Source organism: Scleropages formosus, chromosome 7 (genome assembly GCF_900964775.1).
Source record: "Scleropages formosus chromosome 7, fSclFor1.1, whole genome shotgun sequence".
Taxonomy (NCBI): domain Eukaryota; kingdom Metazoa; phylum Chordata; class Actinopteri; order Osteoglossiformes; family Osteoglossidae; genus Scleropages; species Scleropages formosus.
The window spans coordinates 8,676,444-8,817,155 of record NC_041812.1 but is presented as its reverse complement, the minus strand read 5'-3'; the positions used below and the strand labels follow the sequence as shown (position 1 = coordinate 8,817,155).

Here is a 140,712-nt window from a genome sequence, read left to right as displayed (position 1 = left end):
ATGGACCTCGTGTGGATCCAACATGGTCTCGGTACGAACCTAAGCGCTGATCCAACACGGGCCTGGCAAGGACCTAACATGGACTCAGAATGCCCCACCTGGAGCCTATATTAATTTAAAGCAGCACTTCAACCAGTCACATGCCACCTTTACCCTTAAGAACCAAGCCATCACTAACCATCACTACTCACCCCACCCATCTCATACCTACAGCTGCTGCTGCCTCCTGTGCGGTAGGCAGACTGACCTGGCCGCTGTTAACGCACAATTGAATTATTCATTTTGTTAAATTCTTAATAACACAGATGGCGGTCATTAGGTGCAGCAAATTGCATATTAGTGACATTTTAGTAGTGATATGGATTTTTCCTTTTCGAACAGAACCACAATTACAGCTTATTAAAACATACAGAAATGACATGCAGCGTATCTCTGGCTCCCACAGCAATAACTCATAACCCGTATCGGTGTATCTTTCCAAGCCAGCTGCCATATGGAAGCGCGTCCTAATACTGACTTTGCCTCATTTGTATATGTACCGTTTAACTGATTAGAAGCTGTGACATCAGTTCAACGACACACTGATACTTACATATACTTTAATGAAAAGCTGACAATATTCAGGGAAGCTGATTGGCTCCATCAGTCATGCAGAAAAGGACCGCAAACCCAGGACCAGACACATCTGTAGTCAGTCCGGGACTCTCACTGGGGCAAACAGCAAAAGTTGGCACCAGGGGAGGAAACAAAACTGAACTCTGATGTAGTTCATCACCCATATCAGTTTCGGTGCCTTTTCCATTGGCTTCAGGGGTATTAGAGCTGAGCTGACAGTGACTGTGCGGTCCATATGGACCGGTAAACTACACAACGCTCCCGCGTCTGCGTGCTGGAGCAGCCTGTATTTGTCTGCTTTGACAGGTCTGGATGCAGACGGGGAGGCGATGCGGGGGCTGGGTGCCTCGGTCGTCCGTTATGCTTCGTCGCCATGACAGCCAGGTTCCTCAGGGAGGGCATCACAAGCAACTCAGACGTGGCTGTCGAGATGAGGGCACTGCTACCCAGGGGGTCGAAGAGGCGAAGGGCGGAGGAGGTGCTGGCAGTTTGACCCGCCCCCACCCCCCAGCCCACCGGTGCCCCAGGCCTGCTCACACCCAGAGAGACGCCTGCTCTGCACCCCTTCAGTGTTAGACCCAAGCACCTACTACCCAGCTGATAACAGGTACAACTCACATATTTCCCATATTAACTGGTTCTCCCACCCAGAGACTCTAAGTACATGAAGATCTCAGGCTCAAATCTGGACAATTTAGGTGGAGTAGGAGATCAGCTCTCAGCTGTTTCTTGGGTACAGTGTGGTCATGTGCGCCGTTGACAGGGTGGTTAGAACGAAGAACTCAGAAGTCAGAAGTTTTAGTGCCTCTCTGCACTCATGGACATTTTTGGCAAAGTGACTCACAAATGCAAAATTGAATTTCTTTTGCATATTAAATCACTTTCTTGTGGAACAGGGAAAACAGTAAACAGGGTTTTACATTAATTGTTACCGGTGGTCAGTTTTTGAGTTCGGTGTCCTTTGAGCATTCTGTCAAACATCATTACCACTGCAACCAATTTTTCAGCTGTGTTTGCTTATTTTCTAATTAACGCTGGATGTTTTCACTCATTATCTTGGTAATTTGCATAAGGACTCTGTGTCAGTTTACCTCATGTGTTGTGGATCTCTTTCCCTCTGTCTTGGATCTGGGGCAGAAGATCTACCGAGAAACTGCGAAACTTTTGGTAAAAAGTCCAAAATCCATGACAGCGCCCCCATAGGAAGCGTCCGTTTCCATGGAAACTTGCACGTCTGGTCTCTGAATCAAGGGATTTCAGAAGATGGTTTATTTGTATTCATTTATCTTTTTTTCTCCGAAGTGACTTACAATGTCAAGCTACTTACAAATATTTGGCCACTCATACAACTGGGTAATTTTTACTGTCTCGCTTCAAGGTAGGGATTTGATCAGGGGTACTACGGCAGAAATTGGGATTCAAAACTGCGTCCTTTAAGCGCAAGGAGGCTGTTTCACGGAGACCCACCTGTGTACAGGTGTGACGACCAGAGACGCATCTGCTGTCACTCAAAAGGAGCAGAACACAAATTAGTAAATGAAAGACAAGCTGAAAGAATTGCAGGACACTGCACATTTCCTGCGCTTCCATTCTAGGGAATATTTCCCTCTCGGGAGTGACGTTGGTACAACGGCAAACAGCTCAAACAAACCTTGTGAATGACAAGTATTTTTAGAAGAGCTGTTAAATAAGTCATGTATCTGAGCAGAAGGAAAGCTGGCGAGATTGAGGTAACAGTCGAATAGAAATAAGGCGCTGGGTGAGGAGTCGTGAGAAGGCAGAAGGTAATAGTGCTGTGGTGGGGAGACACGGTAAAACACGGTGATGTGGAGAAGCAGTGCGGTAAACACAGTGTTGTTTACAGGAGCCACAGTACACACTGTGATGTGAAGAGGAGGCACTGGAGGACCAGACCAAGTGACATTAATTTCTGATACATTTATTTTGTTCGACAAAAAGCGTTCAATGTTCAAATCAATGTGGGGTGCGGTGGTGTAGTGGGTTGGACCGCAGTCCTGCTCTCCGGTGGGTCTAGGGTTCGAGTCCCGCTTGGGGTGCCTTGTGACTGACTGGCGTCCCGTCCTGGGTGTGTCCCCTCCCCCTCCGGCCTTACGCCCTGTGTTGCCGGGTAGGCTCCGGCTCCCCGTGACCCCGTATGGGACGAGCGGTTCTGAAAATGTGTGTGTGTGTTCAAATCAAGAATTAACGTTAGTAAAAGTGGTTTGTGCAATTTTATTGAGCCTCGTTGTTGTTACTCTGTACGAACAGCAAGCATCTCTGCGCAGTTTCAGCAGCACAGCATTCGAGCCAAACGCTGATGGCCCGAAGGCCGATTGTCCACTGGGCGAACGGGTCTCACAGAACCATGCGGAACCGTACAGCGCCGTAGAGAGCCGCACTTTTGCTGAACCGTAGAAACTCGAACCGTAATTTCTCCAAATGTCTTCTGCAGCCGTTGAGTGTGGTTTTACAGCAGCACAACACAACTGGCTGTGGTGGTCCACTCTGGTCATGTGCACCACAAACACAAAGTCATAGAGGTCCTGTACCATACGTTGAACATGCAAAGAAACACAAACCCTCAGCGTGTGTTTGGTTGTTTGTGTGTGAATACAGCTTTTTTTTCTCACTGACTGTCTCACACACTGAAGTCTGACTCCCACACCTAAGACCACTTATATCACAACGTTCAGTCGGGAGATGCGGAAGCGCCGGGTCTCGCCGGGTCTCCCGCGCAACGGTGCCCTTTGTCGGGACTCGGTGAGTCACCAGGTGTCTGAGCCTCCATTTCTCCTACACGCATTACTGTGCAAACCCCTTTTCGCTAATCTGCTGCACCTGTCTGTGGCGCCTTAAGCCACAGGGGACGTGCAACTCGGCTGCATTTCCAGGCCGTCCGTTTGTTCATCTGTTGTTTTGAACACAGTGCAAAGGCAGAATGGTTCTATATGTACTTCTAGGAACTAGATAATTAAAAGTTTTTCAAAAGTTTACACTTTTTCAGTTCAGTGGCTTCATCTCACGGAATCCTTTATGTTATTGCCCATCTTTAACACAGAATGTACCATGTGACTGTACAAAGCATCTGAATATAAGAACTATAATAAAACACTAGTAAACAGCAGGCAAGGGTGCGGTGGGGCAGAGGGTTTGGCCGAGTCCCACCTGGGGTGCCTTGCAATGGACTGGCGTCCCATCCTGGGTGTGTCCCCTTCCCTTCCAGCCTTGTGCCCTGTGTTGCCGGGTTTGGCTCCGGTTCGCCGCAACCCTGCTTGGGACAAGCAGTTTCAGCCACTGGTGTTGATGAAGCTGTCTTCATGATAACAGATGTGGTAAGTTAAAGAGCATGGAGTGGGGTCCTAGTAAGGAGCCTTGAGGAACACCTTAATGGTGACAGTGGGAGCTCTAACTGTTGGGTGGAAGGCACAAGTGTAAAAGTGGTTCATTGTCTGACATAAAGTAGCTGTGGTCAAGGAGCAGAGGACAGTTTTCAGTCCCACTTTGCTGGTTTCCTTAACACAATGAGTTGTAAACACAAAGCAGCAATTATACTCACTCATTTTCATTAATCGCTCATCCTAGTCAGGGTCACGGAAGTCTGGAGCCTCTCCCAGAACCACTGAGCACAAGGCTGGAGGGTCACACCCTGGACTGTACCCCAGTCTATCACAGGCCAGCTCAGAAATTATTTCTTTAGTCAGAAATAATACAATTTAAATATTGTCATCAGCCAGACGGTTTCGCAGCATCAGATCGTGCACAGCAGGCTGCGGGACAGCTTCTTCTGACAGGCCATCAGACTGTAGAACTCTAACAGATAACTAATAATGCCACCACATGCACTATTCACTCTACCTCCCATGCACTGCAATTACCACTTACCACTGACACTGGATATTGTATATTGCATATTTTATTATGTGAATATTGTACACACTGTACATACTGTACAGGCATTTATTGTGTATACTGCATATATTTTTTGCGGTATGTATATCTGTAACTAATACCAAACAGCTGCAGAGAACGTACCTAAGATTTTCACCACCTGTACACTTGTGGTTATGGTCAGTGGCAATAAAGTGATTTGATTTGATTTGATTTGGTTTGATTTGGTTTGATTTGATTTGATTTTAGATAAAAATTTCTGTTTATCATTTGTAATGGCAATATCAGCCAACAAATATTTAACTAACAATACAGATATAGCTTGCTGATATAGTGCTGTGTATTGTGAAGTAAAAATAAGAAAAATATGCAGCTTTGAAGAGGATTTATGGAGTGTGTTGGCATAACTGCTCTGATTGCTGAGTGAAAATAATAAAAAAACATTTTTTAACCAAAGGTTATAATTCTTACTGAGAAATTAACAGTCCTTAACTCCTCATAATCCATATTTTTTAATCTGACATTCGAAGGACTTGAAAGCAACAAGTGGATCAAAGTTTTTAGATCAGAATGGCTTGTTCTTTAATAAACAAGTAGCGCAGATGTCTATTTCGCGAAGATAAGTGGTGTGATAAGTGCACATTTGCATTTTCAAAGGGTGATTATTAACACATCTTTAACAAATATTTCTTGGCCAGTTGCCTGAAGAAGAGGGACATGAGGACAGGCGAACCTTCCAGCTTCATCCTGCCATCCTCGGGTTGTGCTGTGGGCATCGTGGCGATGGCTAGTCGTGCCTCCGCTCAGGGAAACAAACAGGCGTGGGAGCACAGTTCTGCAACAGTTTTTAAAAAATTCTCCTTAAAGTTAAATAGAACCTAAAAACGGGCTGATTCATGGATAACGAACTCCATAAAAACTGCTCTGCTCTGAAAGAGAGATGAACAAGCAAATGTAGATGGTGTCATTTTCAGGAATAAAATGCCCTCGTTCATCCGATATCAGTGAGCCAACTGTCCATTTCACAATAGTTAGTACAAATGGTCAGGTTACCAATTTTCAAAGACTCGTTTTCCAGTTTATTTACTTTCCATGTCATTTTCTTCCCTGATATGTTTTCTACAATTTCTGTCTTTAGCAAAGAGAACACAGCTTGTGTTAATCCACCAAGCCGACAGGTGGCAGTATAGAGCACCGAGAGATAGTTGGAGTGTGGGATCACCTGAAATCATCTCACCTTCACTGTTTACAGCTTATGTCAGGTGTTACTGTCAGTGGCCAATAAAATATTTTAGAACCATAACATGTTAAGTCAATAAACTGAGATTTATTTACATTTTCAAACATTTTTAGAAATACATATAACAGAAATAAGTATTAAGGTTGAATGTATATTTCTCTTGGGGGGCATGGTGGCACAGTGGGTTTGACCAGGGCCTGCTCTCTGGTGGGTCTGGGGTTCGAGTCCTGCTTGGGGTGCCTTGCGACGGCTGGTGCCCTGTCCTGGATGTGTCCCCTCCAGCCTTGCGCCCTGTGTTGCTGGGTTAGGCTGTGGTTTGCCGTGGCTTCAGACTGCATGTGTGTGTTTCTCTCTACTGAAATGTCACACATCTTCACATCTAATGCTGTCAGTTGCAAGAGCTTAACTTTGTGTAGTTTTGTATATCACCTTTTTGTCCTAAAGCTATAAAGCGCTCATCTCACATGTGATGTGTGCTTCGCAATGCGGCATGAGGGGGCGATAATGAAAGGCTGGTGCTCGAGATGTTTCCACACTGTTCTCCTCCCTGATACCCCACCTCCCCGTAGGTCCTCAGGAGGTGCACAGGATCCCTTCGCTTCAATTATTAAATCAGGATGTTGTGTTTTTTCCAGGCGTTAACCAGGAGAAACAACCCTCAGCCTTGTGTTGGAGAGCTTATGAAAAAATGACATGGTTCCTTGTCTCATATCAACACACACGAGCTCTTTGTGTGTGTTTGTGTGTGTGTGTGTGTTTATTTTATTGTTGTACACTTCAACATATAATATGTGCTGAGAAGGCAGAATGCTAAGATATATTCACATTTGGAAAAATTCTAACGAGTGTTAAATTCAATATTAATACAAAGTATCAAGAGTGCTGCCATCTATGTTTACTTTTCCTCTGTTCATTTGGGGATTTATGTCAGATATGCAGTGTTGATCACATATTATTTCTATTTTAATGTTAATTTAAAAATGTTCTTATTGTTACTATTATTTACATAATGTCATACAATCAAGTTGGTCACTCTGAAGTTAAACTAATTTGCTACAAAAAAAGTAATTCTTGAGTTGTCAAGCTAAAGTGTCTGAATTGAGCTGGATCCAAAGCAGCAAGTCGCTATTTTTCTTCTTTCTTTTCTTTCTTTCCTTTATTGAACAGCTTTGTTCTCCTTTGGAAGCAGCAGTTATGCAGCCCTCACTTTAAACAAGGAGACAGATGAGGTGTGAACAGCACTGACTCTGTGTGAGTCAAAGAGGTACAGAGGAATCCAACACGAACAGGGGTCCAGATTACCGAAAACTGCGTGGAAAACTAGGCTGAAGAATCAGGAAGACACTATAAGACAGAGGGAAGAGATAAATGGATGAATGAAGGCTGAGAGAAATCAGTAATGGGTGGAAGAAAAGCAAGGAAAGGCTTTGTTGGATGAATGAAGATGGAGGAAAGAGACCATCGGTCGGGGAAAGAATGAAGGCAGATTCTACTGCATGGGTGAAGGGCAAAATAAGACACAGCTGGATGATAGAAGACCAAGCAAAGGCACTCCATGCTGGGTAAAGAGCTAAGGACAGGCATCACTAGATGGGTGAAGTTAAAGAGAAGCTACTATGGCATGAGTGAAGAGCAAAGAAAGTCAATAATGGATAGATGAACATAAAAGGCCTCACTGGACAAGAAGATATGGACAGAAGAGATCATCTGTTGGGGAAAGAGTGAAAAAAGATTCTAATGGATGGGTGAAAAGCAAAAGAAGACACAACTGGATGGTAGAAGACCAAGCAAAGGCACTACACATTGGGTAAAGAGCTATGGAAAGGCATCACTAGATGGGTGAAGGTAAAGGGACATTATTACTGCATGAGTAGGGAAGGCCTCACTGGATGAGTAAAGAGGGATGGAAGAGACCACTGGATTGTTGAAGAGCAAAGAAGCAAGGCCTCGTTGGAAAGCAGAACTCTTCACTGAAATCCCAAAAGAGAGCCTATTGTTGAACTCTTCAAAATGTGCTTGAACTGAATTACTTTCTTAAATACTCAGATGAATCAATGCGTAGAAGTCTTGGGCTTTGAGAGTACTCAACCCTGCAACAGCAAGCATCAACAAGCAACAACAGCCTCTTTCAATTCTTAGGGCTGATTATAGGGAAAGAGATGAATATGGAAAAAAAGCAGAACAGCCACACTGAGAGGCTGAGGGGTTGGCGCCGGTGTCTGCGGCATGCTGGGTATTTGCAGCGAAGCTGCACTGTGTCTGGAGCATCAAGTAAAATCAAAGGGAGAGGGTCTGAGGGTCTCAGCTCATCTCCATCAAAGGGATCACGGTGAAGGCAGCGTGACCCCTGTGAAGCCCATAGACCTTCCTTTCATTGCTCTTTGAGAGCACAAGGCTTTTTGAGGAAACACCTGTTGGGCACCATTGTCTTGGGGCGTTGGCCAGAGCTGTGCATGTATGTGCGCACGTGCGTGTACTCCAGAAGCTGTACAAGTCCAATCTCCCTCGACTGCTCTGACAATTAATCACAGCCCCAACCCGAACCTCAGTTTCTACAGAACACCTTGGTAAAGAACTTTGGTAGCCATAGAAACGGATATTTCATATGTTCCTCGATGTGCTGGGGGTAATCTCTAAAGACGGCAGTTTCTCACACGGATTTGCTTCTCGCTCAGGCAATATTTTCAAGAGCAATCAAAGGATCAGCTGCCATGCGCTCATGCGGCTGACGAATGGAAAGAGCGCTGAAGCTCCACCTTCTGCTTATTAAGTCCTGGGAGATATTAGACCTACTAAACCCAACACATTAATGCAGACGTTGTGTAACATCAACAGGTGTTTTTCAGAAGTTATTTCATCTGTCATGTTCTTTTCAGGGATCAGCTTTAGGGTAAGAAGAGGGATGAGGGGGGAAGAAACGTCAAAAAGGTGACAAAATGTGTTGTTTGGGTCAGCAAGATGTCTACATGGATACCATAGAGAAGAGGCACAAGGGGGTGTATTTAGGCTCCTTTTTGCTGTTGGGACGATTTGAAAGCTGTTGTTATTAACTCCGCTCACCCCATGGAATGGGACTCAGTCCGCACCCGGCATGAAAGAAATCACACACACACACACACACACACACACACACACACACACGGACAGAGCGTCATTTTTGTGAGCGAGATGAAATGTGCAACAGCTCCAAGTGAGAAAAGTGCTCTTCGGGATCTTCCTCCTCTTACATAAACCATCTTCAGCTCCGTGTTACCGTCTCTCACCTCCGTAAAACGACGGCTGTAAAAACGCTGAAAAGATGTGGACTAACTGGTCCAAAAGTTCACCTCGTACCCGAGCAAAAGAGAACAAGCCCGGAAGCACAATTTCTTCTGTGCATGAAAATAATGCTCCAGGCACAGTTTCCCATCAAAAAAGGTCACAAATAATGGATGCAGGAGGACCGTGTTTGCTGTCAGGGATCCAGGTGTGTGGGGCACTCCCACCAAAGGTGTGCCCCGCTGCACATATTATGAATGAATTATTTGTCTCACATCATGCGTGAGGGTGAGGAGATGGGGCCAACAGACGAGTTGAAGGATCTGCATCATCACCTGTCCTCTGAGCCCCAACTAAGCAACCCGCCTCTCTCACCTCCAGCTGGAATAAATGCACTTTTCCAACTGGCCTTCTGGCTATTTTTCGTTGTTGTGGGTTTTGTGGAGGAACAAACAACAAACGGCCTCGTGAACAGCGATTAGGCGACTCCTTGAGTCCCGTGGGTCCTGCCCACGCAGTGCCATTTCCTTCACTGTGCGTCACACACGGTGTGGCGCCAAAAAGGCTAACGGCCGCTGCAAGGGTATGCGTGTATGTGTGCGCACGGAGCGGAGGGTCTTTAACTCACTTACTTCCCCATCGCTTATCCTACTTGAACTGTGGCCGGTCATGTTAATCTAGCCGATTTACAACTAAAGGGGGCAGCAGGTGGCGTAGTGGTTAGGTGAGTCATTACCTTGTGAACAATGGACCCAGCTTCAAATCTGTGCTCCTGCTCTAGGAGCTTTAATCGAGGTAAATGCCCTGAACGGAATTAATGTAGTAGAATTTACCAGGCTGCACGAATGGGTAAATAACTCTAAGTACCTTAACGTACAAATCTACTAATTCAAATCACCTTGGAGGAAATTGTCTGATAAATAATAGCAATAGTGGTCGGCGATTACCTGCATTTTGTAATTTGCTCCCATCTATCAAAAGTTATATTCACACAGTGTACTTTCAATTTGAAGACTTTCTTTTTGAACACTTACATTAAAAACTGAAATAATGAGAAGCAATGGAAAGTTAATAACAACTTCTGATTGTTGTTAAATAAAAATCAAACATAACATAAATTAAGCCTAAGCTCCTACATTCCAAGACACAATTCAAAGTGTGACTAAATGAAAATTAATGTCAGAAGTAACCTTTTAAGAGACTTGCTGTTCTTAATGGTACATGGAGTTATGAGGCTTTTCTCAGAGCATCATGACTTCTCCACTTTAAGCTGTCAGAATCAAAAAAGGGCTTAAGACTGAAAATGCAAACTAAAAATACATGCTTACATAAAGTCTACATGCTAATGAGACGTCTTCCGATGGATTTATTAAGTGTAACGTGGATATTTTTGCGCACCGAGGTGTGCGGAGATGTGGAATCTGATGTCTGCTGTTTAAGTTCATGTGGCGCTTTATCACATTTATCACATTTGCTGCAGAGTAAAAATATTAATACGGTTCAACACGACAGAGGTCCCACTTCTCGTGGTGACTGCGATTTCAACGCGGCACAAGCAGTCCGACCCATCCGGCCACTCTTGGTGTGGGAGTGTCTGCGTAATGCACCCTGAAAATAGGAACATCACGTATAAAAACCTGCTTAATTAGAATAATTACTAATATTTATAAGATTAACCACTTTTTGTTCCCCTGACAACCCAAACTGACAATAAATATGGAGGAATAAAAGTAAAAACACAGTATGAAGAGTGACACAAACTGGGCTCTTTACACGGCCGGTAAAGCGGAGTCCGGTTTACTGGTCCGGTGTTCGGTGCGTGAGGTTGAGAGGCTGTTTTGACCGTAAACATGTTAAAAAGTCCCGGTAACAAAGAGGACCACACGTGTCCAGCAAACGTATGAGGAATAGCAGAGTTCCACTAGTCTGTCCTCTTCTGTTTGGACATCAGTACAACATTCATTCAGTACGACATCATTAACGTCAAGTGGTCTGGAAGACAGAGCCATGCGCCAAAGTTCACCTTCTCACCATTACTCTCAGCGGAGAACATCCAGCTTTCACTCCCAAACAGTGCAAATGAGCTCATTTTCTCAGCTATATGGATAATTAGCATTATTTATGACACTTAATTATTCCTAATTATCAAACAACTGCTGGTTGGGAGGAGGGTTCGTCTTGTGCTTGAAGGTACATTTCTGTAAAATGTGGGACTTAAAGTGGCTTTCAGCTTATATGTGTGACACAAACCCTCATTGTATATACAAACTGCATGTACACACACATACATTTTCAGAACCGCTTGTCCCATACAGGGTCACGGGGAACCAGAGCCTACCCGGTAACACAGGGCGTAAGGCCAGAGAGGGAAGGGGACACACCCAGGACGGGATGCCAGTCCATCGCAAGGCACCCCAAGCGGGACTCGAACCCCAGACCCACCGGAGAGCAGGACTGCGGTCCAACCCACTGCGCCACTGCACCCCCCACAAACTGCGTGTAGTCTGTAAGATTACAGTATGCAGATTGCATGACCTCTGTATGTAGACTGTATGTAGTGTGTACAATAACAGCATGTAGACTGTTTGTTCACTCTATGATTGCTATACTGTATATAAATTGTATGTTCGTTGTATGCAGTCTCCATGTTCCCTGTATGATCTAAGTATGTAAACACTGTTCACAGTATGATTGCTACATGGTATGTAGATTGTATTTTTGTTACATGATTGCCGGGGGAAGTGCGGTGGTGCAATGGGTTTGGTCAGGTCCTGCTTTCTGGCAGGTCTGGGGTTCGAGTCCCGCATGGGGTGTCTTGCAACGGACTGGCCTCCTGTCCTGGGCGTGTTCCCTCCCCCTCCAGCCTCATGCCCTGTGTTTCCGGGTTAGGCTCCGGCTCACCGCGACCCTACTCTGGACGAATGGTGTGTGTGTGTGTGTGTGTGTGTGTGTGTGTGTGTGTGTGTGTTCACTGTATGCAGACTCTGTGTTCCCTGTATGATCAAAGTATGTATACAAGGTTCACAGTATGATTGCCACACCGTACATTCATTGTATGATCACTGTATGTTCACTGCTGTCTCCCACCCCATATGGCCCCAGTACACACAGACCCTCAAGCTCTTGTCACAGACGGTGTGTTTTGCTCCTGCGACTCGCTGCTTTTTTCTGACTTCATTACTTATTTATCCCTCCGATGCAGAGACAGTTCCCACATAGGAAGAGGCTTTGTTTTTGCGAATGTTTAGCACTTCCCGAAGCACTGAACGCACGGAGCTCGAAGTTTCCTCCGGCGACGCATCAGGGCTCCCAGCTTGACTCCAGTTTCTTAGCCCCACCTGTGGTCACAACAGTGGTTCACACGCCACGGTACCTGTAGGAGGCACAGCGCTCCTCGACTCCAGCTGTAGCCCCTGAACCACAGTTACTGCGGTAACCTCTTTTGGCGGAATGCACTACCGTAACTCAGAACAAACGGGAAGCTGGTCGCGACCGCAGGGGATGCTGCCGGCGGTGGGACAGTTATTCTTACCCCGTGTAAAGCCCGCACTCAAAAACAGAGAATATGAGTGAAGGAGCTACACCACACCTGGTATCATCTGGTGTCAGAAAAACCTCTTCCTGTTGGCAGCGTGGGCCCGAGGGCATCAGAGACTGACTTGTACCGTTGTAGCGTGGCATAACGTTTGCAAGCGCGCATCTCAGTCTGAGGCTCCGCCGCGATTCCCACCACGCTGTGGACTGAGCGCTGCAGAAAATGGAATTCCGTGCGTCTGTGACGTCTTGTTTTTCCTCCCACATTAGAAAATCAAATAAAGCTTTTAATGTGTTATATAGCAAAGAGCACCCTGGAGGGAGGACTTACTTAAAGGTAGTTGTCTGAGCTGTAGAGTAAGTCAGTAGGAGGAACCTGGAGGGCAGCCTGAGGATCACCCACTTATTGTCACTTTCACTGAGCTGCCCCGTGTGAGGCCTTCATCCATGGGATGCTGTCCACAAGTGTAAGAAAAATCCTTAGCCTGTCATTAGGTCATTTAACATTGAGCTAAAAACAGCCCTTCTAACTAACCAGTCATTTTAATTTAAGTGGATAATTTAAATGTTTCTCCTCCGTGTATTTCCTCTCCTTGCCTCTCCATCAGCTTCCTGTAGCTGCCAGCATCAAGTTCAACAATGGTTGCAGTCAGGTTGTACAGCCTACACGTGTGGTCCTAAATGAAAGGTTTCTCGACTCTCAGTTTTAGGCCCGAAGTGGTGGAATGAGCTCCCCCTGTCCCTCAGAACTGCCGAATCCCTCCCAGCATTCAAGAAGGATCTCAAACAAGTCTCTCTCAGACCCATTTCTCTCTCGATCTCCTGACAGCTACATAAACGAGTCCAACACCATCTGCTATGAGTATCTTGTATTTGCTATTCAAATGTCACTTCTACAAGCAGCTACTTGAGGGATGAGAACCAGCAACCTGGTGGTGTCAAACAGACAAGCTGTGTGTCAGTCATCCTGTGTCTGTGTCTAAAGCTCTTTGTCTGTTACTGGTGCATTTTTTATAATTTTGAGTTTGTCTCTTTGGAGAAAGTCATGTGGCGAAGAAAGTAAAGTAAATGTTACTCATAGTTTAGACCCCAAATGTGGTTTCCAGGCTATTTAGAGAAACACAGACCCTAACCGTGGCTGCGAACAGCCAGTTTTCTCATATAGATCTACGTTCTGGTATTTCGCTGGTCAAATTGGATGTTCTCAAGAGGTCCAGCAGAGAGCAAGCTGGACCCATGCGCACCGATCAAGTGGGAACCACCAGCTCAGCGGGTCAACACGAGTGGTCCGCAGCCACCGAAACCATCCACGTCCCCATCTTTCCACTTACGGGAACACGGGCAAACAAAGCAAACTCTGACCTCGTCCCGACAACCGCGGTACCGGAGCGATCCGATTGGCCGAGCCGCTGTTCCGCTTTCACAGCTCCGCAAGCAGCTTCGCATCATATTCAGATGGCGGTGCCAAAGCGGCCCACACAGTGACACAAATAGACACGCTATCCGTGTGCCACGCCACGCCTGCACAGCTTTCCTTCAAAGTTTTCTCCTCGACTTGCCAAGCACTTCTGAAGTGAGGCAAACATTTTGTTTTTTGCCCTCTAATTAATCTCGGATCTTTGCACGCATTTGTTGATTTCTGCGTGTGTGTGTGTGTGTGTGTGTGTGTGAGCGTGTGCATCGAGAGACAGAAAATTAGGTGTTTTGACAGCAGCCAGAGCCAGGCGGCGAACGGAACGACGCTGGATTTGGTGCTCCGTAATGAGCGGCGCAGTCACAAGGGTGCCGTTTGTGTGGCCACATGTCGTGTCCTACTGTCGAATCTGCGCTTCCCTCCACCCCCTACTCCGACAGACCGAGAGACTGACAGGCGACTCGAAATGTGAAGCTTCACCTCCCGGTAACATCGTTAATAGGAGTCAGGCTGAAATCCCACAAACACGCCGGCTGGGTTCAGGAACACGGCGATCCCTCACACGCACCCCAACGGCAAGGCTGAACTGCAACACGTTAAAAATATTTGACAAACAACAATGCAGCGAGCGGAAAAGTGAAGGAGAGGACGGTCAAAGAGTCAAAGTGAGAAACCAAAACACACAAGTGCGCCATTTCAACGCCGACGACACGCAGAGGACGCGAGAACACGGTGCGCGCCCACCACGGGTCATTAGGGGTCACGGACCCCTATCTGGAGTTCAGCGCTCGGGCCACAGGCCAGTCCCAGATGGCTGTGCGGGGGGGTCTCTGTCGACGTCCCATCATCACACGGCCATGTGGCTATTCAAAGACCAACCCGCCAACACTGAGACGGCAGCCAGGGGATATAAATAAGAGTCTTACGAGCGGATGGGTCAAACAGGAGCTCACTGAACGGAAATAATCTGCCAAGACATCATGGGAGTTCAGACAGAGTCACAATAAAGCCTCCGCTTCACTTGTATAACCGCTTCCATTTCCTACTTTCTTTTGCTATTTTCGTGTCTTTAGTGCCTTGGAATTTATCCTTTTTTATTCACTACACCAACATCTCAGTCCAGAAAAAGATGGCCATGTTAAAAGACAACGGGACAGTGTAGAGCTCCTCTGATGTTCCAAAGACATCCGGAAAGGGAGTCGATTGGAAAAAAATTGAGAGTTCTTGGGTCAAAACCAGAGATTTTGGGTCTTTCTGAGGACAGGGTGACATTAGGCTTTATCCACGGAACTGTCTTGATGACTCACTGCAACAGACCAAGCACAGATGGGAGGGTGTTTTTGGATGGGGGTGGAGCCAAGACCCTTGAGTGGGCAGCCCTTCTGGATTTGGGATTCGGGAGGGGCCTTGACATGGAAAGGGACAATCCCATTGAATAGGATGGAGCTAAAGAGACTTGAGAAGACACTAATGGGACAGGTGGAGCTAAGATAGATCGGGGAGGATCCAGCTGGGTGGAGGATTGTCACAGAACTGTTAGGCCACTGAAAATGCCGAGTAGCTACGTCTTCAGAGCGCATTACAATTTAGTGTTATGAAACTGGATAATAATGGTGGGGGAAGCTCTGGTGCTTCGCAGGTCCGTAGTCTGCGTGGAATTTGAATGTCCTCCCAGTGTTCACATCGTTTTCATCTTGCTGTTTTGTTTTCTTCCAACAGTCAAAAGACACGTTTCAGGTGAAATACACACACACATTTCCAGAACCGCTCGTCCCAATGCGGGGTCGCGAGGAGCCGGAGCCTACCCGGCAACACAGGGCGTAAGGCCAGAGGGGGAGGGGACACACCCAGGACGGGACGCCGGGACGCCAGTCCGCCGCAAGGCACCCCGAGCGGGACTCGAACCCCAGACCCACTGGAGAGCAGGACCCGGTCCAACCCACTGCGCCGCCACCACACCCCCTCAGGTGAAATAATAACTCTAAATTGCCCTTAGTGTGTGCGTGAGTGAAGGAGTGTGTGATGGACTGGCATCCTGCCCGTGCTGTGTCCTGCCGCATTTCATATTCATATAATCATGTTAGAGGACAGGAAGTGGAGAAAAGGCAACAGTGCAAAGTGAGGGTGAGGTCCTCCCAGGAAGAAGGAAATGCTCATCCCAGTTAAACATTCAGACAGGGGCTGTTGGATCTTCGTTCACACTCCCTCTGCCTCTCGTGTTCCCTGGGTCCATTAAACATTCCGCTGTTTCCCTACAGCGTCACCTACAGGATGTCACGAGGTGAGTTGCACATAGCCAAGAAGATGAGGACAAAAACTATGTTGTTTTATATTAAATTTGTAAATAGATTTACAAGCAGATAAAAATGTTAAATAACAACTGTGATAACGGAATGTTTTTTTTAAAGACCTCTGAATGACAAAATAGCTCATCACATAAGAAAAAAGAGCTCATCTAACACTGTTAGTCATCTTGGAAGATGCCTTGAGCTCAGTAAATGTAGCAGTTGATTATTATTATTATTATTATTATTATTATTATTATTATTACAAGTACTTGTGTGTATTTATGTTTAAATTTGACCATCAGAGCACTAACTTTACTGCTTTACCTTATTCAACGCCCATAAAGTATTGCATGGAATGAAAACTATTGTACAGGCTTTACAAAAACAAATGCAATTCAATATCTACATACATAAGCAGGATTATGAATTTTTTGCATGAAAAAGCTCGATGTCCAAAGGCACTGTTGACAGGCAGGATCTTAGGGGAGAAGAACTCTACAGTCAAAGGGACCACAGAAGTCAATGTGTGGAAAGAGACTTGCACTTAAAACCATTCACTTGCTGCTCCTGTTTTTGTACCTATAACCTTTTACTGTATCTGTGTCTGTGCACTGATAACGTACAAGACACTTTGGAGAAACGTTTCAGCTAAGAAATAAGTGGAAATAGAAGAAGGGCCATAAAACAAAGCAAAGCACTGTAGTGACTCTATTGACTCGAGAACTCCATACCTGAAGGTAGTAAAGTTACAAAAATGAATGTCCAGAACTTGAGAAGGAACACATTCCCTGTCTTTTCTATTTCTCTCCCTTCTTTCTGGAGCACTGTGGAGAACGCTGTGGGGAACACTGGGGAAGATCCAGCAGCTCCTATTGTGACAGGGTGAGGATCCGATCAAAGACAGTTCCGTTTGGCATTTTGAATTTGTGACTATGCCATTTGGTTTCCTTGAGGCACCGCAGTGATGACTAGAAGAGGTGAGTAGGACCATCCTATTGCCATACGACGCAGTTCGACGCAGAGCCACACCCCGTGACATGATCGTCATGACAACGGGGGGACGGTCGAAGATCCCTTTAAGGAAAGCAGCCAAATGTAGTTGGTCATTTCAGAAACGACTAGTTGCGGGGTCACCAGTTCCAGGAAGAATTGCCTTTACTTGTGATAATTAATAGCTGAATATGTGCAGTTTGAGGACGGAGCTGCTTGCAGGTGTGAAATAAGTTTTAATTGGACTGAAGCTGGCATTGGTCTAACCTTTACTCATGAACTCCCACAGATGAATCTCTTTAATGAGGAGAAACAGTGGATGCAGGGGATGCAGAGGGACATTTTAACAGACACACAAGAAACACACACAAATGGACAATGGTTGAGAGTGTGTGAGAAATATTAATGAAATCCAGAGACAGTCCTGTGAGGACAGTTGAGAGAAACATTAAAACATTGTACAGGTGTGACACTTGGGTTCATTTTTCTAATTGCTTCTGCGTGTACAGTGTCAGATAGAGACAGTATTAGATAGTCCAACTTTCGGTTAAATAAAAATTAAAATGACATTTTTTCCTCTGCTATGATGGCTTCTTTTCTTCCTTCGGTGGCTCACAGCCAGCGTGTGTGCAGTTTAGGAGACGCCTTAATGGGCTTCATGTAACCGTCTGAGAAACTATCCTCATTATCCCTGAGACCAGAGCTGGAGCGGTGAAGAGTGGAAACGCCAGACATGGACACGGGGGAGTGTGCAGAACACAGAACATGCACACTGAATACACAACACACACACACACAAGGCAGAAAGAGAACTGCAGTGGTGTGGATCAGGGTAGAAGGATCAGTAACATAACACAAAATGCCAGCTGTCATGTTTCGGCCAGAACTGCCAGAACCTACAGACCTGCTGGAACAGGGCTTCTTCACACCTTAATATCAATAATCTTACATTTATATTCATTCATTTAGCAGACACTTTTCTCCAAAGCAACATGCAATAATTATTAACCAGTAAAGACCTTTATTCAAAGTGCAGAACTGCACTAAACTGCCAACAATTATTCACCCGTCTACACATCATAACACAGACATTTGCACCCTACATGCAATTTAGAGCCACCAATCCACCAGAAACACTTCTTAGGACTGTGGGAGGAAACCCATAAAAACATGGGAGAATATGCAAACTCACCACAGACTAAGCTGGGTTCAAACCTGCATCCAAATGTATAGCCTAGGTACCGTGAGGCACCAGTGCTACATGCTGTGCCATTGTGCACACATTGTAAATAAAACACTACGAACAGTGAATAAATTGTTGCGTGTTTGCTTGTGTAACACTCGACTTCCTGACCATTCATTCCTTTCCTCTCCTGGATGATCAACCTGAATTATGACTCAACGCCATTTCCCAAGGGAGCCCCTCATCCTTATTAACAAAACCTTAACATTACATAACCAAGCCATTGTATTACTTTAGAAACTGCACAAACTGCATTTCATACCCATTATGCATTGTGAATAAATTTCCTCGCAAGTAAAGTCTGAAATATAAAGTTTGCGTTATAACAGCAAAGCACAATATTCAGGAGTTACAGACGGCTTCTTCCGAACGAAACTTTGCTCCTTCAGGCCTCAAACTCTGAATGCAGGAACACACCAGGCTGCGCTACGGCTGAGTGTGTGGGCTCGCTCGGAACGTGTCTCTCTCACAAAGGAAGTAGAACATCTCCTCTGACCCCCTCAGGTGGTCCAAAGGACCACAGAAACTAATTCTGACAAGTCGAGGACATAGCTTCAGGAGACAAAAGGGCATGTGGGGCCTTGCAGGACTACGAAGACCACCAGGCTTCATCAAGCTCAACTTTTGTCTTTAATCCTTTTCAGTTCCTCCAGCGAGTTCTCTTCTCTGTGTACATTGTGGGGGACTCTTGACAGTCAACGGACTTCGGTATCACTACTTTCAGATGACCCACAACAGCCTGCAAATCTGCATTTTAGCACAAAATACACACACACACACACACACTTTCAGAACCACTTGTCCCATACGGGGTTGCGGGGAACCGGAGTCTAACCCAGCAACTTAAGGCATAAGGCTGGAGGGGGAGGGGACACACCCAGGACGGGACGCCAGTCCGTCACAAGGCACCCCAAGCGGGACTCGAACCCCAGACCCACCGGAGAGCAGGACTGTGGTTCAACCCACTGCGCCACCACACCCCCTCAAAATACACAACGCGAATTTGACGTAAGCACGGTGGAGCCTTTCTTCTGCATGGCGGTCGTACAAGCGACAAACATTGACTCCTACACGTGAGAACCAGCAAACAGTGGTCACCAAACTCTGACTCCTTTCAGTTATAACCAAAGGTTTAATTACAACCCAAGACCACCATGAAGATGTTCTTGTTCCATCCAGAAGTAAGCTAAATATTGTCTGCAACGATCCTGGAGAAAGGGAGGACATCCTCATGCAGAAAGGCAGCTGTAAGGCGTTTCATTGCGCACTTTTCCGGATGCCAGACTGGAACAGGGGGCCTCATTTCAGTGGACGGCCGCACATCTCTCCTTGACTCATGTTCTGATCTTTTCTCGGTGCTTTGATCCCTCCTCCCCCTTTATTCCTGCAACCAGGGGCAGCTGGCGCTTTCCACAGAGCTCTGGGCAGAGAGAGACCACATAGATGTGTTGATCAGAGAACTGGCGGCACGTCGGGGGATGTCACTTAAACACGCTTCTCTTGATCCCCGAGAAACATCTCTGTGGAGTGGGTGGAATAACCCGACATTCGAAACATGGGCGTTTAGATGAAACAGATTCGTCTGATGATGCAGTTCATTGTGGAAATCACTTTCCAAACAGTCCCTTATGAAGAACGCCCACTGTGCTGCTTTGTGTCTTGCTACAGGCGCTCAGTAAAATCCGGTTGGGACCAAAGGTCCCAAAGAGTCAGGAACATGGGCTTGTCTAGGACTTAAACCTACAGCCTTGTAGTCACTTGTCATGTTGTCTCACAGGTCACAGTCCAGTTCTCATTATACTCTTCCTCCATGATTACACTTAGCCCCTTCCCTGGACAAGACTGAGACCCACCTCTGTCATACAACTAGAACATGTGCACTAACTCCCATGATTCAAAATACTGGGACTAGAACCACATTTCATCTGAAAGGGGCCAGTGTTTCCACAACAAGTGTGTGTAATTGCTGCCAGCTCACAACTCTGGTCCCAAGGATCCATTAGCATAGCTACCACCTGCTGCCCTCTCCAGCCCCTGCACACAGGGTATTGACACCATATTGCTCTCCAATGTTACATGGCACCGGGATTCTACTGTTGATGGATGCCGATGGAGCTCATGTGGGGTTATTCCCCTCTAACTAGCTTTAAATCTCCTTGCCAGGGTGGTCTCCTATTTAATATGTCCCTAACCACACACCTCGTTGAAACCTGTCTGGTGAGTCCACAGGAAAGGCTCTGTGGACTGAATGTGAAGTACCCGACGTTCGAGGTTACCTCAGAACTACAGTCCAGAATGTGACAGCTGGACACTGAAGGAGAAGAGCAGGAAAAGCATTTTCATCTTTGAACTTCAGTGCTGGAGGAGACTCTTAATTACACCATAGATGATAAGATCAAGCCAGGATTCTTATCGGAAGCACAAATGATGATACAGGTCATCATACTTTAGACACATCGGAAGAATATTCTCCAGAAAAAATGGTAATGTTTGGAAGAGTTGGGGGAAAAACAGTAGAAGATGGGCAGCAACCAGATGGATGGACCCAGTCACAGTGACAATGGACACGGTCCTTTCAAAATTGAAGACGCAAGTGGATGGATTTCTGGAAGAACCTGTATATGTGGTCAACAGGAGTCGACAATGACTCACAGGCACTTAAGAACAACAGCTCTTGTAGGAGGGCCATGTCGCACTTCTTACTGCAACATTGAGAGCTTTTCCCAAGATCCACTGGGATTCTCAGGTTCTCAATTGATTCAAACTCAACTAGAAGATCATTTCTACAAGGCGCATAATTTGAGCTTCATGAGAATGAGTTGCAGTTCATTGGAGCTGGATCCTTTTGGAAAATGTTCTCACTTTTTTTTCTTCCTCAGTCTGATGGTGGGTGGGACTCCACACCGCCCTCCTCGGTTCTACTCCCACCAGGAAGCAGAGAACATCTCACAACTGCTGACTTGAGGAGCAACATCGCCCATTGCTGCCACCACTTGCACACAAGGAATGACAGAACCTCATCTTATTCTCTTCCTCGCTCCATCCTTCACCAGAGTCTCAGTAAGTTCCTCCTCCACTACAGTAATTTACTTCTCCAAAGTGACAAAAATGAGCATTTAAGTTTTAATGTTGTTTCAAATGCCAGGCGCTCCAAGCAGCGATCTACTGATGATGAGATTAATGTGGGAAATTTTACTCGCTCTGGATAGAGGATAATTTCCCCTCGATTTAAATGCAGGTGGACAAAGCGGAGCGGGTGAGGAGAGCAGCGTCCCCATCGTCACCATCCACGGTGGCATCTGGAAATGTCACCAAAAAGCTGACAAAGAGCTCGTCACGGCGTGAATCAGCAGGCTCCAGAGGGCCCCCTCGCCGTGTCCCTCACACAGGGTCTCGACGTCGAGCGCGGCTGTCCGTCAAAATGTAATTCAGCAGTGGATCTGTGTGCTCGAGGCCCCCATGCTGAGTGTGTGTTTGGCAAGGTGTCGTCTCCGTTGACTTAGTGCAAGTGGAGATATTAAATCCCCACCCCCTCTCGCCCAGCACGGCCCTCGCATCGGCCTTCTCTGCTAAACTCTCTTGCCATTTCATTAAAATGCTCATTGCATGGAGCTCCCTCGTCCCTCGGCTCCCCTCCCAGCCCACGCGTTAACACACACACACACACACACACACACACACACACACACACACGCTCCCTGACTGTCTGTCACTCGTCCCCCCCGCTCTACCATACACCCACCATGCACGCAGTCTGAACCATCTGAGACCAAGTCACCTATCACCTCCACGTCAACCTTTCACCTGTCAGGTGAGTAGCGCCCCATCTCCACATTGATTGACTGCATCCCTTCCTGGGATTTAAACCCATATCCTGCAGGTGTAGCCAACAGCCTTAACCGAACCAGTTAGTGCACCGGTGTCACAGGTGTATCCACGTCCGTGTCTCATACAGATCCTGGGCTGAAGGAGTTCGTCCCTCAGACGCCACCCAAGCCTTGAGCTGTAACAGCACGCAAACTGGTTCCGTGAAACGGCCACAGCACCTACATCATCTCCACAGCTAATTAATCTGGAAACCACTTTGATTCCTACTGATGGATGGGAGAAAAAAAAAAAAATTATTTTCAACCTTTTGTTTCTCCTCCAGATTTACTATGCAATATGAGCAACACCTACTCACATCTCGCAGACAATGAAAATGCCTTCTGAGCTGTTTTTTAATCACTACGCACACTACGCATGCATAACGGAAATATTCAGCTAATTACTCTACGGCTTCAGCGTGTGTCTTTGCCTGTTTATCTGCAACACGCAAAAGGTGGGTTTGCACTCCAGCCATCCAAAACACAGCGATGCTGAGAGGCCGTGCTACTAGAGAGCCAAGCGTCAGGTGCTCACCGTGGTCACTCTGCGAATTGAATTCCACAGATTAAAGTTGCAAATTTTTAAGATACAAATTTGTTCTTGTATATTACTTTTTAATGACATTTTCTCCACTTGTTTTCCAACATTTTTGTCTGTAGTGGAGCAAAGATGACCTGTACTTACCCTCCAAGCTGATAGATGGCAGCAAAGAGCACATAGTCAAAACAGGAAAATGGGATTTTTTGGACATTTTAAAATACTTTTAATTTTAAAGTCAAAAATTATTAAAACAGTTTTAGAAGCATTTCCTTACCAATTTGGAGGTTTTCACAGAACCAAACCCATGAAAAGTCTGAGGGACAACTTTATTATCAGGGGGAATAATGGCTGAATGGGTGGGGTCAGAGGGCAGAAACTCCTCCCCCAGAAATGCTATTCTGTTTATTGTTGGCTGCCTTGCACCACTACTGACGTTCTCCTTGTGAGGCTTGTGTCCACTCAGTTCTGGAGGCTCAGTGGGACATTCCTATCACACACACCACTTAGGATCACACACTCATTTACTCGCTTAAAGAATCCTACAGCAGAGCAGCTCCAGGGTCTTGAACCTGCAACCTTCGTGTCAGCTGGTAGATTATTATAGCTGCTGTTTACCTTACCGCTCTTTCATCGTTGAGCAAGAGTGAAAAAGACTGTCAGTGGAAGCTCAGCCAGGTAAAGTGCGTCACTGAATTTGTCAATTATGCATGAACAAAGTTTCCATCCCCCACCCCCTATGAGGGGGTCGTCCCCAAAGCAGGCAAATCCTCAGCAGATGACCTGCCAGCAATAATGCAAGTGGGGGTCCGGCCCACACATCAGTCGCTCTCCCTGCCCCCAGGGTCGAACCCAGACTTTGGGACGTGAGGAAACTTCTGATTAGTGGTGAGCAGCACCTCCCCGGCGCCCCCCGGTGTACCCGCCGTGCTGTTTGTCTGCAACCCTGATTGGCTAATTAACGGCCAAGTTCCAACTTTGCTTTTTACACAACATAACAAGATGTGCAGCTCCTCATTAAAGCTCTGTGTGTGTAAGTGTGCGTAACGCTGACGGACCAGCCGAGGATCGCAGGGGCCAAATGGGGAAGCGACCAGAACCACGTCAAAGTGACATCTGGCGGGAGGCGGGGAGACGCACCGTGACTCGGCAACAGCAGCAGACAAGCACGTGACCGTGACTCCCACTCGAGGACTCGAGTGGAGGTGGGGATGGGGGGAGCGCAGGCAAAGGGATTATCCCTTTAATCTACCCACCCCCCCTCAACTCTCAGCAGGGGGAGGGGAGATAATCCCACATTCATCAAGGACAGGTAATTTATGAGCCCTTCTGGGAGCTCAAATCAAAGTCAGTCTTATCCCTTCAGGCATCAGATCAATGCAGCCTGTCTGGGGTGGGCGGTGGAGGAAGGTGGTGGATGATGGAGGAGGTGGAGGATGATGGAGGAAGGTGGTGGATGATAGAGAATGGTGGAAGAAGGTGAAGGATGCTGGAGGAAGGTAAAAAATGATGGAGGAGGGTGAAGGATGATGAAGGAAAGTACAGAACAGTGGAGAACAATGGAGGAAAATGAAAGAAGGGGATGGAAGAGACAGCAAGGGAAAACAAATCAACCACAACCTTTGAATCACTGAACCCTCACTAAACATATACACTTTGATATCATGAAATTCACACACATCATTTGAACTGCTTGTTACATACAGGGTCATGGGGAGCCAGAGCCCAACCCAGGGCACAAGGGGGAGGGGACACACCCAGGACGGGATGCCAGTCCATCACAAGGCACCCCAAGGAGGACTTGAACCCCAGACCCCCTGGAGAGCAGGACAAGGTCCAACCCACTGCGGCACCACAACCCCCTATTATTAAACTGCTTCTATAAAACAACCTCATTGTTTGTGAAATTCTATAATAATAATAATAATAATAATAATAATAATAATAATAATAATAATAATATTTGTACTATCACATTACTGCCTCACATTTAACAGAAATGTTGGAAGTTTGTACTGATCACTCGTCCATTAGCTAAATGATCCGTTAAGGGGAAACAGCTCATTCCCATATGCTGTCACACACTATCACACATTTCTACACACCTGCACACTGATCACCGTGGTACAAATTTATTACTGCCTACAGTCATAGTCACCTTCACTCATCACTTTCTCTATAGCGTATGAATGCGCATGTGGGAATCTTAATTTTGGGATGGTAGTTATGCAGTTGGAAAATTTCATATGAACTTTAGCTGGTTCACTAAATTTGATTTCGGGATGTGTAAATCTCTTTGGAAATTGTCATTTTAATCGAGTAAAAGGTTCATTTCCCCCGAGACATCAGCTGAAATCCTTCTGATCACAAGAACCCTACAGTCCCTCCCACCTCTTTGAGCTCCCTCTCAACATATCTGTGCATGAACCTCCTCAAGTTTCCCATGAAGTAGCTGACAATGTGCAAGCAAACCTGGTGCAAACTGAGCTCTTCAGCCACCTTATTTTTTCTGCACAGCTGGACTGTGGAACCACTTTAATTCAACTCCTTTCCACAGTGTTTACAATTTGTGCCCAGTAGTCAGAGGTGTCAGTGATAAATAACAAGATGAGGAATGTTGCAGGTGTTTATGGGATGAATCAGCCCACAATTTGCATTTGAATAGGAGTTTGTAGGGACAATATATTTTAACTTTGTCATTTTAAATTATTTTTAATGTCACTGTATCTCAGAGTTAAGTCTTACACTATTTTTCATTTATTGCAGCTATATCCAAGATTTTACAGAGTTTGGAAATAAATCAATGCATGATTGTTTTTAACCTTTTATTAATTGTGTCTGAGTAGTAAAAGTAACTTTGGAGTTACAAACAGACTGAGTTGTGAACAGGCTTGTGCTTCCAATTGTGTTCATAAGTACATGTGAGGTACCATGAGTCTGGAGGAGAATCAGAGTGCAACAGTCCTAGTCACAGGTTAATAACACTCATATGTTGTGTGAATCATAGTAACATGTCATGAAAATTCTGCATTTTTACTTACAATGCATTCTCAAGTGTGGGCTATGCTATATCAATGAAGTGTACAATAAACTTCGAAAATCATGATGCACACAAGGCTGTACAAGTGGTTTACTTTGGTTAGAGCAGCGTGTGTTCCAAAAATCCAACTAAAAGCCCCGGAATGTGTTCCATTAATAAATCTGTCGGTTGGCAGACACCAGCCTGTTGTTTCTGAGCTCATTTAATTAGTGGTTCACATTTTTTAGTTGTATCGTTGTGTTGAAAATTGAAGGAACAGAACTCCTCCGCACAAAGAGAAGTAAAAATAACGGAGATGAAGCATCCACCTCTGTCTTCTTTTGCGCATACAGTTTAGTGGTGACGAGAAGTTGCACGAAGTCAACTCGTAACTTCATTCAGGGACCCTGGTGATAAACGAAATACACGGGAGGAACGGTTTCCAATAGATGGACACATTTACCCCGTCTGAGAGATTTATTAGAGGACGGTTCTTCCTGCATCTTTTTCGATAAACTGGGGACCACGAGCCCACGATGGCAGTCTGGTGTCAACATGCCGAAGGCGATTTGGTGATTGATGGTGAAGCAGAGCGCGTCCACAACTCCAGCAATTTATATCTACCGAATTGCTGAAGAACCCAACATGAGGGGCTTTCCTCATGAGGCACAGAATAATGCATGGTCATAGACCCAAGATACCCAAGAATTTGACTTTACGAGGAGTTTCACGAAATACCCCTTCTCTGGCCTACAAGGCATTTCTTTGCATTTACGAGGACCAAATTTGGGTTTCATGAGCTTCTTGACAGCTGAGTGGTGCAAGACAAAGCCACCATGCAGTCTTCTGCTCAGCTATAGTTTGGCTTGTGCTGCATTAAGTTAAGTTCTCAACATCCTTCACCTGTTATAGTCTCGACAAATCACTGCCCCTTTTGGACTGTCCATGTCAACGTGCCCAGTGAGTGTGAATTCATTCACATTGTTTTCATTGATTTCTTTTGTCTTCACTGTTGTGTTTTCGCATTTTGCTGCCTCAAAGTTTGAATTAATACATAAACATTGAGTATAAAATTTATGTACAGTATGTATTGTTTGTGAAAATTTAAGTATACGGTACAAACAGCTATGAAAGAGCTGAACGACCACCGCTCGTACGGTGTTATAGAGTAGTTAGTGAACAAGGGAGACTGCCGTGTCTGTCCATTTGTCCGTCCGTCCATCCATCCATCCATCCGTCCATTTGTCCGTCCATCCAATTTTTATAACTACATGCCCTGGGCAGGGTCGCATTGAATCAGAGCCAATTTTGGAAGGATTGGGTGCAAGGCTGAAGGGAAGGGTGCACCATGGATGGGGCACCAGTCCATCCTGCTTTATTTCAAGTGGTATCAACTAATATTAAATATAGAAGTAATTGTGTCCATTTTTATGGGATTTGGTGATATTTTAGCATAAATGAGTGTCAATTTTGGGACTGAGGAACGCATTAAATAATTTTTACAATTTAAAGTAATGGTTTTTACATCTGTGAGAGTTCCACGCACTTGTTACCTTCGTCACACGGAGGACCACATGCCATGTGGCTCTGGGCTGTGACGTTTCCCCATGAGAAATTCATAACTTGTATGATGGTCGAAAGGGATGGACCAAAGCACACAGAACCGATCAGTTTGTCCTCCGCCTTTCTCAACGTGACCAGCAAGTTATTAGGGTGGAGACAGAAGACAACACCTGTCAGAGAGAGATATGGAAATAATCACTTAGGGTGGGCTGCACTGGTGGTCCATCTACTACAGAGAGGCCTGCAGGGGCCCTCGACTACCACATTCACACACACACACACACACACACACACACACACACACACACACACACACACTAACCACTACCTTGACACACACTAGTTGCCTCCATTATTGCACTTCTATTAAAGAGGAAACCAGACAGGCGAAACACTATGTTGTGACTCACAGAGTTTAGGAGAGGAGCCTCAAACTTTTGAGCTGCACAAGTTGGCCTGCAGTTGTATGCCACCTTCCTCCAGGTTCGTCAGCTTTCGAAAAGCCCCCCATCAGTATGTTCGTCCAGGAACCCACCATCCACAGGTATTCTCTGTGGCACCCCATGGAGCCCGTGTGGCAGAATAACACTGAGATGATGCACAGCAGTGGAAGAAGGACAACTGCAGATGCTCAGGCCTCCCAACATCCCTCCATCAGACACTCCATTGTCCCAAAAGATCCACATGCCACGGGGTTCAGGACATTCACCCTCCTACCTCTGCAAAAATGCTGCGGACGGGTGAAGTCAGCGATCCGCTGGCCCATGATGTTCTCTCCGAGGGGGAACAGCTTGATCCACTTCACAGTCTGGCCCTGGGGGTGGGCTGTGTAAACTGCTGCCACGCTCGCGTGCTTGCTGACTGCAGCATGGACCAAACGCACCGCAGGACGCCTGCCTTCAACCTGCTGCCCATCTGCCGGGCGTCCGCGTTTCGCTTCCAATGCTGAGCGACACTAAAGTGAGCCATCGGGTCCCAGACCCCCAGTGAGATCACAGGTAGTCACACGAGAACTGCGTTCAGTGAAAAGTTCAGCTGAAACAGAACTAAAGAGCAGCAGGGGGCGTAGCGGTTAGAAACAGCATCTTACATTTGTTCATTTAGCTGACGCTTTTCTCCAAAGTGACTTAGAATGTTATCTCACCTAAAATTATTTACCCATTTACACAGCATGGTAATTTTACTGGAGCACTTTCACGGCAAGTACCTTGTTCAAGGGTACTACAGCTGGGATTCAAACCTGCAACCTTTACGTCAGAAGATAGCAGCTGCACTACTGCAACTACCGCACTACTTGCTGCAGCCATTCAAAGAGCCAGGCTGTCATGTATCCCACTGGAACATCTGTAATCAAGGTAATGAGGCTTGAATCCCACCACCTGGTGAAATATCCAGGTTTGAAACCCATCGCCATTACAGTAAACGTGATCACAGTACTCACCCCGAACTGATACAATAAAAATTTCCCAGCTGTATAAATGGGTAATTCACTGTAAACAGTTTAGTGTGCACACCTCACACTGTCAGTCATGTTGGAGAAAAGAATCACATATATAATCATTACTAATAATAATCTTTAATCAAGTATCTCTAGGTTTGATCATCTCAGGTCAAAATAGAGGCAGTGTGGCAAACTACCACCAGAATCATAAATCCTGCTGTTACTGTGGCTGGATAGAAATCATGATCATAATTTCATAATCACACCTCAGAGCTTCTTTTGACTGTGCCTTTTTTCAAAATCTCACAGAATCACGACTGACAGGGGGGGACTGAGAGAGATGTTCTAAAGGCTCAACACCGCCGCCCTGGTGGAGTGAACTACCATGGAAGACCAGTTGCTGGAGGAACTTCTGCCCCACCCCATTGCCATGGAAACCTCATCTACATTTCAATGGGCTGCCTGTTTGGTATCTGCTTCCAGGGACTACAGATCTAATGAAAACCATCGCTCTTCGAATGGCGTTGCTCTTGTTATTTCTGTCATTCGCCTCTCCAGGGATGCGAGGCTATAAAAAAGAACTAAACCAAACTGAAGTGCTTGTTTCTGTCAGTGAAGTGAATCTCTGTGCCTGGAACAAAGGAAACAGGATCACTGGGGGGTGGGGGTGGGGGTGGGGGCGGGGGCATAAGTGGGAAAACACCAGTAAGAGTAGTAACTTTCACCAGCAGGTTACTGGTCACCTGTGTTCCACTCAAAGCCACTGTTGACCTCCATGAAAAAGGTCAACATGAAAACGTTATAGTCACACAACATCTATATTTTTACTCTCACGATATCTGCAACTCTGACATCTACCTTGGAGATGTGGGGCTAATTATCTGACAGTTGAGAATATGGAACAAAGAAATTATGAATATTTATGCAGCAAAGTCAGAGCAGAGTTTCGGCTAGATTGTCGCCCCACAGCGAGTAAGAAACTGAAGTACTTCTCTTAGGGTTCAGTAAGAATCCTATAGTATGGTCCACTGTGGGACATGCAGTTCTGTGGGTCCACCCATTCTCTGGACCCGTCCAGTGCATCATTCTACTGGCATCATGGGTAGCAGAAGAACCATGTCATGTCATGTCATTGCGAGCTGGACATCTGACATGAAGGTTGACAGGTAAAATCCCAAGAAGATCTTCAACCTTCATTCTGTACAGGTGAGGAGGCGGTATCAGTTTCAGTCAATGTATGGGGAGGTAGGGTGGAGGGGGGAGGTCTGTGCTGACACTGAGGGAGGAGCAGCACTAGGCGGAAGAGCCACGGAAAGAGCACAGCTCCCACTCACAGTTGCTCCTGAGCAGGCAGGCAGGCGGACAAGTACACTGTGTCCACAAGGAAACACAATGACGGCGGACTTGTGAAGAGTTGAACGACTCGGTGCGAAAGTGCGAGTTCAACACTTCTGCTGGCGAACAGAAGCCTCTGACAATGTACTCGTCTGCCATCGTTTGTCTTCTCACAATTCTGACTTTTCACACGAATTTCTTCTCTCCAGTTTAATTAGTTTCAAAGAAACTGGACATAGTTGGCGAGTTCGTAACAGCACGGTTATGAAAGAGAGGACTGCAGCACTTGTTGGGCCCCTGTTCTCCATGTCCTTCATAACTGTCCCCAGCATGAACCACAATGCTAAACTTACACATAGATTGAGTGTAGCTGGAAGGCGGACTTGAACTAGCAACCTAGAGATCATAAGGACATGTCCTTAACCACTGTTACTGTTGGGGCGTTTAGCTCCGCCTCCTTTTGCAGCCACACCCACAATCCCAAAGGAAGAACTGCCTCCTTTACAGCCACACCCACAATCCCAAAGGAAGAACCGCCTCCTTTCACAGCCACACCCACAATTCAAAAGAAAGATCCGCTTCCTTTCACAGCCACACCCACAATCCAAAAGAAAGATCCGCTTCCTTTCACAGCCACACCCACAATCCAAAAGGAAGAACCGCCTCCTTTCACAGCCACACCCACAATCCCAAAGAAAGATCCGCTTCCTTTCACAGCCACACCCACAATCCAAAAGAAAGATCCGCTTCCTTTCACAGCCACACCCACAATCCAAAAGGAAGAACCGCCTCCTTTCACAGCCACACCCACAATCCCAAAGGAAGAACTGCCTCCTTTGCAGCCACACCCACAATCCCAAAGGAAGAACCGCCTCCTTCTGCAGCCACACCCACAATCCAAAAGGAAGAACCGCCTCCTTTCACAGCCACACCCACAATCCCAAAGAAAGATCCGCTTCCTTTCACAGCCACACCCACAATCCAAAAGAAAGATCCGCTTCCTTTCACAGCCACACCTACAATCCCAAAGGAAGAACCGCCTCCTTTGCAGCCACACCCACAATCCAAAAGTAAGAACCGCCTCCTTTCACAGCCACACCCACAATCCCAAAGGAAGAACCGCCTCCTTTGCAGCCACACCCACAATCCAAAAGGAAGAACCGCCTCCTTTCACAGCCACACCCACAATCCAAAAGAAAGATCCGCTTCCTTTCACAGCCACACCCACAATCCAAAAGAAAGATCTGCTTCCTTTCACAGCCACACCCACAATCCAAAAGGAAGAACCGCCTCCTTTCACAGCCACACCCACAATCCAAAAGGAAGAACCGCCTCCTTTCATAGGGACGCCCACAATCCCAAAGTACCACTTCCTTTCTCTCACCTGCCTTTCCTGCACCAGATACTCCTTTAAAAATGAAATTAAAACTAATGACCCATCTGAGAAAAACATCTATATACAAATTTTGCAAAAATATTGCATTCAAGTTATTGCACTGAAAACTAATCACCTTCACAAAGAATTATTTCATAGACAGCAATAGCACAGTAAAAGTTTCATTTTAGCTTCTATTTAGTTTTATTTTTGAAGCATTCCTGCACTTCGTAAACTCTTGAAGTCCTCAGTAGACTGCAGGTTAAGGAGTCCTAGCTCAGAGGAAGTACCTTTTACAGCCATAGAGACCCTAGAAGTACCATCTCTATCAGCACATCAGCCAGTTTGTGATTGGTCAATGTTTGTAGATTCGGGTGCCGCACTCATATAATTAGCATCGCAGACACACACCCGCACACTCAAACAAACAAACACGCACGCATGCACGCGGACCGTGGAGAGGTCGCTCGGTGCCGAAAGGAAGCACCTCCACGGATGTGAGATGGGAACAGCAGGACAAGCAGAAGATTAGAGGAAATATAAAGTTCTCTTCCCCTTCCCACAACCCCCTGCTCTTGTGGGAGACCGTGCTGACAGTTCCCAGCTTCGGTTCTACTGCGCCATCTGACAGTCTGGTCACCCCCTGTGGACCCTCTCTGGGTCCCCATACAGTCAACACCCACCTTCAGAACTGAAAGAGTCTTTCCCTCCAGGAGCTGAGAGACCACTTGGTGCCCAGTTAACGCTTCACACTGTTTTTCTTTAGAGGGCCCCAGTAGCACCTCAAACATGCTGCCTCATACGACTAAAAATGACATTACTGTTCACAGCTGTTTCCTTAGCAACGGGAAGTTTGCCTAGGTGTGCGTGTGCAGGTCTGCAGCTTATCTGTTCCCAACCCCGATTCCAGAGCATCCTAGAGGACAGGACAATAACAGTTGGTGAAGGCCAGAGAGGCCAGGGCTCCGTGGCACAGAGGTGGAGAGCAGGACAGCGGGACAGTACGGCGTCGTCCCCGGAGACATCGGCAGACAGAGCCTGAGCCTCTTTGAATTTCAAAGGGACGAGCGAGAAGGACGAGCTCTGGTCCGACTTCCCGCCAGCTAAATTGTGCTGATTAAAATTCATGGTGAGATCATTAATTTAAAAAGTTTTCCTTAAAAAGATTTCAGAAAGGAGTAAAAATGTAAAAGGTATTTTTAGTCCCCTCTATTCTTAGACCGGGAAATATTGCCGTGACTGTAGGTGGCTGCATGTGGCGCTGCAGCCGTGTTCGGTGGAACTCGGGACACAGCAGCAGTCAGCGGCGTAGTGCTTGGAGCAGCCACCTTGCCCCCTAAGGACTGTGGTTCACGTCCCACCTCCTGCTGCAGTAAACTTGATTAAGGTACTTACTTTGAATTGATACAGTAAAAACGACCCTGCTGTACACATGAGTAAATCATTGTAAGGAGATTAACATTGTAAGTGACTTTGTGGAAAAGTTTAACATCGATCAGCAAATAAAAAGCCCCTGCTAGGGTCACATCTAGTCAAAGACCAGCCAATTTCACTTGTACTTAAAGGTTTGGATACGGTCATCAGGGCTCACTGAGCTTTCTTGCCAAATGCGTAGCGGCTACGATGAAAAGTGCTCCAGGACGGGGCACCAGGGGGAGGGTGGGACCCCCTGTGGGCAGAAAGGGGTCTCTGTGAGAAGAAGGAAGCCCATGAGCTGTTGTGACCTGAGGTCGAAACCCACAACCACACTAGCTGCAGGTTTACAACTTGCATTATAGCATATGTGCAGTTTGAGGGATGTGAACTGGCAACACTGTGGTCTCAGACAAACAAGCTGTGATTTGATAATCTCGTGTCTGTGTCTAAAGCTCGTCGTTTATTGATGCACTTCTTTTTTTACTCTGAGTTGTATTTCACTTCGATAAAAGTATCTGATAAATGCATAAATGTGACTGTAAATGTGAAAGTGCTGCAGCTTACATTTAGCGTTTCATTAAAGTGATTAAAATAATCATAGAAGTAAAGGACGGTAATACTGAATCGTAACGGATGCATCGACAAAGGATGTGCGAGAAGAGCCGTACGAGACCGTCGCATCACACATTGTGCATATGAAACAGAAAGACATTCTGTAAGACATACAGTAACCTGGTTCCCGTGAGGCTGCGGTGATCGCCGTGGAAACGGGCCACCACACGGGACCCCCCCGCTCCTAGTGACATGACATTTATGATGTGTGGCGAGCTCCAGATTGTGCGGCCTCGGTGTAATTTTACATGCCAGAGCCCCCGGAACGTGCGAAGACACGCCGGCGTTGAGATTTGATCAAGATTTCCACCATGCAGGCACTCCGAGCTCCATCCCTCACACCAGGTCGGCAGCACAGCCTCCCACGGCTTCCCATATGGCGGTCCACGGGGGGCCGGGGACACGCCCCCCAGCTAGGAGCCCGCCCACCCGCTGCCGCCCAGCTTGGCGGGACGCCACCTGGAACTGTACCGCATTCGTCCGCTTGTTTAATAACGTTTATTAGTTTACCTCCTCAATATCCCCCCCCCCACCCCCAGGGGAAATATTCTCTCATTAGCCGCTTCTGTAGCAAAATAGCAATAAATTGGATTTTATTGCAGACATTTGACTAGATGAAAACCTGTGAAAGACACTCGCCCCGGCAGGACGTTCCCCTGCTTTTCCGTCGTTATTGACTGAGATTTGAAAGGTGTTTGTCATTTCCAGGAAAGATTAAAGATAATAAACAGGGACATCATCGCAGAATGAACTGCTGTTGCGGGTGATCAAGACGTTTAAACCTCTCCGCTGTTTCTATTTATATTTTAGGGCTGTCAAAGTTAATGCGTTAATTGAAAATACTGGAGTCTTTTTTTTTTTTTTTTTTTTTTTTTAAAACGAAGCGCATTTTACATTTCCCCTTAAGGCCCCATTTGCAGCACATGGCTGTGTTGTGTGCGTGTGTGTGAGAACACACTGGTCACCACTGTGCGCTGAGCTCTGATCAGACACCTCCAACTACGCCCAGTGGTCTGACAACAGCCCCCATTCATCTCCATCTGAACACACTCTTTCTGTCCCATCCAGCTCCACATCGCCTGAACAATAATCAATATAATAAATAAAAATCCCTTCGCTGTGCTTCCATAATCAAAAATCCATATGTTCTCGTTTGACACGCCTTATAACTTGAGATTAAGTAATGAACAGGATGCTTTTTATTGCGTATTCTATTACACTGTTTCTCTTAACGTTATAATGTTAATGTTTTTTTATTTCAATTAAAAAAACCTTTATTTGGATTTCATTGAAGCAAGAAAAAATTATTCTAATGAAATTATAATAATTATAAAGAAATTAAGGGGTGTGGTGGCGCAGTGGGTTGGACCAGGTCCTGCTCTCCGGTGGGTCTGGGGTTCAAGTCCCACTTGGGCTGCCTTGCAACGGACTGGCGTCCCGTCCTGGGTGTGTCCCCTCCCCCTCACGCCCTGAGTTGCCGGGTTAGGCTCCGGTTCCCCGTGACCCCGTATGGAACAAGCGGTTCAGAAAGTGTGTGTGTGTGTGTGTGTGTGTGTATAAAGCAATTATAATACAAACAATCAAGAGTAAATCTTGCAGTTAACTGGATTTTCTCAGTCAGGAACAGAATAAGGTAATCAGGAAATCACATCTGCGTTTATATGACACTTTCAAAGTGACTTACTATGAGACTACATACTACAATTTACCGGTTCATCCAGCTGGGTAATTTTTACTTCGTGCATACCAAGAACCTTGGCCAAGGGAACTGCAGCAGGAGATGGAATTCAAACCCGCAACCTCTGAGTCCAAAGGCAGATACTTCAACCACTATGCCACCTGGTGCTGCACCCAGTGCTTACGAAAGATACTGAGGTTGAGGATAAGCGGAGTGAAAATGGGGTTCAGTGATGTGCATGTGATGGAGAAACCTCAGAGCCTCAAACCACCTCAGAGCACATGGGGGGGTTGTCTTTAAAAGTCTGATTTTACTACATTAAATTAACTGGGCGGTAACTGATGACACAGCAGATGTTTGGCTCGTCTCACACACACTCCTCTGCTGTAAAAAAGGCTCCGTGGGTTTGTTCTGGCTCACCTGCCATCTACACATCATCTTAGAAAATACTCAACCTGTGTCCAGCAACCGAGAGTCAAAAACCAATCCAAGAGTCTGGTGCCGCTGCAGAGAAGTCTGGAGATGAATGGTTCCTCTGCAGTACCAGTAACACACTGAACATTTACCTTGTTTACTCAGGTAATGAGAATGAGCAGATCAAAGTCCTTTCTAAGGCAGGCAGGAGGTCCACGGAGGCTGCAGATGCTCCAGGCCCTCTGTCCTCATGCGCCTCGGGGGCCTTTGAAGAGCCCTCAACGTCAGTCGCTGGTCCGACTTGAGAGCAGAAGCTTATGTCTACGCAATGCAGGAATTCATGAGAAACACTGGGATGGAAACAAAGCCAAAAAACACCCCCGACACCCTCCACATTGACTCTTTAGAAAGCGCTCGAGTCAGCGAGTGCAGCTCAAACAGGTGCCACGCCAAGGTTGGACTCAAGGCCGATGGGGAAGCGCTTCAATACCTCTGCTCGAGTTTCCATAGAGATGTGGTCTTTGCATTTAATCGAGGTGTTTGCAATGTCTGCCCGCGGAACGGGAGAGGATCCTTGATCTTCTTTGTCGCGCGCCGCCGAGATTCGACGCTCTGCGCACATCTCGCCTCTGCCATTGTGCTTGTGCAAAGGAAGGTAGGGGCGCCCACGCGAGTGCCGCACAAAAACCACACTGCGGGGTTTCGTAAGAGCCGCACATTTCTGCTGTGAGTCACGGTCGAGTTGGAGGGGAGGGGTGACCATGCCGACAGTGGAGAGACTCCGAAGGACCTTGAAACCACAAGTTTGTGAGCTCCTTCGCTCGTCACGCCCGTCACCTGTCGGAGCCACGTGACGGGGCGTGACGGTGAGCAGGAGGATGTGGACTGAGGGGGCGGGCGCCTAGACAACGAAAACTTAACAGCAAAGGGGTGAAATGACATCTAGAGAGGGCTCGCATGATGGCACAGCAGGTAGAAGTGGTGTCTCACAGCACCTGGGCTGTGCTTTCGAAAGTGGGTTTGAATCCACGTGTGTGGAGTTTGCATGTTCTCGCTGCGCTCGTGTCGGTATCCTCTGGGCGCTCTGGTTTCCCGAAACATTCCAGATAGCTCCTCTGGCACAACGTGGCCCTGCTCACCCAAGGAGGTGTCCACCTTTGATCGAACGGGGCTCCGCCCACAGCGACTAAAAGCGCCTCAAGAGCCACTCGGACAGGGTGCAGTCCCATTTCCAGTCGACGACCCTGCCAACCGCGTTACAGTAATTATGTGTGGAAATGAGTCGGGGGGGGGGGGGGGGGAAGGAAACGGCCCATTGCTCCAGTCACCGGCAAATTGGATCATCAGACCCTTTTAGAATTAGCCCTTCCGAGGCCGTCTGTTAAGACACTGCATGAGAACACGCATTAACTGCGCGCTTCCTAGGCGTGGCTACGGTGGCGCTGGGTGGCTGGGGGGGGGGGGTGCATCTACCGCCAGCAGCGTAACTCTGGGCTCATTGCATTCGTACCGTTGTCACGGTCCGTATGGATTTCCGAAGTGTGTGCGGTGAGCGAGAGCCGCAATAACCGTCTTCGCATCCTTCCGCTCCTCTCTCCCCCCTTTTGTTTGCTTTGGATTTCAGTCAATAAGACAAATTTCAGCGTTTCCCAGAAGGCCTTGCTGACCGTACCGCCCGGAGTGGAGCTCCGAATTCGGGCGGCGGTGGAGAAAATTTACCACAGTTTATATCAGTTCCTCCGCTGGGCTTTCACCCTTTGCCCCTTCAGCCTGAAAGGCCACTGTGAGGGTCCAACGGGAGTCCCCGATCCCTGGCTCACGCCGGAGTGCCGAGTATCGTTTCCTGCGGGTTTCTGCCAGGAGGAGCGCGGGTTCGAAGCAGGCGCCCAGGGACCAGAGCTCTAATGGTGTCTGTCTCCATGCTACATTAGTGCTGGTTAACAGTGTGTTATTGATTCTTCTTCGCTAATCCTCGTCCCCGCGTCCACTAATCAGCCATTACAGCGAGCGGGAGAGGCGGGGGCCACATCTGCAGGAAATAAGCTTCCTTCAAGACCTCCATCACTGCTCTTCACCCTCTTGCAAATCGATCCGTTTCACGGTACTTTTTCAGAATATCATTTCGTTGCACTGTGTGTCTTGGGCTACATTTGGGATACATGTGGTCGTTTCTCACCATGTTTTATACTTCATTAATGCCTTCACTCCCCCAGCGGGGAGAGAGCAGATTCCAAAGGGGACGAGCAGTTAAGCCGACTGGTGGGCGTGGCTAAACACCTTTGAGCGAGACCAAAGACACTGCTATGAGGGAGACCTGGAGACAGCGGGACTGGGAAAAAAAGTGGTAAAAGTGGTAGAAGGAATAATGAGAGGAAGGCAGCTCATTCAAAAAGTCTCCCTTCTCATCACTCCTCTCTCGCTTTCTTTTGCTCTGATATCTAGGGATGTTTAAGGATCCGACGCATTTGGCTGTCTGATGGCTCCTCTATTCCTAAATAAGGGCAGTAAGTGGCGTTCTGTAGGGAGAGCCGCCTGATGTAAATGATCTGCGCTTTCTTTAATGTCATCAGCATTAGTGCTTGATAATGGACAATAAGAATGTGAATTACTGAAAAAGCAGCACCCTTTTTTTTCCTCTTCCAACGCTCTTGATTCAATCCAGATGCAATGTGCACTTTAAGGCTCCGAGACAATTCCCTCCTAAGATGACCTCCTCGTAATGCAATCCCTTCGGCCTCCTCCTCCTGATGTCCCCGGACTCGGTCGGAGGCGCTCGAAGGGCAAGGGTGGGCGACGGTCCACTCAACTGCCACCTTTTAAAGGTCTTCACATCGACTGGCTGATGGGTTGGGTGTTCCGCGAAGACGGCCTCCTTGAAAGCGCTGCATGTCCATCGCGGATGGCTTTTTGTCACCGGAAGGCTCCGGAAGATGCATGGTACCCACGAGGACAAATCCCAACAGCAACAAGGCACAGAGAGCTGGAGCTCACGCTGGGATCACAAACCCTTTAAGGAGCGATCGTGGAGACCAGCGAGGCTGGATGCAAAGAACCGCTCCTCCTCCGGTGGTCCGACACCCAAGTGGTTCTATGAGCTTCAACAAAGAGCAGCGAGAACTTCATCAGCCAGCAGTCAAGGTGATTCGTTATCGCCACAGATAGAGACGGAGGGACGTTTTGTCATTCGCGACAGGAGGACGAGAAGAGAGCGTAGGGCGAATGCAAAGGTACGACCGCGCCGAGAGCACCGCGGCCGTCTCGGGGGTGATGGGAGAAGAACGAGGAAGGTCGTCCTCGAGCAGATACCTTCGTGGGCCCCGGCACACCAGTCGCGAAACTCGGAGCCAACCTGGGGGTGTTCGCGTCCATCCGCGTCTCTAGCTGCGGTTTGAGATTCACGGCCGGAAAGCGACCGCCTGCCCCCCCTCCTCGAAGCCCCCCCGCACCCCCAGGTAAGGCAGGGACCCAGATTACCGTAATCTCCACGCAGGTGTGGAAGGACCTGTGTCAAAGTTCAGAAGAACACGGGGAAATTTTATTAATTACCTCACTAACGGCTTTACTAACAGCTTAACCCTTACTAAGGTTCTCCGTAATTCTAGAACTTTTCACTCTATTGCTGAGTATCATTATTCAACTCAGCTCGACTCCGTTCACCGTTATTGCCACCGTACAAGAGTGACGAAATTCAGGTTCGGCAACTCCCAGAGCGTGATGTAAAGTGCAAATACGGAATTTAAAGCACTGCAGAATACAAAATAAAGGGAAGAATTAAATACAGAACGGATAGTAGCAACAAATATAAGCTCTTATATCTCTTGAATTTCAGAATAAACGTAAATGTTCAAAAAACAATGCGGGCGATCAGGTAAAACATGAAATACCTTGTCTTTACACTGTTTTTTGTTTGAATACGGGTCACAGTACATTTACTAATCACCCATTTTTGTCTTTATTAGCACCGTACTGTCCCATCTTTTTTGCAATTGGGGTTGTAAGTGGAGCTCAAGGGCTGGATGGTGTGCAAAGTCATTTTTTCTACATGAAAAACAACGCAATACAAAAAAAATACAATGAAACCAAAATAAAGTAGTGAAAAATGTCGGCGTGTATTTATTACCGTATTTAACACACAGCAGTTGGAGAACACAGTCCTGACTAAGAGACGTCCCTCAGTGTTATTTTGTGTTCTTTAGGTACATGCACACATCCTGCGTGTACGTTCCGTTGCGCTGTTCTACTGCTTTAGTTCGTGCTTTTCCGGTATGTTCTATGAGCATGGGGTCGTTCGAGGTAAATTCCCGGAGTTGGCCTGCAGGGTTTTGAAAAGGGGGTCCCGGATGTGCGCGTACATCGGACAGAGCGCCCAGCAGCAAGGGGTATAAAACACCGGTGTGTTCGGGACGGTTCTGAGCCTCGTCCGTTCCGAGTAGAAGGGCAACGCACGGGAGCGTTACAGAGAACCAAGTGCGGTCGAATAAATATGAACCTCTTGAAGTCTCTACATCTCATCGCCGTGTCTCCAACAGGACCGGGATTCGCCACGACCAGGCCTCGAGTTCAACGAGTCCAAGGAGAGTCGAACGTCCACCGGGAAGTACCTTTCCCATGGGCACGACAGCAGGAGGTGGGATTCGAACCGGCAACTTTTTGGTCTAAAGGCGCCGACCGGGAGCCCCGGAACGCCGTCCGCGGTGCTGAACCGAGGCTCCGAGGGCTCCGGAGAGATCGCGGGATCGCGGGAGCGTGCACGTGGCCTGGGAGGACAGAGGCTATTCATTACCCAGAAACACACCTGTTGCCCTCGTCACTCCCCCTCCACGTTCAGACTGATCTCACCTCATTAACATTTAAGGTGATGAGGTAGCAGCGCCTAATTAAGATTGCATGAGCGAGGCCTTTTACGAGCGTATTGACATTTCACATCCAATAAATTACACAGCAACAATGTGTGTGTGTGTGTGTGTGTGTGTGTGTGAATGAGTGAGCGCACAGGTGTGTCTGCAAGCGTCTGCTTCTATGCAGCAGTCACCGCTGTGAATGCCAAATATTCTCCATATTTTTGTGCATCCGCACACGCTCCCTCGGCTTCCTCCGACACGACAGCAGCGAGAACTCCGAATAAGTCAAAACGAGTTTGGCGTTGACGCGGGACTACGTACAGGACCACGTGCGACCGTGCCAAGGCACCGACATGTAGCACTTACACAAGCGGTGCCTCTCCGAATTAAGGATTTAAGCTGAGTCACGGAGAAGCGGTCGGCCCACAGCTTACAGATATTTTTAAAATGTTTGAAACGGAAGAGCAGAAATAAAGCCAAATTGAAAACAGATACCGAGTGCGTGCAGCTGCTGGGAAGAGAACGCTTTCCGTGACCTCCACGGTCGTGTGCGGTCCAGACCCTCCGGTGACCCGAAGAGGACCGTTTCACCAGCGACCGCAGAGCCTCCCTGGTCTTCGTCTAGAGGCAGGGTTCTTAACCTGGAGTTCGAGGATGGACTTTAGGAGTCTGTGAATCACAGGCTTGCTTTAAAAATAACGCCGTCTAACTAAATAAAGGTTAAAATAAAAATATCACTATGCTGTTACCCTCTATAACAAATTCTGCGTGAAGCCACTCAGTTTTCTGTGCAAGAAATTGAGTGTAATATTTTCTCCAAATGCATTTATGGACATTTCTATAGGGCGGCATCCTTAGCTTTCGTCGGATTCTAGAAAGGGTCTGGAGCCGAGAAAAGGTGAACAACCTCTGGTGTGGAGCTGGAGGAGGGTTTGCTGCGAGACAAAAATATCTCAACTGGTGATGTTTAAAGGATCAGCAGGAAGACGCATAACGGACATCTGTATTACTCACCGACAAGAGTGACACCTTGAAACTTTTCTAGGTGCAAGTATTTGTGTTTCGAAGCCGTCTGTATGATCTCTACATGCTGTGGAACCTGCCACCTGCTGAGCCATTGTGCCTCAGAGAACTTCTCCCAAATTATAAACCATCTGAAGTCAGACCTCCATCAGCTGCCATCCCTTTGCTGTCCCACTGAGTCTGGACCTTTCGCGAGTGAGTTCTAAAATCAAAATTCAGTTTTGGCTCCAATGTGGAGAAATGAGCTCCCTCTGCCCCTCAGAGCTGCTGAATCCCTTCACACACCCATTTCTTTCCCATATACTTTTTTCAAGCCCATTTCTCTGCTATGATTATCAATGTATTTACTATTTGAATGTCAATTCCATAGACAGCTACTTGAGGGATGCAAACCAGCAACATGGTGGTATCGGACAGACAAGCTGTGTGTCCGTAATCCGGTGTATGTGTTTAAAAACTCTTCATCTGTTGTTGACACACTTTTGTTTATCGTGAGTTTTATGTCGTTTTGGAGGAATGCGTCTGACAAATTAATAAGTGTAGCAGTAAATATGAAAGCGGATCCCGCTGACCATCACCCTGCATCGTCGCAGAGCCCCGTGCTCCTGTCTCATACCGCTAACGCACGTGTTTGTCACTGTTTATTGTGCCGAGAGCCACATTTGCTCTCCAGCGGAGACGAGCCGGATTCTTTACCGCATTTATTACTCCTCTGTGCCGCGGATGTTTGTTTCTCTCAGGGCACCAAGGGGCATCAATCAAACCCAAGTCTCGTCTCCGCGAAGCCGACTGGGGCGTCGGCTGCGCTCCGCAAACCTGCGGCATTGCGAGACGCCTGGGCCCCTGGGGGCCAGAGCGATGGGAGTTCCGCTGCAGTGAGGTGCTCTCGGGAAGAATCCATCCCACCACATCACGGAGCTGGAACACGGTGAACACGGTGAACACGGCGATCTGTTTACACACATTCAAAGTAACAATTTAGTCCCACGGCGAAAAACGCTGAAGTCAGAGAAAATTAATGGTTATTCACCTTTTATTCTGCTGCCTCGGCATGTTCAGCTTGGCCAGCGATGAGGGACGCGGGGCGCCTGGACACGTTTCAGAGCCCGATTAGTGATTTTGGTCATTTTCACAGAGCCGCCACCCCCCCGGCCCCAACCGCCTCCTGAGAAATAAAGAAGCGCTAAACAAATGCGAGGGCAGTTTTCCAGAGAGAAGCAGCAAGTCGAGTGAAGAACGTGAATTTTGGTGCAATATACGGACACCCTGTGAAGGATGGCAACTGGAACCCGAATCCCAAACCCATTCCTGTAGGGAAGCAGTTCGGCTGGGAAGCGCTGGGCGAAAGCGAAAGCGCCCGAGAGCCGCGTCACTGTACTGCCCTCTACTGGCCCCCCCAGGGTGGGGCAGGAGAACTCGGAGCTGAGTGAGGATCTGTGGACAGCAGGGGTGTGAGACACCCCTCTGGAAGTGTGTCTTTTCAAGCACGCATGTCGGAAAGGGATGCCTTCGGTCAGTGAAGCGTGCTGACCGACAGCGACCGGCTTGCTCGGGGGCCGAATGTCCGCCCGCTCTGGGCGACGGCCCTCCGGAGAGATCCCCACGGAGGCGTTGCGAAACGCTCCTTGGGCCACACATGAGCTCCTCTAATTACTTTTCAGAGCGACTCCATTAATCACTCCGCTGGCGGCGCTGAAACACCGACAAATGACACGTTAATCTGCGGCAGCTACAGCTTGCACATGCGGGGGTGGGGGTGGGGGTCACAAGCAGGAACAGCCACAGCGTCACCTGACTCTCCTTGTCCAGCTCAGGTGTGTCAACAGTATAACAATAGGTGGGATTTGAATGCAGCAGCTCTAACCGCTACACCACCTGCTGGCTCTTATATTTATAGCCGCGTTGATCGCTGAATCGAATCAGGGTCGTTTCTTTTATGGCACATGATACAACATCTGAGTCGAGTGGGATTTAAACCAACAGCCATTTGGGTGAGAATGAAGACCTGTGGGTCGGGGCACCACCTCCTGGCCACATACACACTCCTGGGAGGAACTTCACAGGCAAGTTCCACTGTTACTTAATAGAGGTGGTAGAGGGGCGGTCACCTTCAGAGCTCCAGATGTGACCCAAGACCTCGGCATGAGAGAGGGAGTGGGGGGGGGGGGTACAGACCTTTGACCCTTTGCCGGAAGACAGAAGAGTTCCAACCTTACTGGTTGGGCTGCCAAGCTGCAAGGTCACGGCCGAATCGCATGCTGCCACGGGCGCCCTTCCTCCCACATGGCACCCCGCGTGAGGTCAAAGGTCAGAGCCAGTGAGCTATGAGAGCTGTTTGAAAACTTCCTGCTGCGGCAGAATTGCCAGGGCAAAGTGGGCAAAAAATCATTAGTGTGCCCTTACACACACACACACACACACACACACACACACACACACACACACACACACACACACACACACACCGCTGGTCACCCTACTACACACTTATTGTATATTCGCATATGACTACACTACACAACAATCTTCATAACCCCTGTAGGCCAAAGACCGTGTTCCTCTTTAGCTTTGGATTTAATCATAATCTCTTTGACTGCTGAACCTCAGCGGCAGAAATAAAGGATTTCCGTGCCACTCACAAGTAGGCGTCTCCTAAGTTTTTATTCTGAGTACAGATTTGTATCTGCTTTTGCTCCTGTCCCCCAATAGTGTGACTATGTCTTACTCACCGCGCCCTCTAGTGGCGGACAGTGAGAACAGCGACCTGCCTATAAATCCTCCAACAGGGAAGCTGCACCAACAGCCCATAAATAACACACAGACACATGAACGCTAAGGGATCCAGATGCTACGTGGAGTCGAAGCACCTCGGTCACCTACCTGCTGCCAGTCTCTGGTTTGACAGTAAACCCCCCAAACGAGCAATCAAGGACCCACAACTGAAGAATTCACACCGTCTAACGTTTCTCACACACAAGGAATTCGGTGAGCTAGCGAACCATCGAAACATCTGCAAACACACTTTCACACCACGCTCAACGTTCTGCCCCGGGAGGGAAGCTTTGGCACACGTTTCACACCGGGGAGCTGCGCTGCACACGAGCGACCGTCCAAAATCATCTCCACACCTTCCATCTCACAGCTCACACATGTTTTAGAGGATTGCTACCTTACTCGGGCATAACCAGCACGTCTCCTCCCAGTCATCCACAAGCCAGGTGCCTTAAACACTGTGCCACCTGCTGATGAGCAGCGGTACCGCTGGTATTGCTGCAGCAGGGCTGGGCGTCTGGCCTGCAGCCATCGATGATTGCAAGCATCCCTCAGCATGAGAGATGGGAAAATTCCTCCCGTTTTGAACACACGTCCTTTCTTTTCCAGGATTTTTTCCCAAAACATCATATTTTACGATGTGCTGGAGAGGAGCAGGAGGCGGAGAGCAACACGCAACTAGAACATAAGTCATAACACGAGTTCTTTTCTGCCTTCACATTTTATACGTCTGTGGAAAGTTCACTTTTTGCCCTCACACTTCTATCTCTAGATTAATAAACGTACACATTCATACACACACACTGAAACCACTCGTCCTGAGCAGGGTCGCGGTGAACCGGAGCCTAACCTGGAAACACAGGGCACGAGGCTGGAGGGGGAGGGGACACATCCAGGACGGGACGCCAGTCCGTCGCAAGGCACCCCAAGGGGGACTAGAACCCCAGATCCACCGGAGAGCAGGCATATATATATATATATATATATATATATATATATATATATATAGAACATAAATGTATTTTCATTTTAGATGTGGATATACAGATCATAAAGGAAAAATAAAATCTGAAATCAGTGTAAATCTATGTAATTATTAATAACAAGTATGTGAACATTACATACACACAGAACACAAGTTTACACTTTAGTGGCTGAACGTATTTTCAAGACTGAAGTTGGTTAAGGGAACAAAGAGAGATACGTTATTTATAGCGCAGAGCGACAGCTTGTTTCACGTTTCCTAGAAAATGTTTCCTACAAGAGACACGGGGCGGCGATGCGTCATACTGTGTTTACACAGTATAATGTACAATAAGCTGGCACATCTTCGGTTTTCAATAAATGTGATTCGTTATGGTTAAACGGGACTTTTTGTTCGTTTCCAAAATTTGGCAACTCCTAATTTCTGGACGCCCGTCCACGAGGAGAGAAGACGCTGTCCACCGTTCAGGTGCGTCTTTAGTCATAACTGCCTGCTGAGCCGCGTGTCTGGAGCGTCAGTGTCCACACCGTTGTCCACACCCGTGTACGTGACCCACAGGTCCCTCTGGGGTGGGGTGGGGCGGGACCCAGCTTTCCCAACTCCAACATCTCCTAGGGTGTCGTGCGTCTCCATCTCAGCTTTAACAGTCCCTGGAAAAACAACTCCAGCTACTGCACAATTTCAGTCCTTATCATTGCTGTTCACAGCGACTCACTCAGTTTACTATGGTACAAGGCAGGTGGAAACCGCGCTCTTCGGGAGTCCACAGGACACATTCTGGCACTGGAGACCCGTGGGTTCCCCTACCAATCCAATCCACCTAGAGAGCATCTGACGAACACAACTTCGAAACCACCACGCTCTCCACTGAGGTGAAGCCCCTGAATTGTGGCAAGTGTTCTCCTCCATCTATCAGGCGGAAGAATCTAGAAGCAGCTCCACACGGGTCTGCAGATGCTGCCAGCTCACTCTCCTTTCCCATAACGGCTCCAGTGCTGCCAACTGGTCAGCTGCCAGCTGGCCCTCAGGACCATCAGAAGGCCATTATTTTGTCCGCTCATATATCTTGTTTTGGATATAAACTGAAACCCTGGGGTCAACGGGTTTGTGTTTTTGTTCCAGAGTGTGTTTTGCTCTCTCTCCTTATCTGTATGGTCTCTAGGAGGAACCATCTCACTGGACAACCCTTGGGTCTCTTGTTGGCTCCATTTCAGCGGAGAGCCCAGGAGGTCGGTGTATGAATCTGTCTCGCTGGAAAACCTCTGGGGTCACCTGGTGAGCGCACCACACTGGAGAACTTCTCCGGGATCATCTGCAGGCTGAAAGTGTGCCGGCAAGTCTCAGCTTTTTGTCCCTCCCCCACGTGGACTGGTGCTGGGACCTCGTGGCACAGAGTGGCCACTGGAAGCCAGTTTCTCACCAGAAAAATTCCCCATGAATGAGAAGCATGTGCTGGAGAAATGAGAACCACATGTAATGCACCGTGGGAAATGCCAGATGCACGTTCGGAGTTGGTTCATTACAAGATTTGGGCTCTCCGGCAAATTTCGGCTCATTAGAATATTAGAGAAGATACTTCGGAGCACCGCACGTTATTCGAACAATAGAGCTCATTAGAGCTACAGCGTTGCATGTGAAAGGTGAGCAGAGTATCGGAGCCCTTAAACACCTCCAGTGAGCCTGAACACAAGGCCAAGATGTTCCCTCAAGAGGTCAAAAGATGGACATCAATACAGTGACAATCATGACAGCGATGACCCAACCTTTGGCAGATTCTTGAGGCTCACATTTTTGCTATTGAGGGTTTTAAATACATTTAAATCTGAGTGTAGGGGTTCATAATTCTCCGGTTTTGTCTTCTCTGCTGTGAGTCTCAGGTTTTACATTTCAGATTAAGCTTCGTGCAAAGTGGTTTTTACATGAGTCCTGGCCCGTGTCTCACTTTCCACTAGGCTTTCAAAGTGGTCAACGAGAAGTCTTTTGTTTGATGTGTCTATGATCTGAATACGTTTGTTGCTTTGTTTGTGCCTGCTGTGGTTTGTTACACTCATCAGGTTCTATGACTCCCCTCTCTTAGCTCCTTTCTGATGCATTTACTTGTCTCCTTTAATGTCCTTCTTTATCCTTATATGTACTCGTCTGTATGTGATCATTTACTCCTAGAATTACTCCAATATCCTCCAGTGTTACCTATCTATCTTTCATTTTGAACATGTTATGTCATTTTAAATAACTTCTCTCGACACACACACACACACACACACACACACACACACACCATCTGAAACCGCTAATCCCATATAGGGTCACGGGGAGCCGGAGTCTAACCCGGCAACACAGGGCATAAGGCTAGAAGGACACACCCAGGACAGGACGCCAGTCCGTCGCAAGGCACCCCAAGCGGGACTCGAACCCCGGACCCACCGGAGAGCAGGACCCGGTCCAACCCACCACGCCACCAAACCCCAAATTTCATAAAGGATCATAAAAGCACAACATTAATGGTCTTAGAATTGCCTGCTGAGGACTGGGTAAAGCATGGTGGCCCCACAGAGGGAATGTGGGTGGTCTGAGGAGGGAGTGTGTCCTGTTGTTTCTGCATTTAAGGTTCATCAACTGTCCCACAGAGTGTCTGTCATCCATGACATTAAAGTAAATTGTTTATTTTCCTAACACATGTGTTTACACGTAGGTCATGTGCATTGAGGCTTAGATCCCTCTAGGTTGTGAGGGACAGCTGAGTCGACCTTAGGGAGGCAATTCCCGTCATTCTTACAGCAATTAAAATGTCATCCAGTCTGGTTATAATTTTCCCACCAAACACATCATCAGGGTATGAGACACTGTGGGGTCAGTCAAGGTCAACATGATTCTCTGGGATGCAGAACCATCAAACATTCTAGGTAAAAGTAAAAACCCAAAACTTCTCTCCTCTCATGATACGTAACCTTAGCTCATCTGGACTGCTTCTCTGGTCGTCCACATCCAGAGGAGAACAGTGTACACAGAGACAGCACCTTGTAGGGAAAGTGATCCATGGTGAGGATGAATATAAGGGGTGGCACGGTGGCACAGCGAGTAGCGCTGCTGTCTCACAATGGCTGGGTAGTGCGAGAGGATGTGGGTTTGATCCCTGCTCAGTCTGTGTGGAGTTTGCATTCTTTCCCTATGTTTGGGTGGGTTTCTTCTGGGTGCTCTGGTTTCCTCCCACAGTCCGAAGACATGCTGTTCAGGTTCCCCCATAGTGTGTGAGTGACAGAGTGTGTTCCACCGATGTATGGATGAGTGACCCGTTGTAAGTGGTGTACCTAGCAGCGTAAGTCACCACGGTGAATGAGGTGTGTGGGCTGATAACACTACATAGAGTTCACTGGAAGTTGCTTTGGAGGAAAGTGTCTAGTAAATAAATGGACATTGCTGGAAACAGTGAGAGTTTGTTGCAGGTACACATCTAGTACAACATACCCCATTGTGATGAAAATGTAATAAGCCATGAAGAAGCTGACCAGGCTGTTGCTGAGATCTGGAGGTCTTACCTGGAAAATGTTCTCCAAGCAGGGCTGACTTGCTGAGGCAAAGCCTTACCTTACTGTGCTCTTTAGCAAAGCCCATCGCCCCTCCGCAACCTCCTACCACAAGCCGATCAATTTGCGGCAAAAACACGCAAAACGTTCTTACCATTGGTCAGCAACACGTGTTTTTGGTCAGAAGACCCAGCTGTAAACCCTGTGGAAACGAGCTGAACGAATCCGGCCCCACACTCCTATTCTGTTTGGGAGCTCTCTCTCTCTACCGCCCCCTAACGGCTGCGGGCGGAAACGCAGGTTGCGTTCGCTCCGCAACAAACACGTTTCCCACAACAGAGCAGGAAAAAAGTCTCCGCAAATTTAATGGTTATTTTGGCGGAGCTCAGCGAGATTGTGCAACATTTGGCGCGACGGTCGGACCATCACATGTGCGCCCCTGCCCCCTGGGCCCTGCTTGGAGCAGAGATTCATTGCCTCTCTTCTCTTGGACTCTCCAGCTGTGGTGTAAAGCGAGCGGTAAAACTGCAACTCTGGTGCTGAGGTTTCTTCTCGCGCCCCGTGCAGCGTGAACGCGTGGATAACAAGGACGGAAGCTGTAAGAAAACTGCATCGGAATGAAAAAGACTTCCATAAGGCTGCTTCGGAGAGCATCTGATCTGGAAGAGCGACAGGAGGCGTGGGGCGGGGCGGGATTTGTGCAGAGAATCCCCCGGGGAGCGCTTACGTCATCGCCGAACGCCCCGCCCCCCACGCGCCAGTCGCGGAGTTCCCGAGCGCTGCGAGGCTCGAGTCCTGTCTGTATGTCGGGGTCCACCATCATGTGTCGGGTTCCCGTGATCTGCGTGCTGCTCACCTTCTGTCTGGTCCACGGCACGCAGCCCACGCGTGACCTGCCCCACGCGCGCAGGAGCAAGTGAGTAACGGGCTCTTTTTTTTTCTTTCTTCACGTGCTTCAATCATTGAATAATTGACTCAATGAATAATTACCATGCCAAGTTTTTATATTTGGAATAACTTTTTCCAGTCCCGACCCGTATGTCACTGAGTCTTAATAACCTGGCCCTGGGTATAATATGATTATGGTGCAGTAATCATGTTCCGCTGAACACAAACTGGGGCAAGTCCACACAGTGACTGGGCGGCTGTGTGTTCAAGTTTTCCCAGAGTAAAGCAGTGTGAGTGGCGGTAAAACTCCCTGACTACTGTACTTACTTGATTTATGAATATGTCGATAGCGAACTCCAGGGTTGTCTTGTGGGGATCAATGTCCGTTTTAGTAGAAATCAAATAAAATCTGCTAAAATCGAAAGGAAATCAGTAACAGTGAGGAGCTCAGAGCTGGTGGCCAGAATCAGATCGGTGTGAGATCAGGATGAGCTCGATATGTGATGAGTCTGAGATCAGGATGAGCTCAGTGTGGGATGAGTCTGAGGTCAGGGTGAGCTCAGTATGTGATCAGTGTGAGATCAGCGGGGTCGGTGTGAGATCAGGATGAGCTCGATATGTGATGAGTCTGAGATCAGGATGAGCTCAGTGTGTGATGAGTCTGAGGTCAGGGTGAGCTCCGTATGTGATCAGTGTGAGATCAACATAATATCTGTGTTAGATCTGTCCGACCTGTCCAAAATTTGCAACATGTTTTCTACTTGAGCACATGTAATTCAGATTATCAAGTTTGTTCCAAAACAAGTATGAAATGTGCTATTGGAGTTTCAGTTAGGGGGGCGTGGTGGCGCAATGGGTTGGACTGGGTCCTGCTATCCAGTGGGTCTGGGGTTCGAGTCCCGCTTGGGGTGCCTTACGGCGGACTGGCGTCCCGTCCTGGGTGTGTCCCCTCCCCCTCCGGCCTTACGCCCTGTGTTACCGGGTAGGCTCCGGTTCCCTGCGACCCCGTATGGGACAAGCAGTTCTGAAAATGTGTGTGTGTGTGTGTGTGTGAGAGTTTCAGTTAGTGCAGCTTTATTTAACACTGACTGTTAAATTGTTAGTATTATTCTTATGTTCTTTAGTTACACATCAGACTCACTGTCATATCTTCCACTGTCTTTGTAATTTAAAAAGCTGTGTTTTGTTTTTGCTTCCAATGACCAGGAACTGGTGCGCACGTGTCGTACAGAAGAATGTGACCTGCGCTGTTCTGGAAACGACTGAGAGCTTTGTGGAGCCTGAGCTCGCACCGTGCCCCGAGGACCAGCCGGGATGCTCGCGCCAAGTGATGTTAGTGTCCTGGGAGTCTGTGTTGGGTGGGGACTCTGGTCAGGGTCGGGTTTCTATTTTGGCTGGACAATCAGAGGTAGAAAGGAAGTCGATGTTGGGTTATTAATCTGCTCTGGGTGGAGCGCTTGCTTGGGACCATCCTATAAGAACATGCAGCTGTCCACTCCACGACCAGTGCAAGGACCTAGAGAACAACGGGAGCATGGTTTCTGTAGAGGACATGATGGTCACCAGGGGTGCTGTGGACTGCTGGTGTGAAGTGGGGCTGTTTCTAACAGAACCAAGGACCATTATCATCTGTGGTGTTTGTAGTCACGTATGAACAATGAAAATGTTGTCACTTGTTATTCCTTCGGAAGATTTACTGTCCAGACAAATCTCCTGCTACACTTAGTCCCATGTGCACTGCCCAGCAGGTATCGTACCCATTTCCGGCCCGTATACAAGATCGGGCACAAGACAGTGACAGAGCTGGAGTGGAGGTGCTGCCCCGGGTTCCAGGGCCCAGACTGCCGGGAGCTGAGGATGGGTGTGAACAGGCAGACCTTGGTAGGACCACATCTTCATAGTGGGCAAACACCAGCACAGATCCACCGTCCACATGGTGAGGAACTTAAAGGGTTTCCCTTCACTCATTTCCACACCTGCCTCCATTTCCAGGGATCTGAACCCAAACAGTGATGAACAGGTTGCTTGTTCTTCTTCCTCAGGGCTTCCTAATCCACAGCTGGGACCAGAGAGGGTCCATCAGCTGGAGGAGGAAGTGCAACGCCTTTCCCAAACAGTACTGGACCTGCAGTCCGCCATGATGGGCATGCACGAGAACCTGCGGACAGACATCCAGAAGGACACGAGCCAGATGGTGGTAACACTACTCAATGATCTGCGGCCTCCTGAGAGTGTGAAGGGTGGAAAGGTTGAGACCATAAGTACCCCAGCTAGATTGTTTCCAGGGCTGGAAGAGATCACATACCGCCTCAATAGTGTGACAGACTCCTTGAAGGGCAAAGCTGACATGCTAGACAACCTCCAGGGCATCGTGAGCAGCCACGAGGGACAGATACGCCTCTTGATGGAAGCATCCAGAACCCCCCAGTCCAGCAATACCACGCCTTCAGTGACCGACCACGACGTTCTGCAGGCCTACATTGACCGCAAGTTTGAAGAGCTGCGGCAAGAGCTTGTTGAGAGCATGGACATCAAGATGGCTAGGCTGAAGAACTCCTGTGACCACAAGATTCTGTCTGTGCAGAAGCTGTGCGAGAAGCAGGAGAGCAGTAACTTGGGCTTGGCTGAAATCCTGGGTGCCAAGGAGGCGGACCTTCGAGCCGAGATCCACAACCTGCGGCTGAGTTTGGCCGACTCCGATGGATTAATCAGGACCAACAGGGAGACAAATCCTGGCGGGCAACCAAACGACTTCGCCGAGCTTCGAAGGGAGGTGAACCGCATTGCTGAGGCCAGCCGTGTCCTTAATGCTCGGGTGGACAATGAGCTGAAGCACCTCTCCATGCTTCAACTGGAGGACATGTTCGGACCAAGAATCGAGGAGCTAGAAGCCCGCTTCAACGTCACTGAAAGGAACACAGAAATTCACTGCTTCTACATCAACGAGAAGCTGACCCGGCTCATTGGCGAGGAGGTGGTAGCGCTGCGGGAGCTTTTGGATGAGCGGCTCAACACCATGGAGGACCAATTTACCACCATGTTGGTGGAAATGAGTAACAGCTCCTTCCACACATCCTATGGTGAGCCATCTGAGGATCTGCAGAGGGACGTCACCTCCAACAAGCAGGTCATCCAAGGTCTGGAGGAGAAGCTTGATGCTCTTGGGAAGCTGTGCGCCACAGGCTGCAATTCCACCCCCAAGGACTTTGACAGCAACACGGAGAAGCTGGCACAGCTGGAGGTCCTGGTTCAGCGAAAAACGTTGATCGATCAGCACAACAGCAAGAACCTGGCGGACCTGCAGGGCGGGTTGAACACTCTACGTGGTGTCGTCGCAGGCCTGGGCAATTTGCTGAATAAACAAGCTCAGGAGCTCCAGCACATCAATGCCACCTGTGGCCAGATGGGTGTGGCTTGTCACGGGGAGCCACCAGGGGGGCTGACCAGCCAGGTGGAGGCTCTACAGAGCCAACTAGACCTCTTGAGCAATCAGATGGGCCCTGAGCTTAAACAGTTCAGGGAGACTGCCGAGGGTGTAGTGACAGAGCTTTTGGCAACAGATGAAAGGATTGGAGATGTTGAGAAGGTGTGCAGTCAGCTGGGGGGCATCTCCGACGAGCTGAGAAAGCTCAACGAGAGCTTAGGTAAGCAGGTGGATGGGCTGCAGGCCGGTGTCTATCAGATTAACACTGCCCTGGCAACACAGTCCAGGGACATCTCAGCCCTTAAGGGGTCCCTCCACCACCTCCAAAACCAGGTCTTGCGAATGAACCAGACCATCCCGGAGAATCGGGCAGACAAAGGCAACAATCCAGGTGAGTAAACATCATGCTTAATCACGGTCTCAGAAGAAATGAAAGCAAGTCGTAAAGCATTTAGTCATAAGACGGCCTTGAGGGAGGACCGGACATCCATTTCTAAGGGTTTGTGAGGCAGCTTGTGGTCAACGATCCTTTCATTTAGTTTCATTCGGTCTGTACTCTCTGTTGTCTCAGTCTTGAACTCAGAGTTCGCAGATGGTCTAAGAATGACTGACCTTTAAATGTCTTTAAGGTATCGCCCACCTCACGTGCATTTTGTGTGCAGTCGTCTTTGTCCAAAGGTGTTGTTGGATGTAGTGCTGAGCATCAGACTGTTGTGGTAATGCCTATAGGCAGTAGGAACAATTCTTGTAGCGATAGGCGTGTGTCCAGGACAGGACAGCAGGTGGCGTAATGGTTAGAGCTGATGAGGTACTGAGCCTGACCCGACACAGTTAAAATACCCTGCTGTATAAATGGGAAAATCAGTGCAGGCAGCTTAATATGAAGGACACTTTGTAGAAGGGAGTCAGATAAATATCAGTTAATAATAAAACCAGAAAAGCTGCCAGGAAAAGAGGACGCTCTTCCTGAAATGTTCTTCTCATACGTCTATGGGAGGGATTCTCATGCACGCAGCTGGGTCGCCGGGGCGGTGGCTGTGTGAGCGATGCTGTGTCCTACATGCCAGCTGCATTGAGTCATAAGCGGCACACGTGAACCTAGCATCTCCCCCTGGACACGGACTCTGGCTGGTCTTTCCTCAGCTTTGTGAAACAGGATCGTCTGGTTCAGTGTGACGGGTGCGAGGCCTATTTGCTCACGTTGAATTCAGTCCAGTGGAAACTTTCATGGTGCACAGCTGTTGTCTTTTTGTCTGCTATCTTCCCCATAACCCTGTTTTTTTTTTTTTTTTTAGAAATAATGTACCTTTAGCTATTTCTGATATGAATGTTCTGGGGGGGCTCTGTCACCCCCACCCACCCACCATTCTCCTCTGTGGTCCTGAGGAATCGCAAAGGCTCTAGGTTGCTGTCAGGTCCTGTTCCTCATTAGGGTTGGGGTCCTTGGATCCACAATGTTCCAAGTGACATCACTTCCTGTGGAGGTCTGCTGGGTACCCCCTCGCTGTGTCTACACCCACTGAGTCTGTGGCTCTGACGTAGTTTCCTCATAACCGACATTTCAACTCACTTCGATGACTGAGCTCTGCCCTCCTAACTACAGCAGTCATGGTGATGAGTGGTGCTGAGGAGTACTGGGTGTTGCTCAAGAGTGCATCACGGTGGTCGGAGAACTGCGAAGATGTGGGAGATGCCCAGGATCTGGAAGACGTGAGCTGTCCCTCCCTGACGTTGCTCAAGGTTGTGGCCAAAGTGGTTTCCAAGGTTGACACACAGCTTGGACGCCAGTAAGAAACCACTAGGCAGGACTGCGAAGGGTGTCATAAGAGTTGTGTCAGGATGAGAGAGAAATTCAGGCCAACCCTCCTCTTCTGAAGGCAAGCAAGGAATGAGATTCCCTAGAGGAGTGTTTTCCAGAGGTACACAATGTGTCTTTGTCATTAAAGAGTAGATGCTGGAGCATTTATCTCCCAGATCCCCTGTGGAATTTCTCAGCGCTGAGCCAAGGCTTTATCAGCCCCTCACTTCCTACTGATAGCATCTCCCGTCCCAGCAGGGACACACCCGGGGGTCTCCTTCCTCTACAGGAGGACAATAAAGAGATATTCTTGACCTATCCAGCCCCCCAGTCCCACGTCACCACCAATGGAGGAGCAGATTCAAATCGGAGGTAGAGTAGTTGGGAGCAAGTGGACTTGTGACTGGAAGGTGAGGGTGGTCCTGCTGTTGAACTTCTAGAGTCAGTGTTTAACCTGAACTACTTCGGTTAAGACTCGAGAGGCATCATTGCGTGTGGTTTCCTCGGTACAGGAGAGTATGGGAGTGGTTTTGCCATTGCCTTCCCCCATGCACGTCTTAGGATTGTGAACAGGGGCAGAACATGCACACTCCACACACCTTTACCCATTAAGAGATATATCAACCGAGCAAATTTTAGAACCAGAGGTTTTTAAAACCCTTCGCTGTGACCGTGTTGGGGTGTTAAGACGGTCATTTCAAAGCAGACAAACACTGCCTCGTAACTCGCTACTAAATGTTTGTGCATACATCCCAGAGGGGGGTTATCATCTTGGGTAGTTGTTGAGGGTGGGGCCTGTTACAACAAAACATCTGTTCTTCATTGGTCTTTGTTTCGGTCATGGGTCGGTCTGGGTTTGGTCTTTTTCATCGGTACAAAACCCCCGCCTGCATGAGTCACGCTGTACGGCCTGCAGTCCGTTGGTGAAAACATGCAAAAAGCCCCAGATGAAGCTGTATTGTAACTGTTCACAAATTGCCAGCAGCCTTTCCTCTGAAAACTAATTAACAGCAGGCTGCAGCAGTGAGTGTAGGATCACTAATCGCCCCATGGAGGAGGCAGACAGAGATTTTGGGGTTTTGAAACAATGCCGAGACGCTGAGAACGCTGCGAAGGAGCCCAACTTGAGTAAGGGCCCGAGGACTGGTCCTTGAGGAACACCTATAGATCAAGGGAACAAATCTGAGCTTAAGCATAAGAAAGGAGCTCAGAGGGTTGCTGGTTGTGGAGTAGGATTTCGCTTGCAGCGCCATGAGCAGCGTCTTCTGAGATGTTCGCGGACAGTGAAGGACAGTGTGTTGTGTTTGAAAGCGTGAAGAAGAGCTTCATTTATCAGCGCCTTCTTCTGCAGCGACACGCTCAACGCGAAACGAGCTGAAGTCGTAAACCGATCTGTACCGCGGTCCGTACTACGCTGTTTTGTGGTATCCTGCCTTGTGGTCCCGTTGTGGGACAGATGCCTCGTTTGTTTGCCGCTCTACAAATCTTGTAGCGATTAGTGTGGGATGAGTTTGCTCTTTGGATTCTCATAGACTCTGCCAGACGTTTACTTCACAGTTGCAATGTAGGAGGAGGCACAGGTCCTTATCCAGTGTGCCACCTACTGGCCTTGGTCACCAAATAAGGTTGGGATTATGACATGTTGACAGGAAGAGCCAGCAGGAATTGTGGGTAATGAGGTGGGCCTTTGCATTCAGTACTTCTCTCCCATCTTTGCTCATCTGCTTTTAGGTCTGACAGCTCCAGAAGAGAAACGGGTCCTTTCCGCTGGCAACAAACCCCCCCACATCCACATCCCATTCATTAGCATCCCCCACAGAAAGGTTCCTACCTCCAGGCTGCCTGAACTGCCCCCTCAGCTCCCAGTGCCCCCCAGGCCCCCAGTAGTCCTCCCGCGTCCGGTGTTGGAGACCGGGCAAGCCGGGCCTCCGGGGACCCCTCACAACCCACGAGGCGTAATGACATCTGAGGCCCTCCAAGGGTTTGCTGGAGCCCCAGGTAAGTGGGGGGGGTGGGTACGAAGAGAGAAGGTCAGTGACTAAAGGGCAGCATTCTATATTTTTTTTTTTTTTTTTTTCACGAACAGGACACCCCTCCCTCACACCCGTGTCCTTCAGGCCAAACATCTTTCAAGGTACATTCCTCTTTCTCACTCGGCCCAGCCATGCAAACGTGTCTCTCCAGCCTTTTAAAGTGAATTAATGTGGCACCGTCCCCCGTTTCGGCAGCTGTCCGTCTTCCACGGAGATCAGCGCAGCACAGACCCATCGTAACTCGAGGTAAACACACTTGTTCTGGGCCACTTTGCCGCAGCTGAATGTGAACATAACGGTAACCGTCTTTTGCGTGGTCCTCCGCAGCGGTCAGCGATGCCACGGGACCCTTGTCCTTCTCTGCCGGCATCGGTGCACCTCCACCCCCCGGGGCCCTCGGTGTGATCCGCTTCAACAAGGTGCTGGTGAACGACGGCGGCCACTACGACCCGGCCACAGGTGTGTGTCATGGTGGGAGGGTCATGTAAAGTCACCCTGGAAGGGGGTCCTGAGGTGCACGCGCACACACACACACACACACACACACACACACACACACACCATTACCAATGCCCCTCCTTGAAGGCACAGGGCTGGGTGTGTGGAGTACAGAAGGGAATATGGTAACTTGCAGTAAAAGTGGCGACCACCTTTCCACAGGGACCTTCACGGTGCCGGAGGACGGCCGGTACCTGGTCAGCGCGGTGCTCATGGCCCAGCAAGGTGACCGCATTGAGGCGGTGCTCACAGTGTCCCACCGCAGCGTGCAGCGGCTCGTGTCCTCGGGCCCCAGGGGCCACGCAGACCCTCGACAGAAGTGCGGCTGCGGCGGCTCCGCCTCCGTCGCTCTGGTGCTCGGCCTGCGGCGTGGCGACACCGTGAGGCTAATCTCCACAGCCGGCAGGCTGGCCGTCCCCGAACCCGACGAGGTCCTCTCCACCTTCGGCGCCATCTTCTTGTACCCGACCCCGACGAGCCGGTAGCCCCCAGGCCACAAATGGGGGTCCGCCCCGCCTCGTCTGCAAAGCTACGGCTACTGACTGGCCTTTACGCCTGATCCAGGGTCAGCTCATCTTCCTCCAGCCTGCTCCTCATCTTTACTCTGGTAAAAATCACACTGATGCAGGTTCAATGAGAAGGAAGTCAGTTTACATCATCTGCATCCACCAACAAGCAAGTCAGGGTTCGACAGCTCATTGCATTCACCTCAGAGGGAACAGATTAGCGCGTGGAATTATACATCTATTTGGTATTAATTCTTTAATATAATATATAGTATGCTCTAATTTTACTGTAAAAAGCAGCTCTGCATTTCTCTGGGTTTCCATAAATGGCCTTTTTGGATATTTTAGATTCTGATGCAGTATTCTGGGAGAGACAAAGCTGTTTCTGTATAAACTGTATAGGCGGGCGTGTGCGCGTGCGTGTGCATGTGTGTGTTATTCTAATCCAGCCCCAGAACATGCGAGTCTCATCCCAGTTAGTCTGAACCACCATCCACCGTCGGATGCGAACACGGGTCACGCCACACCACTCCGTGATGCTCACCAACGACCTCCACGTGGTTCCGTTGTAAAAAAAAGTGCTTTAATCCACAGGGAAAGATACAAACCCTCATGCGGCTGTTTAAATCCCATTTAATCACTCATCTGTAACATATTAATGTTGGAAGAGGAAATATTCAGTTCTCGAAAAGAGCAGCATCATTGAGGGAATTCCTCTTTACCCTTGAATGTTACTTTCCTGTCTTCCGCAAGGCAGCGCTATCATTCTGTTTATATAATTGCTAAAATAATCACTATGATTATTTGATTAATCATATATGATTAGTAAAATAATTAATATATGGTTAAATAATCAAATACTGAGTCACGTACACTGTCAGAGAGAGTCTAAAAGAAGGACCATCATACTTAAAAGTCCAAACCACATCTTGTGTACATGGAACTATAGGATAAATGATTTTTTTTTTTTTTTTAAAAACCTGTAACTCCAGAGGTTGCTAGTATGAAACCGTGAAATACAAACTCTGCTTTGGTACCTTTGTGATGTTTATATTTTTTTAAAGTAATTTTCAGAGAACATCATTTATAATCGCTGTCCATTCAAGTAAACAGGTGTGTAAAAGCAACTGTGCAACAACATCAAGTTGTATGTTTTACACTAAAATATCTATTAAACATGTTCATTCTCTGGATTTAGTCTTCTTACAGAAAGAAACCAAATGTGAGGTGGGTTTGTGTTTTCACACACATACCATACATACATACACACACACATACATACATACATATATATATATATAGAGAGCACTTTCACAGAAAGAGAGAAACCACAGACTGAAGGTGGATAGTCACTTCACCTCAGGATGAACAGACAGAGACACATTTACACACACAACACACTGCACGGAACCTGGCCAGGAGGGGAACGACTGCTGGCTCCGCCCCCCGTCCTCAGGCGTGTCCCTCATTGACAGACGCTTGTGCTTTACAGCTTCTCTTGCTGCATGTAGAATAAGTGTGTGTGTGCGTGTGATCCGTTTCACCCTCAGTAGGAAGATGAGCCTGAAAATCACTGGCATTCAAAAAAAAAAAAAAAAAAAAAGGAAGAGAAAAACTTTGGAAAAAGTGAGATCAGAAGCTCCGATCAAGCAATGAACATCCGGACGACTTCGGAAAATAAGCGTCGCAATCGTCGAAACCCTGTGTTCCTCATTGAATGACCTCAAAACGTTCACGTGTCCGCGAGTTGCGCTGACTAGACCCACCCTGGGTGAGCGTGTGGCCACACCCACCTTGGCAGCGGGCGGGGCACGGCGGTCCAAAACAGGGCATGCTGCCTCACAGGGCTCTGCCTGCACCGGGCGGAGCCTGGAGGAACTAGGAGCAGATTGGGTGGGGTGTGGGTGGGAGCTTGCTGAGGGGCGTGGCCAAATGCGGGCCGTCTCTCACAGCAGGTCATCCAGGCAGAGCTCAGGGATTGGCTGCCGCCAGTAGCAGAAGGAGCTGAACTCGGGGCAGCTGAAGGCCGAACTCTGCTCCTTGTCCAGCAGGGGGAAGACGTGCTCCACGAGCTCACTCAGTCTGCTGTACCTGCGGGAGCGCACAGGGTCGGTCACTCCCCCCACGCACGCACGCGCACGCACACGGAGCAAGGTCGCCGGGACTTACGAGGACTTGTTCCCCTTGCTCTGCTCCTGGATGAGCTCCCCCTTGGGGTTGACGGTGAAGATGCGGCACACGGGAACGCCCACCTGTTTGTAGGCGAACACGTCCTGCAGGAGGAGCAGAGCGGAGTCGCGATGAGCTGGGTGGGGGGGGGCGGGGGCGGGACATTGGAAGGGGTTAGGAGGTCACAGCGGCATCACGTGTCACACCAGGGAGAGGCGGTGTCGCTCACATTGACCCGGTTCCCGAAGGCGGCGTAGAAGGGCTCTCTGTTGGGCTGGAACAGGTTCTTGATGTCCGTGAGGCACTCGATCTTAAACAGCTCCGGTTTCTTCTCGATGACCTCCCTGCGCGCGCGCACAACACATACACACACAGTCCATTTACCCTTACACCTGAAACACAACCCCCAGCAGCAGAAGAGTCCCTGCTCCTCCAGTCTCGGTCCAGTAGGGGGCGCACCTGTGGAAGGCAGAGAAGAGGCTGCTGGGAGACAGCATGAGGGGCCCGCGGGGCAGAATGGTGCCGCCGTCGTTGACCCAGTGCAGGTATCCCCGGGTCATGTCCGCCATGCCGATGGCACGCGCCGAGCAGTACAGGAACTTGTAGCCATTCCTAGGCACACGGAACACAGCCGGGGTCACAGTGCAACGCTGTGAGCTCTACTGCTATCTCACACACACACACACACACACACACACACACACAGAGGGATCTTCAAGCAGTCAAGAAACAGGTACACTGATGGTATCTTACTTATGCACAGCATGGTACAGCTTGGCGATGCCCTGGTGGGTCCAGTCTTTGCCCAACTGTGGGAGGATCTGCCCAAAGACGTCGGACCTGAGCGAGCGAGAGAGAAAGAGAGAGAGAGAGAGTCCTCTTCATCCTGCCACATCCTCCCTGATATAATACCGCATATTCATTATTTTCTGAGGAACTAGCCCCGTCCCGCATGCCCATCGCCTGTGTCCAACACGCACTTGGTGATGGTGCCGTCGATGTCCGAGATGACGACCTTGTCGTCCCAGTTCCACAGGTAGATGGTTCCCTGGCAGCGGCAGGTGCCCTGGTACTGGGTAGTGATGCTGAAGGTGACATCATTGGGCCCCTCCTTCAGCTTCAGGCTGGCCTTCGTACGGTGGGGAGGAGGTGTGTTATGACTGTGCTCGCGTCCTCGCAACGCAAACCATGTAGACTCATCTCAAACAGCCACTTCCGCACATATAAACCTTGCAGGGAGCAAAACTAAGGCATTTCATACAGACACTGAAACCCAGCAAGGACCACTAGGGGCCGCATCTTGGCGGACGCACCAGCAGGGGGCGCAGTGGTTAGAGTTGCTGCCTTGCACTCAAAGGTGTGTGTGTGTGTGTGTGTGTGTGTGTGTGTGTGAGTGAGTGAGTGAGTGAGTGAGTGAGTGAGTGAGTGAGTGAGTGAGAGAGAGAGAGAGAGTATGCGTGCGCGAGAACATGCTGAGCCTTACTATCTGCTCAGTGGAAAGTCGCAGCGACTTCTTGTAGGAAGGGGAGCTGGTCTGCAACGGCGCCCCCGCTGGCCGGCGGTCCAACGCAGCAGCCGCTGCGCTAATCTCCTGGGCCTCTTCATCACTAGAAGAGTCCGCTGCTTGGGCCCTGTGAATCGCCGTCAGACACGCAGAGGGGTGCGGGTGTGACACATGCGTGAGTTCGAACAGGACGTGAGTGGGACCACTACTGCGATGTTCAGGATTGTAATTTCACATATGACCAAGAGGGGGCGGCATGGTTTAGCAAATACACTTCAGCGCCTGAAGTCCCCTCAATAAAGTGCCTTTTAAATACCTGTTAATGACTAGCAGGCTCGGATTCAGCTTCCTCACTGTGTCACAGAACCTGTCACTGTGGTATTTTAATTCTTTTTTTTAGTAACCTCCGCAGGCTCAGTCTAAAACTGTTGGACTTTACAATATTTTTTGTTTAATAATCTCTCTAAACTAAGACACGGGACACAACTGGGACCCTGATCTGGTCAGGGCTGGGGACTTTATGGCAACCTGTGCCATGACACTCTAGCAATGTGTTTTACGCAAAAAGGACTCTCTTGGAACCACAAAGGAATGGGCGGGGCCTATGCGCTCAAATGGGTGGAGCCTGATTTGTCAGGCCAAGAAAACACACTCACTGCAAGGCAGCGCTCTTCTGTGGGGGTGTTGGGCCTCCTTCATCCTGCGACTCCTTTGGCTCCACTTTGGTTTCCGACTGAACACAAGGAACAGGAGTTAATGAATAAACTCATTCTTTCAACAGTGTATCTAGCAGTGCAAGTCACCTTGGTGAACAAGGTGTGTGGGCTGATAAGACTATATAGAGCTCATTCAAAGTCGCTTTGGAGAAAAGCGTCTGCTAAATAAATAAATGAAAATGTAAAATGTTCAATGAATCAGTGAAAAAAAGTCTACAAGTTCCACATTCAGAAGACCACCCTGCAAGGGGCGTTGGCGAGCACCTGCTTGATTGTGCTATCTGAGCGCTTACGCCAGAACCACCAGCCACCCGACTTCTTGGGCATCTTCTCCTTGACCCATGCGTCTTCGGCGCTCTGGAACAGAAAGCAAGCAGAGCACCGTGAGCTGGACGCTTGGATTCGGGCAGAAAAGAGCGGGCTGAACAAAACCTATGGAAACCCACCTTGGGCAAGTTCTTCTGAAAGGCCTGCAAGCTGAGCACAAGGGGAGCAGCCAACGTCCAGTTATAATACCTGGAAAAAAGTACTTTGAGTCAGGATCAGATGGATGAAGTAAGACCAAGCTGCACGCCACACTCATTTTGACATACAACCTCCACAAAACTCAACAAAGTGCAGAAATTGAAAGAAAGGAAAAAAAAAAAAAAAAAAAAAACTACCTGTTCCCAATTTTCACAACCAAGTTGGGATTGTCAATGAGAGCTGGGTTCGCCGCAAACTCGTGATACGTAATGACGTGCTCCATGAATTTCTCTGCGGCACAAAAAAGACGAGAGAAAACACCGTCAGATGTGTTACTATGGCAACTGTATCCGTGACAACAGCAGAGGCTCACAAGCTCAACAGGACGCTCCGAGACAGACCTTTGCAGATGTCAGCATCGGCGCTCTCGCTTAGGCCGCCACACAAGGACAGCGTGACGTCCGGCAGGTCGGCGGCCGAGTCGGACAGGCACTCGGTGCCGCTGTCGGCTGCAGCGCTGCCCACAGACTGGGGGGAGTGAGAGCCGGAGCCCCGCCCTGACTCCGCCCACTGCCGGGGACCAGACTCCACCTCGCTGCCATAGAGAGAGGAGTGAAGGAAGAGTAGCGGTGACTTAACTATTCATACAGCTGAGTTTTTTTTTTTTTACTGTATCAGAGTTCAGAGCAAGTCCCTTGATGAGGAATAGTGCAGCAGGAGCGAGAATTTGAACCCAAAACCTTTGACTGGAAGGCAAAAGCCCTTAACCACTGCATCGCCTTTTAGCACCAGGGCCCACAGTAACTCCTGCTTCACTCCACTGACACTTCACCGAAGCACTTCCTGACCCCCCTTAGTGGAAAATGTTGGAGTGAAAGGCATGATGGGTACCTTTTAGGAAAGTAGCGGGCAGCGATATCAGGTTCGAGAACACTCAGGTCGTCCAGGTAGATGTCCTCTGGTCCCTGGTGATGACTGCGCTTTGGGACACCTGTAAAGAACCAGCATCGGGACCATCTGCTCACCATGGACATCTACGTCGCTTCAGAGGTCAAGTTTTACACTGTTAAAGCCATGTAAACTGAGAGGTGTCCTGCGCTGATGTGTGACACTAAGGACACCATGTCCTGAAGGCCAGAGCTCAGGGATTGGTCCACAGTTCCCTCACAGCAAGAACCCGGGTACATGTTTCATCCATTTACAGTTATTCATTTAGCTGACACTTTCTCCAAAGCGACTTACGCTCTTAAGTTACTGACAATTATTTACCCATTTATACAGCTGGGTAGTTCTTACTGGAGCAATTTAAAGCAAGAACCTTGAAAGTAGGTACTACAGCCAAGGGGAGATCAGAAGCTGCAACCTTTGGATCCAAAGGGAGCAGCCCTAACCACTACACGACCTGCTGCCCCCATTCAGTGCTCAGACTGCTCCATCCAGCCCAGTGCTGCCAGACAGCAAGCAAACCAAACCCAGGTCACCTTTCTTTTTGGAGGGCGAGTCGGGGACAGAGGCGGGTGGAGCCGCAGCGGAGCCGTCCCCCACATCGCCGGGCACGAAGCCTCGAGGTCCCGCCGCAGGGTCACCGGCTACGTGCGCCGCGGCCGGGCGGGGCTTCGGCTTCACAAACACGGGGTCGGCCGCGCTCCCCGACTCCTCCGGCTCCGCCTCCATCGCCTCGCAGCTGAGGATGACGTGGAAGTGCGTGCTCTCCGACGGCGTGATCGTTGCGGTTTCTGGGGGCCCCGTCCACTCCTTCTTCGTCACCTGGCAGAAGTTGCATTTGGGGAGGATGTCAACTCCGTCACCGCTCACTTACGGTTGCGCAGGTGGTGGCGTCACTCTACACTAAGGACAGGTCCCTGCCCTTACCCTGGTGGATTCTGGGAGCTCGCCCCACGTCCACTGCATGTGGGATTCGGCCCGGAGGAGGCTGTCCGAGGCTTTCAGCTCCAGCTCTGAGTCGCTCTTGGGTGAAAATGGCTCCGGTGCCGCCAGGCTGCATCATCATCATCAGACGTAAAAGGCATCACAGCAACAGGAGAAATATTATTTATCCACTTCTTTTGTAGGCTTCAAATGGCTCTTCATGCAATGTGGTTTTCATGATTTCCTTTTGAAACTCACACACACACATTTTCTGAACCACTTGTCCCATACAGGGTCACAGGGAACCGGAGCCTACCCGGTAACACAGGGCGTAAGGCCGGAGGGGGAGGGGACACACCCAGGACAGGATGCCAGTCCGCCGCAAGGCACCCCAAGCGGGACTTGAACCCCAGACCCACCGGAGAGCAGGACTGTGGTCCAACCCACTGCGCCACCGCGCCACCGCGCCCCCTCTTCCTTTTGAAACTCACAATTTATATTTGTCATTTTAATGGACGAATGAGAATGTTTGACGTTTCACATTTTGAATTACAATTTCATTGTTTTTGGAATTTATGTTTACACTTTTCTCCAAAGTGATTTACAGTGTTGAAGTACTTACAACTATTTACCCATTTATAGAGCTGGGTAACTTTACTGGAGCAATTTAAAGCAAGTACCTTGCTCAAGTGTGCTACTGGCGGATGCGAGGTTTCCTCCCACAGTCCAAAGACATGCTGTTCAGGTAGATTGGTCACTAAGTCACCCATAGCGTGTGAGTGACAGAGAGAGTGTGTTGCACTGGTGTATAGATGAGTGACAGTGTAAGTAACGTTGGGTGGGGGCTTGTACACTGCGGGCTGATAACACTACATAGTGTTCATGGGAAGTCACTTTGGAGAAAAGCATGTGCTAAATGAAGTAACAATTTTTTTTTGATCTTGTTCAACTACCTTATTAAAAAAAAAAAAGGGAAAAAACTGAAATAAAAATAACATTTTTATCGGCTATTGCGACACTCCCCAGGCAGAGGGCAGGAGACCCACCTGTCGGAAGGAGAGCAGTCTCCGTCAGAGAAAGGGTAGCTCTCCAGCGATTCGTGAATGGGGTGAGTTCGGCCGGCGTCTGCTTCTTTCACTGGGGTGAACGGCGATGCCCTTTGAGGAACGGAGAGATGGGAACGTCTACAGTCCTGTCCAAAGCCACAACAGCACTGCTTTCATCAGCATGACTGTAACTACCTCACACCATGTTTGTCCCGTCCCTCATCGGAACTGAGATCCATTTCAAAGATATCCTCCCCGCCAGCAGGGGGCGCTTGCTCTTCCTTCCTAGGGTCTACTTTATGCTTTTTCCTGCGCCGTCGCTTCTTCCTCATAGATGAAGAGCTCGGGGGGAGGTCCTCGCTTGGGTCACCAGAGCAGCGTCTCTGGGGTCGCTCCAGGTCAGATGCCAGCGGCTGCATTTCCTGCCCCCTGCACAAAGCGTCCTCCATAGGAATGGGCGAAGTGGCCAGGTGGGCCGGGATGATCTCCTAGCCAAAAAAGTAAAGGAACTCATAAGAGTTCAAGCCACCAAGGTGAGGTCTGAAAAATGCCAGTCACACATTTCTTAGGGAGGAGGATTTCATGCAAGAGTTTTAAACCAAAACGAAAGTAATAACTGGAGAAGTCATGGGTTGTTATGGGCTGCTTTGTGATGCCAGACATTTCTTTTGCCTCGATTGTCCATTGTGATCCGTGACTGATGGACGGAGGGTGATTGCATCGCTCACGTTTTGCTCCTCGGTCTCCTGCACAAAGAAGGCCTCTCCATTGTCGCCCAGCTTCATGTGCAGATCCACCGGCTCGCCATTGACCTCGATGTCAATCTTGGGAGACAGGAAAGAGTCAGTGTAGAGGATTTCTAGACTGAAGAGGGGCAGAGGGAGACTTTTCTGAAGGGCAGGGAGATGCCGAGTGGAGAGATGTGAATGGTGGACAGCATTGGTGGAGTTGCTGAAGAGGTCAAGATGTGATCAGTGAGTATATGTTCATCGGGGCACAGGGTGACCAAGATCCCGAACATGTAACGAAACGGCAAGTGGACCGAAGCCTCAAAGCCCAAACGGGATGTGATCCAGACACACGCCACGTGTTTAACCTCGCTGCCTGTGAGACTGGAGGTAACCTCCACAAGCTCCACCCTCTTGGTCTCCTTCAGCATCCCATCTTGGAGTCCGGTAGGTCTGTACGCTAATGGCTCAATACGACAGCAAAGCTAAGGCCAACACAGCACAGCCTACAGGGATATTTCACTTTCAGATGGGACCACCAGGCCTCTGTCAGCTCTGTGGGAGGTCACACCCCCGTGAGGAGGAAATCGGTTGCCGTGCAGAAGCAGTGTTAAAAACCCTCTGGGACTTGAGAGGACGAGTAGCTTTCTGACCCCTCCACCCAACTTCCACCCACCATGTGCCGAGAACCTTGTGAAATTCTAAATATAACCAGCCATCAAGTTTTATCCACTGGTGCAGAACGTGTGACTGGTGTCCCTTCAGAAGGGGGCGGAGCCAGAAGCTCCTCCCTTTCATACCTGGGCAGAGTCGAGGCGTGACGGCTCGTACACGAGCACAGCACCAGCATGTTGATCCTGTGCAGAACCATGCCAGAGGGGTCAGAGCGGCTGGTCCAGCCTCACTGCAAACACTCACCACCTTCTCCTTGGAGCGCAGCACGCCCAGCTTGCCAAAGCGCACGTGGAACGGCGAACACTGGTAGGAACCGTCACGCTGTCGCACCACCACCACATCAATGCAGCCCGACAGCGTGGCCTGGTTGATGCCCTTGTAGAGCTCCCGCACCGTCACCAGCACCTGGCCCGCCAGGTGGCCGACGTAGTTCATGGTGTCCGCCTAAAGGGGCAGCAGAGGGAGGGTGGGAGGAGATGGTGAGATCAGAGAGGGTCAATCATTTATACAGCTGGGTAATTTTTACCGGATCAATTCAGGGTAAATACCTCGATTAAGGATACAACAGGAGGAGGTGGGATTTGAACACAGCTCACTCCAGTGGAAGGCAGCAGTTCTAACCGCTACACCACCTGCTTCCCATTTAGGGCAAAAGGTGAACCTGAAATCTGAGACCTGACGCCCCAGCGGGAAATAGTTTGGTTCAGGAGCTGCCAAGTGTTTGTGTCATGATGAAGGTAAACAGTCCCCAGCACGTAAACCCATCCCAGCTCTGAAACCACTGTTTGAATCCTCTGTGTGTGTGTGTGTGTGTGTGTGTGCTAGGGGGGTGCGCAATCACAGTGCAATACCACACTGCTCTGTGAGAATGCCGTGGTAACAGTAGCACGATGGTGTCAAAATGCTGAGGGCCACTATGGGAATGCCATGGCAACAGGACGACGACGTTAAGGCTGCATGAACTCCACACACAACTTGCAATCGGAGTGTGGTTTTTTTCCAGTGGAGATTACAACGGAGTACAATTGTACTCCATTTTGCCACTTAACTTGCAAAGGTTAATGACTTTTATCAAGGGCGTGTGTGGCGACCTGCTCTGTGGCGGGTCTGGGGTTCGAGCCCTACTTGGGGTGCCCTGCTGCAGACTGGCGTCCCGTCCGAGGCGTATCCCCTCCCCGTTCGGCTTTACGCCCTGTGTTGCTGAGTAAGGCTCCGGCTCGCCGGGAAAAGCGGTTGTGGACGATGGATGGACCTTTATCAACATTCCCACAATGCAACAGTTACACCCTCTGTGGAATACCCCTGCTCTAGCTCCTTGATAAAAAGATTATCTGTACCACAGCGATGTGTCATTCTGGCGTAAGGGGTCGGAAGAATCTCACTTCAGTAGATCTGGTCATCATGAATCAAAGTGCACAAGAGACCCGATGCTGATGGGCCATCACACGCGACCGTATCGAGAAGCTTCTGGAAAGGAGAATGTGGGACTGAAGTGTGGACGCCTGGTACCCCCAAAATGCATTCCCTCCATATTTTGGGAGTGATGTAGTCTATTAATATGCCGCCTTCTGCATCATAATTGGGGCTGCTCCCTGCTCCTCCTCGGCCCCGAGCCCCAGCTAGGAGCTAAAGATTTGGGCAAGAAGACAAACAACAGGGTGAAAGATGCTATACAGTATCAGTAAACAAGCTGAACCACATCCTACAGGGTGAGAGTTTTCATTAGATTTTCATTTGATTCATTTGAAACTTTTGGGGTTTTAAGCAGTTCTAACTTTCCTAACAAGGCAAAGACTACTGTGTAGCGTTAAGCCCACACACTGCCAAGTTATTTAACAAATTTAATAACATTAATATTATGAATACGTTAATTTCATTTGTTTAATAAACGAGGAACACCGGGCCAGGAGGCCAGCACGTCTCTCCCCAGGACAATGCACAGGGATCGCTATCAGCACAGAGGGAACTGTTAATGTCATCACCGCTCACAACCTCAGAAAATCAATTTTCAGGGCCAAAAACCGGTGATTTGAGGTCACACGATCCTCAACGACGGACGATGGAGAGAGCCCAGGACTCAGAGAGCCTTAAACGGCAAAAGCTTTTTATATAAGGAACTCCGCAGAAAAGTGCCACGAATAGGTAGAGTTCAGATGGCGAAACATCGGCCGCCAGTGAAGTGCAAAGACCCCAAAGTAGAGGAGGCGTTCATTAATGATACCATATGTAAAACAATGCATTACAGATAGTCCAATATTTACAGGGAACACATAGTATATACTATGAACATATCAGTTTTACATATAGTACCTAACCGAAAGATAAGTAATAACGAAAGAAAACACTTCAAAAGAACTGACAAAACTGCTGTGCACACATGTTTTTGTGAAGGAAAAGATAGCAAATAAAGAATATTTGTTTTTAGGACATATTCACTGTTTAATTTTTTCGTCCCTGAGCCCGAAAGGAACACTAACAACCGTTTTTTTTTTTTCATTATACGGATGCAACACGAAATGAACGTTTCCGCCCCAGGGTTGTTTTGACGGCGTCCTGATGAGAGAGGTCAGACCCGGTCGCTCACCAGGCTCCAGGAGGCCTTGTTGGACGGGCTCTCGTCCTGCTCGCTGCTGTCCTCCTCAGGGTCAGGGGTGCCACCGAGGTCCGGCTCCCCCCAGGACCGGACTCGCTTCATCTCTAGCAAGAGGGGGAGGCTGACCCATCCAGCTCCCGCTGTCTCGCACTCCTCCGCACGCTGCGCTCAGACCCCCCTCGCCGTCACGGTGTCGCTCCCACCCCAGGACACCCCCGGTCCAGCCCCGCGTCGTAGAGCGCACGCAGCGCTGAGTGGACAGCCAATGGGACGAGCCCTTGGCCGACAGCTCTGCATGAGATAAGGGCCTGTCTCTGCTGATAAGGGTGCAGAACGCAGTGCCCGCATGCCCCTCCTGCTAAATGACACCCCCCCCCCCCCAACTCCAGCCTTTGCCCCCGCAAGAACAACACAGGAAACAGCGTGTTGGCGGAAAATGTTAACGGAGATCTGTTAATGAGTACCGAATAATACGGCGATCCGGCACGGCGCTCCTCTGTGCCGGGGGCCTTCGGTCAAGGTATCGAACGACACAGCAGTCCAACAAGCTGGACGTCCCGCTGGACGTTATGAAGAGCACAGCAGCAGCGTGCAGACCGTGCTGGAAGCTGTACTCCACCGGACTCCTGTCCTTCTCGGATCCGGACACCACGGAGCCTCCAGCTGCGTTTCCCCAAACTCCACTTTCTACCACACGCACAAAAACGTCTCTAGGTGTTTTTAAGCATTCTTGCCCGTTTTGAGTTTTTTGTTGCACTTTGTTTTGCCAACGGATTTTGCTCTGACCTGTGTGTTCTGTCCAGCATGAATGCCAAAGTGGCAGCGGAGCTTGTTCATAGGTCTGCTGTCACTTCACTAGATCATGTCGAATGCTGCCGCTGCACCGCTGGGAGCGGGAGTGGGAGTGGGGGGGGTCGGACCCAGAACAGCCATGGGAGCTCAGTGCTAAAAGCTCATCTATTCCAACAAAATGAAACAAACAAAAAAAGTGCAAACACGACGCTTCAGTCTTCCGCCGGAAAGGAAATTAATGTGGGGGAGAGCGCGGTAAATGGTGTGTTTAAATGTGGTCACCAATAATGGCATTTTCTAAGAAAAAGGATTCATAAAATAAAGTGAACGCAACAAAGTATATTTATATTCATACGCTTTAGTCATTATAAGCACATGTGGGCAGATCCAGGGAAAGGACATGGGCTGGAGCAGCACATGCGACATTCGTTCAATGCTGTAGCATAAAGCTGGCTGCAGTTCGCCCACTGCCCTGCACGCCATCGATTCCACGCCTCCCTTCTGGCTTCCTTTTTATTCCAGAAGTCACCGAAAAGGTTTTCGAATGCTGCTGTTTTTTTCATTGTTGCATATTTGTCCTTCACCGGATCCCAGGCTGTTTTAGTACAAGTCCAGAACAGTGCAGCACTGATGGAAGGAAAATCGTTTTCAAGCACAAAACGTGTGGACTGGCTTCTCCCCTGGGTCTGACCCTATGATCTTCCACCATCAGCTTGTCTCTGTGGATCACTAGGTTTCACCACGGATTAACAGAACAATAATAATCAGTTTCTTTTACAGCCCTTTTACTCATTTCTACAGCTGGGTACCTTTACTGGAGTAAATCAGGTGTTATTAATACTCTGTAAACGCAGTGAAATCAATCAACAATTAATTCAATTCCAATTGGGTAATGCACAAATTGTATTTTTTATGAGATGTATGTCGCTTTGGAGAAAAGCATCTGCTAAATGAATAAATGTAAATGTAATTCACATATAACCATGCAGATCTTGGAGTAAATGATAAACATAAATCCAACCCTGCAATATCTGTACCCTCCGGAGAGGCCCCTAGGGTTGGGGTTAGGGTTGGGGTTAGGGTTGGGGTTAGGGTTGGGGTTAGCGTCACTCATGTCTCCTGCAGCACCTAGAGAGCTGCAGTGCTGGCAGTGCTCCAGCAGGAGGCAGTGATAAGATGGTCACATGTAACCCCCATCCAGGCCACAGTGTGTTTATCAACCCCGTTCCTCAACCTGTGACTCGGGTTCAAGGTCAACAACTGCTCAACAACAAGTCATCCGTAGCGCTCATTTCAGAGCTGATGTCTGAGTCGTGGCCAGGCGGTAATTTGACTGACAGCTACGACAGCACCGGGTGATTACTGATTAATGAGGAGCTCATAACTCATACATGGCAAAGTCCTTCAAATACCAGGTGCCTTATGGGAAATCCACACTTGCAGCAGTTCAGCAGTTGTTTAGCAGCAAACAGGATCGGCTCTCATATGTACAGATATCTGCACGCACCATACGCACTTCAAATACAGGCGTTTCGCTGTCGAAGCCTTCGTTCCTGGAGAGAATCGGGGTCAAAGTTCAAAGCCGGGAGCTACCCGGGTACATAAAAGTCACGTTATGTGGTTTACCCTGTTGCACCTCATTCTGAAATGCAATTAATTTACCTTTAAGATACAAGTTTCAAATGTTTTCCCAAACTGTCCCAGTTCCTCCTGTTTGACAACTTTCAGAAATAAAGTAAAAGAAGAGGTATTCCCTCAGAATCACTATAGGAAAAGATGAATAAATCATGAGCCTTTTCTGTAGCCAACATACCCCTCAGTTAACCCCCGAGGTTCTGACTTCCTGCTGTAGAAAAGACACCACAGAGTCCACTGTTCCGCTCTCCCACCACCCTTGCGACCACCTAGTGACCCGAGAGGACCTGGCCGCCAGCTGGGACCCGGGTTCCAGCAGCGATCAACGCGGTGAGCTTTTCCCACCCTGGACCTACGATCACTCTCTGCGCAAAATGAAGAAGCCTTAGAAGGGCCTTTAGAACCACACTCTGCATCACCACGGGGTGTTACTGGACATTGATATGATTGTGTGCTGGTGTACAGGCTACGGTATTTGTACACTCACTCACTGTGTCGTTTTACATCGTATGTATCGCAGCCTGCCTCCTCCTTGTGTCACTGTACATAACATTGTATCGCAGTGACGTTACTGTACGTTATACATAGTAGCGATGTGTAACTTACAGTGTGTATAATTATAATATTGTATCACAGTATATGTTACTGTGTAGTAGCGATCTGCTGCGTTGTAGACTGTAGTAGCGATGTGCTCTGCTGAACATTGTATCGCCGCGGTGCTGAAACGATAGATACATGTAACATTGTGTCACGACGGCGTAAATCATCCATACGTCATCACTCCACCACTCGCCGGTCTCTCCGCACTGAATGAAACTTTACCGTGATCGATCCCTCCGCCGCTTGTTTCCTCTCCCCTCGCTGTGTGAAGCGCCACCCACCCCCCAGCTGGGTTCGGTTCGGTTCGGTCCCGCTTCTCCTCCTCTCTCCTGCTCTTCTGTGCTCGAACCCCGATCCGCGCGCAAATATGGGCGTCCGCGAGCTTCCTTCTCCGGCTGGCAGCGTGGCGGCGGGAGCGGGTCACGTGACGCTGGACAACACGGCTCCCACGTGGCGGCGTTTCCCTTCAGACCGCCCACGCGGAGGCCGCTCCGCCACGGGGTCCCTCAAGTCCTCGCAACACCGGAGCCTTTCGGTTCATTTTAGCCTCGAAGGAGCTGCGCTAGAACTGTAAGGGGCAGCAGGTGGCGCAGTGGTTACCGCTGTCAGTCCCGAGTTAGACCCCCCCAGAGAAGTGCCAGATAAAGAATGGTTTATGGCCACTCATAATACAAGTGTCGTATCAAAAGTCTCCATGGCAACAGGACACACTAACTGGATTGCATAACTACCGTATATAACTGTATACTATGTTACATAACTGCTGTACATTAACTGCATTATGTAAGTATTGCATTAATTCTCCACTTGACTGGTTGAGTGCAAATGTGCAAATGAAAATATGGGTGGAGAAAAAGGTAAGACACTGAGCCTGTAATGTTAAACTGCACTGCTGTAAAGTGGATGTTTCCGTATCTTGGAAATTAATTTATGGGAATATTACACACACACACACACACACACACACACACACATTGTCAGAAACCGCACGTCCCGGTTTGCAGCGAACCGAAGCCTAACCCGGCAACACAGGGTGCAGGGCTGGAGGGGGAGGGGACGCCAGTCCGTCGCAAGGCACCCCAAGCAGGACTCGAACCCCAGACCCACCGGAGAGCGGGACCCGGCCAAGGCCACTGTGCCCCCCTCGGAATATTACATTTACATTTATTCATTTTTCAGACACTTTTCTCCAGTGACGTGCAGCAGAGTAATCAAAAGTGTACCAACAACGAGCCTTAGACAGAGGATTACTGACAAACAGCTCATCTGTTTGACACTACCATGTTGCTGGTTCACATCCCTCAAGTAGCTGCCCATAGAGGTACACATAGATTGAAACTGCTTCTTCCAAGTGGGGGTCGCAGCAAGTCGGAGCCTAACCCAGCAACACAGGGTGTAAGGCTGGAGGGGGAGGGGACACACCCAGGACGGGACACCAGTCCACCATCAGGAGCCCCAACCGGGACTCAAACCCCAGACCCCCTAGAGAGCAGGTAGAGGCCAAACCCACTGCGCCACCACACACCCCTATGCCTGTAGAAGTGACATTCAAATAGCAAATAATAGATCACTACAGCAGATGGTGTTGCATTCATTTATGTAGCTGTCAGGAGATAAGGAGAGAAGTGGCTCTGAAAGATGGGTTTGAGACCCTTCATAAATGCTGGGAGGAATTCAGCAGCTCTGAAGGACAGGGGGAGTTTGTTGTACCACATCTGGGTCACAGCTGAGAACGTGTGGACTTTCAATTCTGGACCACTTTTGAGCGGGACCACCGATCAGCCAGAGGTGGAGGAGCTTGGTGCTCTTGCTGGAGTCTAGGGAATTTATTTCCATAAACGTGTCTTTCAGAAGTAACCCAGAAACTATATTCGTCATGGTCATCGCCATGGATACCGAGATTGTAATGTGACCTGTATGTATGTGTGTGTGTGTGAGACAGAAAGAGAGAAAGAGAGAGAGTGGAGACCAGGGACAGTGTTCATGCAGAGGAAAGACACTGAAGAGGAGGACACAGTGAGACTAACGGGAGCCCAGCAAATGCCTCTTCCATTTATTATCTGAACAAACGCCACTACAGGAAGTGTTTCCATCACTGTCCTCTGGCTGCACAGCCTTCCCAGCTCACACCCATCATTTACCCGTGACAGGAAACAGTGATCAACCTGACCCAGTAATCTTCACAAACCAGTGATGACGAGGAGCACGTCTCCATCAGGAGCACCCATCATCCTCATTGTCTGTGCTTCAGGTGTCACCGAGGGTGGGAAACCTCGTTGGTTCATAACCTGTGTTGCCTGCTCTGACGATGGCATATAGATAGCAGATCTTATCTGTGCCATAACCGCTTCAGCCTGCACCTCCAGTCAGAGCAGGACCCCACCCACCAGGGGACGTCCTGACCGGGGTGACGGCTCTCCACCTCAGATCCCTGTAGGGTGCCGAAGGCTTGAAGACATATCGAGAGGAGAGGGGATAACAGAGGTGGTGCGTGCTTCAAAACACACAAAGAGATCCATTTCTGCACAAAACGACTGGAAACGACACAAGGACTGAAATACCCAAGAGACACACAAAGGGCGCCCCCTACTGGAAGGTGCTGCTCTGTACTCTTCAACACTGAGGGCACCTGGCAACACAAAAGACCGGCACTACAAGCAGATGTCCTCAGTTTTCTCCACCTGCAGGAGCCATCCTCCCTCCCTCACCCACCCCACACTCCACCACGTGGGAGATCCACACTCGAAATGTACACATTCCTGCCTCAACATCTGAAAGTGACTTTTTCAACCTCATCCAGAGAAGACGCTCCTGCACAGGAGAGAAACAAAAAACACCAAAATCTTTCTATCTCTACTTTCTGCAAATACTTTTTTCATCCTTTTCATTTCAAAATGCATTTTACTCGTGGAAATCCATTCTACTCCTTCTTGTCTTTCTTCTCGGCGCCTTCCTCCTCGGCCTCCTCGCTCTCGGGGATGTACACGCTGACGGTGAAGTTGCCGGACTCCGTGCCGTACTGGTTCTTCACCACCAGGCTGTACTTGCCCGAGTCGACCGTGGTGACGGCGGCGATTGCGATGCTGGCAAACTTGCCCGCCTCGAACTTGAGGGAATAGTGCTCGTCGGCCACGAGCTGCTTCTCGTTCTTCGTCCAGCTGACCTCAGGCACCGGGTTGCCCCAGATGTTGCCTGTGAGGTTGAGGGACTGAGGGGAGCGGAAGAAGAGCGGACCCAAGTCACGGGTGTGAGCTGGACCTCACCCACCGCGGAAAGTGTGTCCACGTTGGACTCTCACCTTGCCCTCCTGGATGGTGACAACATCTGGCAGGCCCCCAATCACTCGAGCGCGATCTGGACACAGCAGTAGGCAAGAATTCCCGAGTCTGACCACAGCATCATTTGCAACCACTTAAACGGGGCTAAATACGGTTGTCCGGCACCGACAGACTAGCAGGACACCCCCAGTCAATCAGGGAGACTCCACAAGGTGGATAAAATGTCCCCACCAGACACTGTAATCTGGGGTTCCTACTTGTTTATTTGTTTGTTTTCTTATTCCGTGAATGTGGAACAGAAATCACTTACTTTTCTCCGCAATGGCAGCAGCCCTGAGGAAGGAGAAGAGACAAGAGGCATTTAGGGGTTTTGTCCCATCATCACTCAGTGGGTGCAGGGCGTGAGTGTGAGTGGGGGGGGGGTTACAGCGAAGGCCTCAGGAGCCTCAGGATCGTGACCCCTGGACTACAGGCCCGTTGCAGGACCTCCTGCACCTGCAGTGTCTCTCTGTCTCCCCATTAGAAGGTGCACAGATGGGCTGTGAAGTGGGAAGGGTGAAGGTGCAGCTGAGGGCCTCTTCATGAAAGCCCGCATGCCTTCTCTACATAACACGCACTGCTTTGAGATCCGGCAGGAGGGACGTTAGTGTTCCGATGGAGTCTCGCACACACACACACACACACACACACACACACACACACACACACACACACGCGCACACACAGTGGTCATGGCAAGAGCTGTGTGTGTCTGTGAACTTACTTCAGCCTCTGGAACTCCTCGTACGCCGTCTCCCACACTGCGCCAAAAAGAGGGAAACGCAAGTTAGGAGGAACGGGGTCCCGGGTTCCGCTGTAAATATCTCTGCCTACAGTTCTACAACACTCCACCCCTTCGAGATCCCACCGAAGGTCCAGAGAAGCTCATCATACACAGCTTAATGTCCAAGAAATGTTTTTTCTGCTAATGGACATACGGCTGGACAAACACACTGTCCAAATGAGAAAAGGCCAGAGCAGCTTTTGCAGAAACCAAGCAACGGATCTCTATCAGGAGCAGGATGAGGTGCAAAGCCCAGGTACCCCCAGGTAGCCAACCTTGCCCAGACAGGTCCAGCACCCTCTTCACACCATCTTTGCCATCAAAGATGTTGATGGTGTATTTTCCCTTGTCCTTCTCAGTGGGCTCCTTGATCTTCAGCCACAGCTGCTCCTCAGTGACACCACTCTGGACCCGATCCGACTGCGAGATCTTGCTGTCCCTAGGGTGAACGGGGCAAGGGGCTGTGGTCAGAGAACTGGAGGGAACACGCACCCACACCCGCACACACAGATACTCGGACGCACTTGTGTAGCCAGCCTATGGGGAGCTCCTCGCTATAGAAGACCACAGAGGTGTGGATGATGATGCCCTCGGCGGTGCTCGTCACCTGTAGCTCCGTGGATGAGTTTGCTGTGTGGGGCATGATGGCAACCTGGGGTCAGTGTCAACACACTGCTGGGAACACACTGAGCACCGCTGGACGATGTTCTTAACGTTTAAGGAATAATTAAAGAAAATCATGAGTGCAGATGGTACATTCAGTTATGGTAAGAACTTGTCAAATGTGAAATCCACTGACGCATATTGTGAAGGTGCTGTGCGGTCCGGTGACTCACCAATGACTCGGAACACCTCGTTCATCACCTCCTGGAAACCTGCGACAAGTCAGTCCGGCGTTAATTCACATGTAGGTGCTTTGACACGGCATGTCACTGTACTGTACTGCATTGATGTGGTACTGTACTGTTTGTGTGTTATGTGGTACGACCTCAGTAAAGTCATCTTCACCGCAGTAACCCAACCACATGACACCATCCCACCAGAGGTCTGGCGCTCACCTTGGTCGGTGAGGTTCAATATGCTCTTGTCCTTGCCGCGGTCATCTCTCAGTTTCACTTGGTACACCCCCGCATCCTTCCTGGAGATCTAAGGGGAGGTGGAGAACCGCAAAACTCAACGCTGGTCACTGCAGGCGAGTGATTCGCCTCTTCTCGTCTACAAACACGGCAAACTTTTACGATGAAACGGGAATCGTGACAGAGAGGAACGCAAAGACGCGGACGGTCATAGAAAAGACGAGCTTTTCTCCTGCTCTGGATGCTGCAGGTGCCACAGAGACAACAGTAAAGAACCGATGAGGACTCAGCCCGGTGAAAGAAAAGCTCCCACTTTTGGTCTTTCTGGTGTCTCCTTCAGCTCAGGAAACTCTGCTTCCTCTGAATCTCTGGCTTTTTTAAAGCGCAGCTGAAATTAGACAATGTGCCACATTAGTGCTACAGTAGGAGGGGTTTCCATGGACACCACCCTCCTCACACTGATAGACACCTCAGGGAGGGATCCACCTTGCCCAGCTCACCCTCTGGGAAGCCTTAGAGGGGCCCAGCATCTTTCTCAGCCATGTACGAGAGAAGGTACGTGTGGAAATAATAATCATAGGTCACGAAGCACTGTATCGCCTGTTTGTTGGGATGCTGTGTGTTTTTGTGTGCATTTTGGACATGTGCATGCTGGAAATATGCATGTCAGATGTGCATGTGGTAGGTGTGTGTTGGAGATCTGCAGGATGGTGATTTGTATGTTGGAGCTACGTGTGCCGGAGGTGTCTGTGTTGGAGCTGTGTGTAGAACATGTGCATATCAGAGGTGTGTGTTGGAGATGTGTATGTTGCATGACAGAGCTTCCCCACTCACCTTGGAGATGTTGAGGGTAAGAATCTCGTCTTTGAAGTCAACCTTCTCCTCTTCTTCCTCGATATCCTGCTCATCCTTGGACCAGAAAATCTCAGTATCTTTCCTCATGTTTCCAACCTGAGTGAGGCAATAAAGAGCCAAGTGATCAGGTCCTTCTAGCACATGACAACCATGATGATGTTTGTCTGTGCGAGATGATCTGCTGGCCCTAACCTTGCACGTCAGCAGCACATTGCACTCTGGGGTGACCTTGAAAGTGAGGTACTCAACAAAGTGTGGACCTGCAGATGACAGAAAGACAGCGGTGGTCCGTTTCAACAGCCATGGCGCAATCATGTTGACCAAGAAATCAACAGAAATCATTGCCATGGCAACAATCCTTACCTTGCTTTCTGAACCATTCCTGTCTCCTGAATTCAGATTCTTTCTGCAAAGCCCTGAAATCTAGAATAACCGGAGAGAGCATCATGGAAGGTGTCGACAAGCATGGACTGGAAGATACCTTGTAAAAATCACTATTAGAATATGAATATAGGTATAAACACAGACACTTCTAATAAAGTCACTAAAGGTTTCACAGTAGCGACACTCAAAATGTGGCTACTGAGTGCGTGTTTGGGACAGATGTGTGCTAATGTGGAGATGTGGGACCAGCAGTGGCCTCCACTCCACCAGTCTTACTGTACCCTCTCCAATGAGCACCAAGCTGGAGGTGCCCGTGGCTTTTCCATCCACCAGGTGGAAGCAGAACGTGCCCTCGTCCTCAAGCTCCAGTGACTCCATGAACATTTCGATGATGCCCGTGTTTTTGTCAAAGTGCATAGAGTATTTCTAAAGGGTCAAAGGGCACCAACAGGGACAATAGTTCATACTGTGGCCACAGTGGTCTGACTGGCAAGGTGTACGTGTGTGTGTTTGTGTCCCCCCTACCTCTCCGTGGCTGAGCGACATGTTGTTGAACACATAGTCCACCTGGCAGTTGGCAGACACCTTCTCCGCCTGCAGCCAGAAACGTACGCGGCCCTTGTCCAGGAGCTCCACGGCCAGCTCCGAGGCAAAGGGTATGACTTGGGGGAAGCACAGCGCACGAGAGTCACACACTTAACCATTTTGAGGAAACACCACAAACAGCAATAGTTTGCCCTTTAGTTTCCCTGAAACAGCACACAGCAGCAATGACTCCTCCTCAGCAGGTTCGAATGGTTGCTTGGTTGTACCCTGGCGGTGATACTCACTGGGGAATTTGTGTTGGTGGCTGATGTCAAGCAGATGTTTCAATCCTATCAGACAAAAATGCAAAGATGGATGAGCTTCAGACCGAACAGCGGATGGGAACGTGTTGCACTTACACACATGTCCACTAGGGGCAGTGTTTAGGCTCACTTGTGTTGTTTCTGTTACCTTGAGGAACTTCTCAGAGAACTGCTTTCCAGAGTGACTCACCCTCCTCATCCAAGGCGTAGCTTGATGAGACACCATCCGTGTGAGTGACCACGCAGGAGTAAATGCCCAGGTCTTCCACTGACAGGTCCTTAAAGACAACCCGCGACCTAAGGGGCAGCAGGTGACACAGTGATTAGAGCTGCTGTTTTATTCTTAAATGATCCGGGGTTTGAATTCCACCCCTGCTGCAGTACCTTGCAGATCAAGGTACTTTCCCTGAACTGATACAGTAAAAATGATCCAGTGAAAGAAACAGAAAAATAATTAGAAGCACAGGTACTGTAGCATGGAACCACTGTAAATTACTTTGTAGAAAAGATTTTTCTTTCATAACAGAAAGTACTAAAGTGCTGAAAAGTACTAAAGAGCTGTGAAAACAACAACCCGAAGGACTCACTTGCCACCAGCAGTCTGCACAGTGAACCGGGAATAGTCTGTTATCTTCTCATAGTTCTTGGACCACACGAACTGGGACTCTGCTGTCATTTCTGAGCATTCGAACACCAGGGAGATGATGCCATTGTCATCCACATCTGCCACAATCTCTGTGGTTCCTGGAAGGAAAACAGACATTCCCCATAACTGTCATGGATGGATGGTCTACCAAGTAGATCATGGCACAGAGTGCAAATTGAGCAGGACCCAAATGTTGAACCCTGAGGGACGCCTTATTCATTGGTGAATAGGAGACCATGGGTTTCCTGTCTCTGCACTCTCCTTTAAAGTCTTGTCTCTGTCTGTCGCTGGATTCTTTCATTACAGTGTGGAAGCTGAAGTCACTACAATCCCCTCCTACCCCATAGTCATATGATTGAATCCTCTCATGATTTTTCGTGATGGCTCCTTGCTTTGTTTGCAGAGGTAGCTAAATGCCAAATTGCTCCAACAAAATTCCTGTCAGTCAAACGGGTAGTAAAAGCATGAAGCCGAACCTGGACGGGTTTGAGCCAGGATGGGTGCAGAGACCTGAGATGGGTGTCCAACCCCCACCAGGTTCTGAGCGCACACACGGAACACGTAGGAGACCCCGCCCTTCAGACCTGTAACCTATTCACAGAGAGGAAGGGAAAACACACATGTACTCATTAGCATCACCCTTACTGCAGACAAGGAACACATCAGAGTTGTTTCTATCTGCACCTTCAGGTATTTGGAAGGCACGGCCTTCTCGTTGACACCCCTCCAAGCCTCATCTCCTGCATCTGCCTCCTTTATGTCCACATAGTAACCAGTGATGTTGCTGCGACCCTGGAACTCTGGGGGTTCCCACAGCAACACAAGGGAATTCTTCCGTACCTCCGTCACGTGGAGGCCAACAGGTGGACCTGCATGCCAACATCACGGTCAGAATCACTACAGAGCCCTAGAGCAATGATTCAGTACCAGTGGATCAACCAATATTGGTGGAGGAGGGGAGAATCTGCTACAATGAAATAAGTTTGCTTTGAATGCAGAGATGGTAGGTGGTGAGCGAGCAGCATTTAAGAACCGCACCTGGAACAGTGATGGTGTACTCCTTACACTCTATCGCAACAGTGGCCTTAGAGGCCGTGCTCACACCGGCCATGTTGACTGCTCGCACCTGGAACTGGTAGAGCACATTCTCCTTCAGGTTCTCCACCTGGAAAGGGGTACAGAAAACTCTGAGTTTACCAAGGAGCGTGGTGGCAGGGAGGGCAAATGGAACAGGACCCGAATGTTAAGCCTCAAGGAATACCTCACTCATTGGTGATGAGAAAATGAAGGGGGAACCCAGAAGGTGGGCAGGATGTACCTTATAGGACCTGATGCTGACCGCCTTTGTGTTGACCTCGTGCCACTGTCCTGGCTTTCCCTCCTTGATGCTGCGGACATCCAGGAAGTAACCGGTGACCTCGACTCCGCCACTGAACTTAGGCTGGTCCCACTCCACAACCATGATGTCCCGTACTTTCTCCACCACCCTGAAGCCGGCAGGCGCGCTGGGGGGTGCTGTCACACCAGACATCAGGGTTACCATGCTGTGGACATGTGATGGGTGACTGTTCATGTCTCCTAGGCCCACATTTACAAAGAACTCCACATACTGCATAAATATCACTGCTAATGAACCATACTCCTATCTTACCAGGGTATTTGTGAAATCCACATTGATTCTCAGGTGCAGAGGGTTTCTGTATCCAAACCCATAACAGCAGATGTGGTCCCTAGATGGAGTCCCTGTGTGGTGACTTTATCAGTGTGAAAATACCATATAGTTGTCCACCCCTCTCCACCATATATCAGTACCCTCCATTTGTTTAGTTTAAAAAAGGCACACATACAGTACAAACAGAGTTTAATCAGTTCATGCTTTAGTTATGCCACACGACACAAAAAGCGCCAATTCAGTATTGCACTGGCTCCTCACCTTACGAACACAACGGGGAGGGGCGGCCTGTGTATTTCGCGTTTTGTTCGTAACTTCAAAGTCACTTCGTCACCAAGTCACAATAATTAAAATCTGAATAATACAGAATTCCCTCAATTTATTTATAGGTGAATCTCTGTAAAAATCTTGAATATAGTATTGACAAAAACACTTTGTGAAGACTTATTTGAATATTTTTTCAACTTTGAGCCACATTAAAACTAACTCAAATCTATTCAAAAACAAAACATCTCCACAAACTCCTATTAAGTGTCGATTGTTGGATTATTTTATCCCATAAACACATGCAACCATTCCTTATCTTGCCATTTGTCATGGACACTTGGGAATACCAAACACAAGCTGTACACACTGTGGAATGGAGTTTAGTTAAGGTGGTTCCATATTCCAAGCCTGTTTTGATTGTTCTTTACCGTCATCTATAGCTCAGAAGATAAACACGTCACATTTCATACAATTAGAAAAATTTCAGAAATTTCAGACATTTCAGAAAATTTCTGAAAATACGTTAAGTAAAGAGAATGCAATTTGAAATTAGTAAACTGGAAACTATAGGTATCTGTGGAAATTGCACAAGGAGCCAGTGTATTCAACAATTCAGTCCAACGTTTACTCATCTTCATTTGAATCACATAGAGTTCATATGGCCAGCAGGTCACCAAGTGTCATGGCATTCTGACCATATGTTTGTATGTTTGACTACGTGGACAGACCATGTAGCATATCATATTACTGGCCAGGTGTCCAGGCACATGGTAAGAATCCTAGAGACCCTCAGGGAAAGAACACTGGACATTCAAGATGAGTTATCCAGGTTTGCCAAGGCTGTTACTACCTGAGGTTGATGCGTGAAAAGAAGTTCAGTACAGTAGCCCAAAGAAGGAGCATACTGCAAACAAACCCACAGGTAATGTTCCTTACATTTAGCTGATGCTTTTCTCCAAAGCAGTTTACATTAAGATACTTACAATTATTTACCCATTCATACAGCTGGATTATTTTACTGGAGCAAGTAAGTACCTTGCTCAAGGGTACTCTAGCTGGAGCTGAGATTCCAAGCTGCAAACTTTGGGTCCAAAGTCAGCAGCTCCAACCACTACACTACCAGCTGTCCCCTACTTTTATTTAGAACTCTAGTCATTGTCAAGGTTCTACTGATTCCACTGGTTATGCAGCAGGAACAAACAACCTCCCAGGGCAAGAAGCACAAGATCTCCAAGAAGGGAAAATGTTACAGGGAAACTTTACAGGTTTGGGGGAAGGTGTTCAATTGCAGAATCTCCTCACCTGCCCATTCCCATGACCTCCATCTGCCTACAGCACAGGGGAATCCTTGGGGGAGGGGCTATGACCAGCCTAGTGTCACAAGCACCCTGTGAGCCTCTTTCTAACCCCAACTGGGCCACAAACCAGCATAGCACTGCTGTGTCCCTACAGGATTGAAAACAGTTTAAAAAGGAGTTTATTCATTCTGGTGCAAAGTCAAGTCCTATAGGAGAGAGAAGTTGGACTTGAGTGAACCAACAACTCAAATCTCATTATGGAACCTATAGATTCAAAGAAGGAATTATGTGGCTCACTGATGACATCATTCAAGTACCAAGCAGAGCTTGGACACTCACAAGTAGAGAGATGATTCAGGTATTAGTGCTGAGGAACATGGAGAGGTGCTAGGAAGGACCAATTGTTAGTGGTGAGGAACACAGCAGTGGAGATACAGTTGATCATGCTCTATAATAGCACACTGCAGATGGCCAAGAAGGTGTCCAAGTTGTGGTTTTCATCACTTGGTGAAGTACTGACACAGAGGACACACACCTTCACCACAAACAAAGGTGCATGTGAAATACTTCTCACCAGGATCTACTGCATCTCCATTGTCCTCCATATGAGAATGAGAGACCAGACGGACACTATAGTAAGTGTGATGTTAACTCACGGTGGAGGATGAGCATGCAACATCAAGAGTTAGTGAAAAGGGAGGTTTATGATACGTTAGAGCAAGTACAGTAAGGTGGGGTGGAGTCACACATAGAGGTTGGGATTCGCTCTGGGTCAGGGGTCGTGTTCCGGGTCGAGGTTGAAGGGAACGACATTGTGAAGAGGTACTACCACGTACCTCAGGCCACCATGGCCCACAAGAAGAAAGTCAAGAGACATGGGCTGTTGGGATGGGTTGTCAAAATTTTGGGAATGGAGCTACAGGAGATATGGTTTGGTAATACATTAGGTAAACAAAGGGATGTGTTCAGATGGACCAATGAGAACTGGGACCAATGGCTAACCTTAAAATTATGATATTTTATGAAGGTGCTGTGCGTATTGAAGCTCACGATAAGAACTGTAGAGCTTAGATTCTCCAACAACATCCTGTCACATTATTTCAGTCTTAAAGAACATCAAGAACAGAATGCAGGACACTCAACATGTGTACAACGCTCTCCATGTTGATTCTACCTGTCCGTCACCTGTCATCCCACTCACCAATGGCAGCCTTCACCTCCACGCTGTCCGATTCCTTGGAGCTCTGGCTGTACCCAGCGGCATTGACGGCCTTCACCCTGAACACACACTGATCACCAGTGTTCAGTCCATGACACACGAACCTGTGCACCGATGGTAGGACATGGCAGTCACACAGAGTGAGGCATTGTGTGTGTTTGTGTGCAGGTGGAAGGCTGTGGGACTCATTCCAAGTGGCTTCTCCATATCCTTAACCTTTCCGTCCCTGTCTCCCCCCATAGGCCACTCCCCCCAGTACCTGGTGACCTTAACTGGCTTGTTGTTGCAGGGTTTCCACACTCCGCTGCCCACCACGCTGACCTCGATGTAATAGCCCACGAGCTGCTTGGCCTCCTGGGAAGCTTCCCAGGACACCACCACCGAGGTGCTGGTGTTCCTGGTGGCCACCACACGGCCTGGGGCAGCGGGGAGATCTGTGGGTGGGGTAAGGAATGGTAATTACCATCGACACATCTGCCACACCCCCAACACCACCTCTCGCAGTATAGGCACACCTCCAACACCACACTCCCATTACCACTTTCCAAAGGATAACAAAACCCCCAAAACCAACCACCGCAGGAGAACCTCACTTCACCCGCTTTCCATGAAAGGTGTACAGCCCACAGCGCTTCTCACCAAGCTTGTCTCCCACGGTGGTCGGCTCCGTTGAGTCTGACGGCTCCCCGACACCAGCCGAATTGCAGCACCGCACTCGGAAGCTGTAGGCCTTGCCCTCTGCCAGGTCGAAGAGTGCAAAGCGCGGCGACTTCACGGGCATGCCGGTGTTAACCCGCTGCCAAGAGTCTGTACCCAACACACACTGCAACCCCACGCATCACAGTGAGAAACAAACACACACCCCACCCAACTCAGCTCTGTCCTTCAACTTGGATGAGTAGAGCAGTTGAAGATATCAAAACATGTGTAAACCTCCCTCAAGTGCTCACCTTTTCCACATAGTACATGACCCCCTCGTGGCCTCTCTGGAAGGGTGGCTTCCAGCCCAGCACCACGTAGCTCTTGGTCGCCTCAAGGACAGCCAGGTCACTGGGTTTACCTGGGACAACACCCACTGCAGGGACAATATGCGGGTCTCCATGGTAACCTTCGTCCAGGATGACAGAAACGCTGGCCTAATGCTTAGTGTGGCGACGCACACACTGAGTGCAGGAAGCTTGGGCCAACATCTCCCTGTTTGTGCGTTACGGTGTGTGAATGTGTGTTTACTCCGAAGTGTGTGTAGCCATCCTACCTGTGGGCTCCTCCTCTGTGACAATGATGTGTGCGGTCCAGGGTGCTGACGGGTGACCTGAGGACATGCGCAGAAGAATTTCAGTGTAAAGTGGGTGGTAAAATGAACCGGGTACATCGAGTCACGCTGCTTACTGCGTAGGTAGGCGCGTTCGGCGGGAGCCATGGCAACCACGGGCTCGGAAATGCGGGACGGGCGGCTGATGCCAGCGTAGTTGATGGCGCGCACCCGGAACACGTAGGACCGGCCCTCCACCAGACCCGTGACCGGGAAGCGGGCGAACTTGACTGGCGTGTCGTTGCACTGAACCCAGCGGTCAGAGCCGACCTCGCACCTGCAAACGACGTGACGGTCCCTCATCTTCATCACCTCCACACATCATCTGCTCCAACGCCACAAGAGGAGCTGCAAGCAGTGCTGGGCTTCAGGCGAGGGCTCACCTGTCCACAAAGTAGCCCAGGATGGCACTGCTTCCCTCCACCGCCGGCTGCTTCCAGGTCACCACCACATAGTCCTTGTTGGCGTCTTGGCAGCGTACATCCAGAGGAGCGACGGGGACGCCGTCCACCTCCACATCAGCATCTGATTACAACACACACACACAGGCACACAGAGCCTCATCAGATGCCGGATACCCCACTGCTCGTTCTAATTATGGCTCATCGTGGTACAGTAGCCCATCTCTGGAACCCAGTCTGTCACCACCAGCAGAGACTGAGCTCTGAGTTCTTCCCCTACATGGACCACAACAGGCATGGATGTGTTCACTTCCACCTGAATGAAGCCCCACTGTCCATCTCCAGCACCTGAGTGTCTCGATACGGTCCTGTTCGCCTGTTCTCTGGAAGTATTTCCCCCCCGTCCCCACAACTCGCAAAGCTGAAATCCTCAGAGAGCCAAGGACTGAGGAAGACATTTATAGATGCCAGAAACCTAATCGGGGACATGTCATGGACACACACACACACACACACACACACACACCCTTGTGCTGCAAGCTCTATGTAGCCCCGTGTGTGCGCGCAGTATATTTTGCGGCGAGTTTATTCCACCAACAGGGGTCGCCCTGCACTCTCACCTTGGACAAACGCGTAGGCAGAGTAGGAGTCGAAGCCAGACTTGGTGTTGATGCGCAGGGTGTACAGGCCCTCGTCCTCCTTGTTCAGGTGCGTGAGGGTGAGTGTAGCCCGGTCCCCACTCCAGTGCATGCGCACCCACTTGGATGGCTTCAGGAGGGTGGCTGGGGGGAGTGAGAGGTCACCGTGAGGTCGTGGGTAGAATGTGAGTAATCAGCAAAGGAATGGTGTGTACACAAACTAACACAAACACTCTCTCTCTCTCTCTCTCTCTCTCTCTCTGTCACACACACACACACACACACGGACGTACCATTGCGGTACCAGAGCACCTCAGGCTGGTAATGTTTGACTCTGGGGTAAACGACCACAGTGCAGCCCAGGCTCATTGTCTCGCCCTCGCGGCCGAACGACACGGAGAACTGGTCCATGATGTGGGTGCGGAAGGTGACTCCATATTCGGGGCTGAAGCCATCTGGGTACAGAATTACGATCGATCGGGATTGATCACAAGCACGTGGACACGGGTCCGTTTTATTAATTTGCTACACGCCCCAGAGCATCCATCCCGATATCCAGGACTAAAACACATAAATACACAAATAACATCCTTCAGTCACTAAAGCGTCCCTCACCGCTCATGTTAATTACGGTAAAAAGACTAATTCTCCATTGCAGGTATGCAGACAACATGGCGTAACGGATGCAATCTGAAAAAAGGCTGGATGTCACTCACGGGGCTTTGGGGGGGCAAGCACGTCGCCTTCCTGAAACTCTGAAAGGGACAGAACAAAACCACGTCACCCAAGCAGCATATCTTTCAATTTTACATTATTTATTCGGCACATATTCATTTTTAGCCCACACCTTTTCAGCCAAGGTGAGTTATAGCACTCTATTTACTATGTACAATGAGTCACTCATCTACACACCAGTGAAACACACTCTCTCACACACTGAGAGCAATTCAGAGTCACCAATTCACTCGAAAGCATGTCTTTGGATTGTGGGAGGAAACCCGGGCAAACACAGAAAAAACATCCCTGATCGAAACCCACGTCCTTTCGCACCACCCAGGCGCTGTGAGACGATAGTGCTGCTCGCTGCGGCACCGTGCCACGCCAGGCTTTTACTAGGAAAGCAGGTCGATATTCAGCGTAAATAATTTCCTTCCATGGCCTATTTACTGAAGTGTACAGGAGTCGGGTTCCGACGTGCTACCGTATGCGGGTCACGCCCATATCACTTCAACTAAAGTAAATACGAAATGTAACTTCAGAAAAAAAAAATTACTGAATATATCAATAAACAAAGTTGTTCTCACAATGGACTGTGGAGCTTTTCAATAAGAGTCATAAGGCTGCAGGAGAAAAAGGTTTCAGATCTTCCAAACAAACAAAAATTCTATCGACAGTAAGTTATTATTATTCTTCATCCAAACGAGTGCGATGGGTTCGATGTCCGCAGCTCATTTATACATATTTACAGTATATTAATACGCCTTACATCTATTTCAGTCCTCTGTTGGCATGGGGCCAGATGCCAGACTCCCATTTACAGTCTGAAAGTGAGGACGGATACGACCGACGAGGGGCCGAGGCAGAGAGATTCACTCCTGCTGCGTGGTGGGAGGGAGAGGAGGATCCTGGGACATCTGGAACCTACTTTTCACCACGACGGTGGCGACGGCAGAGCTCTCCCCTTTGATGTTCAAGGCTGAGATGCGGTACTGGGCCGTGTCCTCGAAGGCGCAGCTGGAACGAGAAGAGGGGTGCGAGTGTTGGTTGGGCAGCCGCAAGTGACGCATTTACGACATGCAGATTAGGGTGATGTACAATAAAATACACTTATTCAGAAAATGTTTACTCCATTTGTCCACTATTTACACCGAAGGAAAAGGTTCCGCAGCTTATGAACGCAACTGGGACAAGAAGCCTGTAACTCATTTTGTTTGTAACTCCAGTTTCTTCTACCACAAAGTCAATGGATAAAAGCTTAATATACCGGTTCCCTTGATTTAGCCACTGTTTCGGTTGTGGAAAAATCTTGGGTAAACTGTGGCTACAATAAAAAACACTTCAGGTTTTTTACTCTAATTTTTTATATATATGCTATATATATATATATATATATATATATATATATATATACACAATATATATAATGTGTTTTAATTATAAAAATAATATATTTAAACATATATAATACATTTATATTTATATATAATAATATATGTAATAATAAATAATATTTTTAATAATGTCGCATTATCTCCAAAAGAAATTTAGAAAAAAAAATGCAACTAAAAATAAACTGGGAAATATTTGCAAGTCTGAAAATTCATCTCTGTCATTCATTATGCTTGTAATATAATAAACCTGCTCATGTTGCTAACATAGCTATACATTTACACATAAAAGTATGTAGTAGCATGGGGGTGCGGTGGCACAGTGGGCTTGGCTGGGTCCTGCTCTCTGGTGGGTCTGGGGTTCGAGTCCCGCTTGGGGTGCCTTGCGGCAGACTGGCATCCCGTCCTAGGTGTGTCTCTGTGCCCTACGTTGCCAGGTTGGGCTCCGGTTTGCCATGACCCCACAAGCGATTTCTGACTATGTGTGAGTACGTAGTGGCATGGTGCCATCAGAGCCCAGTGCAACCGCTGCTCTTCTCCCTTTGATTTCACCTAAAGCGGTGAAAAAGAGATTTTTGGTCAACTAAGGCTTCATCTGCTTACTTCTTGATCTCCAGTGAGTGCATGTTGTAGTTGCTCTCGACCCTGTACTTGTGAGGGTACGCCTTGGCATCGATGAGCACATTGTTCTTGTACCTGAAATCAAGAAGGGGAGAAAAACAAGGAACAGAAACGTAGGAATGGTGGGGTGGCCGTGGAATGTGCTAATCTATCATGGTGTACCTGTCAAGACAGCAACTACCAGGTCACCAGCTATCCACTAAGCCACACCCACCCATCATTTTATGACCCATCCAATAGGCCACACCCACCCACCAGGCCACACGTGGCTTAGGCCAACCAGCAACTGTGCAATGAAAAGTCACGGTCTGGTTCTCCCACACGGTGTAGGACCGTGGTTTCACCATGAACTCTGGGGGGTGTGTCAAGCTGTCTGCGTTCATCTTCTTCTGGAATTCTTCTTTCTCGTGCATCTAGTGGGAAGAGATGAAAGGTGACTGGTGAACATGGGCTGAGCGCAGGGCTCTTTTCACTTCCAGCAGAACATTGTTGAGTTGTGGGGTCACGTTTCCAGAAGAATTTGTCCTGATGAATAAAAAGACACACCTTCCTCCAAAGTACATGTCAAACCCTCATAACAAACATTCACCAATCGTTTCATCTACATACAATGTTAACAATACTGGAGGAAGCATGATCATCTACCTAACCCCAGCACTTCAGTTTAAGTCCCATCAGAACATGAAGTTGTGAGCTCTGCAAACTGGTTTTGATAGAGACTTTAGATAAAAAGTAACGCAGATTCGAAAACGTTGATTTTCACATCCTCGAAGTTCCATACATACACAGGTCATACAGAGGTCGACGCAAACTCACACGTGATATCTGAGGTTCCTGGGTGTGACAGGACTTACTTTCCTACTGAATGCGATACGTTCGGCAGACTCTCTGATGATCTTCTCCCTTGTCTTCTTCTCCATCCGATGCATTTCAATGTCCTCTCTGGTGAACAGGTTCCTCATGGCCACATAGCCAATCCTCTCCTCCTTCCTCTCCTCCTCCTGAGACTCCAGAAGTTCCTTAGCAAACGCATGACTGGAGACATGATAAGCTCCATCACTGCTCCTGCCACCATTGATGGCCACCACCATTAATCACCTTCCTCCTCCTCCTCCACTTCCTCCTTATACCTGACCATCGGTGGAGAAATGACCACTTATGGCATCAGGAATGCATAATTATTCCTCATTGTTAACCTCATCATTTTCACCTTTATCACTATAATCTAAAACAGCAGCTGTATGAATCAGACCTTCAGAGCTCTGAAGAACAGCAGCCTGGTGATACATCTCAATATCCTTCTAATAGACATCCCGAAGAATTCTTACAGACCTGCTTCTGAAGACAGGCACAACGTAGCCAATGATCTCGCTATCCGTGTCCAAGGCCAGGTAGGTGCTCTTCCCTTTCTTGGAAAGTAATCTCAGGTCAGTCTCCTCAAGCGCCTTCACTGACTGAACAGAAGCCCTGATGCTGCAGCAGTCGGAGACAGAGGAAGACATGTGAATGTACGGCAGAGACCAGAGTGCAGCTGTTTTCTTCACACTGGAGCCTACAGGTGAGCCAAAGACCTGGCAGGACTTCACCATGTTAGCTTGTTTTCAGCCATAGACACTAATCCCATAACTAACAGGTACTAATCCCAGAGCACAGATGAATCTGAAAAGGATGTAATCTTGCAAAAAATTAATTAAAAAACATTTTTAAATATTAAAGAAACTATTATATTTGGAAAATGGAGAAGATGTGCCACCTTATGTATTGTGCAAACATGGTATGACCCATGCCACACCCCGACACACACACAGTCTGAACCACTTGTCCCATTTGGGGTCATGGTGAGCCAGAGCCTAACTCAGCAACACAGGGCTCAAGGCTGGAAGGGAAGGGACACACCCAAGACAGGACACCAGTCTGTCACAAGGCACCCCAAGCAGGACTTGAACCCCAGACCCACCGGAGAGCAGGACCTGGTCCAACCCACTGCACCACCACACACCCCAAGAAGGGAATTTTATATATAGATATGTACATATCTATATATAAAATATTTCTTGCCGTGTGTGTGTGTGAGGCTAATAGGTGCTGAACTGATTCTTGCCCAGGGGCACCCAACACCCCAGTGCTGGCTCTCAGTAGCCTGTATGAATTTATGGATCATCTACCCAATTCAGATGAACCTTCCACTCCCAGGAGAGCTGTATCTCACACCCATGAACAATCCACATTAGAGGGGGGAGTTTCACAGATAAAACAAGAGACACCAGGAGATCCAAGCTCTGAATGCACTGAATCTTCAGTCACATTAACACGTCACTATCGGCAAGACAACAATCGGACAATCTGTGTTCCAGAGGAAATAGAGGAAGGATTAACAGCTGAGCTGTTGCATTTCACCGCTAATGTGCTACATTCCCATAGTTCCCTCCAACACGGGCTGCAGAAGATGGACTTTTCACAATGGGCAGTGCAGATAACTGTGCCGCTCGTCCCTGAGCATCAAGGAGTAGCGTGGTGGTTAGAGCTGCTGCCTTTGGATCCAAAGGTCGCAGATTGGGTCCCTGCCTCCAGCTGTAGTACCCTTAAGCAAAATCCTTACCCGAAATTGCTCCAGTAAAAATTACCCAGCTGTATAAATGGGTAAATAATTGTAACCTCAACACTGTAAGTTGCTTTGGAAAAAGCGTTAGATAAATGTAAGTGATCAGAGCAGAAGCGTTCCTGTTTTCTCCAGTCAGTATGACAAATGGTTCAGTCTGACTGAGAACCACAGGCGGAACCAAAATGTTCTGCATATGAAAAAAATAATAAACGATAAACAGTAATAAACAAAAAACAGAAGGGCAGAAACAAGTGGCTGAAGGTGAAGCAGGCATTGTGGTGTTTCTGGGGTTCTACTGTCCAGTTTGCCATCCAGCCTCCTGCCACAGAGACATAGTGTGTCATTACTGCTCCAGAACTGCACAAGAATTGACCTCACAAAAAAAAATCCGAGTCCTACTTTTCGTGTCCAACAATAACCGAGGCGCCTGTCCGTGCCTGATCAAAGTCAGCCGGTTCATTCTCTGCCTCGGGGGATCGGCTTCTTGAAGACAAAGGCAGTGTGAGGAAATGATCCCATCCATGTTCAAGATGAGAACATTAAGATAACAGAAACTGACTTTTCAAGTCCAAGTCTGCCCAGCATTAACTCCCGAAGTGCTGAACCCTTTCTAACGGGTACCAGCAGGCACTACATGTGTCTTATGTGAGAAGCATTGTGGTAGGAAGTGAAGCAAACCCTCAGAAGAAACAACTTGTCTGCTTTGATTTAGCTAGAAGATGTGGTGGTCTGCTGTCTTACAGCACCTTGATGGGGCGAGAGGATGTGGGTTCGATCCCTGTTCAGTCTGTGTGGCATTTGCATGTTCTTCTCATGTCTGCGTGGGTTTCCTCTGGGTGCTCTGGTTTCCTCTCACACTCCAAAGACAGGCTGCTCAGGTTCATCCATAGTGTGTGAGTGACAGAATGTGTTCCACTGATGTATGGATGAGTGACCCAGTGTAAGTAGTGTATCTAGCAGTGTAAGTCACCACGGTGAATGAGGTGGGTGGGCTGATAACACTACATAGAGTTCATTGGAAGTTGCTTTTAAGAAAATCATCTGCTAAATAAATGTAAATGTAGAAGAGGTATGAAAACTGTGAGGTGTAAAAATGAGTATAACTTTATTTCATTTTCATAAGAATTTCAATATATCAAACAACTGGATAAGTAATGGATTGACATGGTTTGAATGGTTCCGCATGGCACCCTCCTCGGACCCCTCTCCTCTTACCCCCGGCGCCTTTTGCTGGTCTTGCTGATGCGGGTGGAGGTGGAAGTGGAAGTGGAGCGTGTGCTGGATTGGCGGACCTCGCTAACAGACGACACGGCTGCACTGCGATGCTCATGATGCTCATGCTTGTAGAGCTGCTGTCGGCCCTCCTGGTAGGACGATACGGATCCTGACATCCTGAATGACTCAGCGTGACCACAGCTCCAGGCGTTCTGCAACCTGCTTCTTCTCAGTCAAGGATCAGAATTTTCCTCCATTAATAACAGCAGCTCCATGAAGTTGTTCAAGCTGAGGCTGTCACTTAATTACATTATCGATTACAAAATTGCAGTTATCATTGTTACAATGACAGCCGTTATTTTTGCGTTTAATTGAGTGCAAGTCACAGATATTAGTAATAGAGAGCGAAAAAACTGTTTAGTGAAAATGTCAATTATCTGAAGCATTATGCCATCTGTATTTCTTTGTTTTTGCTGTGTTTTTAAGAACCAAGTGGTGTGACCTCAGATGATGGTGTGATGATATTACGGTTGGTTTACCTGGATTTTAATAAGGTTCTGTAGGAACTTTTTGTCATGGGCAGGTTAATCAATATTTAAGTAGAATGCAGAGAGAAAACCTTGGGCACTAAAACTGCTGTTATAACTAGTATCTGTATTATTAACTGAAAACATCGCTGAAAGTGTTTGTCATTATGGAACGTTTCAGACGAGCTTATTAAAATAATGTGACGTAAAAACAAGAGGACTATATGTCTAATGAAGTTTTTGTGGAATTCCTCTATGTGGTATGTACTATGTAAAAACTATACTATGTGTAATAACACTCAGTCCAGCCATGTTAACTTCCATGTGTGCAGGTCTTGTAAAAAGTTTAAAGTTTTATGGAATGTCAAGGTATGACATAAGGCATTGGAAAGTCCAAGATTTCAGGGTGAAGTTCACATCAGCTTTCGACTGTGTAATTAGACCTGATGGTAAACACTGTGTTAACAGGTATGTGTAAAGCAAAACTCAATGATTGCATGTTTCATAATTATCACAAAAGCACATGTGTTTGTGTTTCAGGACACTACATTGACTGATGAATTGTCTCCGTCATTAGCAGGAGGGTTGTGGTGGAGCGGCAGCGCTGCAAGTTTGACCAGTGGCCGTTGTGGGGTGGGTCTGGGTTCGAACCATGCTTGAGGTGCCTTGCAATGGACTGGCATCCAGTCCTGGGTGTGGCCCTTTTGCTTTGTGCCCTGTGTTGCTGGGCTAGGCTCTGGCTTGCCGTGAGCCCGCTTGGGACATGCGGTTATAGACTGTGTGTGTGTGTGTGTGTGTGTGTGTGTGTGTGTGTGTGTGTGTGTGTGTGTGTGTGATTGTCAAAGGGCATAATGTGAATAGAAAAATGAGCTTGAAAGCCAAGGCCCGTGTATGACCAGTGTTTAGCATTTAATGCATATTAATAAGATATAATAGAAATAATTTTGTTACAAACTGCTATAACATATTTTCCCATATAGCCAAATAATTACAAGTTAAAATTAATGTGAAATGCACCCAGCTCTGCAGCGCAAAAATAACTTACAATAAACATGCAACTGGGGAAAAAACAATAATTAATCAATAATTTCAGCTGCTGGGTGAGAGCTTATTGTCTTGAGGTAAAATGCATTCAATAGACAAAATATAGGAGAGTTTGTTTGATTACTTACCAAAATTAAATAGCCGACAGTGAAGGAAAAGAAGGAATCCAGTATAAGATGAGACGAGGCCAAGCGGAGAGTCGGTGCGGGCTGGTGGGGGCCGGTGCGGGCCACTGCTGGGTGACACTCGGGCAGCCCCCTAAGGACCAAAAATAACACGGCCAGTCGGCAGAATACGGGACACACAGTCGCAACCTTTTAAGGCGAGGGAGCCCGTTAAATATAGCAGCCTTCACTCTCCCTTTCAGAGGTACGGAGCAGCCATGCGGATGAGACAGGCACCTGAAATATGTGTGTTTTGTTTGGTGAACCTTGGTTTTTACCATGTTTTTACAGATCTGCCAAACCAGCACCCTTCTCCGTAATGCAACGGAGTTCAGGGATCTTGCATTTTTTTTTAACTTGTCCAGGTGTCCCGCACCCTGTCTTATCGAGCTCCTAACCAGGGCATGGACGGCTGGCATTAGAAGCAACGCTGGGTTCAGCGTGTTTTCCACACTCCATCACGTCCTCCAACCCTGATGCCACCTTCACAGAAATAAAGTCACAGCTCACAGCGGTTCAGCCCCACCTGTTTTCCGTCTGTCACTGTGGACATGACAGCCGTGCTCGGGGGGGGGAGCTTTCTAGGCTCCTGTGACACTTAAGACGCTGGTAAAAAATCACTGGATTTTCAAAAACACAGAATTCCCTGGGACGCCATGTGGGCTTTAATGAAAGCAGACATTAAAGGTCCATGCAGGTAGCATAGCTATTATTGTTATTCATTAATTTCACTGATGCTTTTTTAAAAAGCGACTGAGTTCGTAGTGAACTCCATGTCTTAAAAAAATTTCACCCGTTTGTACAGGTGGGTCATTTTTACTGCATTAGTTGAGATCTTAGATCACTTCATTTAGCAGATGCTTTTCTCCAAAGCAACTTCCAGTGAACTCCGTGTAGTGTTATCAGCCCACACCTTATTCACCACGATGACTTACACTGCTAAATACACTACTTACACTGGGTCACTCACCCATACATTAGTGGAACACACTCCCGGTGAACCTCAACAGTATGTCTTTGGACTGTGGGAGGAAACCAGAGCACCCTGTGGAAGCCCAAGCAGACACAGGGATAACATGCAAACTCCACACAGAGTGATCAGGGATTGAACTCAAACCCTGCCACACCACCCAGATACTGTGAGACAGTTGTGCCAGCATGCCACCCTAGGTACATTGTAAGGGTAAGTACCATGCTCAAGATTACCACAGCTGGAGTGGGAGTTTGGGTCCAGGTCCTTCGAGTGTAAAACAACAGCTATAAGCACTACGCCACCTGTTGCCATTTGTTTGTTAGTGACACAGACTTGTGACCTGACGGTTGATTGTTCAAGGTCAAGATCAGTTATTGAAGAGACAGCTGGCAGTGTAGTAGTTAGAGCTGCTGCCTTTGCACCCAAAGGTTGCAGGTTCAATCCCCTTCCAGCTGTAATACCCTTGAGGAAGATACTTCCCTGAATTGCTGCAGTAAAACTCCCCTGCTGTACAAATGTGTAAATAAAAAAAAAAAAAAAAAAAAATTTAAAATTGTAAATGCTTTGTAGAAAAGCATCAGCTACATAATTGAATATAAACTAGAAGTAGTTCTTAATGTGACACATTTGTGTTGGAATACCTTCATGCATAAATGTGTGGCCTTGTGAACTGCTTCAGATAAAATTCTCGGCTCAACAGGAAAATTAAAGGATATGGAGCTTCTGAGGGTAGGCTAATGGGTATGGAATGATTATTTATTCATTTAATGCAACTGATATTATTAATTCCTTGTTATTCATCTTATACTTTTCTCAGGCCACACAATAATAATTATATATATTCGTGCTCCGTTTTACTTATGTGTGTGTGTGTGTGTTAATCATGTTATTATAAACTGTAGTCTTCCCATAGGATAAGAAACATATAACTTTTATTAGCACTTTCGGTGGGTATGAATTCATTCCCGAAACACCTGAAGCTGGAGTACATTTAGAATTATAATTATTATAATTATTATAACTGCTTCACACTATGAACGTTGACCACCTCCAGAAGCTCTAATGGTACAGCCCAGTGGCCGGACATATCTAATGCGTTCAAAGACTAACCCCCCCCCCCTCCGCGATTCAGCACTTATGGTTCGTCCTGGAACGCCGGGCTCGGTCACGTGATAAAGGGGTGGAGTTTCCGCCGGCGGTGCAGCTTCCCCTTCGCTCTGCTGGTTTCTGACTCGCCGTGTTCAGGTCTGTTTGTCTCGCGTGCTTTGTTTTTAAATTTGCTTTTCTCTCGTTTCAGGCGCCGTTACGGTGGTGGCCGCGTGCTTGCGCTGTAACTGTAAGTAAGTAAGTGAGTGTGTCGTGTGTGCGGCTTTGCGGTGTGTGTGTCTGACGCGCACACACACCCGTCACGGCGCGTAGGCCTGTGTCGGGGGAGGACAGGTCCGGGTCCCGGCGAGAAAAACAAACAACAAACCGTTACATTGGTCGCGTGTAGCACAAATAAGCATTCGGGCGTCTTGCGGCTCGTCGTGGTGCCTTCCAATAAAATTAATAAACGTCACTGTGTCGCTTACGGCGTTTTTAAATCGCACCGCGCGGTGTCATCGGACGGTTACTTCTCCCAGGAATTTCTGCCTTATCGGGGTGCGCGCTGGTCTCGCGCAGCTTTTGTTCCAGTTCAGTGTGTGTAGAGTTCGCGTGAAAAAAATGTCTTCCGGGTGCTCTGGTTTTCTCCCACAGTCCACAGACGTGTTTCAGGTGACTGGTGAGTCTGTTTCCCTTAGTGCGCGCGTGTGTGTGATGTATGGGCTGTTGCCTCGTCCCAGGTGTCCCCTGCCTCCTGCTCTGTGTCTGCGGGATAGGCTCCAGACCACCATGACCCAGCATTGGCTAAGCAGTTAAAGACTGATGGGTTTTTGTCACATTTTAATGAAATGTAATGCAGAGACAGAAAGACCTGACTGTGTTGTGCATGTCCGTGTCAAAATGCAGTTTCCCTCATACCTGGATCGAAAGGCTGACCGGCCAAGATGTCGAGCAAACGGGCCAAGGGTAAAACGACCAAGAAGCGCCCTCAGCGCGCCACGTCGAACGTCTTTGCCATGTTTGACCAGTCGCAGATCCAGGAGTTCAAGGAGGCGTTCAACATGATCGACCAAAACCGGGACGGTTTCATCGACAAGGAGGACCTGCATGACATGCTTGCCTCGCTTGGTACGGCTATGACGTGCTTCGTTGTGTATGTACAGCTGGCGGGGGGGGGGGTGTCTTAAGCCTTGGGTAAGATTATTGTGGTGATCTCGCCCCAGCTGTGTGTTGTGGTCTCTGCGGTCAAAAAGACCCTTCCTTGGTCATACAGGTTTGAATAATGAACAGACAGCAGTTGTGTTTCAGGTTCTGTCCTGGTATGTCAGGTGTAGAACTACATTATAGAAGCTCCTTTTGCCCAAGGATTTATGCTGTTTTATTTGTCATTGTTTTGTTTGTGCAGCATTCCTATTGTCCTTGCCCATAGTCTGTGGAGAACCATTTGGGAAGATTTTCATGATACATGTACATGGTACTTGTATCTATGACAAACTTGAAACTATTGCAAGAAAAACATTCAAAATGAAAGTAAATAAGCGGTATTCTAGGCATGTCCATGTCTACGTGTTGCTGCAACTCATTTTTCTTGTCGTAGGGAAGAACCCGACAGATGAGTACTTGGAGGCAATGATGAACGAGGCCCCTGGACCCATCAACTTCACCATGTTCCTCACAATGTTCGGCGAGAAGCTCAATGGCACCGACCCTGAGGACGTCATCAGGAACGCATTTGCCTGCTTTGATGAGGAGGGGACAGGTAAGCCCTGCCTCCTCAGCACTTCGAAGGAGTTTCCCCTCATTCACCTCATCAGTCCTTCCATCTGCGTACAAAAGCAACACATGAAGCTGTAACAAGAATAAGACAGCTCTGACATGGCAGATCCTCGCGGCCTGGTGACTCTGCACAGTTCTTTGCTCACGGTGGGTGTTTAGACTTGAGATTTTTAATTCTTTATTGGAGAAAAAGGGAACTGTGCTGCAGCAGAGACAAAAAGTATAATGAGAACACAAATGCAAACAGATACATAGTACAACCCAGTGAAATGCTGGGGGGTGGGGTGTACACCCTGGACAGGGTGCTAGTCTATTGCAGGGTAGTCATCAGTCAGTCACTCACCCATTCACATACAAGTGAATAGAAAGTCATCAGTCCCTCTGAACTGCATAACCTTGGAAGGAAACCAGAGCACCCAGAAGAAGCCCGTGCAGACAAGGGAAGAACAGACTGTACACAGAGTGAGAAGGCAATTGCACCCATGTGCTCTCACACCACCACAGTGCTGTTACTTGCTGTACCATCCTGCCACCAGAATTGAACAAATCTACCAAAATTCATTAACATATAATGCAGATACTTCCTAGTGGGAGAAAGTTTGATGCGGGAGTCAACTACGTGTTTGTGAAGGATCTTTAGGTGTGGGCCGTAGCGGCAAAATTTCTCTGCCTGATATGTAAATTGATCCGTCTGTTGCGTAGGGTCATGTGAAACATTTGAGTTCTTATTTAAAAGGTACCTAGAAGGTCCAGTTTTTATGTTGCAATGTTTGTGTGGCAGCTTCTTAAATGACCTTCAAATACAACAAATGAAGATGGTTTTTCCTCTGGGATATATGTGACTTTGCTGAAAAGCATCTGAGAAAAATGCGGTGCAAGGGCATGTGTTTAACTGGTGGCAGTTTGATGTATATTAAAATGCAGTGAATTTGTGGAAGACATGCGGTGTAATCTTGCCAACAGAAGGGTATGTGGTTAAGTCCCCCAGTGTGTAACACCTTGGTTCTTCTGCCCAGGCTTCATCCAGGAGGAGTGTCTGCGGGAGCTGCTCACCACCATGGGCGACCGCTTCACGGACGAGGAGGTGGACGAGCTCTTCAGAGAGGCTCCCATTGACAAGAAGGGCAACTTCAACTACGTGGAGTTCACGCGTATCCTGAAACATGGTGCCAAGGATAAGGATGACTAGGCTGCCGCTCCAGTGGCATGTAAACATGTCCCCCGTACCATGTGTGACCTGGTTAGAACATCTGTGTGCATTTCTTAGCTTGGAGGCCCTTGGCTGAGGTAAAAGAACCACTCAAGGCTGTTCACCTTGTATGTGAACGCATTAGTTCAGATGCACGTCTGTTGTGAGTGGCTCCTGCTGATCTACAGTAACATTGAAGTTGTGAAAGAAATAAACCTCTGGATCTGTCAATCATTGGGCCTGAACTAGCCGAACTTCTGCTTTTTCTAATTAAACTCTTTGAAAACTAAGCTGTCTCTCTATGTGGCTTTCCCCTCGACCCCTCCCCGAGGTTAATACCTCCTGCACTGACTGCAGGTCCTGCCCACCACAGGAAACTGTCCCACTTTGTGCTCAGACAGAATCAGATTTGCTTCAGTATCTAGTGGTGACCCAGATGTTGAGCAGCCAGTATTGCGAAGTGCCGCCAGCTGCCGACAGGGGTGTGGAGCCATTTGTGCAGATGAAGCGGCAAACATCTGACCAGTGGCCATCAGGGGAAGCAGGAGACAGCGAAGGTTCAGTAGAAGGTGTGAAGTCAGAGACCCACTCCAACTGTATTTATTGTCACAAAGTATGAGAACATGATTAAGTTGAAGTATTAAATGCATTAATGCAAAAACAAAAGGAGAAAAAAACTAAACAGGCAGTGATTCTACATATTCATATATAGTATTTCACCTTCAACCGCAGCTCCAGTGGTAGTCATAGGCTTTATCAAACCCAGGTTAACAGCTCACCATTTTGGCAGGTCCACAAGGTAGCAGATAAAGATGCAGCCTGGATGAGCACGGGGGTGCGCATGCACACACACGTGCCAGAGCACCAGGGAGGAGAGACCAAGTGTCAGGAGTGGCTGTGACAGTAAAGGCAGCAGAGCTTCACAGAATCAGATATTGCACTCAGAACAGCTTGTACCATCTCCTTTGTGAAATCCTCCAGCCCAGACTGTCAGAAAGGGGGGGGCAGCAAGTGGACTTCAGGTGGCACCAGACCACTTGATCACCCACAGATGAAAGAATCCCCAAGCTGTCACACAAACCAGCCTTAGGGAAGTGTATTTAACATTCAGGGGTGTGAAGCAATATGAATGTTGCAGAAAGGCAACAGATAGCCAAAAAAAACACCCTGATTTAGAACTTCAAGGATGGGGAAAATCCAGCAGTAAGATTGAAATGCAGGTCTTTATAAATCTTTCCCATGATACTGTATACAGTGTAGCAGCTACTTATACATAATTACTTAAAAAAAGACAAATGTATCACAAGCTGCACTGGATGAATGAATAAAGAATAACAATGTATTACGTATATAATCACTGTTTTCCATTCACCCATCCATAATCATTAACTACTTGTCCAGTGCAGGATTCTGGAGGTCTAGAGCCTATCCTGGAAATGTAGGATGTGACACAGGGGACACCCTGGACAGGATGGCTATTCATCACAGGGCAATCTTTCTCTCTCTCACTCACACAAACACACACACACCACAAATTGCAATTTAGAGTTACCAATTCACCTGAAACACATCTTTGGACTGTGGGAAGAAACCAGAGCACCTGGAAGACCCACACAGACATGGGGAGAACACGCAAACAAAGTAAAGTAAACCATTCCAGTAAAAAGTTTGTAGGCCACCTTGTTGGAATATTTATATGAACATTATTGTACATTTGATAGCAGCATCCTCCTTCAGCTCCTATGTGGCAGGAATCTGTGGTAGGCCAAACTCATCCACGAGGACCCCCTCCTGGAAGAAACCATGGGATCATTTCGGTACAGGCAATACTCAAGATGCGCGTCACGTTTTATAGCCGAAACAATGGGTCAGAGGCCCATGAACACACATCCTACTGGACATTTAGAAATATAACAATGGAAAAAAGGTGCTTGCTGGAGGTCCTGCTAGCAGTTACACTGCAGCCTCCTTGTGAAGCCACTTGGTGTCCTTGTCCCAAGAGCCCTACACTTGTTCACCACAGTGTACAGCACCATCTGCTGTTCACCTCTAGTTCTGCACCTCTCAGTACACAAGAGACACTTTACCAACAAGACACACCCGAACTTGGGGCGTCGAAGGTGGTGTGAGCGTTACGTGTCAATATGCGGCACAGCTCAGGTCTCTGAATGAAAGACCACCGAGGGCAGATGGGGACACAAAGACAGACCTTGTTAGTTCTCTCGCTGGGCATGCCTTCCGGAATGGCGGGTGCAGAGGCTTCGTCAAGGTACGAGTTGTCATTGTCCATCAGGAGCTCGTCTCCAAGGGCATCCAGCTCTATGGAGAGACACGGGAATGAGGAGCAGTGCACATACCCACGTACCCACGTACGCATGCACGCACGCACACACGCACTCACCAGCCTCGAGGTCGTCCTCATCGATCTCAGGCGTGCCGTAGCTGCGGCTCAGCGCCTCCTGAACCTCATTGGCATCCTCCATCATGTCCTCCAGCTGGTCCTGCAGGTCCTGATGGAAGCAGACATCCTTCTTACCAAACACCGCCACTGTTACCGTTGCTATGGCAATAACGGCACATCTCATACCCCCTACCCCAGGGTTACATCCATAGGATTAACCACTGAAAGCAGCAACTCACTTCGATCTGGTCGATTTTCACTTGTTTATAGGCCTTCTTCATCTCCTTGGCTCCAACTTTCATAGCATCCACCTAGAAGAGGCAACAGGTACAGGATGCTCAGCACTGCTCACACAGCACCTGGCCAGCTGGCAGCACAGTAAACATCATGCACTTCCAGCCTGAAGGTTTCTGGTTCACTCACCCCGAATCAGCCCCTTAAAATACCCAAAGGTATAAATGGGTCAAATACTGTAAACTGCGCTGAATTTTACGCAACAGCTAAACAGTTATTTAACAAGCGACGGACAAAAACATACATAAATCCACCAGTGTCCTTCATTTGATATTTTTGGGGTCCCGCTTCGGCCGTCCTGACCTTTACCGAATAAGACCAGTCCTCCTGGCGGACACTTTCTCAACGCGTCACAGATGAGACCCCTTACCGTGGTCTTGGTGTCCTTCAGCGTCTGGATCGTGTAGTTTGCCTGCTCCATGTTGAAGGACTGCTGCATCAGGTTGTCTCTCTGGCCTTCGTACCTGCAAACACGCAGTGTGACTATCAGTTATCGATAGCTAAGAACCAGGATGTGTTCCCTCAGAGCACATTTCTATTCTATTCCTTTCTATTATTAAATTATTTATTATATTGGGGAAAAGGCGGCACGGTGGTTCGAGCTGCCGCTTCCCACTCAAAAGGCCCTGGTCCGAATCCCACCTCCTGCTGCTCTACCCTAACCGGACACACACTGGGCTGGATTCAAACTCACAGCCCAGTGGCGCCGCACCTTTACAAAGTGGTGTATTCAAACATCCCTCTTTCTCTTTGTACACAACTGTGTGGAGTTGGAGGTTCCGTACGAAAGCGGCACCTGCTGACGCGACAACGTCTGAGAGCAGAGAGTGAACGGGAGCACAGAATTTCCACAGAAACCCAGAGGTTCAGTGGGGGGGCCCCAGAGAAACGGGAGGAGCGGCACCGAGAGGCAAGATGACGGTCACATGCCGACCACACCACTCACATCCTCTTCTGCTTCAGGACCCTCAAGGCCTTCTGCTTCACCATGTTCTGCAAGAGGACAACATCTTTCACCTGGGCACACGCAGAAGCATCTCATACGCAAATAAGACACCGCCACGCTAATTCCGTTAAACGCGCTGCTGGAACGTAGGCGAGTCTCCCCCTGGGAAGGGCGGCCTCGTCGCGAAGGGTTCCCTCTGTGGCTTTGCATGTCCTTCCTACGGCAGTTTACCTTTGAGGGGCCGTCTCGCATCTTTTTCATCTGATCCCTGTACTTGACCAGCTCAGCATCCAGTCGAGCAATCTTCTTATCGACCGACTCCGCCCGGGCATCTACCTGGGGGTAAGAGGGAGCGCTGCCTGAGCATAGTGATCTACAGGAGAGCTCCGGTCATGTTTGTTCACGGGCAGTAAGCGCCCCTTGGCCCAGATCTCTGAGCTCCTGCCCAAAGCCACACATCCCACCACACCAGCATGCAACCCACACACATATGTATTTATTCATTTAGCCGCTGCTTTTTTCCCAAAGCCACTTACAACGTTAAGGTACTTCCAACTATTTACTCATTTATACAACTGGGTAATTCAACTGGAGCAATTTTTTAGGGTATGTACCTTGCTCAAGGGTACCAGAGCCAGCGGTGGGAATCAAACCTGTGACCTTCCCTCCAAAGGCAGTAGCTCTAACCACTACGGTAGCAGCCGTTCCCCTGAAAGCTCATAAGGTGCAGGATCAGTCTTCAAAATCATTGCAGCCACCAGACAAGTAGCTTTGAAGTGCCAGTCCCTCATGAAGCAGCCCCACTGATCACAGGAAGAGTCCCACCAGAAGTGGACATCTTTGTCCCCATTAGTCATTTACAGTTGGGGTTGTCATTACAGCCAGAGTGTGAAGTTCCCCAGATCAATGAGGTCCAGCGTGTAAACACGATAAATAATACAACCTGATGCACGAGGTCCGAAAAGTGGGCGAATGAGTGACTGTAGAAGTGTGTTCATGATGATGAGCATGAGGTCAATCAATGTGTGTTGATGATGAGCAGGAGGCAAGCGAAGGAGGCGTATGGATGGCGATGTGTGCGGAGGGGTAGGTGGTGTGGGTGTGCGAGATATATATATATATATATATATATATATATATATATATAATATGTGTGTGTGTGTTGATGACAATGAGTGACTTGGAGGTCAGTGACACTCAGTGTGTTGTGATGTGACCAGACCGGTCAGACAGGTTTGCTCAAGGAAGTGACACCAGTGACGACAACAGGGAAAGAAACATTTTAATGAAAGCACCAGCGAAAGATTTTAACAATTTCAAAGGTCCCAGAGCCTCTCCTCTCACCATGAACTCAAACAAAGAAATGATTGACCACGGTAGATCCCAGAGTAATTCACCTCCGAGACCCTCGTTTTCAAGAAGGAAACCAGTTACCAGGACAAGACCGGTTAACACCAAGACGGTGTTAGGAGCACGTCGCTGGTGTGAAGATGACAGTTGGAAAATGACAGCGTTACGGTTGTTAGTATTACGTTAGTGAAGATGAAGATGAGGAGGAGAAAAGTGCTCCGACCTCCCGGTGATTGAGTCTCTATCATCTACTCACGGTTCCTATGCAGTCCGAGAGGTTCGGCGGCGGGCCTTTCGCTTTACCACGCCCGAAAATACGGTTCATTGTTGGAACACAAACGGAGAAACACAGACAAAGAAAGGACGCAGACGGAGAGACACGTTCAACCCCCCTAGCGTGATTTATTAGAGAAACACACAAAGAGTTCGCTAGGGAAACCTCCCCGTACATTTATACTCCAGAGCACACGGAAGGTATGATCACATGACATTGAGCAATGATTCTATTGGAGGGTTGTTTGGTCACGTGATGCATATCAGCCAATTGGTAAAGGAGCACAGATGCCCTCTGGCTGGGGTGGGAAATCCCAACTCTCGTGGTGACGGTCTTTGTTTCCAGGGCAACGGCAAACATTCCCGCTGTGAGTCATACCAAGTTTTCAAAAGTCGTGAAATAGAACGATGCACCGTTTTACTTTCTTCAGAGGCACGTGGTACATGTGGTTTTCCACCAGATAAAGTAATGACAAACCGCTATACGTGTGTGTATGTGTAGCCCTGGATATTGTGAAGTAAATTATCATTTACTCAACATGCCATATATGGCAAGTTGGCAGTCCAAGGAGGGGGGTTAACAATGTCTGAAATTGTTATGAAATACATTCACACAGATGTAATCTATTACGTGACAGGAATAAGAACTGAATCAACCTTCTTAATACCCATAATAAGATTGTCACCAAGATCGAAACCTTCAGAAATGTTAATTCTATAGGAGTTTAAATGAAACTTAGAAATTGATTCAGAAATAAAATATCACCTGAAGAAAATATGTGAAAAGAATAGAGGTAAATAATGTGATTTAGTTTATGAAATTCAATAACCCATATTTCATTGGAAGCAGCTACATCTATATTTGTAGACTAAGGGTCAAAGGTTGCATTTGCATACATCCACTTTATCACATTGATATGAACATTTTTCAGACCTTAGGATTTTTGTGCAACACCAGAAAGTAGCACAGAACAGCAACAAAAATGTGTCATACAGCTACTGTTTTACAGATGCCAGTCTCTTATTCCACATGCTGTCAAGTCCAGGAACACATGGTAATAATACAACATTTAACAACACAACCTTCTCTGGAACAGCGTTATGCAAACTGACAACCCAAACCACAAAACCAAACATTTCTGCATTGTGTATTTTGTTGTTATGTACAAAGAGCGAACAAAAACACAAACCCCTGTTCAGTTAGAGGATCTGTATTAGACTTCAGTTGCACAATTTAATAACCACAAACAATAAGTTACAGTAACACACAGCCACCAACTGGGATGGGCCGAAATCACAATACATACACAGCACAGGTGGCACCATCCAGTCCGACAGCTGGGGGAGGACTGATCAGCAGGTGATGATCAAGAGGGTAAAAGCACAGCTTTTTAACATCTAACCACCATGAACGAGTGAACAAGCTGTGCTGGGGACACTGGGGTCACTCAGTTTGAGGGGGATGGATACAGAGAGGGAGAAAAAGGAGGAGAGAGGACTCAGCTTCTGGCCGTGACAGCAGCCGGCTGCTCCGTGGACTGAAGCTGTTTTCCCAGGTACTCCCTGCAAGAGAGGAAACTAGCATGAAAAACATAAGAGGAACCAGAGTAAAACATGTCTTTACAGGTTTACAGCTCATACACAACACAACAGTGAGATCTCACTCATATTGATGCTGCGCCACAGCTACTTTCACTGCAATACAAAGCCACCCCATCATCCATAAACATTCCTCTGTTAAAGAAAAGTTTCACACAAAGCAAACATTTCACACACACCAGAAGAGGTTGTAACTCTGAAAGGCGTATAAATTTCAGCCTTAAATTACTAAACTACTTTTTGTTATCCTGGGTTTTACATTTAGCTGACACTTTTCTGCAAAACAACTTACAACTTCCCATTTACCTATTTGGGTAATTCTTACTGGAGCAATTTAGGGTGAGTACTTTTCTCAAGGGTACTACAGCAAGACACGAGATTCAAGCCTGCAACATTTCGTTCCAAAGGCAGCAGCTCTAATCATTATGCTACCAGCTGTTAGATGGTTTGCAAATTTCAGTAGAGATGGTTTTAAGCAAGAACACGGAACAAATAAATATGCATTACGAAAAAGATTGTCATAATTCTGACCTTCTGCACAGAATGAATGTGGAATCTAACATTTGCAGGAGGTCTTTTGGAGGCTTTTGTCAAGGGGGACAAACCCCAGATGGCTGCGTTGGCCAAAGAACACAGACATGCGATATCTACAAGTACCAAGCTAGCCACTTGTTCCCAGACCCACCAGTTGTGCACCATGAGCTTTTGCACGGCCAGCAGCGCGTTGTAACGGACCAACTGGTCTTCATGATGCATGTGGTTCATCACAAGCTGCTTCCCACCAAGCTGCTCAATAACCCTGGACAGAGAAGAACGGTGAGTCAGGGGTGAGGAGGGTGTATGGAGTGTGGCACTGGAGTGCGATTCCAGTTTGAGGTCAGGCCTCAGGTTGCGGGTTTTAAGGTAAAACACGACACACAGGATAGAAGCCGATGTCTGAAGGAGGAGAACATGGAGTCCAGGAGCCTCCAACTCCAATGATCAGATTTTTGGAGCGAGATAGATTTCTTAATTTTTATTATTTAGTAAGAATGAAAAAACAAATCATTCAAAGTTTTACTCATATGTTATCTTCGTGCAGTAATGTTTTCTTGTAGTAATGTACACTTCTCAGTCAAAAAGCCATTACAGCAAATCTTTCAAAGCCCAATAAATCAGTAAAACCCCATAAATACATCTCCAAGATAAAAAAAAAAACCCAACAAGAGGCTGCTCATCATTCAATCAAGTGGTCTATTCTGTGGTCTCTATAGCAACATCCGAAAAGCTGGTCCTACCAAGGAGAATTTTACATTTGAAATCTACATCTGTAAGTGATGTTGGGCTTCTGGTCACATGACACACACACACACACACACACACACACACACACACACACACACACACACACACACACACAAGATGAGTCCATGAGTATTTTGACTGGAGGGAAACAGCAGTTTTCCTGAAAGCACTCTGTTCCAGGAAGATGGGAGAAAGACCCAAGTAGGTAGATACTGGACAGATGGGGCAGGTCAGTCAGAGGTCATGGCCTTACCGTTTGCCCCGTGGGTAGTGTCTCACATACTCTCCAATGTCATGAGCTGCGACTGCTATGACCTGGGGGTCTTCGGACACTTCCAGTAGTCTGGTCAGGATTCTGTATGCAGAACAACAACAAAACAGAGAGATGCAGACATCAGACTGCATCTCATTGCACAGACATGACAGTCACCCACATGACATATGAACACAGCTGGATATTTTACTTAAGTATCCACCTGTAACCTGAGGGCTGAAGCCCATTATACACAATCATATTGTACAGGAAATCCACAGATTACGAACGAGTTCCGTACCTAAGTCTGTCTTTAAGTCAAATTTGTACGTAAGTCAAGATAATTGTACAGAGCTTTTTAAATGCTCCATTATTTTTGCTTTGTCCTTTAAAATTGTCCCAACTGTTGACCGACTGTAGCCTAACACTTTTCCAATGTTTGTTGATGTTTCACCTTTTTCCGATCGCTTTATTATTTCCACTTTAGTTTCAATGGTGATAGTTTTTCTTTGACGCATCACATTTACACTTTAGTGCCATGGTTACGAGGGTAAAAACAAAAAAAATTAAAGACACATACAGTAACACACACAAGACACTTAACAGCAATGTGATCTGACTGAAAAGAATGAAGTGTTTGTCCTACCTCGGCCCCACGCGTCCCGCTCACGAGCTGACGAACTGCTGTAGACACGCAATGTTTTGATGCCTTCTCGCAAAGTAGCACCCATCTGTTATTATGAACCATTGTATGTAACTTGAATTTTTAAAATAATAGGCTTTACGGGGAGTGGTTCGCAACTACGGGTTGTATGTAGGTCTGATGATTGTAACCAGGGGACCGCCTGTATACTTATTATGAAATAAGATAATCATTAATGACATTTTATTACTTCTTTTTTTGCCAACTGAGCCTTGGGTGTCACCTCTTCACAGGGAGCTTTTTTATACTTACATTTGTTAATTTCGCAGATGCTTTTCTCCAGTGACGTACAACTCATACTAAATACAATGTGTGCATTACATTAGCAAAAAGAGAGACTTAGATGCAGAAGCATGATTCTAAAGTACAGTTTGTTACTTTTTATACAGAAACTTCCACTTTATACCTGAATACACAGCTGGCTGTTTCCCTCAAGCAGGTTAGGTTGAAAACCTCGCTCAAGAGTACAACAACAGAACTCCCATGTCCACAAAGCAATATCACCAGCCGCCTGCTTAGGACTGTATGGTTCAGAAAGATCTCAAAACTGACACTGCTTACTTCAAGAGTTCGTAGTTTTTCTCATTGAGTCGCACCGCATTCTCTCGCCAGAACTTCTCAGATTTGTGCACCGGACTCCACTCGAGGCGTCCCGACTTCAGCTCCGAGCTGTACTCATCAAAGGAGCTGTCAGAGAGACAGGGAAGAGAGAGGGAGGGAGACATTACCAACTGTACTGCTGCAAAGAGTTATGAGAGAAACATGAAGACAGTGTGACCTCACTGACTGTACTTCTAAGAAGAGAGACTGGTAGGGGGCTGTGCTCCATACCTGAGGTCCTGCACGCTTTCTCCCAGCCTTTCCAGGAGAAACTTGATATCGTCAGTGATGTCCTCATCATCATACTTCTGCTGCTCCAGGTTCTCCAGCTGCTTTAGCACCTTGCACTGGATCATGGCCAAAGCGTACTCCTGACATGTCTCCCTCTCGCTGGATTTCTCTAGCAGGTTCTGTGAACACACCCCAGAAACCAAAGACCCATCCTCACACATAAGCAACTTGTTTAAATCCCAGACAAAATTAAATTGTTTTATCACATTTAAAAAAAAAAAAAAAAAGTAGACAGCAGTTTGTGTTTCTTGAAAAGCATTATGACATAAGAGCTACTGAGCTACTTGAGATTTGTTTGACATTTGGCCAAATTTTACATGTTTTAAAGAAAGTGTCAATACCTGAAAGAGAAGGGAGAAACTCAGGGCTGAAATAACTGCAAAGAGCAGGCATCGTTAGGCAATATAAGTCACTTGGAGAAGAGAGCTATATGCTTGATTCCACCCCAGCTCATCACAGATATCATTCTCTACATCCACTTTCTTGAGGATTGGCAACATCACAATGGATGGCACACTCACCCTAAAGGTGGCCAAGATGATACGTGTGACCTTCTCCTTCACAGACTCTTGCAGAATGTCGGCCAGCACCGGCACTACATTGTAACGACGCAGCTGTTCACACATCTGGGGGCTGAAGGCCAGCAGCCACAGGCAGAAGATCATCTGGTACTGCAGCTGGAATCCACACTTGCTGCTGAGCACAGCTGTGATGCTACAACAACAACATTGAGAAGGCTCTCTGGTCACTGTAACAGCCACACACACACTGGAAATGGCATGGAGGAGTACGCGCATAAGAAAGTAGTTGTGAACAAAAGGTTAGGGTATAAATAGACTAATAAAAAAAAAATGTTTTTACTCAAAGACAAATTTAAGTTGGCAAATAAAGTATTATAAAATATGTTAACATGGTTACCTGTTATGGCTCAGTTACAGAGAAATACTGTTATTTCTCAGAATAACAGAGGCAGAGAGGACTTACGAGTTCACACCATCTGCTTCCACCCAGGAAAAGCGGTACTCATTGATCCTCAGCATGAGCTGTAGGCAGCCAGCCACACACTGGGCATACTGGGAGCTCTGGGGAGCAGGGACAGTACACAGGTGAGCATATTGCAAACCAGAGTAGCCCTACCCTCCTGTACCCTTATGTTCCATCAGCAGAGAGGCAGAACATGACCTAAAGAGAGCAGAGGAAGGCTGTCAGAGAGCACCCTGGGAAGAAAGACTGAAAAAGCTTGTATTTGTTAGATGGAAAAGGTCCAGCCCTACAAAAGAGAATAGAACATGGTATGAAAGCAGGAAGGTCCAGGTAAAAGAGAAGAAGAGAGAAAAAGATGACAAAGGTAGAAATGAAAGCATTTTACTCATGTCCATCAGAGCCAGCTGGCTCAGATGAACTGGTTTCATCCGTTCCAAAGGCTCATAGACAAAGGAGACCTTGGAAGGAGACACAACCCCCTTCATGAGAAGCTGAAGACTGAGAGATCCAGCACATATCATGGGGAGAGGATCCAGGTGATGAAGTCACCGTAACATCCCTCCAGAGCTGTAGGCACAACAACCAGACAACCAGCTGTGGGCAGCAGCTATACAGTACTTACATAACTGTGGCACACCATTCCTGTCTCTGGGCCTGCAGCTCGCTGTTTCTACCAACAGACAGAGAGGGGTCTTTAGCCTGCCGCTAACACCAAGAACCACAGCTGGGTATCACTGCGAACTGGTACCTCCAGAGCCCAGAACACCAATTAGCTAAAAGGCACTTGAACAAAGGCAGGAAAAATTTTTAAAAAATTTCAAACGTCTAGAGTGGCTGGGGGGCCTCTTCCCTAGGGTACGGTAACCAGCAGAGGCAATCATCAAAGACAGCAGCTCTTCCAATGTGTGCGGTTGAGAAATTCACTCAAAGAGCCTGAAAATTTGACACTGCCCTGTGTAAAGTGAGGCCACGGCCAGCTGAGAAACACCACCGTAACAACGTAATTTACCATAGAACAAAACTAGTCAAACACCAATCAGCTGAATGAACAAAATCCTTGCAGAAAACATGTTTCAAAATATCATCAGTGCTTTTAGACTCTAAATGGCCCTTTCTGAATAGAATCTACAAATACCTGAGAGCACAGCTGAGTTTTGATCCAGTTGAAATAATAGTTCAGGTCACTGCCTTCCATGAGCTCCCGACCCCAGGCTGCCAGCTTTGCGATGATCCTCGCTGCCTGGAAAACAAAGTGTCGTGTGTGTCAAAGGGGAAGGAAAGCGACACAAGGATGTCTTGATAAAATCAATTCATAATAAACATGTGAATCATGTTTTTTTTTTTTTTTTTTAATTTATGGTATGTCATTTTTTAATCTGTTGGGTTGCTTGTTAGACATGGGTTCCTGCAGTGAACAACACCATCAGCTTCAGTGCTGCTCCCGAGCTGCGCGCTATGTGCGTTTTAATGATTTGACAAAGGAATGAGGCCTCTCCACAAAGGGCAGGGGGAATGACGTTAAAACCTCAAGCTCAATACCAGAATGTTTTCATCAAAGTTCAAATATGGGTGCTGCAGTTGTGCTACTGAGTAAGGTAAGCATTTAGCCCAAGTATCCTGCCCCAGAACAAAACCAAACAAACATTTCAAATAAAGCAAGAAATTAAGATTTCACTCCCCCCCTTCTAGGTCAATCAGAATAAGTCTTCATTGTAATTTCATTCCGTGACTAGAACAAGTACAGCGAAAATTGGACCGCAAACATCCCAAGTTGGTGACAGTATGATGACTATACCATATGAACAGTGAAAGGGTCCTGGCGGTTGAGCATAGGGAGAAAGTATGACCAGGCCGTGTTCTTGGTCTTCTTGGCATAATCAAAGAAGACAGTCACTCTCTGGTGGTTCTCCTGTGAATGAGACAGGAGGATAACAAAACAACCACCATTTACATTTATTCATTTAGCAGACGTTTTTCTCCAGAGCAACATATATCTTGGCAAACATACAAATTTGTGCATTACATTGGGAGAAAGAGACATAGTTACAGACATGTGATTCACATCACATATACAATGCACTGATCACATGAGAAAGCAAATGCTGGCGAGTAGAACTGGTGATGCTCAAGGTTCATGTCCCTCAAGGTCTGTTGACCCTTCATACTGAACACCTGACTGACCACAATATCAAACTAGGGATCACATTTTTCTCCAGTTAAATAAGGTACACTGTCTTTATTTAACTGTTGGGCCAATGCTTTCACCAACTTGGCCTGCATACTTCTATTACACTTCGTAATTTGTACAGGAAGGTGTTCAAAGGATTGGTCAAAAGAACCAAGCTGGGACCTGAACCTGTCATCTTTTAGTATGGAAACACCACAACTCATCCAAATCAAACCCAAAAGTCAGTTCAGTTTCATAGTTGCTTCACATGTTTGTTTTCTTGCATTGTGGTCAGTAAGACCACAAAGGTCTCACCTGCAATGTGTCATCGATCAGTGTGAGGATGTACTGGACTGTCTGCTCCTTGGAGATGTGGGCCATGAGGTTCAGGAAAGTCCTGGCACACTGCGACACAAAAAGTGTGGCATTCATGAATGTTAAGCATGTTAAAGACTGCTGTAATGCAAAAAAAGGAATGCTAGAAGCCCACCTGGTGGCCCTCATTGGTGAGGATGGCCTGCTTCTCCTCTGAATGCGCCATTTCAAACCTCTTGATGAACTCACAGTCCTCCCCTGAGATCATTTGGCCTCTGAAACACACACAGACATGTTGTGGGAATGAAATCCACAAAGAGTCTCACCCCACTCCTAAAGGAGGCTAAACTTCAAACTGCCATGAGGCAAAGTACTCATCACAAAAAGATTCAGCCCAGAGCTTCGAATCATCCTCTGGAAATGAAAAGATCCAATTTTTTGTGTGCAACAGGTAAACAGGAGAATTTTGAGTTTTTCCTTCTGGGAAATCAGCATTGGTGTAAAAGAGAATGAAATTAAATGTGAATGTATTGAATGAAATTTAAATTATATTCTGAAAGTCAGCTGATAAGAGAGACTGGACTCTATGACAGGAAAACAAAGCTGAATTAGAAAAAAGGAAATAATCTCATTTACAACATCCAACGAAAGAGTGAGATAGGGATAGATAGATATACATAGATATACTTTATTGATCCCACACGGGAAATTATTATGTTACAGCAGCAGAACACAAGTCAGATAAATACTTGCAATATATATTTAAAAAAACATATAAAACAAGTGGAAAAATACAAGTTAAAAACACAAGATAAAAATATATGTGCAATTATGTATACTGTTGGAAAAATAAAAGAATAAAAAGTATATTAAATAAATTAAAACAGTATGTAGTGCAACAGTAAAGTGCAAGTTGTACAAAACAGTAATACAATCAGTAACAAGATGAACTAACAATAGTGCTGAATAGTTCATCTGTCACACAGAGGTGAGCTGTTGTACAAAGTTATTGAGAACAATAGAAATGATTTCCTGAACCGTTCTTTACGGCAGCGGAGCTGAATGAGTCTTTTAGAAAATGAGCTACGCTGTCTCTGCAGCGTGCTGTGCAGTGGGTGGGAAGGAGTGTCCGTGATGGAGAGCAGTTTGTTCAGTGACCTCCTATTCCTCACTGACTCAAACGTCTCCATGTTCTGTCCAATGATGCTGCCGGCCTTACGGATGAGCTTGTTCACCCTGCCTGCATCTCTTGCATTGATGCTGCTCCCCCAGCAGACCACGGCAAAGTAGATGGCGCTCGCAACAACAGACTGGTAGAAGATCTCCAGCATCTTGCTGCACACATTGAAAGATCTGAGCTTCCTCAGAAAATAGTCTGCTCATTCCCTTCTTGTACACAGCATCAGTGTGGTCCCTCCAGTCCAGACTGCTGTTCAAGTGGACACCTAAGTATTTGTATTTCTGAACAGTCTCAACCTCCTCCCCCAGGATCTTTATGGGTCTGACTGCAGTTCTTGTCTTCCTAAAGTCGACGACCATCTCCTTGGTCTTCTTGACATTTAGGAGCAGATGATTCCTGCTGCACCACTCCACAAAGTTATCTACCAGGTGCCTATACTCCAACTCCTGTTCATCTCTAATACACCCCACCACTGCAGAGTCATCAGAGAACTTCTGCAAATGGCATGATTCAGTATCATACTGAAAATTAGAGGTGTACACGGTGAACAGGAATGGTGACAGAACAGTTCCCTGTGGCGCTCCTGTGTTGCTAACCAAAACATCAGACCGGAAGCTCCCCAGCCGTACAAACTGAGGCCTGCCTGACAGATAGTCAGAGATCCAGGAGACTGTAGATGCACTGACACCCATCCCCAGCAGCTTCTCACTCAACAAAAGAGGATGGATGGTATTAAAGGCACTGGAGAAGTCAAAAAACATGATCCTCACAGTGCTGCCACTACCATCCAAGTGTGAATGAGCTCGATGCAGCAGATAAGCAACGGCATCATCCACACCCACATGAGGCCGATAGGCAAACTGAAGAGGGTCCAGACAAGATTTAACCTGTGGTCTCAGTTGTATCAGCACCAGTCTCTCCAGTACCTTCATAACATGTGACGTTAGGGCAACTGGTCTGAAGTCACTGGGGCCAGATGGGATGGCTATCTTTGGCACCGGTACTAAACAAGATGTCTTCCATAGCACAGGAATCCTTTCCTGCAACAGACTCAGGTTAAAGATGTGTTGCAGGATGCCAGACAGCTGGGCCGCACAGGACCTCAGGACCCGGGGGCTGATGTGATCCGGGCCTGCAGCCTTGCCTTGATGGAGTCTCTCCAGCTGTCTTCTCACCTGGCCAATGGTCACATTCATAGGGGTTGGAGTTGGGGGGTTGTGGTCAGACGTACACTGTGGGGGGTGGGAGTGGGTACGATGGAAGGCATTAGAGGGCGACAAAGAGGGTGTGAAGACTGGTCCAGTGTGGGGAGGGCCAGCAGGGGGTCCAGTGCTTAACCTGTTAAAGAACAAATTCAGCTCATTGGCTCTGTCCAGGCTGCCGTCCTGCTGACGATCTTTGATGTTATATCCTGTGATCTGCTTCATGCCCCTCCACACATCCCTCATGTTGTTCAGCTGGAGTTTATTCTCCAGCTTTTGTCTATAAAAATCTTTACACTTCCTCAGTGCCACCTTCAGTTGGCGCTGTATCCTTCTCATCTCATCCTTGTCACCAGACCTGAAGGCTCTCTTTTTTTGGTTCAGCAAACCCTTCAGGTCACTGGTAACCCAAGGCTTGTTATTAGGAAAACAGCGTACTGTCCGGGTTGGAATGATAGTGTCCTCACAGAAATTAATATAGTCCGTGATGCAGTCAGTGATGTTATTGATGTCATCCCCGTGTGGTCTGCAGAGCACATCCCAATCTGTTGTTTCAAAGCAGTCCTGCAAGACCTCACTGGCCTCCTGAGTCCATCTCCTCACATTCCTTGTGGAAATAAGCTGCCTTTGAACTGCAGGGACATACTGAGGTGTTAAAAGGATAAGATTGTGGTCTGATCTACCAAGTGGGGGCAGGGCAGTGGCGGTATATGCATTCTCAACATTTGCATACAATAGATCCAATGTTTTGTTTTCCCTCGTAGTGCAATCAATGAACTGATGAAAAGTTGGAAGAATTGAGTCCAATCTAACATGATTAAAATCTCCGGTAACGGCCACAAAAGCATCGGGGTGCTGAGACTGTAGCCTAGCAATGGTGGTGTGTACCGCGTCACATGCCGATGTCTCATCAGCTGATGGTGGAATGTAAACCCCGACCAGTATGACGGAGGAGAACTCCCGTGGTAAATAATATGGACGAATACTCAAAGCTAGGAGTTCGGTGTCCGGCGAGCAGAAACGTTCCTTCACAGTAAAATGTCCGGGATTGCACCACCGTTCATTCACAAACACTGCAATCCCACCGCAGATCCACTTCACATTTCCATCTCATTGTCCCTTGTCACAAACATCTTATAAGATGTATAGAAGTAACAGCATTTCCCCCGAAACTGTACACAGATCATAAGTTAAAATTGTTTCACACGGGTGAAAATTTAAAAATGCCTAATACCGCTAATACACATCAAACATGAAACTTCTGCTTTTCCTCTGCTGAATGTTCAATATTTTCCCCACATTCTCTAAGTCAAGGGGGAGAAAGAGGAAGAAGGACAGCGGGACATTTCCCATTATATTTTAAAGCTAAACTATTTTTGAGAGTACCGTGGTCAGTGTCACATGTCTGACAGTAGACTCCCCCCAGCGATGCCTGACACCATCGCTAACACAAAACCTCCACACAAAATAAAACAAATGATAGTTATTCCACTATGCTTTACATGGGCTAAATTCTGAGCTGACTGATAAAGACATGCGCTGTTAATCAGTTGACAGGCATTTATTATATTTTTAATGTTATTTTTACATTTTCCTCTTTTGTGGATGCTTTTCTCCAAAGTCACTTACGGCAGTAAGCTATTTACAATTTACTCTTTCATAAAGCTGAGTAATTTTTGCCGTAGCAGTTAGGGTAAATACTTGATTGAGGGTACTACAGCAGTAGGCATGATTTGAACCTGATTGTTCGAGTCGAAAGCAAGAGCACCAGGCCCTGTATTACTAGGTGCCACATGCTCCTTAATTCCCCTTAATGTTTAACTGATAGCAAAATTAATAACACTAACCTGTGCATTACAGCAGGTAACAAAGTCATATTTGACTGAAGTGAGGCTCGGTGTGCAGGAGGGCATCCGGAAACTCAAATTACTTGGAAACGAATGTAACCCCGCACTGCTGCTTAGATCGATGTCCATGATGTAGGTGAGCTGTAGCTCATGCTATCCCCATAAACAGTAAACAGGAAGGGGTCCTCATGTAGATGAGTTGACTCACTGTAGATAGGACTGCCAGTTGACTTTGTTGGCGCGGACCTCGGCGGCCTTGGCAGCGATGACGTTGGTCGGCACCGCCGCGTCCACGGCTCCACGGATGTCCATCTGGGCTGCTCTCCTCGTGCAATGGTGCCGTTCTTGGGATCTGCAGGAAATGAGGTTTCTTCATATGTTACTTGACCCTGTTTCTGAGGAGTGGAGCGTGTGTAATGACAGTCAACACTGGAGGACAGGACAACCAACTCTGCGAGGCAGTGAGTCTGAACAGGAGGACGCAAAGCGGAGCCACGTTTGGCAAAAGTGCGATCGGGGGTTTTACTCTGCTCTCTACACACAGCAATCGGCCTTTTCATCAAGAAACATTGGAAATGCATCTTCTGCAAGTCAAAGTGTGTCTTTCAGGACATACGCATTCCAACTCCGGTATCCATACAAAAATCCTTTCATTGACCCATTATGCTTAATTTTTTTTAAATTAATTTACTTTACACTTCTCCAAAGTGACTGAGGGTTAGACACAAAACTACTTAGTATTATTATTTATAATAATTTATTCAGCTGGGTAATTTTTACTGCATTATCAGTTGAAGTTCAGGGTTACTGAGGGGCAACAGTCAGAGCAGGAGTGAGGTCGGAGGGAGGGATCCGATGCGAACCCGACCGTTAAATGGCAAGGAGACGACTGTAACCACTACGCCCTCTGCTGTTGCCCCATCGTGTCCGTGTGAAGCGGTTCGTCGTTCGTTTGAATTTCTGAGGCAGAGAGATAAACCCAATTTTGCAACGCAACGCGGACATGTCCGAAAAAGAGGCGGATTTACACGTCGACATGACGAAATAAGACACCCGTTCAATAAAATAAGACATACTTACAGTGCAACAGAACAAACGCACAGTCAAAACAGCAGACAACACCGTCGAATAGAGTAAAACAGAGTGAATTACGCCGAACGACCGTTCCGCTTACCTCAAGGCTCTCAGCTGACCCGACGTCCCGGCCGCTGTCACGTGACGGAGTCGACGGCACTTCCGCTGTCACGTGACATGGTTACGTCACTGCCGTTGTCATGTGACCGCCAAGCGGAAACCGCAGTACGTGCGGTACGCGGTGCCTTGGAGCGGTTGTTCGTATGTTGGGAGGTCGAGCTGCGCCATGCGAATGCAGCGGTTTAATATCTCAGTGTGTGAACATTAGTAATTGCATCCAACCAAAATCGTCATAATCGCGTTTGGTTTAAAATGTTCTTCTTATTTCTGTGTTTGTCATTATAATTAAGGTCATCATTTTGGTGCAAATTAACATCGTGGCCACTGTTGTTTCCATTGAAACCTATATAATATAATATACGTAAATCACATGGTGGAACACAAAAGATTGTCAGACATGCCGTGCGCATGTATTCACACACAGCACCACTACAGCCACTAATCTGATGTAATCTGTGCTAAAGCAGTGAGGTGTACTGAGAGTGTAATCCCCCTGGGCCAGTCTCAGCACCCTACCCTCTTGCCTCTTCATCTGCTCACCCGCTCGCTCGAGCTGTTTGCCGCACGCCCACCGCAGCCGCCATGGTAACCAGGTGAGCGGCTGTGCCGTCCCCACTCACTTCCAGAGCCCGAGATGGAGCAGGGAGGAGGATAGTGGCTCAAGACCATCACCCTTGCCTGCTCCCTTAGCCCCTCTCTCAATGTGGCAGCGGCTTCTGCACCAGCTGGGAGCCTGTCGCCGTGGAGACGGTTATCACACATCGGGGGAGTCTGACACAGAGCATACAGACCATGCAGTGGAGCTGGTGTCATGCCAGGTGAGGGCCAAAGTTGCCTCATCCTTTCCGGTGGCTGTCTAGCATGGCGGCCGAGTCTGGGGGCGACCGCGAGAGCTGCGGGAGCTGCCGTGAGCGGAGCCGGTAAATTTGGTCCATCGGAAATGAACGGTGTCTTTTTGAAATTTGGATTTTTTGAAGGAGTCACATCGGTTCTGCATTTTCCTTTCCATTTCCTGCATTTTCCAGCCCCCCTTCAAATCTTTGACTTACGTGGCTCAGTTGGGTGTTTGGGTGCCAGTGAATCCCGTGGTGCGTTTGGTATTTGTGGGAAACGGATCGCTGCTACACTGCGCCCAGGCTCTGTGGGTCCTGGTTGTCTGGACCGTGGCTCTCTGCATTGGCTCCAGCTTGTCAGCCTTGTTTCCTGCCATTGTGACCTGATGTTGTGGGTTGCACTTGTCCTGGAGAGCAGGCTGGATGGTGCTGGGGGCATAGATCTTAGGGAAGCACTTGGTGATTAAATAAAGTCTCAGTGGCTGAGCTGTTATATAAGACAAATGCAAGCATAACGGGTTGTTACATCCAGAAATAGCCTCAGAGGGAAACAAGCAGACTTCTTATGGCTGCATTTTTGTCTCAGGAAATAAAAAGTACTCAGGTACCTAGGCTCAAATAGAATGAGAGTACTGGTGCACGAAATGTCACCTCACTTTGGCTTTTGTGACTGTGACTGGCAGTGTGGAGGTTGGGGTTTGACTCGATGAAAGCGTCCGCTCCAGTTCCAGGAAAGCCGGACTCTCTGATGCTGTAGAACCTCCCCATTAGGAGGAACGGGGGCCCCGGCTTCCTTTTGAGGGGTCTGAGGTGACTTTCTATTCAACTTTCTGAAGATCAGTATTTCAGACGAAAATTCAGATGAAGTGTCCAGATCAAATATACAACAGAAGACCTCAGAAAGCACATGTCTCCTTCACATTACGTGTGTGCTTCATCCCAAAAATGTGCTTTTAAAATATGTTCTCATACAGATTACATTAACATATTTCTGTGCTGCTTTTTTTCTCTCCCCTTTACCTTTCCCCTCTTATTTATCTTGCTGTTATTACTTTTGGTTCTTTTTTTGCATGTCGTCCTTGTTTTTGCACGCGTGTCCTCCATGTGCTCTGGTTTCCTCCCACAGTACAAAGATGCCTTTTAGGTCAACTGGGTCTCTAAATTGCATCTGGTGTGTGTGTGTGTGTGTGAGAGAGAGAGAGAGCGAGAGAGAGAGGGAATGAGTGTCTGTAACTGCTCTGTGATGGACTGGGATCCCATCCACCATGTACGCAGCCTCACCCTAAGCTCCCAGGATAGCCTCCGGATCACAACGCTACTTTGGCCGAGTGATTACTAATAATAGATGGATTTTGTTGCATGCCATTTGTTGTCATGTTTAAATGATTTTCATTTTTATTTTGTTTTATTCAGTTCTTTTATTTGTTTTTGCAGTTTAATGCAAATATTTGTCAGTTTCTTTGTCTTAGTATTGTAACCCATTCAAATCTATTCTTTATTCTAGAGCAAGCCGAGAAGCTGCTTTTCGTTTCCGATTAATTCAGTTTATTTTTGCAGAGCACTGTATGTGGCATATGAAATAAAGATAACAGTACATAACAAGGAAATTCTCCAAATAACTGTAATCACTCATAACCCCATCTCTGCTGAGCTTTGTCGCTGAGGACCATTTGCAGTAAACGAATAAAAAATAAAATAAAATGACACAAGCAGTCATTCGTAATCTCTAACGGTTTTACAATTTTAAATTTTGAACATAAGTAAGACTTTGCCGTTTTCCAGTTTTACCCATATGACAATAGATCTATGCTTTTACTCTGTTTTCAGCTGAAATTTCCGTTCTACTAGGCATTTTGGTTGATAGCTGTTCATCATGAGACTATAAATAATAAAGCAAATGTGTTAGTAAGTGTGAAGCTGTGTGACGCGAGGGAAGGGAAGCCTGCAGACAGTGTAGTGACCGTGACCTTTGAGCGATGCGCTCGACTCCCGCCCGGCCAGATCGTGGAACCACGGGTGGAACCACGGGTGGAACCCGGGTTCTGCTCCGTAGCGGAGTGTGAGCCGCTGGAGAACGGCGGGCTTCTCCCCGTGACACACAGCTCGTCTGGAAAATATTAATTTTGACACGTTGACGTTTTCACAGCGCATTCCAAGGGCTGTAGCAAAAATAAAATTAACTGTCTTAAAGCCCCTCGCTTCCTCTTCATTTTGTCGTTCGTCGTACTATTTGTCCATTCATCTTTCAGACCAGTTCGGTGTCATTCATTCATTCATTCGTTCGTTCATTCGTTAATTTTGTCATCTGTCACCCCAGTGTTTCATTTAATCGCTTTGTAGCGCAGTGTTTTACTCCATTTCCAGTTCGGTTCGCGTCCTGACTATTAGTATTACTCAGAAGATTTTGCGGGCGGTGCAGATGCGGGGCTTTACGGGTTTTTACTCCCCCGTTACTACAAGGGGCGCCGGGGGGGGGGGGGTTTGGAGGAGGAGCGCGTGCGCAGTGCGAGAGCGCAGCCGGCTGCTGGAGCGCGCTGTGCCGCAGGAGATCATACAGAATAAAGAGAAAATCGCGTCTCTCTCCCGCATACATGGTGACACTGTGAGTACCGCGCATCTCCTCATCTCCACCAGCGCTTCTCTTTAGTGACGAGTCGTCGTCACGGGGACGTGGAGACTCAGACCCCCAGAGAGGCGCTCCGTCCGTGTTCCACCACCTTGTCATGGTGGCCCTTCCCGCTCATCTGATGGCCGATCCCGCTCATCTCACTCCAGCGCTCTCATCTGCTCCCAGGAGGCAAACACATCCTTGCACAGCTGAGCCTGTGATGTCTTGTGTTGATGAGATGACATGAGAAGATGAGATCTGATATGATCTGATTTGATGATTAGATGTGATGATGAGATGAGATGAGATGAGATGTGATGTGATGTGATGTGATGATTAGATGTCGTGAGACGAGTTGAGATGTGATGCGATGATGAAAGGTGATGTGATGATTAGATGTGGTAAGATGAGTTGAGATGTGATGATGAGATGTGATATGAAGAGATGTGATAGATGGATGGAGAGGTTTAACCGGCAGCGCCCTTTACAAAAATGTTTTGCAGAGCAAATGTGAAATGGTTTTTAGACTCATTACAAGGTGGGGTCGGTCCTGGACGTGACAGCCGGCCGTGTCCTGTCCACAGCCCATGGGTTCCGAGCGGATGGAGATGCGCAGGCGGCAGCGGGTGTTGCAGCGGGGGGTTTCAGGCGATGGGGGTGCTCCACAGACCTCAGGGAATCCAGCCTCAAATGCCTGCTGCTTCTGTTGGTGCTGCTGCTGCAGTTGTTCCTGGTGAGTACTCGCTGGGTCTTTTGTGTGATTACTGGCACTGATGAGTACTATATGGCTCTGTGGTGTGATTCCTGTAGCTGGTGAGTACTAACTACATAATTCATTACGCTGCAGTCTCACCACTAGGAACAATGAGGGGGATGATGGGAGTTGTGAAACCTCCCGTGATCCCAAGACTGAGGGAGGCGATGTCTGGCAAGACAGGTTGGTCAGCGCATGATGATAACCACTGAAAACATCTACATCCATCACCACAGGACACAGAAGTTCACTGAGAACCATCTACACCCATCAACACAGGACAGTGAAGTTCACCACTGAGGACAATCTACACCCATCACTCCAGTCCACTACAGCTCTCCTTTCAGAACCAAATACATGAATTTTTAGTCTGTTTTGACCGTTCCAAACCACTTGGCTCTTACCTTTGCCACCTCCACCCTCTGGGAAGCCCCAGGCCCAGCGTGGAGGAGGTGCGTTCCTGGGGACAGTCCTTCGACAAGCTCATGAAGTGCCCGGCCGGGAGGAAGGCCTTCCGGGAGTTCCTGCGGACAGAGTTCAGCGAGGAGAACATGCTCTTCTGGTTGGCCTGCGAAGACCTCCGACAGGAGACCAACAAGAGTGCCATTGAGGAGAAGGCTGGCCTTATCTACGAGGACTACATCTCCATCCTGTCGCCCAAGGAGGTAAAACCAGACTTTGTGTTCTTGTGCACATCTGTTTCTAATGAGAGCACTAAGAGGGGGTCCATGGGGTTTGAATGCTGTCATCCTGTCAATGTAAAGTCAACCTGAAGAGGCCTCCTTCCCTTCTTCCTTCCCACTGACTCTTTTCCCCAGGTGAGCCTGGACGCCCGGGTTCGAGAGGCCATCAACAGGGGCATGCTGGAGCCGACGTGCCACACGTTCGATGACGCCCAGCTGCAGATCTACACGCTCATGCAGAGAGACTCGTATCCCCGCTTCATGAACTCTCCGGCCTACAAGACCATCCTTCAGACCCTGTCGGAGCAAAGCCCGGAATCATAGTTCAGTTGATTGCGGACCTCCTTTTTGTTGGGTCAACACTGGTCACCAGGTCCTCAGCCGGTCAAACCACTGTGCCCATGTGCAAGGTGGCTCACGTGACTACTACATTGCAAAGCACAGCATTGTGTTAACTGAGCATCAAAAGCCATTCCAGAGGACAGTGAGCATGTTTCAAACATTTTTTTAATAGAAATTTGTTGTCATTACCATTTTTCTACTTTTGTTAAGAAGATGAACGTATGTGACACATAGTGTCTCTCAGCTGCTCTGCAGGGGGCCATTGACACCCAGAGGTGTGTTCAGGGTTTAATGCTCTGCGTGGAATACCAGGGTACGGTGGCTTTAGGGGTTACCTCATTCATTCATTCATTCATTCATTCATTCATTCATTCATTCACTTGTTTAGTTATTCTGATTTGTATTCTTTTATCCTTCTTCACGATACATTCTTTACAATGCAGCACCGCTGGACTGACATGGCGTGCTTCAACGTCCTTTTATGACAACACTGGGACTCGCTCCGTGAGCACAAGCGGCGCTACACATCTCCAGGGCGACCTCAGCGGCACCATCCCCGGAACATTCTGCAGAATACACCTTTGTGGGTTATACACACACACACGCACACACACACACACACACACACACACACACACAGGCTCCAGGTGGCACTCTGTAACATATACAGGACATTTCCTGGGCAACAGGAGGAAAACTGAACCCTGGGACCTGAACTCCTGACCACTGTGATCGCTGGGCACCGACTCCATCCACGTTCAGACAGGAACAAGCACCTGCGACCTTCTCCATCTGTGTATGTTAAAAAAAAAACATGCAGAAGCAGATGAAGTGAACATCTGGAACTGCACTGATGTTTAACCCCGCAGTTTCGCTCTTTTTCCCCCCTTCCTCGGTCAAACTGGCCTCATTAATCCCCAACTGCTCAGTGGAAGAGCACAAGTCTCGCATCACGATGTAAATGCCAGGGGTTTATAAGCAAAACAGAACAGTTAGAGCAGAATTTTTTAAGGTCACACAGACACTGGATTCACTTTTAGGGAAGTGCCTTGACATCCAGCTTTTCCTGCGTGGGCGATGCGATGCGATGCGATGCTCTTCGCCGCTTAAACACACACCTCGCGTCCTGACCGTGGCTCCAGCTGGAACCTCGGCCTGCATGACAATGAACACACTGTCCCCGCACACAGCTTGCAGCTCTCACTGACTTGGACAGATACTGCCTATAAAGTTTTATTACACAAAATACATTATTTTGGCAAGCAGAGTTTATTATGAGATACATTTTTATTTCTAAAGCACAAATGTTTACAATGTCTAAATGGACTAATAACTGCGGTGTTCCTGTTCTTACCGACACAATAAAGCACAGCGATTTTACCCAGTTTGCCCAGGTCTCATGTTTCTGGCACATAGCAGCAGCAAATGGTCTGCAGTTTACATATACTGTACTTTTATAGCAAAGGGGAAGGAAACAACATTTTATTTGCCAACTAGGTTTGTGTATAAGGAGTTTGATGTGGTTGATACTCATTCAGGCCCATTTCTCATTACATAACATTAAAGTAACAGGATAAAGCTACAAAAAAAAAAAATTATACCAATCATCTGGGGGACAAGGCGGCGCAGCGGGCTTGGCCGGGTCCCGTTCTCTGGTGGGTCTGGGGTTCGAGTCCTGCTTGGGGTGCCTTGCGATGGACTGGCGTCCCGTCCTGGGTGTGTCCCCTCCAGCCTTGTGCCCTGCGTTGCCGGGTTAGGCTCCGGTTCACCGCGACCCTGCTTGGGACAAGTGGTTTCAGACAGTGTGTGTGTGTGTGTGTGTGTGTGTATACCAGTTGTCCAATTATTTAAAAGTATGTTTATGTGCATATCTAAGTAATATGAATATAGAAGTGTACATGGCGGTGGCACTAAATGTACGTAAGTAGGGGTAATTGTATTGTTAACACTTTAATAAATAGTTAAGGACACAGTTGGAATTAATTTTTTTTCAGACAGTTTGAGGTTCTTTGAAGTTTCAGTAATGATGGATAAAAAAATCTTAAAAATGGTTTATTACAGTTCTGCGGAGTCTCGCCAGATATGAGGCATTACAGAAGATCACTTGGCGCCGTGTCTCTTCACTGTTTTTTTAAAGTCCCCAAATATCTCTTATACACTTGCAACTATAAATCAGATGATCCAAGGTCCCTAAACGAAAGAGCCTTGCATTCCAGAAATTTCTGGGTGGGCTAAGACACACACATTAAAGGAAAGGAAAGGTATTCAAGAAAGATGTAATGATGTAAAGATGTAAAGCACACTACAACAATGTGTATATACCTATTTATTTTTTTCAGTTTATAATTTAATTGGAGTGTGGCAGTAAAGACTGATGCAGAGATTCTGCTGTTTTTGGGATAAATGAATTCAGCAGCTAATGCTGGACTCGTCTGGACTCATACTGCAGAAGTCATTTTTTCTTCAGTCAATGTTTTTTCCTTTCATTTGGTTAATGTAAATTCAGCTGAATTAGTGAATAACAGATATTTTGTAAACTTAACATTTCAGCAAGTCATAGATTTTACAGGAGTACAAAATAGCGCATACAGGTCCACCGCCTTGTCACACTGCGGTCCTCCTCTGTCCGATGTTCTTTGCGAAGAGTTTGGAAGTGCATCGGTTAATCGGGGAGCAACATTGAATTCGTCTGAGCCCTGAAGTACAGGAAAACTCTTCAGTGGAGGGTGACCACGAAGGACTCGTGAAAGGAGCTCAGAAGAAGCACACTCCACATAAGGGCTCTGCTTCCATTCCTCGAGCATCACGCCGGTGGGATCCAACACCATGCAGCTGGATCCCACCAGCAGCGCGGCTTCACTAGAGGTTGGATCTGCATGAGGTCACAGAGACTCCCAACACATCTAACCCAGCCTGGGTGAGGAGAGTGTGTGTTTGGAGCTGCCTGTGAGATTGCAGCACCTGCAGTGAATCAGCCACATTCCCAAAGGGGGCTCTCTCACCGTTGGCCACCAGATAAAGCCTTCGATAATCCCAATCACCCAAAGGCTCCTGCAATCGGATTACGCTTCTGTCAGCACGAGGGAGCGTGTTGGCCATCTGGGCCTTGTTGCTTGACTAGCCTTGGGACAGCAGGGTTACATTGGGGGAGGCGCGACTGCGCGGCTCAGCCTGTTGGTTCCATGCCCATGTCATTCCGTCTTCTGGAGAGAGGGGAAAATGTCACGAACAGAAGGGAGGCGTTGCACAGGTGTAGCAACTACTGGTGTAAAAAGTGACTGTAATAATGCGATAACTGAAATTCTTACTGCTGCCCGGGGTCTTGACCGTAGCCTGAAATACATTCTAAGGATTACTGCTCTTGGCTCCAGCTCCTGCCAGCTGAAGTAAATGCGTAAGATGACATCTACTGTGCGTTTTCCTGGGACGGTGCCTTCCTACCCTGCCGTGCACGCTGGCTCGTGCGACGATCAGAGCTCTGTGCACGTACAGCCAAAGTGCTGATTAATAGTGAGCAAAGATTACACAAATTGACGCTGATGCCACCGGTCCCAAAAATAACCGCGGGTGAGCCGCTTTGGAGAGGCAGAACCGGTGGTGACAGGCCAGGACGCTTTCACTACAGTCTTCTTTCCATCATGTAAAGACAGGTGAGTTTTCCTCTCCTTTACCACAATCTTACAAATACAGCTGCGCTCTATTTAGTTCACGCAATATTTTATGCATTGAGAAATTTAATACTGGAGCTGGAAATACAGAAAACAAGTGGAATTTTCTACGGTAAAAGTGTTTACAAGTCCGTTTTACCAGCTTTTGATTGTGATCGGAGTATATGTGTTACGCATACAGTGTGTATTAGTGTTCTATGTGTAGCACATTCCTATTTACATACAGTATATAGCCAATAAAACTACGCTTAAAGCTGGTGAATCTATTGTGGAAAACTGTACAAAGTTTATACTTTAGGATGTTTCATATCGGTGTCTGTAAAAGTATAATATGATGACGGTCTGAGAGTGCAGGGGATGTGGTATCATGTAAAAGGTGGTTTTGGAATCGACACGTTCGGGCTCTTGAGTCATGTAAATGATATGACTATGGAGTCTGAATGTAGGGGTCATTTTTCAATGATAGTTGACTTTTTGGTGGTTCCCACCCTGGTCATTTTCTAACAAGATTCCCGGGACAAAGTAAACAAAGAGGTCACAGCCTCAGACTGCTTGCTGACTCTTCTTTGCATTCAAAGCCAGTTGGGTTTCCTTACTGCGCTTATATTCAGCTTCTCTAGTTTGACGGTACTCACATGAAATCCTGGGTAATTAAAAGAACTGAGATTTCAAAGTTTTATCGATTGTTTTAATGCGTTTTGTATTGCGGTAAAATGTTTTATGCCAGCCTGAAAAGAAGGTCCAGTTTTTTAGGGAACCGATCAGAGAATTCATCTCTTTGGATCAGTCAGCAGAAGCTTCCACTGTTTTCTATGGCTACAAACTGACGTATACATATCTCATACTTTGCTGAGAACTGACCAGAGATGAGTAGTAAAGAGTTAAATTTACTCATTTACTCACATTCAGTTTTGGAGAAACTGTGTTTTTCGGAGTATTTTTTCGCCAAGTACTCCTACCTGAGTACGTCTGTAATGAAAACATTTACGTTTGCTCTGTTATACCTCCATCATCCTCTTTTATTACGTTTCCCATTTTCACATTTAATGTTTCAGTTGTTCATAAAACTAATCGAGTCAGTTTTGCTGTGATCCATTAGCGACGCCTTTACGCTGTCAGCTGATGTCGTCTACGGATCACATTGGCTGCTGTCGGCCGAAGTTGCTGAATTCGGTTTAGGATGAGAGATCTTTTTTGGGTTTAGTATCTCATTTCCTCTTGTAACACCAGGACCCTGTTATCTGAACCTCCAGCATGGTGGTTTAGATCTTCATTTCCTCCCCCAGGTCTGTGACCATGAGTGACTCTGTTGCTCCTGAGGCACCTGATCTCGAGAACTCATCTGCTCCCTGGCCCACACCACTGGCACAACCTCCTCATGTCTCCGACCCTGCTGTCCCCTCAGCGACCAAACGGGTCTGCTTCTACAAGAGCGGGGACCCCCGCTTCAGTGGTTTGCATGTGGTCATTAACAACCGCACCTTCAAGACTTTCGATGCTCTGCTGGACAGTTTGTCCAAAAAGGTGCCCTTGCCGTTTGGGGTGAGGAACATTACCACCCCGCGAGGCACCCATGCTGTCCACAGTCTCCACGAGCTGGAGGATGGGAAGTCCTACATCTGCTCTGACCAGAAAAAGGTCAAGCCCCTAAACCTGGAGGCAGCCCGCAGAACACTCCCACCCTGGAACATGACCAGACCACTTGGTGGTCGTAGGGCAACCAACAGATCTACGCACCAATCTGTGAGACTGGATGCCTCACCAGCACTGCAGATGCCCAAGCAGTTGACAGTCTTCAGGAATGGGAACCCCAGTGTTTGGCACGTTTTAATCCTCCAGACCCAAAGTAGCGAGACATTCGACGGTGTGCTGAAGCAGGTTTCTGAACTGATGAAGTTCCCCGTGCAGAAGCTCTTCACCTTGGATGGCAGGAAAGTAAGTCGAGATCTCCTATGGATGCTTTCACACAAAGCCCCGAGAAGCTGAGGGCTAAATGCAATATAACACATGGTTCCTGAAGAACACCTACACAGCTCCAGCCCATTTACCCAACATGAGAATTCAGTGATGAATGTGAGAGCAACTATTTCATGTTGCTGGACAAGAGCTCGTAGATCTTGATCTTTGAGGGTTCAATACTTTCTCAGTGGCATTTGCTATTAAAATCAGTATCGTGTTCATAACACCAGAAATTCGTTGTTATCAACAACCTTGTTTTAGCATGCAGATGATGTTGTCAAGCTGTCATCAGTGAGTTCTTTGTGCCTGTGTTACGCTAACATATAAGTTATCGTTTCTTCAAATCCTGAAACTGCAGGTGGATGGCTTATCCGCGCTCAACATGTGCTGCGGCCCTGTGGTGGCCTCAAGTCACGAACCGTTTAGGGCAGCCAACTACAACGTGCAGAGTCCCACCCAGACCATGTTCTTGTCCAGAGTCCCCGATGCTGAGGAGTATCACCATCCACAGCAACAGACTGGTGGGTGTGACCTTGTCACAATTGTCCAGAGTGACAATGCTACGCTCTCTGCTCATATGGAGGACATTTTCATCCATGATGACCTGCACCACATTATTAATACAGAGTTCACTTAGCTGAATATTTTAGTGAAGTCAGTTTAAACAGTTTGAAGAGTAGAACAGCTGAACAGCAGGTAAAAGTCATCTGCTAAATTAATACATTTTTCAGAGGTTCGGTTTCTTAAATAGCTGACATGTGATGTCTGTCTTTTGATTGAAAAGTTAATATAAAAAAACCACATTAGAATTCTTTCTTTGCAACGACTCTAACAATTTGTTATGCATATTTATGTGTTTCTTCCGACCAAATCTACTATCCTAAGCAAACTGTAATGTGTGAATGTGAACAAGTTCTTAAACAAATTTTTTTCTTTGGTTCTTTTTTTTGCATCCCTTCTATGAGAACAATTCAAAAAACACCTCTTCTTCCCTTCATCACACTGCCTTCCACTTTTTGTCTCCTTCCATTCCACCTACCTTGACAGGAGGCACACAATCAAGAAATTCAAAGTCAAGGAATCTGTCTCCTTCTGAGATGTACTTTGTGAATCAGTTGAACAATTCGGTTATTGGAAGCTTCTCAGATTTTCCCAGCAACCGTACTAGCCCAATGGAGACTGGGAACGATCTTCTGGGTGCCACGGAGACAGAGCCTTTTCCCCATGTGGCAAATGAAAGAGACCCCCGATCGCTTGTGCCTTCGGATGACGACATCGAGAAATCCTTCCGCATCAACGAGGATGGAAGTATGACGGTGGAGATGAAAGTACGGTTGACAATCAAGGAGGAGGAGATCATTCACTGGACCACCACACTGAAGCGGTCTACCATCACCAAGCGAGCCCAGGTTGGCTGTGGGCAAGAAGCAGACCCAAAGTTACCGCGGTCACCAGAGGAAAACACCGATGCAACTATCATCGGTGCTCAAAAACCTGAAGATCACTCCTCCTCAGCAGGGGACAGAGCAAGCAGCACTTCGCTCAACATGGATGAACAGCTGAGGCTGCGAAGGGCACCTACACCTGGCTTTGGACTTGTCACACGGAAGCAGTCATCAGTAGAAAGCGTCACAGCCGTGTCTGACAGAAGGGTTACAAGGAGCCTGGTTGGTGCATATTCTTGCACAGAGGAAGGGCCCGACGGAGAGGTAACTGAGGATCACTGGCTAGTCTGCCGGACAAACAGCACGTCTGTTCCCAAAGCCCGAACAGCCAGGTTTACAGAATCCGAGGGATACTCTGCCTCCCAGTCCTCTGACGTCTCAGAAGTCCTTCAGATACAAAACAACAACGAGGCAGAAAGGACTGAATTTGTTCTGGACATGTGTGAACAGCAGAGTCATTCTGAAAATGATTTAACTGATACAAGGTTGGGCTCTCAGGGTGAGACTGCAGGTGAGACTGTTCGCCATCGTTTGGACTCTGCAGACACCATCCCACGCTCAACAAGCTGCGAGCAAGATGTGGGACAAAAAAGAACGTCCATTACCTCAGATTCTTTAAATGACAGGCAATCTGCCACTTTGTTCTTATCCCCAGATCCTGTGATCGCTTTGGACAAGATCACAAACTCCTCGTACCCATCCACTGATAGTGAGGTACCAACACCAGATTCAGAACAAGTCCCCAGAGAATCAGAACACAAAGAGTTAATCACAGAAGAGGGTCCAGTGAGTCAAATAAAGGAGGCAAAGGAGAATAAACCGAAGAAGAAACCAAAGGTGAAAATGAACAGTAGCTCTCCAGGCAAGAGTCCAGACAGAGGGCCAAAGGAGGGTGAGTCAGACCTTCTCAAGAGCAGCAAAGAAGTAAAACCTTCTGATACTTTGAGCAAAGCTGTAAAACAGAAAAAGACTGACCATTCCAGACAAGTTATCAAGAATGGTCCTAAAGAGGGGAAAAAACAGAATACTGGAGATGTAGACGTTGCTGTGGTTGGGCCGTTGCTGCCTCTAAATACCGAAAATTCAAATGGATTGTCGACCACGGAAGAGCAGGAGCAGATCGAACTGAAAGTGCTTAAAGATCACAAGACAAACGTTAACATTAAGAAAAATACTTTAGATGTTTCCTCCCATGGCGACTTAAGACAAACGAAAAAGATGCTTCTAAAGCAAAGCTCAGAGAGAGAGTACCAAAATATTTCAAGGGAAGCTCAGCGTTTAACTGAAAGTGTTTCATTGCCCACATTTCAATGTGGAACCAACGAATATGTGGAGAAATGGTTAGAAAATATACATCCAGAATCCACTGACTGCATGGATGATGGCAGTCCCATCACAGAAATAGAACCAAGAGCTGTGTTTCAGATAGGAAGCGGCTTCCCAGACGAATCTGAAGAAAACGATGAAATGAAGATGTTCACTGAGGACAAACACCTTTCCCAAGACCACAGCTCCACCGAAACTGATCCAGTAACACAGGATATGCTGGAGAAGGTGCTAGATGAGGTTCACAATGATGACTTTCATCACAGGAAGACCTTCTGTAGCGGAGGGTCAAGTGTATCCATAAAACCCACAGTCCAGGTGCTGCCAATGACACTCAGGAGGTCAGCAGATATGGCCCCTGAAGCTGACGCAATGCAAACTCTTGACTCCAAACAGGCTTCAGAGAGATATGTGATGCCTGTACTGGAGAAGCTGTATTCAACAATACCCTCAATGAGACACATGTCACACCACAGTCAGCCTTCATGCATGGAGAAGTCCTATAGCTTTCCCGACCTGGCATCCCACAATGCCTCCCCTTTGGGTTCGTCCTCCAAGCTGCTTGTAGCGTTTCTATCAGCAGTAGCCTTAAATGAACTACCTACTAACAGCAGCATAGGAAAACCCTTCAAGAATGATGGAAGCTGCTCTGAGGCTTTGAGTGTGATTGAGTCGCTGCAGAAAGTGGCAAACATCAGGGACACAGAGGAGCTAAAGGCCAGGCTTTCAGATTTGCAAAGGGAAAACTCCTTCCATCTGCATAGCTGCAGGAGCTTACTAGAGCTGAACGGCAGATGGGAGACTCAAGGCCCATGTCCTCAAGATACTCTGGACAGTTCTGCTCTGGAGCCTATCAAAGCTGGAAACGTTTCCCAGGAACCACCCAATGATTTTGAAGGGCTTCTGGAGGAGCGCTGCATGTCCACAGAATTCCAGAAGGAGCTCATCAGTGAAGATCTCGCAGAGCAGTCTGCAGAGTGTAAGAGCTTAATTGATTCTGGAGATGACAAAGCCATGCAAAGTGACAGTTCCAAAGATGACCCACCATGTGAAGAATCTGAAATAGATGACAAGGTTCGGACCTTAGAAGAAGGCAGCTATGAAGATGAAAAAGACGGTGACAAGGACGAGAGGGGAAGCCCCAGGCAGCTAACCAGAAAAGAAGTCATCTCAGGTGACTCATGTGAAAATCTTCTTTCACACCTGACTTTGTCCCAACAGTCCAGTGAGGCTCATCTGAAAGAAGCTTCTGAAATGAGCAAGAGCGCTGAATTCATCTGTGACAACGCAAGGGAGCTCCACACCATCGCTGGAGAAGATGAAGCAGAGAGAGAACGAGAGGAGCACTACTGGGAGCCCTCATCTCATTGTGTTGAAATTCCCCAGGACTTGCTGGACTTCATAAACTCAGCTCTGCTCTCTTCAACCCTTTCCTTCAGCTATGACTGCAAAGGCAATTTAGTAATAGAAGCTAAGGAACCCCAAAGGAAAACAGCAAAGGAGATGTTTTTGGCCCAAGGCAATGCGGATGTTCAGTATGGTAGTAAGCGACTGCCGAGCCCAAACACATCTGACCTTTCTGACTACAGACCAGAGACCACAGACAGTGAAGGATTTAAATCGCAGGAATCAGCTGAATTATTCACAGAAAATGAGGAGGAGAATTTCAAGAGGCCGCCTGACACCCAACGCGATTCAAGAAGAATGAAAGAAAGGATTTGTGGAGGCAACGAGGCTGAAGTTTGTAAATCGGCGATGAAAGCGTCTTTCTCGGCAGCTTGCCCGGAACAACACAGCGATGCTAAGTACAGCAGCGCAGGGAGCTTCAGCAACCTGGATGGGTCCGGGTGTGGGTCTGGAGTGGCAACGGATGTAGCGTATTTCCACACTGTAGACCCAGAGGAGGATTGTGGTGAGCGGAGACCACGTGTGGTCCCCAGCACTCCGATGGACTTAAGCGAGGGTGTCTTGATCGACAAGGGCCGATGGCTGCTCAAAGAGAACCATCTCATCCGCAGGTCTCCACCTGAGCCCATGGGCATGTATGGGAATGTAGACAGCACATCAGGCGACTCGGGCCAGGAGAACGCCAGTGATGATGACCCCACTGCCAATTTAGGGGGCCCCGCATCCGGTCTTGCCGCCATCTCCTCTTCGGAGTTGGAGGAGCTGGCCAAGCCGAACCCGACGCCACAGCTTGCCTATTTCAACATGCCCCACGCCAGCGACTCGGACCCCTTCCAGGATGAGCCTGGCACCAGGAGCAGCAGAGAGGATGCGGACGCCAAAGAGTCCAAGAACAAGAAAGATCGTGGACGGTCCCCACTTACTGAGGCTTCCACGACATGGGCAAAAAGGAGGAGCAGCCTCAACTCCTTCACCTCGGTCCAATTCAAAATGCCAGATGGCAAGGTGCACCCGTTGGACCCAGAGCAGGCCGCAGAACAGAGCTGTGTGGCTGGAGCAGTGCAGATGCAGGAGGCACCTGACAGGCGAGACCAAGCCTGCGGACCACACTGCCCCATACTATAGTAAGGACACACCTCTCCTGCAGGACGTACTCCCTTTTACTATAGTAAGGACACACCTCACCAGTAGGACGTACTGCTCTATGCTATGGGGGGGGTCACTAGACATATTTTTACTGATGTTTTTACATCTATTGACACTGCAATACCCCCCTGCAAAAACAAGGTTTTAATTTCAATCTCACATAAAAGATTTGTTCCTGTGCTCAATTAATTTTTGAACAAGACTGTAATTTTCAGATACACCATAACCCACCCAGTCTGAACTTCTTGTCCCATATGGGGTCACGGGGAGCTGGAGCCTAACCCTGTAGCACAGGGTGCAGGGCTGGAGGGGACACACCCAGGACGGGATGCCAGTCCATTGCAAGGTACCCCAAGCGGGACTCGGACCCCAGACCCACCGGAGAGCAGGACCCGGTCCAACCCACTGCGCCATTGTGCCCCCCTCCGCCATAACCCAGTCTTTGTTATATTGTCATATGAATGTGTGTCAGATAAATATGCAGCTTCATCTCTTGTTTGGTAAAAAAAATCAGATTGTAACGGTGCCTTTCAATAACACCGGAAGACCTGGAGACAAACACCTGTATCTTGGGTTTTTTTTCTTGGTTTTAAACCACCAACCAACATACATCCGGAGGCTTCGGGGGTTTTGAAGACCAATTTATGCAAAAATTAGTTAAAAAATGGGTGATGGATTTATAGTCAGAACTGTTCTAGACGGTTTGTGGAAACTCGTTTTGTCTTTGCTAAGTACAACAATGTTCTTGACATTCACTGTCTTCTGTCACTCTGGGATGTTTTCTGTATGTCACTGTGGGAAAAACGGACATTTAGGGTTAGGGTTTAGATCAAGAGTAGAGTTCACTGTAAACTGTCCTGCCTGTGTTGGCTGTTGCTGTATCTGTCAGTTCTTCGAGGGCAGCTGCGATGAGCAACTATACGAAACGTCCTTGTTGTTATGTTTGGCTCAAGCTCAATAAATGTTATATACATGAACCATGGTCTTTTTGTGAAATAATATTTATCTACACAAATCAACACACTGATGGAGTGACATCTCATCATTTTTGTCAAGCAGCAGGTGGCGTGTAGCAGTTAGAGCCATTGCCTTCCACTTGAGGGGGTCTGGCTTTGAATCCCATTCCTGCTCTAGTTTCCTCAATCAAAGTACTTACCCTGAATTGATATAGTAAAAGTCACCCAGCTGAATAAATGGGTAAATCAGTGTATGAACACTTTTCTTTTTTTCGCAGAAAAGCATCAGCTGAATGAATAATTCATAATAGACCCTGATTGCTTGTGTATTGGTGGGGGTGCGGTGGCGCAGTGGGTTGGACCACAGTCCTGCTCTCCAGTGGGTCTGGGGTTCAAGTCCCGCTTGGGGTGCCTTGCGACGGACTGGCGTCCCGTCCTGGGTGTGTCCCCTCCCCCTCCGGCCTTATGCCCTGTGTTGCCGGGTAGGCTCCGGTTCCCCGTGACCCCATATGGGACAAGCGGTTCTGAAAATGTGTGTGTGTGTGTGTGTGTGTGCTTGTGTATTGTTGCATTGCTCTTCTACACAACTGAACAACATGCCTCTGAATGTCCCACAAAGTGAATTAAAACCCACCTTGTTCAGCTTTGTGACTTTATTACTGGTCATTTCCCACCAGCAAATATGTGAGAGTGGCAGGCTGCACGCTCTCCCTCGTGCTTAAAGTCTGGGCGGTAACTACACAAACACAAATCTTAAGTCCTCGCTGTGCTTCATCGTTGTTTCTCCAAAAGAGCCCTAATAATGTGAAAAAGATCCCTTCCGGAAACTTATGAGACTTTTCAGAATTATGAGCCTTGCCTGCTTCATACGTATTCGACTTACCTTAAAATGTCCACAAGAGGGAAGTGTTCCCCTCTGATGTTTATTGCAATATATACCGTACTGTATGTATCATGATATACTGTATATTTACAGTTAAAAATTCATTTTACTGATCCCTTTGTCCGAGGCACCTTAAATGTTGGATTTGTACACTGAGCTACTTACAACACTGTTCACATTTATACACCTGCATAGCTTTTAGTGTATCAGTTCTGGGTAAGTATCTTGGTCAAGAGTACTGCGGAGGGGGGGGCACGACTGGATTTCAGGACTATAACTAACTAACTAACTAACTAACTAACTGACTGACTGACCCACTCACTCACTAAAACATCGCTGAAAATTTTTCAGTTTATCTGGAGCACAACACAACATCTCCCAGCTATTCTCACCGATGAAAACTGAATGGGAAAGTGTCACATCTCGCTGTCGAGGACATTTTGCCATCAGTCAGCCTTGTACTAAAGGGATTATAAATCCACTTTTATAACCAGTGAGACCGCCTTCAAGTGAGTTCTTTCTCGAATTAAAATCCCTGCAATAAAAGAGTGGTTAGAAAAAAGTCCTTTAAAAACGTGAGTGAAATGCAACGCTTCCAAACGGCATCCGTATGTGAGAATTCCTGGTAGCCTCAGAAATACCGTCTTGCTGAGAAACAGAAGATATCTTCAGCCACGATGAATAAACTCACATACCACAAATACAACATGTAGTTCTGGCGCAGCTTTATTAAGGATTAATATTTCGTTTATATGCCGAGTTTTGTCAGTAAATAGGTTATTAATCATGTCTGATTTTACTTTTGTAGATTTGCAAGAAACAGTGGTACATTTCCTTTGATGAAATAGTCCAAACAAACAGCTCTACGTGGTTTTTTTTTTCTCTATTCCAGGATCCTTCAAATCAAACTGAATTCAAAGTACAAGTGCAGCGCAATCCTGTACTACTGCCCTTTGAACAAATATACTCCACTAGTCAAGCAGGAGGTTGGCTTTCATCCGAGACCCTTTAGGATCTCACCTCCAGCATCTCACATGTGTCAGTGTTTTCAGCACTGATGGAAAAAGGCAGCAAAGGGGGCAGTTGTGGTGGTTGAGTGGTGCGGGATATGTTTCTTTTTGTAAAGTTATTCCACAGGAAAGCACAAGGTAAAGACTTCCCATAGCATACTGACCCAAGCAGGATAGATGAATCAGTACAGCAGAGCACTTAACACACACACACACACACACACACACACACACAGTCTGAACCGCTTGTCCCATACAGGGTCACAGGGAGCCAGAGCCTAACCCAGCAACACATGGAGTAAGGCTGGAGGGGGAGGGGACACACCCAGGACAGGACACCAGTCCATTACAAGGCGCCCCAAGCAGGACTTGAACCCCAGACCCACCAGAGAGCAGGACCCAGCCAAACCTGCTGCACCACCACGGCCCCCAGCATGTAACACCTCTGACACTTTTGTCCAGATAGACTTAAACCCCCTGGCGGTTTAATAAAGGCACAGTTTAGGTAAAAATATATCATATATGTTCAAATCCTCACATTGTCATCGTCAAAATGAACCGGGTTTGTTTATTTTAGAGCGTAAGATCAGCTGCCCTTGTTGGGCCAGAAACACGGAGAGAAAAGTGCCTCTTATCTTTATTTGTATTTTCGCGGACCATTATTTCCCTGAGAGAATGCTCTTATCTAGGATGTGCAGAGCTTTCAGTGGCGTACTCCACGGAATTATACCGCTCCACGGGTAACTGAATGATTCAGGTTAAATACCGCAGCCAAAGGTACAACAGCAGCACCCTCACAGAACTTGAACTTTTAGCCTCTGAATGTCACCAACTGCAGAGCCTTGATGGGTGAGGAGCTTCTGGTGGGGGGGGGTGGTTGCAGTGGCCCGGGGACGGGTAACTAAACCGTTCACGGCTCAGCCTACGTTACACATTTATACAACTCCTCCACAGGGTTTGCTGTTTCTTCGGGAGGAAGGATTTTTCATGCAAGATGAGTTAGACGTGTTCAGTCCACACAGCAGGCTGAATGAAGCGGATCACCGCCTGACTGGAACAAAAACCTCGAGCGCAGCAGCTGAACACACCTGATTCAGCATGCGGACCCACGAAAAGCACATTATTTATTTAGGTTTGACAAGCGTGAGAGAAACAGCCTACAGACAGGGGCTGCACGGAGAGGTGAAACACTCCAAGGAAAGTGTACCACACAGCACGGTAACCATGAGGACTGTCCATCAGCAGCCAGAAGAGGAGGGAAAATGACAGTTCCGTAGGACCATGTCAAGTAGCTGCCTAGAGGAGTGACATTCAAGTAGCAAGTACATAGATAGTCATAGCAGATGGTGTTGGACTCATTTATGTAGCTGTCAGGAGATCAGAAGAGAACTGGCTTGGAAAGAGAGGGGTTTGAGACCCTTCCCACTGCTGACTCTTGACTGATGAATGAAGCGCATGAGATGAACAAGCTTTTCATTTTGATGGAGTACTGAACAGGTGAATAGAGCTGTCAGGAGATGGAGGATTTCAGTCTTAAACAGCTGTAGAAGGTGGCTGGTCATCCAGGCAGAGATACCGGAGAGTCAAGCTGCAGTTCCAGAGGATACATCTGTGACTATTGTGGGAAAAAACAGGAAGAGTTGAGTGTCTTCTACACAGCAGTGACTGGAGAACCCATGAAGAATGGCAATGACAGAGCCAAAGGAAGCGGTGCAGATGAAGAGCAGGGGGCCAAGTATCATGCCCTGTGGAACATCTGTTTTACAGAAACATTGAACGTACTTTATTCTGCAATCTGACCCAGTGCAGCTCTGGTGGATTGTTAATATTTTTATTATTCTCTATAAATCCAGGTCCTTCTATCTGAAATCAAGTTTTCTGGCTGAACATGAAAGTTATTTTCCATAAATGTGTTACACTGCACTTTAGCAGGAGAATATTTCCCTAGAGATGATACTGCTACTTACACCAACAGG

The 140,712-nt window shown here is 47.7% G+C and overlaps 8 protein-coding genes across 14 annotated transcripts; 4 read left to right on the top strand and 4 right to left on the bottom strand.

Annotated features, from left to right (window-relative positions):
* The first annotated feature begins 49,622 nt into the window (after positions 1-49,622).
* LOC108937721 (EMILIN-2) lies at positions 49,623-59,271 on the top strand. The gene is made up of 9 exons (XM_018757827.2): positions 49,623-49,788; positions 50,967-51,092; positions 51,509-51,696; positions 51,803-53,575; positions 56,714-56,980; positions 57,069-57,116; positions 57,211-57,261; positions 57,343-57,474; positions 57,676-59,271. The coding sequence occupies exons 1-9, from the start codon at positions 49,676-49,678 to the stop codon at positions 57,996-57,998; spliced, it is 3,021 nt and encodes a 1,006-aa protein (XP_018613343.1). The 5' UTR covers positions 49,623-49,675; the 3' UTR covers positions 57,999-59,271.
* Positions 59,272-59,318: 47 nt separating this feature from the next.
* Positions 59,319-73,226, bottom strand: LOC108937562 (phosphatidate phosphatase LPIN2-like). 2 transcript variants are annotated; one of them, XM_029253306.1, is made up of 20 exons: positions 73,034-73,226; positions 67,435-67,635; positions 66,517-66,612; positions 65,984-66,276; positions 65,789-65,899; positions 64,746-64,872; positions 64,355-64,640; positions 63,765-63,864; positions 63,275-63,468; positions 63,071-63,164; positions 62,855-62,924; positions 62,673-62,765; positions 62,349-62,425; positions 61,672-61,819; positions 61,169-61,317; positions 60,942-61,028; positions 60,648-60,800; positions 60,418-60,532; positions 60,189-60,292; positions 59,319-60,110 (listed from the first exon to the last, which is right to left on the bottom strand). In XM_029253306.1, exons 2-20 carry the CDS (start codon positions 67,624-67,626, stop codon positions 59,966-59,968), a joined length of 2,634 nt encoding a protein of 877 aa, XP_029109139.1. In that variant the 5' UTR covers positions 67,627-67,635; positions 73,034-73,226; the 3' UTR covers positions 59,319-59,965. The 2 variants fall into 2 exon arrangements, with proteins under 2 accessions (XP_029109139.1, XP_029109138.1); XM_029253305.1 differs by lacking the exon at positions 73,034-73,226 and adding an exon at positions 69,776-69,998.
* A 1,623-nt stretch (positions 73,227-74,849) lies between these two features.
* LOC108937474 (M-protein, striated muscle-like) lies at positions 74,850-95,885 on the bottom strand. Of its 2 annotated transcripts, XM_018757456.2 has the most exons (37): positions 95,774-95,885; positions 94,075-94,299; positions 91,590-91,730; positions 91,112-91,292; positions 90,513-90,670; positions 90,240-90,332; positions 89,174-89,262; positions 88,245-88,283; positions 87,822-87,983; positions 87,511-87,672; positions 86,873-87,014; positions 86,567-86,766; positions 86,433-86,489; positions 86,128-86,252; positions 85,817-86,000; positions 85,437-85,611; positions 85,160-85,281; positions 82,040-82,236; positions 81,760-81,886; positions 81,406-81,590; positions 81,198-81,312; positions 80,663-80,819; positions 80,266-80,372; positions 80,058-80,102; positions 79,753-79,889; positions 79,509-79,653; positions 79,207-79,266; positions 79,036-79,103; positions 78,823-78,939; positions 77,971-78,058; positions 77,749-77,787; positions 77,437-77,542; positions 77,188-77,351; positions 76,853-76,889; positions 76,400-76,422; positions 76,110-76,165; positions 74,850-76,019 (listed from the first exon to the last, which is right to left on the bottom strand). In XM_018757456.2, exons 2-37 carry the CDS (start codon positions 94,248-94,250, stop codon positions 75,732-75,734), a joined length of 4,467 nt encoding a protein of 1,488 aa, XP_018612972.2. In that variant the 5' UTR covers positions 94,251-94,299; positions 95,774-95,885; the 3' UTR covers positions 74,850-75,731. The 2 variants fall into 2 exon arrangements, with proteins under 2 accessions (XP_018612972.2, XP_018612973.2); XM_018757457.2 differs by lacking the exons at positions 74,850-76,019; positions 76,110-76,165; positions 76,400-76,422; positions 76,853-76,889; positions 77,188-77,351 and having other exon boundaries at positions 77,542-77,620.
* A 2,076-nt stretch (positions 95,886-97,961) lies between these two features.
* Positions 97,962-101,123, top strand: LOC108937779 (myosin regulatory light chain 2, smooth muscle minor isoform). 3 transcript variants are annotated; one of them, XM_018757930.1, is made up of 4 exons: positions 97,962-98,027; positions 98,775-98,996; positions 99,466-99,627; positions 100,661-101,123. In XM_018757930.1, exons 2-4 carry the CDS (start codon positions 98,813-98,815, stop codon positions 100,831-100,833), a joined length of 519 nt encoding a protein of 172 aa, XP_018613446.1. In that variant the 5' UTR covers positions 97,962-98,027; positions 98,775-98,812; the 3' UTR covers positions 100,834-101,123. The 3 variants fall into 3 exon arrangements, with proteins under 3 accessions (XP_018613446.1, XP_018613444.1, XP_018613445.1); XM_018757928.1 differs by lacking the exon at positions 97,962-98,027 and adding an exon at positions 98,028-98,118 and having other exon boundaries at positions 100,661-101,036; XM_018757929.1 differs by lacking the exon at positions 97,962-98,027 and adding an exon at positions 98,037-98,122 and having other exon boundaries at positions 100,661-101,036.
* Positions 101,124-102,409: 1,286 nt separating this feature from the next.
* Positions 102,410-106,296, bottom strand: LOC108937726 (charged multivesicular body protein 5-like). Its single transcript, XM_018757837.1, has 8 exons — positions 106,081-106,296; positions 104,706-104,810; positions 104,475-104,521; positions 103,899-103,992; positions 103,474-103,545; positions 103,235-103,343; positions 103,043-103,152; positions 102,410-102,624 (listed from the first exon to the last, which is right to left on the bottom strand). Exons 1-8 carry the CDS (start codon positions 106,273-106,275, stop codon positions 102,574-102,576), a joined length of 783 nt encoding a protein of 260 aa, XP_018613353.1. The 5' UTR covers positions 106,276-106,296; the 3' UTR covers positions 102,410-102,573.
* A 636-nt stretch (positions 106,297-106,932) lies between these two features.
* On the bottom strand, positions 106,933-119,762 carry atp6v1h (ATPase H+ transporting V1 subunit H). Of its 3 annotated transcripts, none has more exons than XM_018757834.2 (14): positions 119,697-119,762; positions 118,731-118,874; positions 114,469-114,568; positions 114,294-114,383; positions 113,607-113,720; positions 112,947-113,051; positions 112,434-112,481; positions 111,812-111,909; positions 111,349-111,541; positions 110,768-110,946; positions 110,498-110,623; positions 109,234-109,335; positions 108,382-108,495; positions 106,933-107,660 (listed from the first exon to the last, which is right to left on the bottom strand). In XM_018757834.2, the coding sequence occupies exons 2-14, from the start codon at positions 118,832-118,834 to the stop codon at positions 107,597-107,599; spliced, it is 1,437 nt and encodes a 478-aa protein (XP_018613350.1). In that variant the 5' UTR covers positions 118,835-118,874; positions 119,697-119,762; the 3' UTR covers positions 106,933-107,596. The 3 variants fall into 3 exon arrangements, with proteins under 3 accessions (XP_018613350.1, XP_018613351.1, XP_018613352.1); XM_018757835.2 differs by lacking the exon at positions 119,697-119,762 and adding an exon at positions 119,603-119,679; XM_018757836.2 differs by lacking the exon at positions 112,434-112,481.
* A 3,304-nt stretch (positions 119,763-123,066) lies between these two features.
* LOC108937648 (regulator of G-protein signaling 20-like) lies at positions 123,067-125,199 on the top strand. Its single transcript, XM_018757685.1, has 5 exons — positions 123,067-123,151; positions 123,742-123,890; positions 124,005-124,094; positions 124,342-124,576; positions 124,730-125,199. The coding sequence occupies exons 2-5, from the start codon at positions 123,745-123,747 to the stop codon at positions 124,916-124,918; spliced, it is 660 nt and encodes a 219-aa protein (XP_018613201.1). The 5' UTR covers positions 123,067-123,151; positions 123,742-123,744; the 3' UTR covers positions 124,919-125,199.
* Positions 125,200-129,900: 4,701 nt separating this feature from the next.
* LOC108937561 (oxygen-regulated protein 1) lies at positions 129,901-135,866 on the top strand. Its single transcript, XM_018757575.2, has 5 exons — positions 129,901-130,539; positions 130,922-131,084; positions 131,611-132,519; positions 132,664-132,900; positions 133,369-135,866. Exons 1-5 carry the CDS (start codon positions 129,901-129,903, stop codon positions 135,864-135,866), a joined length of 4,446 nt encoding a protein of 1,481 aa, XP_018613091.2.
* Positions 135,867-140,712: the final 4,846 nt, after the last annotated feature.

Bases quoted from the DNA above. Each gene is read 5' to 3' on its own strand.
- atp6v1h (XM_018757834.2), bottom strand. From the start codon at position 118,834: ATGGACATCCGTGGAGCCGTGGACGCGGCGGTGCCGACCAACGTCATC. The intron at 113,721-114,293 runs GTGAGACCTTTG...TCTCATTCACAG, and splicing joins TGATCGATGACACATTGCAG to GAGAACCACCAGAGAGTGAC. The intron at 111,542-111,811 runs GTAAGTCCTCTC...TTGTTGTTGTAG, and splicing joins GAAGCAGATGGTGTGAACTC to CATCACAGCTGTGCTCAGCA.
- LOC108937721 (XM_018757827.2), top strand. From the start codon at position 49,676: ATGTCGGGGTCCACCATCATGTGTCGGGTTCCCGTGATCTGCGTGCTG. The intron at 56,981-57,068 runs GTAAGTGGGGGG...TTTCACGAACAG, and splicing joins AGGGTTTGCTGGAGCCCCAG to GACACCCCTCCCTCACACCC. The intron at 57,475-57,675 runs GTGTGTGTCATG...ACCTTTCCACAG, and splicing joins CCACTACGACCCGGCCACAG to GGACCTTCACGGTGCCGGAG.
- LOC108937474 (XM_018757456.2), bottom strand. From the start codon at position 94,250: ATGTCAGGATCCGTATCGTCCTACCAGGAGGGCCGACAGCAGCTCTAC. The intron at 85,612-85,816 runs GTGAGAAGCGCT...CCCCACCCACAG, and splicing joins CACCGTGGGAGACAAGCTTG to ATCTCCCCGCTGCCCCAGGC. The intron at 77,352-77,436 runs GTGCGTCCGAGT...CGTTCACCCTAG, and splicing joins CCCATAGGCTGGCTACACAA to GGACAGCAAGATCTCGCAGT.
- LOC108937779 (XM_018757930.1), top strand. From the start codon at position 98,813: ATGTCGAGCAAACGGGCCAAGGGTAAAACGACCAAGAAGCGCCCTCAG. The intron at 98,997-99,465 runs GTACGGCTATGA...TTCTTGTCGTAG, and splicing joins TGACATGCTTGCCTCGCTTG to GGAAGAACCCGACAGATGAG. The intron at 99,628-100,660 runs GTAAGCCCTGCC...TCTTCTGCCCAG, and splicing joins CTTTGATGAGGAGGGGACAG to GCTTCATCCAGGAGGAGTGT.
- LOC108937726 (XM_018757837.1), bottom strand. From the start codon at position 106,275: ATGTACGGGGAGGTTTCCCTAGCGAACTCTTTGTGTGTTTCTCTAATA. The intron at 104,811-106,080 runs GTGAGTAGATGA...TCTTACCCCCAG, and splicing joins TCTCGGACTGCATAGGAACC to GTAGATGCCCGGGCGGAGTC. The intron at 103,993-104,474 runs GTGAGTGGTGTG...GCGTGTTTGCAG, and splicing joins GTCCTGAAGCAGAAGAGGAT to GTACGAAGGCCAGAGAGACA.
- LOC108937562 (XM_029253305.1), bottom strand. From the start codon at position 69,886: ATGAAGCGAGTCCGGTCCTGGGGGGAGCCGGACCTCGGTGGCACCCCT. The intron at 63,865-64,354 runs GTGACCTGGGTT...GGTTCTTTACAG, and splicing joins CTCGCCCTCCAAAAAGAAAG to GTGTCCCAAAGCGCAGTCAT. The intron at 60,533-60,647 runs GTGCGCCCCCTA...GCGCGCGCGCAG, and splicing joins CTCTTCTCTGCCTTCCACAG to GGAGGTCATCGAGAAGAAAC.
- LOC108937561 (XM_018757575.2), top strand. From the start codon at position 129,901: ATGAGTGACTCTGTTGCTCCTGAGGCACCTGATCTCGAGAACTCATCT. The intron at 130,540-130,921 runs GTAAGTCGAGAT...CTGAAACTGCAG, and splicing joins TCACCTTGGATGGCAGGAAA to GTGGATGGCTTATCCGCGCT. The intron at 132,520-132,663 runs GTGAGACTGTTC...TCTTATCCCCAG, and splicing joins CTCTCAGGGTGAGACTGCAG to ATCCTGTGATCGCTTTGGAC.
- LOC108937648 (XM_018757685.1), top strand. From the start codon at position 123,745: ATGGGTTCCGAGCGGATGGAGATGCGCAGGCGGCAGCGGGTGTTGCAG. The intron at 124,095-124,341 runs GTTGGTCAGCGC...CCCTCTGGGAAG, and splicing joins GGCGATGTCTGGCAAGACAG to CCCCAGGCCCAGCGTGGAGG. The intron at 124,577-124,729 runs GTAAAACCAGAC...TCTTTTCCCCAG, and splicing joins CCATCCTGTCGCCCAAGGAG to GTGAGCCTGGACGCCCGGGT.